Source organism: Spermophilus citellus (assembly GCF_964194105.1).
Source record: "Spermophilus citellus genome assembly, chromosome: 13".
NCBI classification, from domain to species: domain Eukaryota; kingdom Metazoa; phylum Chordata; class Mammalia; order Rodentia; family Sciuridae; genus Spermophilus; species Spermophilus citellus.
Genome location: NC_138193.1, coordinates 35,110,215 through 35,254,393, shown reverse-complemented (window position 1 = coordinate 35,254,393; position 144,179 = coordinate 35,110,215).

Genomic DNA, 144,179 nt, shown 5'->3' with positions numbered 1-144,179 from the left:
TCAGCAAATACTTTTTCACCCAAACTGGATGATTCTTTCAGGTAATGATCAGTAAACTAAGGCGACTTGGTTCCCAAAATTTCGTTCTTCTATGTTGAAGCATTCGTTTCCAGTAACAGTTTGAATTTTTAGGTTTCACTCTGTTTACTCCTATATTGATAGATGTATTTGGAACTCTAAATCCAACACGGTTTGTGCTAGCTTCTTGAAACTTGACACAATAAAGTAGTTTCACGTTCTATCTCTATGTTTTGTTTCCTCTTGCTGTAGCCCTAAGCAGTGACTGGCGAGAAACACTTTCATGGAAAGGGGTTGCCAAGCTTCCAAAATTTACGAATCTCCAGAAATCTCAGCAAATACTTTTTCACCCAAACTGGATGATACTTTCAGGTAATGATCAGTACACTAAGCCCACTTGCTTCAGCAAATTTCGTTCTTCTATGTTGAAGCGTTCGTTTCCAGTAACAGTTTGAATTTTTAGGTTTCTCGCTGTTTACTCCTATATTGATAGATGTATTTGGAACTCTAAATCCAACACGGTTTATGCTAGCTTCTTGAAACTTGACACAGTACAGTAGTTTCACGTTCTATCTCTATGTATTGTTTCCTCTTGATGTAGCCCTAAGCAGTGACTGGCGAGAAACACTTTCATGGAAAGGGGTTGCCAAGCTTATAAAAATTACGAATCTCCAGAAATCTCAGCAAATACTTTTTCACCCAAACTGGATGATACTTCCAGGTAATGATCAGTACACTAAGGAGAATTGGTTTCCCAAATTTAGTTCTTCTATGTTGAAGCGTTCGTTTCCAGTAACAGTTTGAATTTTCAGGTTTCACTCTGTTTTCTCCTATATTGATAGATGTATTTTGAACTCTAAATCCAACACGGTTTGTGCTAGCTTCTTGAAACTTGACACAATAAAGTAGTTTCACGTTCTATCTCTATGTTTTGTTTCCTCTTGCTGTAGCCCTAAGCAGTGACTGGTGAGAAACACTTTCATGGAAAGGGGTTGCCAAGCTTCCAAAAATTACGAATCTCCAGAAATCTCAGCAAATATTTTTCACCCAAACTGGATGATACTTTCAGGTAATGATCAGTACACTAAGGCGACTTGGTTCCCAAAATTTCGTTCTTCTATGTTGAAGCGTTCGTTTCCAGTAACAGTTTGAATTTTTAGGTTTCACTCTGTTTTCTCCTATATTGATAGATGTATTTGGAACTCTAAATACAACACGGTTTGTGCTAGCTTCTTGAAACTTGACACAATAAAGTAGTTTCACGTTCTATCTCTATGTTTTGTTTCCTCTTGATGTAGCCCTAAGCAGTGACTGGTGAGAAACACTTTCATGGAAAGGGGTTGCCAAGCTTCCAAAAATTACGAATCTCCAGAAATCTCAGCAAATATTTTTCACCCAAACTGGATGATACTTTCAGGTAATGATCAGTACACTAAGGCGACTTGGTTCCCAAAATTTCGTTCTTCTATGTTGAAGCGTTCGTTTCCAGTAACAGTTTGAATTTTTAGGTTTCACTCTGTTTTCTCCTATATTGATAGATGTATTTGGAACTCTAAATACAACACGGTTTGTGCTAGCTTCTTGAAACTTGACACAATAAAGTAGTTTCACGTTCTATCTCTATGTTTTGTTTCCTCTTGATGTAGCCCTAAGCAGTGACTGGCGAGAAACACTTTCATGGAAAGGGGTTGCCAAGCTTCCAAAAATTACGAAACTCCAGAAATCTCAGCAAATACTTTTTCACCCAAACTGGAAGATACTTTCAGGTAATGATCAGTACACTAAGGCGACTTGGTTTCCCAAATTTCGTTCTTCTATGTTGAAGCGTTCATTTCCAGTAACAGTTTGAATTTTTAGGTTTCACTCTGTTTACTCCTATATTGATAGATGTATTTGGAACTCTAAATCCAACACGGTTTGTGCTATCTTCTTGAAACTTGACACAGTAAATTAGTTTCACGTTCTATCTCTATGTTTTGTTTCCTCTTGATGTAGCCCTAAGCAGTGACTGGCGAGAAACACTTTCATGGAAAGGGGTTGCCAAGCTTCCAAAAATTACGAATCTCCAGAAATCTCAGCAAATATTTTTTCACCCAAACTGGATGATACTTTCAGGTAATGATCAGTACACTAAGGCGACTTGGTTCCCCAAATTTAGTTCTTCTATGTTGAAGCATTCGTTTCCAGTAACAGTTTGAATTTTTAGGTTTCACTCTGTTTTCTCCTATATTGATAGATGTATTTGGAACTCTAATTCCAACAAGGTTTCTGCTAGCTTCTTGAAACTTGACAAAATAAAGTAGTTTTACATTCTGTCTCTATGTTTTGTTTCCTCTTGATGTAGCCCTAAGCAGTGACTGGCGAGAAACACTTTCATGGAAAGGGGTTGCCAAGCTTCCAAAAATTACGAATCTCCAGAAATCTCAGCAAATACTTTTTCACCCAAACTGGATGATTCTTTCAGGTAATGATCAGTAAACTAAGGCGACTTGGTTCCCAAAATTTCGTTCTTCTATGTTGAAGCATTCGTTTCCAGTAACAGTTTGAATTTTTAGGTTTCACTCTGTTTACTCCTATATTGATAGATGTATTTGGAACTCTAAATCCAACACGGTTTGTGCTAGCTTCTTGAAACTTGACACAATAAAGTAGTTTCACGTTCTATCTCTATGTTTTGTTTCCTCTTGCTGTAGCCCTAAGCAGTGACTGGTGAGAAACACTTTCATGGAAAGGGGTTGCCAAGCTTCCAAAATTTACGAATCTCCAGAAATCTCAGCAAATACTTTTTCACCCAAACTGGATGATACTTTCAGGTAATGATCAGTACACTAAGCCCACTTGCTTCAGCAAATTTCGTTCTTCTATGTTGAAGCGTTCGTTTCCAGTAACAGTTTGAATTTTTAGGTTTCTCGCTGTTTACTCCTATATTGATAGATGTATTTGGAACTCTAAATCCAACACGGTTTATGCTAGCTTCTTGAAACTTGACACAGTACAGTAGTTTCACGTTCTATCTCTATGTATTGTTTCCTTTGATGTAGCCCTAAGCAGTGACTGGCGAGAAACACTTTCATGGAAAGGGGTTGCCAAGCTTATAAAAATTACGAATCTCCAGAAATCTCAGCAAATACTTTTTCACCCAAACTGGATGATACTTTCAGGTAATGATCAGTACACTAAGGAGAATTGGTTTCCCAAATTTAGTTCTTCTATGTTGAAGCGTTCGTTTCCAGTAACAGTTTGAATTTTTAGGTTTCACTCTGTTTTCTCCTATATTGATAGACGTATTTGGAACTCTAAATCCAACACGGTTTGTGCTAGCTTCTTGAAACTTGACACAATAAAGTAGTTTCACGTTCTATCTCTATGTTTTGTTTCCTCTTGCTGTAGCCCTAAGCAGTGACTGGTGAGAAACACTTTCATGGAAAGGAGTTGCCAAGCTTCCAAAAATTACGAATCTCCAGAAATCTCAGCAAATATTTTTCACCCAAACTGGATGATACTTTCAGGTAATGATCAGTACACTAAGGCGACTTGGTTCCCAAAATTTCGTTCTTCTATGTTGAAGCGTTCGTTTCCAGTAACAGTTTGAATTTTTAGGTTTCACTCTGTTTTCTCCTATATTGATAGATGTATTTGGAACTCTAAATAAAACACGGTTTGTGCTAGCTTCTTGAAACTTGACACAATAAAGTAGTTTCACGTTCTATCTCTATGTTTTGTTTCCTCTTGCTGTAGCCCTAAGCAGTGACTGGTGAGAAACACTTTCATGGAAAGGGGTTGCCAAGCTTCCAAAATTTACGAATCTCCAGAAATCTCAGCAAATATTTTTTCACCCAAACTGGATGATACTTTCAGGTAATGATCAGTACACTAAGACGACTTGGTTCCCCACATTTCGTTTTTCTACGTTGAAGCGTTCGTTTCCAGTAACAGTTTGAATTTTTAGGTTTCACTCTGTTTTCTCCTATATTGATAGATGTATTTGGAACTCTAAATCCAACACGGTTTGTGCTAGCTTCTTGAAACTTGACACAATAAAGTAGTTTCACGTTCTATCTCTATGTTTTGTTTCCTCTTGATGTAGCCCTAAGCAGTGACTGGCGAGAAACCCTTTCATGGAAAGGGGTTGCCAAGCTTCCAAAAATTACGAATCTCCAGAAATCTCAGCAAATACTTTTTCACCCAAACTGGATGATAATTTCAGGTAATGATCAGTACACTAAGGTGACTTGGTTTCCCAAATTTCGTTCTTCTATGTTGAAGCGTTCGTTTCCAGTAACAGTTTGAATTTTTAGGTTTCACTCTGTTTACTCCTATATTGATAGATGTATTTGGAACTCTAAATCCAACACGGTTTGTGCTAGCTTCTTGATATTTGACACAGTACAGTAGTTTCACGTTCTATCTCTATGTTTTGTTTCCTCTTGATGTAGCCCTAAGCAGTGACTGGCGAGAAACACTTTCATGGAAAGGGGTTGCCAAGCTTCCAAAAATTACGAATCTCCAGAAATCTCAGCAAATACTTTTTCACCCAAACTGGATGATACTTTCAGGTAATGATCAGTACACTAAGGCGACTTGGTTCCCAAAATTTCGTTCTTCTATGTTGAAGCGTTCGTTTCCAGTAACAGTTTGAATTTTTAGGTTTCACTCTGTTTTCTCCTATATTGATAGATGTATTTGGAACTCTAAATCCAACACGGTTTGTGCTAGCTTCTTGAAACTTGACACAATAAAGTAGTTTCACGTTCTATCTCTATGTTTTGTTTCCTCTTGCTGTAGCCCTAAGCAGTGACTGGTGAGAAACACTTTCATGGAAAGGGGTTGCCAAGCTTCCAAAAATTACGAATCTCCAGAAATCTCAGCAAATATTTTTCACCCAAACTGGATGATACTTTCAGGTAATGATCAGTACACTAAGGCGACTTGGTTCCCAAAATTTCGTTCTTCTATGTTGAAGCGTTCGTTTCCAGTAACAGTTTGAATTTTTAGGTTTCACTCTGTTTTCTCCTATATTGATAGATGTATTTGGAACTCTAAATAAAACACGGTTTGTGCTAGCTTCTTGAAACTTGACACAATAAAGTAGTTTCACGTTCTATCTCTATGTTTTGTTTCCTCTTGATGTAGCCCTAAGCAGTGACTGGCGAGAAACACTTTCATGGAAAGGGGTTGCCAAGCTTCCTAAAATTACGAATCTCCAGAAATCTCAGCAAATACTTTTTCACCCAAACTGGAAGATACTTTCAGGTAATGATCAGTACACTAAGGCGACTTGGTTTCCCAAATTTCGTTCTTCTATGTTGAAGCGTTCATTTCCAGTAACAGTTTGAATTTTTAGGTTTCACTCTGTTTACTCCTATATTGATAGATGTATTTGGAACTCTAAATCCAACACGGTTTGTGCTATCTTCTTGAAACTTGACACAGTAAATTAGTTTCACGTTCTATCTCTATGTTTTGTTTCCTCTTGATGTAGCCCTAAGCAGTGACTGGCGAGAAACACTTTCATGGAAAGGGGTTGCCAAGCTTCCAAAAATTACGAATCTCCAGAAATCTCAGCAAATATTTTTTCACCCAAACTGGATGATACTTTCAGGTAATGATCAGTACACTAAGGCGACTTGGTTCCCCAAATTTAGTTCTTCTATGTTGAAGCATTCGTTTCCAGTAACAGTTTGAATTTTTAGGTTTCACTCTGTTTTCTCCTATATTGATAGATGTATTTGGAACTCTAATTCCAACAAGGTTTCTGCTAGCTTCTTGAAACTTGACAAAATAAAGTAGTTTTACATTCTGTCTCTATGTTTTGTTTCCTCTTGATGTAGCCCTAAGCAGTGACTGGCGAGAAACACTTTCATGGAAAGGGGTTGCCAAGCTTCCAAAAATTACGAATCTCCAGAAATCTCAGCAAATATTTTTCACCCAAACTGGATGATACTTTCAGGTAATGATCAGTACACTAAGGCGACTTGGTTCCCAAAATTTCGTTCTTCTATGTTGAAGCGTTCGTTTCCAGTAACAGTTTGAATTTTTAGGTTTCACTCTGTTTTCTCCTATATTGATAGATGTATTTGGAACTCTAAATACAACACGGTTTGTGCTAGCTTCTTGAAACTTGACACAATAAAGTAGTTTCACGTTCTATCTCTATGTTTTGTTTCCTCTTGATGTAGCCCTAAGCAGTGACTGGCGAGAAACACTTTCATGGAAAGGGGTTGCCAAGCTTCCAAAAATTACGAAACTCCAGAAATCTCAGCAAATACTTTTTCACCCAAACTGGAAGATACTTTCAGGTAATGATCAGTACACTAAGGCGACTTGGTTTCCCAAATTTCGTTCTTCTATGTTGAAGCGTTCATTTCCAGTAACAGTTTGAATTTTTAGGTTTCACTCTGTTTACTCCTATATTGATAGATGTATTTGGAACTCTAAATTCAACACGGTTTGTGCTATCTTCTTGAAACTTGACACAGTAAATTAGTTTCACATTCTATCTCTATGTTTTGTTTCCTCTTGATGTAGCCCTAAGCAGTGACTGGCGAGAAACACTTTCATGGAAAGGGGTTGCCATGCTTCCAAAAATTACGAATCTCCAGAAATCTCAGCAAATATTTTTTCACCCAAACTGGATGATACTTTCAGGTAATGATCAGTACACTAAGGCGACTTGGTTCCCCAAATTTAGTTCTTCTATGTTGAAGCATTCGTTTCCAGTAACAGTTTGAATTTTTAGGTTTCACTCTGTTTTCTCCTATATTGATAGATGTATTTGGAACTCTAATTCCAACAAGGTTTCTGCTAGCTTCTTGAAACTTGACAAAATAAAGTAGTTTTACATTCTGTCTCTATGTTTTGTTTCCTCTTGATGTAGCCCTAAGCAGTGACTGGCGAGAAACACTTTCATGGAAAGGGGTTGCCAAGCTTCCAAAAATTACGAATCTCCAGAAATCTCAGCAAATACTTTTTCACCCAAACTGGATGATTCTTTCAGGTAATGATCAGTAAACTAAGGCGACTTGGTTCCCAAAATTTCGTTCTTCTATGTTGAAGCATTCGTTTCCAGTAACAGTTTGAATTTTTAGGTTTCACTCTGTTTACTCCTATATTGATAGATGTATTTGGAACTCTAAATCCAACACGGTTTGTGCTAGCTTCTTGAAACTTGACACAATAAAGTAGTTTCACGTTCTATCTCTATGTTTTGTTTCCTCTTGCTGTAGCCCTAAGCAGTGACTGGCGAGAAACACTTTCATGGAAAGGGGTTGCCAAGCTTCCAAAATTTACGAATCTCCAGAAATCTCAGCAAATACTTTTTCACCCAAACTGGATGATACTTTCAGGTAATGATCAGTACACTAAGCCCACTTGCTTCAGCAAATTTCGTTCTTCTATGTTGAAGCGTTCGTTTCCAGTAACAGTTTGAATTTTTAGGTTTCTCGCTGTTTACTCCTATATTGATAGATGTATTTGGAACTCTAAATCCAACACGGTTTATGCTAGCTTCTTGAAACTTGACACAGTACAGTAGTTTCACGTTCTATCTCTATGTATTGTTTCCTCTTGATGTAGCCCTAAGCAGTGACTGGCGAGAAACACTTTCATGGAAAGGGGTTGCCAAGCTTATAAAAATTACGAATCTCCAGAAATCTCAGCAAATACTTTTTCACCCAAACTGGATGATACTTCCAGGTAATGATCAGTACACTAAGGAGAATTGGTTTCCCAAATTTAGTTCTTCTATGTTGAAGCGTTCGTTTCCAGTAACAGTTTGAATTTTCAGGTTTCACTCTGTTTTCTCCTATATTGATAGATGTATTTTGAACTCTAAATCCAACACGGTTTGTGCTAGCTTCTTGAAACTTGACACAATAAAGTAGTTTCACGTTCTATCTCTATGTTTTGTTTCCTCTTGCTGTAGCCCTAAGCAGTGACTGGTGAGAAACACTTTCATGGAAAGGGGTTGCCAAGCTTCCAAAAATTACGAATCTCCAGAAATCTCAGCAAATATTTTTCACCCAAACTGGATGATACTTTCAGGTAATGATCAGTACACTAAGGCGACTTGGTTCCCAAAATTTCGTTCTTCTATGTTGAAGCGTTCGTTTCCAGTAACAGTTTGAATTTTTAGGTTTCACTCTGTTTTCTCCTATATTGATAGATGTATTTGGAACTCTAAATACAACACGGTTTGTGCTAGCTTCTTGAAACTTGACACAATAAAGTAGTTTCACGTTCTATCTCTATGTTTTGTTTCCTCTTGATGTAGCCCTAAGCAGTGACTGGTGAGAAACACTTTCATGGAAAGGGGTTGCCAAGCTTCCAAAAATTACGAATCTCCAGAAATCTCAGCAAATATTTTTCACCCAAACTGGATGATACTTTCAGGTAATGATCAGTACACTAAGGCGACTTGGTTCCCAAAATTTCGTTCTTCTATGTTGAAGCGTTCGTTTCCAGTAACAGTTTGAATTTTTAGGTTTCACTCTGTTTTCTCCTATATTGATAGATGTATTTGGAACTCTAAATACAACACGGTTTGTGCTAGCTTCTTGAAACTTGACACAATAAAGTAGTTTCACGTTCTATCTCTATGTTTTGTTTCCTCTTGATGTAGCCCTAAGCAGTGACTGGCGAGAAACACTTTCATGGAAAGGGGTTGCCAAGCTTCCAAAAATTACGAAACTCCAGAAATCTCAGCAAATACTTTTTCACCCAAACTGGAAGATACTTTCAGGTAATGATCAGTACACTAAGGCGACTTGGTTTCCCAAATTTCGTTCTTCTATGTTGAAGCGTTCATTTCCAGTAACAGTTTGAATTTTTAGGTTTCACTCTGTTTACTCCTATATTGATAGATGTATTTGGAACTCTAAATCCAACACGGTTTGTGCTATCTTCTTGAAACTTGACACAGTAAATTAGTTTCACGTTCTATCTCTATGTTTTGTTTCCTCTTGATGTAGCCCTAAGCAGTGACTGGCGAGAAACACTTTCATGGAAAGGGGTTGCCAAGCTTCCAAAAATTACGAATCTCCAGAAATCTCAGCAAATATTTTTTCACCCAAACTGGATGATACTTTCAGGTAATGATCAGTACACTAAGGCGACTTGGTTCCCCAAATTTAGTTCTTCTATGTTGAAGCATTCGTTTCCAGTAACAGTTTGAATTTTTAGGTTTCACTCTGTTTTCTCCTATATTGATAGATGTATTTGGAACTCTAATTCCAACAAGGTTTCTGCTAGCTTCTTGAAACTTGACAAAATAAAGTAGTTTTACATTCTGTCTCTATGTTTTGTTTCCTCTTGATGTAGCCCTAAGCAGTGACTGGCGAGAAACACTTTCATGGAAAGGGGTTGCCAAGCTTCCAAAAATTACGAATCTCCAGAAATCTCAGCAAATACTTTTTCACCCAAACTGGATGATTCTTTCAGGTAATGATCAGTAAACTAAGGCGACTTGGTTCCCAAAATTTCGTTCTTCTATGTTGAAGCATTCGTTTCCAGTAACAGTTTGAATTTTTAGGTTTCACTCTGTTTACTCCTATATTGATAGATGTATTTGGAACTCTAAATCCAACACGGTTTGTGCTAGCTTCTTGAAACTTGACACAATAAAGTAGTTTCACGTTCTATCTCTATGTTTTGTTTCCTCTTGCTGTAGCCCTAAGCAGTGACTGGTGAGAAACACTTTCATGGAAAGGGGTTGCCAAGCTTCCAAAATTTACGAATCTCCAGAAATCTCAGCAAATACTTTTTCACCCAAACTGGATGATACTTTCAGGTAATGATCAGTACACTAAGCCCACTTGCTTCAGCAAATTTCGTTCTTCTATGTTGAAGCGTTCGTTTCCAGTAACAGTTTGAATTTTTAGGTTTCTCGCTGTTTACTCCTATATTGATAGATGTATTTGGAACTCTAAATCCAACACGGTTTATGCTAGCTTCTTGAAACTTGACACAGTACAGTAGTTTCACGTTCTATCTCTATGTATTGTTTCCTTTGATGTAGCCCTAAGCAGTGACTGGCGAGAAACACTTTCATGGAAAGGGGTTGCCAAGCTTATAAAAATTACGAATCTCCAGAAATCTCAGCAAATACTTTTTCACCCAAACTGGATGATACTTTCAGGTAATGATCAGTACACTAAGGAGAATTGGTTTCCCAAATTTAGTTCTTCTATGTTGAAGCGTTCGTTTCCAGTAACAGTTTGAATTTTTAGGTTTCACTCTGTTTTCTCCTATATTGATAGACGTATTTGGAACTCTAAATCCAACACGGTTTGTGCTAGCTTCTTGAAACTTGACACAATAAAGTAGTTTCACGTTCTATCTCTATGTTTTGTTTCCTCTTGCTGTAGCCCTAAGCAGTGACTGGTGAGAAACACTTTCATGGAAAGGAGTTGCCAAGCTTCCAAAAATTACGAATCTCCAGAAATCTCAGCAAATATTTTTCACCCAAACTGGATGATACTTTCAGGTAATGATCAGTACACTAAGGCGACTTGGTTCCCAAAATTTCGTTCTTCTATGTTGAAGCGTTCGTTTCCAGTAACAGTTTGAATTTTTAGGTTTCACTCTGTTTTCTCCTATATTGATAGATGTATTTGGAACTCTAAATAAAACACGGTTTGTGCTAGCTTCTTGAAACTTGACACAATAAAGTAGTTTCACGTTCTATCTCTATGTTTTGTTTCCTCTTGCTGTAGCCCTAAGCAGTGACTGGTGAGAAACACTTTCATGGAAAGGGGTTGCCAAGCTTCCAAAATTTACGAATCTCCAGAAATCTCAGCAAATATTTTTTCACCCAAACTGGATGATACTTTCAGGTAATGATCAGTACACTAAGACGACTTGGTTCCCCACATTTCGTTTTTCTACGTTGAAGCGTTCGTTTCCAGTAACAGTTTGAATTTTTAGGTTTCACTCTGTTTTCTCCTATATTGATAGATGTATTTGGAACTCTAAATCCAACACAGTTTGTGCTAGCTTCTTGAAACTTGACACAATAAAGTAGTTTCACGTTCTATCTCTATGTTTTGTTTCCTCTTGATGTAGCCCTAAGCAGTGACTGGCGAGAAACCCTTTCATGGAAAGGGGTTGCCAAGCTTCCAAAAATTACGAATCTCCAGAAATCTCAGCAAATACTTTTTCACCCAAACTGGATGATAATTTCAGGTAATGATCAGTACACTAAGGTGACTTGGTTTCCCAAATTTCGTTCTTCTATGTTGAAGCGTTCGTTTCCAGTAACAGTTTGAATTTTTAGGTTTCACTCTGTTTACTCCTATATTGATAGATGTATTTGGAACTCTAAATCCAACACGGTTTGTGCTAGCTTCTTGAAATTTGACACAGTACAGTAGTTTCACGTTCTATCTCTATGTTTTGTTTCCTCTTGATGTAGCCCTAAGCAGTGACTGGCGAGAAACACTTTCATGGAAAGGGGTTGCCAAGCTTCCAAAAATTACGAATCTCCAGAAATCTCAGCAAATACTTTTTCACCCAAACTGGATGATACTTTCAGGTAATGATCAGTACACTAAGGCGACTTGGTTCCCAAAATTTCGTTCTTCTATGTTGAAGCGTTCGTTTCCAGTAACAGTTTGAATTTTTAGGTTTCACTCTGTTTTCTCCTATATTGATAGATGTATTTGGAACTCTAAATCCAACACGGTTTGTGCTAGCTTCTTGAAACTTGACACAATAAAGTAGTTTCACGTTCTATCTCTATGTTTTGTTTCCTCTTGCTGTAGCCCTAAGCAGTGACTGGTGAGAAACACTTTCATGGAAAGGGGTTGCCAAGCTTCCAAAAATTACGAATCTCCAGAAATCTCAGCAAATATTTTTCACCCAAACTGGATGATACTTTCAGGTAATGATCAGTACACTAAGGCGACTTGGTTCCCAAAATTTCGTTCTTCTATGTTGAAGCGTTCGTTTCCAGTAACAGTTTGAATTTTTAGGTTTCACTCTGTTTTCTCCTATATTGATAGATGTATTTGGAACTCTAAATAAAACACGGTTTGTGCTAGCTTCTTGAAACTTGACACAATAAAGTAGTTTCACGTTCTATCTCTATGTTTTGTTTCCTCTTGATGTAGCCCTAAGCAGTGACTGGCGAGAAACACTTTCATGGAAAGGGGTTGCCAAGCTTCCTAAAATTACGAATCTCCAGAAATCTCAGCAAATACTTTTTCACCCAAACTGGAAGATACTTTCAGGTAATGATCAGTACACTAAGGCGACTTGGTTTCCCAAATTTCGTTCTTCTATGTTGAAGCGTTCATTTCCAGTAACAGTTTGAATTTTTAGGTTTCACTCTGTTTACTCCTATATTGATAGATGTATTTGGAACTCTAAATCCAACACGGTTTGTGCTATCTTCTTGAAACTTGACACAGTAAATTAGTTTCACGTTCTATCTCTATGTTTTGTTTCCTCTTGATGTAGCCCTAAGCAGTGACTGGCGAGAAACACTTTCATGGAAAGGGGTTGCCAAGCTTCCAAAAATTACGAATCTCCAGAAATCTCAGCAAATATTTTTTCACCCAAACTGGATGATACTTTCAGGTAATGATCAGTACACTAAGGCGACTTGGTTCCCCAAATTTAGTTCTTCTATGTTGAAGCATTCGTTTCCAGTAACAGTTTGAATTTTTAGGTTTCACTCTGTTTTCTCCTATATTGATAGATGTATTTGGAACTCTAATTCCAACAAGGTTTCTGCTAGCTTCTTGAAACTTGACAAAATAAAGTAGTTTTACATTCTGTCTCTATGTTTTGTTTCCTCTTGATGTAGCCCTAAGCAGTGACTGGCGAGAAACACTTTCATGGAAAGGGGTTGCCAAGCTTCCAAAAATTACGAATCTCCAGAAATCTCAGCAAATACTTTTTCACCCAAACTGGATGATTCTTTCAGGTAATGATCAGTAAACTAAGGCGACTTGGTTCCCAAAATTTCGTTCTTCTATGTTGAAGCATTCGTTTCCAGTAACAGTTTGAATTTTTAGGTTTCACTCTGTTTACTCCTATATTGATAGATGTATTTGGAACTCTAAATCCAACACGGTTTGTGCTAGCTTCTTGAAACTTGACACAATAAAGTAGTTTCACGTTCTATCTCTATGTTTTGTTTCCTCTTGCTGTAGCCCTAAGCAGTGACTGGTGAGAAACACTTTCATGGAAAGGGGTTGCCAAGCTTCCAAAATTTACGAATCTCCAGAAATCTCAGCAAATACTTTTTCACCCAAACTGGATGATACTTTCAGGTAATGATCAGTACACTAAGCCCACTTGCTTCAGCAAATTTCGTTCTTCTATGTTGAAGCGTTCGTTTCCAGTAACAGTTTGAATTTTTAGGTTTCTCGCTGTTTACTCCTATATTGATAGATGTATTTGGAACTCTAAATCCAACACGGTTTATGCTAGCTTCTTGAAACTTGACACAGTACAGTAGTTTCACGTTCTATCTCTATGTATTGTTTCCTTTGATGTAGCCCTAAGCAGTGACTGGCGAGAAACACTTTCATGGAAAGGGGTTGCCAAGCTTATAAAAATTACGAATCTCCAGAAATCTCAGCAAATACTTTTTCACCCAAACTGGATGATACTTTCAGGTAATGATCAGTACACTAAGGAGAATTGGTTTCCCAAATTTAGTTCTTCTATGTTGAAGCGTTCGTTTCCAGTAACAGTTTGAATTTTTAGGTTTCACTCTGTTTTCTCCTATATTGATAGACGTATTTGGAACTCTAAATCCAACACGGTTTGTGCTAGCTTCTTGAAACTTGACACAATAAAGTAGTTTCACGTTCTATCTCTATGTTTTGTTTCCTCTTGCTGTAGCCCTAAGCAGTGACTGGTGAGAAACACTTTCATGGAAAGGAGTTGCCAAGCTTCCAAAAATTACGAATCTCCAGAAATCTCAGCAAATATTTTTCACCCAAACTGGATGATACTTTCAGGTAATGATCAGTACACTAAGGCGACTTGGTTCCCAAAATTTCGTTCTTCTATGTTGAAGCGTTCGTTTCCAGTAACAGTTTGAATTTTTAGGTTTCACTCTGTTTTCTCCTATATTGATAGATGTATTTGGAACTCTAAATAAAACACGGTTTGTGCTAGCTTCTTGAAACTTGACACAATAAAGTAGTTTCACGTTCTATCTCTATGTTTTGTTTCCTCTTGCTGTAGCCCTAAGCAGTGACTGGTGAGAAACACTTTCATGGAAAGGGGTTGCCAAGCTTCCAAAATTTACGAATCTCCAGAAATCTCAGCAAATATTTTTTCACCCAAACTGGATGATACTTTCAGGTAATGATCAGTACACTAAGACGACTTGGTTCCCCACATTTCGTTTTTCTACGTTGAAGCGTTCGTTTCCAGTAACAGTTTGAATTTTTAGGTTTCACTCTGTTTTCTCCTATATTGATAGATGTATTTGGAACTCTAAATCCAACACGGTTTGTGCTAGCTTCTTGAAACTTGACACAATAAAGTAGTTTCACGTTCTATCTCTATGTTTTGTTTCCTCTTGATGTAGCCCTAAGCAGTGACTGGCGAGAAACCCTTTCATGGAAAGGGGTTGCCAAGCTTCCAAAAATTACGAATCTCCAGAAATCTCAGCAAATACTTTTTCACCCAAACTGGATGATACTTTCAGGTAATGATCAGTACACTAAGGTGACTTGGTTTCCCAAATTTCGTTCTTCTATGTTGAAGCGTTCGTTTCCAGTAACAGTTTGAATTTTTAGGTTTCACTCTGTTTACTCCTATATTGATAGATGTATTTGGAACTCTAAATCCAACACGGTTTGTGCTAGCTTCTTGAAATTTGACACAGTACAGTAGTTTCACGTTCTATCTCTATGTTTTGTTTCCTCTTGATGTAGCCCTAAGCAGTGACTGGCGAGAAACACTTTCATGGAAAGGGGTTGCCAAGCTTCCAAAAATTACGAATCTCCAGAAATCTCAGCAAATACTTTTTCACCCAAACTGGATGATACTTTCAGGTAATGATCAGTACACTAAGGCGACTTGGTTCCCAAAATTTCGTTCTTCTATGTTGAAGCGTTCGTTTCCAGTAACAGTTTGAATTGTTAGGTTTCACTCTGTTTTCTCCTATATTGATAGATGTATTTGGAACTCTAAATCCAACACGGTTTGTGCTAGCTTCTTGAAACTTGACACAATAAAGTAGTTTCACGTTCTATCTCTATGTTTTGTTTCCTCTTGCTGTAGCCCTAAGCAGTGACTGGTGAGAAACACTTTCATGGAAAGGGGTTGCCAAGCTTCCAAAAATTACGAATCTCCAGAAATCTCAGCAAATATTTTTCACCCAAACTGGATGATACTTTCAGGTAATGATCAGTACACTAAGGCGACTTGGTTCCCAAAATTTCGTTCTTCTATGTTGAAGCGTTCGTTTCCAGTAACAGTTTGAATTTTTAGGTTTCACTCTGTTTTCTCCTATATTGATAGATGTATTTGGAACTCTAAATAAAACACGGTTTGTGCTAGCTTCTTGAAACTTGACACAATAAAGTAGTTTCACGTTCTATCTCTATGTTTTGTTTCCTCTTGATGTAGCCCTAAGCAGTGACTGGCGAGAAACACTTTCATGGAAAGGGGTTGCCAAGCTTCCAAAAATTACGAATCTCCAGAAATCTCAGCAAATACTTTTTCACCCAAACAGGATGATACTTTCAGGTAATGATCAGTACACTAAGGCGACTTGGTTTCCCAAATTTCGTTCTTCTATGTTGAAGCGTTCGTTTCCAGTAACAGTTTGAATTTTTAGGTTTCACTCTGTTTACTCCTATATTGATAGATGTATTTGGAACTCTAAATCCAACACGGTTTGTGCTAGCTTCTTGAAACTTGACACAATAAATTAGTTTCACGTTCTATCTCTATGTTTTGTTTCCTCTTGATGTAGCCCTAAGCAGTGACTGGCGAGAAACACTTTCATGGAAAGGGGTTGCCAAGCTTCCAAAAATTACGAATCTCCAGAAATCTCAGCAAATACTTTTTCACCCAAACTGGATGATACTTTCAGGTAATGATCAGTACACTAAGGCGACTTGGTTTCCCAAATTTCGTTCTTCTATGTTGAAGCGTTCGTTTCCAGTAACAGTTTGAATTTTTAGGTTTCACTCTGTTTACTCCTATATTGATAGATGTATTTGGAACTCTAAATCCAACACGGTTTGTGCTAGCTTCTTGAAATTTGACACAGTACAGTAGTTTCACGTTCTATCTCTATGTTTTGTTTCCTCTTGATGTAGCCCTAAGCAGTGACTGGCGAGAAACACTTTCATGGAAAGGGGTTGCCAAGCTTCCAAAAATTACGAATCTCCAGAAATCTCAGCAAATACTTTTTCACCCAAACTGGATGATACTTTCAGGTAATGATCAGTACACTAAGGCGACTTGGTTGCCAAAATTTCGTTCTTCTATGTTGAAGCGTTCGTTTCCAGTAACAGTTTGAATTTTTAGGTTTCACTCTGTTTTCTCCTATATTGATAGATGTATTTGGAACTCTAAATCCAACACGGTTTGTGCTAGCTTCTTGAAACTTGACACAATAAAGTAGTTTCACGTTCTATCTCTATGTTTTGTTTCCTCTTGCTGTAGCCCTAAGCAGTGACTGGTGAGAAACACTTTCATGGAAAGGGGTTGCCAAGCTTCCAAAAATTACGAATCTCCAGAAATCTCAGCAAATATTTTTTCACCCAAACTGCATGATACTTTCAGGTAATGATCAGTACACTAAGGCGACTTGGTTCCCAAAATTTTGTTCTTCTATGTTGAAGCGTTCGTTTCCAGTAACAGTTTGAATTTTTAGGTTTCACTCTGTTTTCTCCTATATTGATAGATGTATTTGGAAATCTAAATCCAACACGGTTTGTGCTAGCTTCTTGAAACTTGACACAATAAAGTAGTTTCACGTTCTATCTCTATGTTTTGTTTCCTCTTGCTGTAGCCCTAAGCAATGACTGGTGAGAAACACTTTCATGGAAAGGGGTTGCCAAGCTTCCAAAAATTACGAATCTCCAGAAATCTCAGCAAATATTTTTCACCCAAACTGGATGATACTTTCAGGTAATGATCAGTACACTAAGGCGACTTGGTTCCCAAAATTTCGTTCTTCTATGTTGAAGCGTTCGTTTCCAGTAACAGTTTGAATTTTTAGGTTTCACTCTGTTTTCTCCTATATTGATAGATGTATTTGGAACTCTAAATACAACACGGTTTGTGCTAGCTTCTTGAAACTTGACACAATAAAGTAGTTTCACGTTCTATCTCTATGTTTTGTTTCCTCTTGATGTAGCCCTAAGCAGTGACTGGCGAGAAACACTTTCATGGAAAGGGGTTGCCAAGCTTCCAAAAATTACGAAACTCCAGAAATCTCAGCAAATACTTTTTCACCCAAACTGGAAGATACTTTCAGGTAATGATCAGTACACTAAGGCGACTTGGTTTCCCAAATTTCGTTCTTCTATGTTGAAGCGTTCATTTCCAGTAACAGTTTGAATTTTTAGGTTTCACTCTGTTTACTCCTATATTGATAGATGTATTTGGAACTCTAAATCCAACACGGTTTGTGCTATCTTCTTGAAACTTGACACAGTAAATTAGTTTCACGTTCTATCTCTATGTTTTGTTTCCTCTTGATGTAGCCCTAAGCAGTGACTGGCGAGAAACACTTTCATGGAAAGGGGTTGCCAAGCTTCCAAAAATTACGAATCTCCAGAAATCTCAGCAAATATTTTTTCACCCAAACTGGATGATACTTTCAGGTAATGATCAGTACACTAAGGCGACTTGGTTCCCCAAATTTAGTTCTTCTATGTTGAAGCATTCGTTTCCAGTAACAGTTTGAATTTTTAGGTTTCACTCTGTTTTCTCCTATATTGATAGATGTATTTGGAACTCTAATTCCAACAAGGTTTCTGCTAGCTTCTTGAAACTTGACAAAATAAAGTAGTTTTACATTCTGTCTCTATGTTTTGTTTCCTCTTGATGTAGCCCTAAGCAGTGACTGGCGAGAAACACTTTCATGGAAAGGGGTTGCCAAGCTTCCAAAAATTACGAATCTCCAGAAATCTCAGCAAATACTTTTTCACCCAAACTGGATGATTCTTTCAGGTAATGATCAGTAAACTAAGGCGACTTGGTTCCCAAAATTTCGTTCTTCTATGTTGAAGCATTCGTTTCCAGTAACAGTTTGAATTTTTAGGTTTCACTCTGTTTACTCCTATATTGATAGATGTATTTGGAACTCTAAATCCAACACGGTTTGTGCTAGCTTCTTGAAACTTGACACAATAAAGTAGTTTCACGTTCTATCTCTATGTTTTGTTTCCTCTTGCTGTAGCCCTAAGCAATGACTGGCGAGAAACACTTTCATGGAAAGGGGTTGCCAAGCTTCCAAAATTTACGAATCTCCAGAAATCTCAGCAAATACTTTTTCACCCAAACTGGATGATACTTTCAGGTAATGATCAGTACACTAAGCCCACTTGCTTCAGCAAATTTCGTTCTTCTATGTTGAAGCGTTCGTTTCCAGTAACAGTTTGAATTTTTAGGTTTCTCGCTGTTTACTCCTATATTGATAGATGTATTTGGAACTCTAAATCCAACACGGTTTATGCTAGCTTCTTGAAACTTGACACAGTACAGTAGTTTCACGTTCTATCTCTATGTATTGTTTCCTCTTGATGTAGCCCTAAGCAGTGACTGGCGAGAAACACTTTCATGGAAAGGGGTTGCCAAGCTTATAAAAATTACGAATCTCCAGAAATCTCAGCAAATACTTTTTCACCCAAACTGGATGATACTTCCAGGTAATGATCAGTACACTAAGGAGAATTGGTTTCCCAAATTTAGTTCTTCTATGTTGAAGCGTTCGTTTCCAGTAACAGTTTGAATTTTTAGGTTTCACTCTGTTTTCTCCTATATTGATAGACGTATTTGGAACTCTAAATCCAACACGGTTTGTGCTAGCTTCTTGAAACTTGACACAATAAAGTAGTTTCACGTTCTATCTCTATGTTTTGTTTCCTCTTGCTGTAGCCCTAAGCAGTGACTGGTGAGAAACACTTTCATGGAAAGGAGTTGCCAAGCTTCCAAAAATTACGAATCTCCAGAAATCTCAGCAAATATTTTTCACCCAAACTGGATGATACTTTCAGGTAATGATCAGTACACTAAGGCGACTTGGTTCCCAAAATTTCGTTCTTCTATGTTGAAGCGTTCGTTTCCAGTAACAGTTTGAATTTTTAGGTTTCACTCTGTTTTCTCCTATATTGATAGATGTATTTGGAACTCTAAATAAAACACGGTTTGTGCTAGCTTCTTGAAACTTGACACAATAAAGTAGTTTCACGTTCTATCTCTATGTTTTGTTTCCTCTTGCTGTAGCCCTAAGCAGTGACTGGTGAGAAACACTTTCATGGAAAGGGGTTGCCAAGCTTCCAAAATTTACGAATCTCCAGAAATCTCAGCAAATATTTTTTCACCCAAACTGGATGATACTTTCAGGTAATGATCAGTACACTAAGACGACTTGGTTCCCCACATTTCGTTTTTCTACGTTGAAGCGTTCGTTTCCAGTAACAGTTTGAATTTTTAGGTTTCACTCTGTTTTCTCCTATATTGATAGATGTATTTGGAACTCTAAATCCAACACAGTTTGTGCTAGCTTCTTGAAACTTGACACAATAAAGTAGTTTCACGTTCTATCTCTATGTTTTGTTTCCTCTTGATGTAGCCCTAAGCAGTGACTGGCGAGAAACCCTTTCATGGAAAGGGGTTGCCAAGCTTCCAAAAATTACGAATCTCCAGAAATCTCAGCAAATACTTTTTCACCCAAACTGGATGATAATTTCAGGTAATGATCAGTACACTAAGGTGACTTGGTTTCCCAAATTTCGTTCTTCTATGTTGAAGCGTTCGTTTCCAGTAACTGTTTGAATTTTTAGGTTTCACTCTGTTTACTCCTATATTGATAGATGTATTTGGAACTCTAAATCCAACACGGTTTGTGCTAGCTTCTTGAAATTTGACACAGTACAGTAGTTTCACGTTCTATCTCTATGTTTTGTTTCCTCTTGATGTAGCCCTAAGCAGTGACTGGCGAGAAACACTTTCATGGAAAGGGGTTGCCAAGCTTCCAAAAATTACGAATCTCCAGAAATCTCAGCAAATACTTTTTCACCCAAACTGGATGATACTTTCAGGTAATGATCAGTACACTAAGGCGACTTGGTTCCCAAAATTTCGTTCTTCTATGTTGAAGCGTTCGTTTCCAGTAACAGTTTGAATTTTTAGGTTTCACTCTGTTTTCTCCTATATTGATAGATGTATTTGGAACTCTAAATCCAACACGGTTTGTGCTAGCTTCTTGAAACTTGACACAATAAAGTAGTTTCACGTTCTATCTCTATGTTTTGTTTCCTCTTGCTGTAGCCCTAAGCAGTGACTGGTGAGAAACACTTTCATGGAAAGGGGTTGCCAAGCTTCCAAAAATTACGAATCTCCAGAAATCTCAGCAAATATTTTTCACCCAAACTGGATGATACTTTCAGGTAATGATCAGTACACTAAGGCGACTTGGTTCCCAAAATTTCGTTCTTCTATGTTGAAGCGTTCGTTTCCAGTAACAGTTTGAATTTTTAGGTTTCACTCTGTTTTCTCCTATATTGATAGATGTATTTGGAACTCTAAATAAAACACGGTTTGTGCTAGCTTCTTGAAACTTGACACAATAAAGTAGTTTCACGTTCTATCTCTATGTTTTGTTTCCTCTTGATGTAGCCCTAAGCAGTGACTGGCGAGAAACACTTTCATGGAAAGGGGTTGCCAAGCTTCCTAAAATTACGAATCTCCAGAAATCTCAGCAAATACTTTTTCACCCAAACTGGAAGATACTTTCAGGTAATGATCAGTACACTAAGGCGACTTGGTTTCCCAAATTTCGTTCTTCTATGTTGAAGCGTTCATTTCCAGTAACAGTTTGAATTTTTAGGTTTCACTCTGTTTACTCCTATATTGATAGATGTATTTGGAACTCTAAATCCAACACGGTTTGTGCTATCTTCTTGAAACTTGACACAGTAAATTAGTTTCACGTTCTATCTCTATGTTTTGTTTCCTCTTGATGTAGCCCTAAGCAGTGACTGGCGAGAAACACTTTCATGGAAAGGGGTTGCCAAGCTTCCAAAAATTACGAATCTCCAGAAATCTCAGCAAATATTTTTTCACCCAAACTGGATGATACTTTCAGGTAATGATCAGTACACTAAGGCGACTTGGTTCCCCAAATTTAGTTCTTCTATGTTGAAGCATTCGTTTCCAGTAACAGTTTGAATTTTTAGGTTTCACTCTGTTTTCTCCTATATTGATAGATGTATTTGGAACTCTAATTCCAACAAGGTTTCTGCTAGCTTCTTGAAACTTGACAAAATAAAGTAGTTTTACATTCTGTCTCTATGTTTTGTTTCCTCTTGATGTAGCCCTAAGCAGTGACTGGCGAGAAACACTTTCATGGAAAGGGGTTGCCAAGCTTCCAAAAATTACGAATCTCCAGAAATCTCAGCAAATACTTTTTCACCCAAACTGGATGATTCTTTCAGGTAATGATCAGTAAACTAAGGCGACTTGGTTCCCAAAATTTCGTTCTTCTATGTTGAAGCATTCGTTTCCAGTAACAGTTTGAATTTTTAGGTTTCACTCTGTTTACTCCTATATTGATAGATGTATTTGGAACTCTAAATCCAACACGGTTTGTGCTAGCTTCTTGAAACTTGACACAATAAAGTAGTTTCACGTTCTATCTCTATGTTTTGTTTCCTCTTGCTGTAGCCCTAAGCAGTGACTGGTGAGAAACACTTTCATGGAAAGGGGTTGCCAAGCTTCCAAAATTTACGAATCTCCAGAAATCTCAGCAAATACTTTTTCACCCAAACTGGATGATACTTTCAGGTAATGATCAGTACACTAAGCCCACTTGCTTCAGCAAATTTCGTTCTTCTATGTTGAAGCGTTCGTTTCCAGTAACAGTTTGAATTTTTAGGTTTCTCGCTGTTTACTCCTATATTGATAGATGTATTTGGAACTCTAAATCCAACACGGTTTATGCTAGCTTCTTGAAACTTGACACAGTACAGTAGTTTCACGTTCTATCTCTATGTATTGTTTCCTTTGATGTAGCCCTAAGCAGTGACTGGCGAGAAACACTTTCATGGAAAGGGGTTGCCAAGCTTATAAAAATTACGAATCTCCAGAAATCTCAGCAAATACTTTTTCACCCAAACTGGATGATACTTTCAGGTAATGATCAGTACACTAAGGAGAATTGGTTTCCCAAATTTAGTTCTTCTATGTTGAAGCGTTCGTTTCCAGTAACAGTTTGAATTTTTAGGTTTCACTCTGTTTTCTCCTATATTGATAGACGTATTTGGAACTCTAAATCCAACACGGTTTGTGCTAGCTTCTTGAAACTTGACACAATAAAGTAGTTTCACGTTCTATCTCTATGTTTTGTTTCCTCTTGCTGTAGCCCTAAGCAGTGACTGGTGAGAAACACTTTCATGGAAAGGAGTTGCCAAGCTTCCAAAAATTACGAATCTCCAGAAATCTCAGCAAATATTTTTCACCCAAACTGGATGATACTTTCAGGTAATGATCAGTACACTAAGGCGACTTGGTTCCCAAAATTTCGTTCTTCTATGTTGAAGCGTTCGTTTCCAGTAACAGTTTGAATTTTTAGGTTTCACTCTGTTTTCTCCTATATTGATAGATGTATTTGGAACTCTAAATAAAACACGGTTTGTGCTAGCTTCTTGAAACTTGACACAATAAAGTAGTTTCACGTTCTATCTCTATGTTTTGTTTCCTCTTGCTGTAGCCCTAAGCAGTGACTGGTGAGAAACACTTTCATGGAAAGGGGTTGCCAAGCTTCCAAAATTTACGAATCTCCAGAAATCTCAGCAAATATTTTTTCACCCAAACTGGATGATACTTTCAGGTAATGATCAGTACACTAAGACGACTTGGTTCCCCACATTTCGTTTTTCTACGTTGAAGCGTTCGTTTCCAGTAACAGTTTGAATTTTTAGGTTTCACTCTGTTTTCTCCTATATTGATAGATGTATTTGGAACTCTAAATCCAACACGGTTTGTGCTAGCTTCTTGAAACTTGACACAATAAAGTAGTTTCACGTTCTATCTCTATGTTTTGTTTCCTCTTGATGTAGCCCTAAGCAGTGACTGGCGAGAAACCCTTTCATGGAAAGGGGTTGCCAAGCTTCCAAAAATTACGAATCTCCAGAAATCTCAGCAAATACTTTTTCACCCAAACTGGATGATACTTTCAGGTAATGATCAGTACACTAAGGTGACTTGGTTTCCCAAATTTCGTTCTTCTATGTTGAAGCGTTCGTTTCCAGTAACAGTTTGAATTTTTAGGTTTCACTCTGTTTACTCCTATATTGATAGATGTATTTGGAACTCTAAATCCAACACGGTTTGTGCTAGCTTCTTGAAATTTGACACAGTACAGTAGTTTCACGTTCTATCTCTATGTTTTGTTTCCTCTTGATGTAGCCCTAAGCAGTGACTGGCGAGAAACACTTTCATGGAAAGGGGTTGCCAAGCTTCCAAAAATTACGAATCTCCAGAAATCTCAGCAAATACTTTTTCACCCAAACTGGATGATACTTTCAGGTAATGATCAGTACACTAAGGCGACTTGGTTCCCAAAATTTCGTTCTTCTATGTTGAAGCGTTCGTTTCCAGTAACAGTTTGAATTGTTAGGTTTCACTCTGTTTTCTCCTATATTGATAGATGTATTTGGAACTCTAAATCCAACACGGTTTGTGCTAGCTTCTTGAAACTTGACACAATAAAGTAGTTTCACGTTCTATCTCTATGTTTTGTTTCCTCTTGCTGTAGCCCTAAGCAGTGACTGGTGAGAAACACTTTCATGGAAAGGGGTTGCCAAGCTTCCAAAAATTACGAATCTCCAGAAATCTCAGCAAATATTTTTCACCCAAACTGGATGATACTTTCAGGTAATGATCAGTACACTAAGGCGACTTGGTTCCCAAAATTTCGTTCTTCTATGTTGAAGCGTTCGTTTCCAGTAACAGTTTGAATTTTTAGGTTTCACTCTGTTTTCTCCTATATTGATAGATGTATTTGGAACTCTAAATAAAACACGGTTTGTGCTAGCTTCTTGAAACTTGACACAATAAAGTAGTTTCACGTTCTATCTCTATGTTTTGTTTCCTCTTGATGTAGCCCTAAGCAGTGACTGGCGAGAAACACTTTCATGGAAAGGGGTTGCCAAGCTTCCAAAAATTACGAATCTCCAGAAATCTCAGCAAATACTTTTTCACCCAAACAGGATGATACTTTCAGGTAATGATCAGTACACTAAGGCGACTTGGTTTCCCAAATTTCGTTCTTCTATGTTGAAGCGTTCGTTTCCAGTAACAGTTTGAATTTTTAGGTTTCACTCTGTTTACTCCTATATTGATAGATGTATTTGGAACTCTAAATCCAACACGGTTTGTGCTAGCTTCTTGAAACTTGACACAATAAATTAGTTTCACGTTCTATCTCTATGTTTTGTTTCCTCTTGATGTAGCCCTAAGCAGTGACTGGCGAGAAACACTTTCATGGAAAGGGGTTGCCAAGCTTCCAAAAATTACGAATCTCCAGAAATCTCAGCAAATACTTTTTCACCCAAACTGGATGATACTTTCAGGTAATGATCAGTACACTAAGGCGACTTGGTTTCCCAAATTTCGTTCTTCTATGTTGAAGCGTTCGTTTCCAGTAACAGTTTGAATTTTTAGGTTTCACTCTGTTTACTCCTATATTGATAGATGTATTTGGAACTCTAAATCCAACACGGTTTGTGCTAGCTTCTTGAAATTTGACACAGTACAGTAGTTTCACGTTCTATCTCTATGTTTTGTTTCCTCTTGATGTAGCCCTAAGCAGTGACTGGCGAGAAACACTTTCATGGAAAGGGGTTGCCAAGCTTCCAAAAATTACGAATCTCCAGAAATCTCAGCAAATACTTTTTCACCCAAACTGGATGATACTTTCAGGTAATGATCAGTACACTAAGGCGACTTGGTTGCCAAAATTTCGTTCTTCTATGTTGAAGCGTTCGTTTCCAGTAACAGTTTGAATTTTTAGGTTTCACTCTGTTTTCTCCTATATTGATAGATGTATTTGGAACTCTAAATCCAACACGGTTTGTGCTAGCTTCTTGAAACTTGACACAATAAAGTAGTTTCACGTTCTATCTCTATGTTTTGTTTCCTCTTGCTGTAGCCCTAAGCAGTGACTGGTGAGAAACACTTTCATGGAAAGGGGTTGCCAAGCTTCCAAAAATTACGAATCTCCAGAAATCTCAGCAAATATTTTTTCACCCAAACTGCATGATACTTTCAGGTAATGATCAGTACACTAAGGCGACTTGGTTCCCAAAATTTTGTTCTTCTATGTTGAAGCGTTCGTTTCCAGTAACAGTTTGAATTTTTAGGTTTCACTCTGTTTTCTCCTATATTGATAGATGTATTTGGAAATCTAAATCCAACACGGTTTGTGCTAGCTTCTTGAAACTTGACACAATAAAGTAGTTTCACGTTCTATCTCTATGTTTTGTTTCCTCTTGCTGTAGCCCTAAGCAATGACTGGTGAGAAACACTTTCATGGAAAGGGGTTGCCAAGCTTCCAAAAATTACGAATCTCCAGAAATCTCAGCAAATATTTTTCACCCAAACTGGATGATACTTTCAGGTAATGATCAGTACACTAAGGCGACTTGGTTCCCAAAATTTCGTTCTTCTATGTTGAAGCGTTCGTTTCCAGTAACAGTTTGAATTTTTAGGTTTCACTCTGTTTTCTCCTATATTGATAGATGTATTTGGAACTCTAAATACAACACGGTTTGTGCTAGCTTCTTGAAACTTGACACAATAAAGTAGTTTCACGTTCTATCTCTATGTTTTGTTTCCTCTTGATGTAGCCCTAAGCAGTGACTGGCGAGAAACACTTTCATGGAAAGGGGTTGCCAAGCTTCCAAAAATTACGAAACTCCAGAAATCTCAGCAAATACTTTTTCACCCAAACTGGAAGATACTTTCAGGTAATGATCAGTACACTAAGGCGACTTGGTTTCCCAAATTTCGTTCTTCTATGTTGAAGCGTTCATTTCCAGTAACAGTTTGAATTTTTAGGTTTCACTCTGTTTACTCCTATATTGATAGATGTATTTGGAACTCTAAATCCAACACGGTTTGTGCTATCTTCTTGAAACTTGACACAGTAAATTAGTTTCACGTTCTATCTCTATGTTTTGTTTCCTCTTGATGTAGCCCTAAGCAGTGACTGGCGAGAAACACTTTCATGGAAAGGGGTTGCCAAGCTTCCAAAAATTACGAATCTCCAGAAATCTCAGCAAATATTTTTTCACCCAAACTGGATGATACTTTCAGGTAATGATCAGTACACTAAGGCGACTTGGTTCCCCAAATTTAGTTCTTCTATGTTGAAGCATTCGTTTCCAGTAACAGTTTGAATTTTTAGGTTTCACTCTGTTTTCTCCTATATTGATAGATGTATTTGGAACTCTAATTCCAACAAGGTTTCTGCTAGCTTCTTGAAACTTGACAAAATAAAGTAGTTTTACATTCTGTCTCTATGTTTTGTTTCCTCTTGATGTAGCCCTAAGCAGTGACTGGCGAGAAACACTTTCATGGAAAGGGGTTGCCAAGCTTCCAAAAATTACGAATCTCCAGAAATCTCAGCAAATACTTTTTCACCCAAACTGGATGATTCTTTCAGGTAATGATCAGTAAACTAAGGCGACTTGGTTCCCAAAATTTCGTTCTTCTATGTTGAAGCATTCGTTTCCAGTAACAGTTTGAATTTTTAGGTTTCACTCTGTTTACTCCTATATTGATAGATGTATTTGGAACTCTAAATCCAACACGGTTTGTGCTAGCTTCTTGAAACTTGACACAATAAAGTAGTTTCACGTTCTATCTCTATGTTTTGTTTCCTCTTGCTGTAGCCCTAAGCAATGACTGGCGAGAAACACTTTCATGGAAAGGGGTTGCCAAGCTTCCAAAATTTACGAATCTCCAGAAATCTCAGCAAATACTTTTTCACCCAAACTGGATGATACTTTCAGGTAATGATCAGTACACTAAGCCCACTTGCTTCAGCAAATTTCGTTCTTCTATGTTGAAGCGTTCGTTTCCAGTAACAGTTTGAATTTTTAGGTTTCTCGCTGTTTACTCCTATATTGATAGATGTATTTGGAACTCTAAATCCAACACGGTTTATGCTAGCTTCTTGAAACTTGACACAGTACAGTAGTTTCACGTTCTATCTCTATGTATTGTTTCCTCTTGATGTAGCCCTAAGCAGTGACTGGCGAGAAACACTTTCATGGAAAGGGGTTGCCAAGCTTATAAAAATTACGAATCTCCAGAAATCTCAGCAAATACTTTTTCACCCAAACTGGATGATACTTCCAGGTAATGATCAGTACACTAAGGAGAATTGGTTTCCCAAATTTAGTTCTTCTATGTTGAAGCGTTCGTTTCCAGTAACAGTTTGAATTTTTAGGTTTCACTCTGTTTTCTCCTATATTGATAGATGTATTTTGAACTCTAAATCCAACACGGTTTGTGCTAGCTTCTTGAAACTTGACACAATAAAGTAGTTTCACGTTCTATCTCTATGTTTTGTTTCCTCTTGCTGTAGCCCTAAGCAGTGACTGGTGAGAAACACTTTCATGGAAAGGGGTTGCCAAGCTTCCAAAAATTACGAATCTCCAGAAATCTCAGCAAATATTTTTCACCCAAACTGGATGATACTTTCAGGTAATGATCAGTACACTAAGGCGACTTGGTTCCCAAAATTTCGTTCTTCTATGTTGAAGCGTTCGTTTCCAGTAACAGTTTGAATTTTTAGGTTTCACTCTGTTTTCTCCTATATTGATAGATGTATTTGGAACTCTAAATACAACACGGTTTGTGCTAGCTTCTTGAAACTTGACACAATAAAGTAGTTTCACGTTCTATCTCTATGTTTTGTTTCCTCTTGATGTAGCCCTAAGCAGTGACTGGCGAGAAACACTTTCATGGAAAGGGGTTGCCAAGCTTCCAAAAATTACGAAACTCCAGAAATCTCAGCAAATACTTTTTCACCCAAACTGGAAGATACTTTCAGGTAATGATCAGTACACTAAGGCGACTTGGTTTCCCAAATTTCGTTCTTCTATGTTGAAGCGTTCATTTCCAGTAACAGTTTGAATTTTTAGGTTTCACTCTGTTTACTCCTATATTGATAGATGTATTTGGAACTCTAAATCCAACACGGTTTGTGCTATCTTCTTGAAACTTGACACAGTAAATTAGTTTCACATTCTATCTCTATGTTTTGTTTCCTCTTGATGTAGCCCTAAGCAGTGACTGGCGAGAAACACTTTCATGGAAAGGGGTTGCCAAGCTTCCAAAAATTACGAATCTCCAGAAATCTCAGCAAATATTTTTTCACCCAAACTGGATGATACTTTCAGGTAATGATCAGTACACTAAGGCGACTTGGTTCCCCAAATTTAGTTCTTCTATGTTGAAGCATTCGTTTCCAGTAACAGTTTGAATTTTTAGGTTTCACTCTGTTTTCTCCTATATTGATAGATGTATTTGGAACTCTAATTCCAACAAGGTTTCTGCTAGCTTCTTGAAACTTGACAAAATAAAGTAGTTTTACATTCTGTCTCTATGTTTTGTTTCCTCTTGATGTAGCCCTAAGCAGTGACTGGCGAGAAACACTTTCATGGAAAGGGGTTGCCAATCTTCCAAAAATTACGAATCTCCAGAAATCTCAGCAAATACTTTTTCACCCAAATTGGATGATTCTTTCAGGTAATGATCAGTAAACTAAGGCGACTTGGTTCCCAAAATTTCGTTCTTCTATGTTGAAGCATTCGTTTCCAGTAACAGTTTGAATTTTTAGGTTTCACTCTGTTTACTCCTGTATTGATAGATGTATTTGGAACTCTAAATCCAACACGGTTTGTGCTAGCTTCTTGAAACTTGACACAATAAAGTAGTTTCACGTTCTATCTCTATGTTTTGTTTCCTCTTGCTGTAGCCCTAAGCAGTGACTGGTGAGAAACACTTTCATGGAAAGGGGTTGCCAAGCTTCCAAAATTTACGAATCTCCAGAAATCTCAGCAAATACTTTTTCACCCAAACTGGATGATACTTTCAGGTAATGATCAGTACACTAAGCCCACTTGCTTCAGCAAATTTCGTTCTTCTATGTTGAAGCGTTCGTTTCCAGTAACAGTTTGAATTTTTAGGTTTCTCGCTGTTTACTCCTATATTGATAGATGTATTTGGAACTCTAAATCCAACACGGTTTATGCTAGCTTCTTGAAACTTGACACAGTACAGTAGTTTCACGTTCTATCTCTATGTATTGTTTCCTCTTGATGTAGCCCTAAGCAGTGACTGGCGAGAAACACTTTCATGGAAAGGGGTTGCCAAGCTTATAAAAATTACGAATCTCCAGAAATCTCAGCAAATACTTTTTCACCCAAACTGGATGATACTTTCAGGTAATGATCAGTACACTAAGGAGAATTGGTTTCCCAAATTTAGTTCTTCTATGTTGAAGCGTTCGTTTCCAGTAACAGTTTGAATTTTTAGGTTTCACTCTGTTTTCTCCTATATTGATAGACGTATTTGGAACTCTAAATCCAACACGGTTTGTGCTAGCTTCTTGAAACTTGACACAATAAAGTAGTTTCACGTTCTATCTCTATGTTTTGTTTCCTCTTGCTGTAGCCCTAAGCAGTGACTGGTGAGAAACACTTTCATGGAAAGGGGTTGCCAAGCTTCCAAAAATTACGAATCTCCAGAAATCTCAGCAAATATTTTTCACCCAAACTGGATGATACTTTCAGGTAATGATCAGTACACTAAGGCGACTTGGTTCCCAAAATTTCGTTTTCTATGTTGAAGCGTTCGTTTCCAGTAACAGTTTGAATTTTTAGGTTTCACTCTGTTTTCTCCTATATTGATAGATGTATTTGGAACTCTAAATAAAACACGGTTTGTGCTAGCTTCTTGAAACTTGACACAATAAAGTAGTTTCACGTTCTATCTCTATGTTTTGTTTCCTCTTGCTGTAGCCCTAAGCAGTGACTGGTGAGAAACACTTTCATGGAAAGGGGTTGCCAAGCTTCCAAAATTTACGAATCTCCAGAAATCTCAGCAAATATTTTTTCACCCAAACTGGATGATACTTTCAGGTAATGATCAGTACACTAAGACGACTTGGTTCCCCACATTTCGTTTTCTACGTTGAAGCGTTCGTTTCCAGTAACAGTTTGAATTTTTAGGTTTCACTCTGTTTTCTCCTATATTGATAGATGTATTTGGAACTCTAAATCCAACACGGTTTGTGCTAGCTTCTTGAAACTTGACACAATAAAGTAGTTTCACGTTCTACCTCTATGTTTTGTTTCCTCTTGATGTAGCCCTAAGCAGTGACTGGCGAGAAACACTTTCATGGAAAGGGGTTGCCAAGCTTCCAAAAATTACGAAACTCCAGAAATCTCAGCAAATACTTTTTCACCCAAACTGGAAGATACTTTCAGGTAATGATCAGTACACTAAGGCGACTTGGTTTCCCAAATTTCGTTCTTCTATGTTGAAGCGTTCATTTCCAGTAACAGTTTGAATTTTTAGGTTTCACTCTGTTTACTCCTATATTGATAGATGTATTTGGAACTCTAAATCCAACACGGTTTGTGCTATCTTCTTGAAACTTGACACAGTAAATTAGTTTCACGTTCTATCGCTATGTTTTGTTTCCTCTTGATGTAGCCCTAAGCAGTGACTGGCGAGAAACACTTTCATGGAAAGGGGTTGCCAAGCTTCCAAAAATTACGAATCTCCAGAAATCTCAGCAAATATTTTTTCACCCAAACTGGATGATACTTTCAGGTAATGATCAGTACACTAAGGCGACTTGGTTCCCCAAATTTAGTTCTTCTATGTTGAAGCATTCGTTTCCAGTAACAGTTTGAATTTTTAGGTTTCACTCTGTTTTCTCCTATATTGATAGATGTATTTGGAACTCTAATTCCAACAAGGTTTCTGCTAGCTTCTTGAAACTTGACAAAATAAAGTAGTTTTACATTCTGTCTCTATGTTTTGTTTCCTCTTGATGTAGCCCTAAGCAGTGACTGGCGAGAAACACTTTCATGGAAAGGGGTTGCCAAGCTTCCAAAAATTACGAATCTCCAGAAATCTCAGCAAATACTTTTTCACCCAAACTGGATGATTCTTTCAGGTAATGATCAGTAAACTAAGGCGACTTGGTTCCCAAAATTTCGTTCTTCTATGTTGAAGCATTCGTTTCCAGTAACAGTTTGAATTTTTAGGTTTCACTCTGTTTACTCCTATATTGATAGATGTATTTGGAACTCTAAATCCAACACGGTTTGTGCTAGCTTCTTGAAACTTGACACAATAAAGTAGTTTCACGTTCTATCTCTATGTTTTGTTTCCTCTTGCTGTAGCCCTAAGCAATGACTGGCGAGAAACACTTTCATGGAAAGGGGTTGCCAAGCTTCCAAAATTTACGAATCTCCAGAAATCTCAGCAAATACTTTTTCACCCAAACTGGATGATACTTTCAGGTAATGATCAGTACACTAAGCCCACTTGCTTCAGCAAATTTCGTTCTTCTATGTTGAAGCGTTCGTTTCCAGTAACAGTTTGAATTTTTAGGTTTCTCGCTGTTTACTCCTATATTGATAGATGTATTTGGAACTCTAAATCCAACACGGTTTATGCTAGCTTCTTGAAACTTGACACAGTACAGTAGTTTCACGTTCTATCTCTATGTATTGTTTCCTCTTGATGTAGCCCTAAGCAGTGACTGGCGAGAAACACTTTCATGGAAAGGGGTTGCCAAGCTTATAAAAATTACGAATCTCCAGAAATCTCAGCAAATACTTTTTCACCCAAACTGGATGATACTTCCAGGTAATGATCAGTACACTAAGGAGAATTGGTTTCCCAAATTTAGTTCTTCTATGTTGAAGCGTTCGTTTCCAGTAACAGTTTGAATTTTTAGGTTTCACTCTGTTTTCTCCTATATTGATAGATGTATTTTGAACTCTAAATCCAACACGGTTTGTGCTAGCTTCTTGAAACTTGACACAATAAAGTAGTTTCACGTTCTATCTCTATGTTTTGTTTCCTCTTGCTGTAGCCCTAAGCAGTGACTGGTGAGAAACACTTTCATGGAAAGGGGTTGCCAAGCTTCCAAAAATTACGAATCTCCAGAAATCTCAGCAAATATTTTTCACCCAAACTGGATGATACTTTCAGGTAATGATCAGTACACTAAGGCGACTTGGTTCCCAAAATTTCGTTCTTCTATGTTGAAGCGTTCGTTTCCAGTAACAGTTTGAATTTTTAGGTTTCACTCTGTTTTCTCCTATATTGATAGATGTATTTGGAACTCTAAATACAACACGGTTTGTGCTAGCTTCTTGAAACTTGACACAATAAAGTAGTTTCACGTTCTATCTCTATGTTTTGTTTCCTCTTGATGTAGCCCTAAGCAGTGACTGGCGAGAAACACTTTCATGGAAAGGGGTTGCCAAGCTTCCAAAAATTACGAAACTCCAGAAATCTCAGCAAATACTTTTTCACCCAAACTGGAAGATACTTTCAGGTAATGATCAGTACACTAAGGCGACTTGGTTTCCCAAATTTCGTTCTTCTATGTTGAAGCGTTCATTTCCAGTAACAGTTTGAATTTTTAGGTTTCACTCTGTTTACTCCTATATTGATAGATGTATTTGGAACTCTAAATCCAACACGGTTTGTGCTATCTTCTTGAAACTTGACACAGTAAATTAGTTTCACATTCTATCTCTATGTTTTGTTTCCTCTTGATGTAGCCCTAAGCAGTGACTGGCGAGAAACACTTTCATGGAAAGGGGTTGCCAAGCTTCCAAAAATTACGAATCTCCAGAAATCTCAGCAAATATTTTTTCACCCAAACTGGATGATACTTTCAGGTAATGATCAGTACACTAAGGCGACTTGGTTCCCCAAATTTAGTTCTTCTATGTTGAAGCATTCGTTTCCAGTAACAGTTTGAATTTTTAGGTTTCACTCTGTTTACTCCTATATTGATAGATGTATTTGGAACTCTAAATCCAACACGGTTTGTGCTAGCTTCTTGAAACTTGACACAATAAAGTAGTTTCACGTTCTATCTCTATGTTTTGTTTCCTCTTGCTGTAGCCCTAAGCAATGACTGGCGAGAAACACTTTCATGGAAAGGGGTTGCCAAGCTTCCAAAATTTACGAATCTCCAGAAATCTCAGCAAATACTTTTTCACCCAAACTGGATGATACTTTCAGGTAATGATCAGTACACTAAGCCCACTTGCTTCAGCAAATTTCGTTCTTCTATGTTGAAGCGTTCGTTTCCAGTAACAGTTTGAATTTTTAGGTTTCTCGCTGTTTACTCCTATATTGATAGATGTATTTGGAACTCTAAATCCAACACGGTTTATGCTAGCTTCTTGAAACTTGACACAGTACAGTAGTTTCACGTTCTATCTCTATGTATTGTTTCCTCTTGATGTAGCCCTAAGCAGTGACTGGCGAGAAACACTTTCATGGAAAGGGGTTGCCAAGCTTATAAAAATTACGAATCTCCAGAAATCTCAGCAAATACTTTTTCACCCAAACTGGATGATACTTCCAGGTAATGATCAGTACACTAAGGAGAATTGGTTTCCCAAATTTAGTTCTTCTATGTTGAAGCGTTCGTTTCCAGTAACAGTTTGAATTTTTAGGTTTCACTCTGTTTTCTCCTATATTGATAGATGTATTTTGAACTCTAAATCCAACACGGTTTGTGCTAGCTTCTTGAAACTTGACACAATAAAGTAGTTTCACGTTCTATCTCTATGTTTTGTTTCCTCTTGCTGTAGCCCTAAGCAGTGACTGGTGAGAAACACTTTCATGGAAAGGGGTTGCCAAGCTTCCAAAAATTACGAATCTCCAGAAATCTCAGCAAATATTTTTCACCCAAACTGGATGATACTTTCAGGTAATGATCAGTACACTAAGGCGACTTGGTTCCCAAAATTTCGTTCTTCTATGTTGAAGCGTTCGTTTCCAGTAACAGTTTGAATTTTTAGGTTTCACTCTGTTTTCTCCTATATTGATAGATGTATTTGGAACTCTAAATACAACACGGTTTGTGCTAGCTTCTTGAAACTTGACACAATAAAGTAGTTTCACGTTCTATCTCTATGTTTTGTTTCCTCTTGATGTAGCCCTAAGCAGTGACTGGCGAGAAACACTTTCATGGAAAGGGGTTGCCAAGCTTCCAAAAATTACGAAACTCCAGAAATCTCAGCAAATACTTTTTCACCCAAACTGGAAGATACTTTCAGGTAATGATCAGTACACTAAGGCGACTTGGTTTCCCAAATTTCGTTCTTCTATGTTGAAGCGTTCATTTCCAGTAACAGTTTGAATTTTTAGGTTTCACTCTGTTTACTCCTATATTGATAGATGTATTTGGAACTCTAAATCCAACACGGTTTGTGCTATCTTCTTGAAACTTGACACAGTAAATTAGTTTCACATTCTATCTCTATGTTTTGTTTCCTCTTGATGTAGCCCTAAGCAGTGACTGGCGAGAAACACTTTCATGGAAAGGGGTTGCCAAGCTTCCAAAAATTACGAATCTCCAGAAATCTCAGCAAATATTTTTTCACCCAAACTGGATGATACTTTCAGGTAATGATCAGTACACTAAGGCGACTTGGTTCCCCAAATTTAGTTCTTCTATGTTGAAGCATTCGTTTCCAGTAACAGTTTGAATTTTTAGGTTTCACTCTGTTTTCTCCTATATTGATAGATGTATTTGGAACTCTAATTCCAACAAGGTTTCTGCTAGCTTCTTGAAACTTGACAAAATAAAGTAGTTTTACATTCTGTCTCTATGTTTTGTTTCCTCTTGATGTAGCCCTAAGCAGTGACTGGCGAGAAACACTTTCATGGAAAGGGGTTGCCAATCTTCCAAAAATTACGAATCTCCAGAAATCTCAGCAAATACTTTTTCACCCAAATTGGATGATTCTTTCAGGTAATGATCAGTAAACTAAGGCGACTTGGTTCCCAAAATTTCGTTCTTCTATGTTGAAGCATTCGTTTCCAGTAACAGTTTGAATTTTTAGGTTTCACTCTGTTTACTCCTGTATTGATAGATGTATTTGGAACTCTAAATCCAACACGGTTTGTGCTAGCTTCTTGAAACTTGACACAATAAAGTAGTTTCACGTTCTATCTCTATGTTTTGTTTCCTCTTGCTGTAGCCCTAAGCAGTGACTGGTGAGAAACACTTTCATGGAAAGGGGTTGCCAAGCTTCCAAAATTTACGAATCTCCAGAAATCTCAGCAAATACTTTTTCACCCAAACTGGATGATACTTTCAGGTAATGATCAGTACACTAAGCCCACTTGCTTCAGCAAATTTCGTTCTTCTATGTTGAAGCGTTCGTTTCCAGTAACAGTTTGAATTTTTAGGTTTCTCGCTGTTTACTCCTATATTGATAGATGTATTTGGAACTCTAAATCCAACACGGTTTATGCTAGCTTCTTGAAACTTGACACAGTACAGTAGTTTCACGTTCTATCTCTATGTATTGTTTCCTCTTGATGTAGCCCTAAGCAGTGACTGGCGAGAAACACTTTCATGGAAAGGGGTTGCCAAGCTTATAAAAATTACGAATCTCCAGAAATCTCAGCAAATACTTTTTCACCCAAACTGGATGATACTTTCAGGTAATGATCAGTACACTAAGGAGAATTGGTTTCCCAAATTTAGTTCTTCTATGTTGAAGCGTTCGTTTCCAGTAACAGTTTGAATTTTTAGGTTTCACTCTGTTTTCTCCTATATTGATAGACGTATTTGGAACTCTAAATCCAACACGGTTTGTGCTAGCTTCTTGAAACTTGACACAATAAAGTAGTTTCACGTTCTATCTCTATGTTTTGTTTCCTCTTGCTGTAGCCCTAAGCAGTGACTGGTGAGAAACACTTTCATGGAAAGGGGTTGCCAAGCTTCCAAAAATTACGAATCTCCAGAAATCTCAGCAAATATTTTTCACCCAAACTGGATGATACTTTCAGGTAATGATCAGTACACTAAGGCGACTTGGTTCCCAAAATTTCGTTTTCTATGTTGAAGCGTTCGTTTCCAGTAACAGTTTGAATTTTTAGGTTTCACTCTGTTTTCTCCTATATTGATAGATGTATTTGGAACTCTAAATAAAACACGGTTTGTGCTAGCTTCTTGAAACTTGACACAATAAAGTAGTTTCACGTTCTATCTCTATGTTTTGTTTCCTCTTGCTGTAGCCCTAAGCAGTGACTGGTGAGAAACACTTTCATGGAAAGGGGTTGCCAAGCTTCCAAAATTTACGAATCTCCAGAAATCTCAGCAAATATTTTTTCACCCAAACTGGATGATACTTTCAGGTAATGATCAGTACACTAAGACGACTTGGTTCCCCACATTTCGTTTTCTACGTTGAAGCGTTCGTTTCCAGTAACAGTTTGAATTTTTAGGTTTCACTCTGTTTTCTCCTATATTGATAGATGTATTTGGAACTCTAAATCCAACACGGTTTGTGCTAGCTTCTTGAAACTTGACACAGTAAATTAGTTTCACGTTCTATCGCTATGTTTTGTTTCCTCTTGATGTAGCCCTAAGCAGTGACTGGCGAGAAACACTTTCATGGAAAGGGGTTGCCAAGCTTCCAAAAATTACGAATCTCCAGAAATCTCAGCAAATATTTTTTCACCCAAACTGGATGATACTTTCAGGTAATGATCAGTACACTAAGGCGACTTGGTTCCCCAAATTTAGTTCTTCTATGTTGAAGCATTCGTTTCCAGTAACAGTTTGAATTTTTAGGTTTCACTCTGTTTTCTCCTATATTGATAGATGTATTTGGAACTCTAATTCCAACAAGGTTTCTGCTAGCTTCTTGAAACTTGACAAAATAAAGTAGTTTTACATTCTGTCTCTATGTTTTGTTTCCTCTTGATGTAGCCCTAAGCAGTGACTGGCGAGAAACACTTTCATGGAAAGGGGTTGCCAAGCTTCCAAAAATTACGAATCTCCAGAAATCTCAGCAAATACTTTTTCACCCAAACTGGATGATTCTTTCAGGTAATGATCAGTAAACTAAGGCGACTTGATTCCCAAAATTTCGTTCTTCTATGTTGAAGCATTCGTTTCCAGTAACAGTTTGAATTTTTAGGTTTCACTCTGTTTACTCCTATATTGATAGATGTATTTGGAACTCTAAATCCAACACGGTTTGTGCTAGCTTCTTGAAACTTGACACAATAAAGTAGTTTCACGTTCTATCTCTATGTTTTGTTTCCTCTTGCTGTAGCCCTAAGCAGTGACTGGCGAGAAACACTTTCATGGAAAGGGGTTGCCAAGCTTCCAAAATTTACGAATCTCCAGAAATCTCAGCAAATACTTTTTCACCCAAACTGGATGATACTTTCAGGTAATGATCAGTACACTAAGCCCACTTGCTTCAGCAAATTTCGTTCTTCTATGTTGAAGCGTTCGTTTCCAGTAACAGTTTGAATTTTTAGGTTTCTCGCTGTTTACTCCTATATTGATAGATGTATTTGGAACTCTAAATCCAACACGGTTTATGCTAGCTTCTTGAAACTTGACACAGTACAGTAGTTTCACGTTCTAACTCTATGTATTGTTTCCTCTTGATGTAGCCCTAAGCAGTGACTGGCGAGAAACACTTTCATGGAAAGGGGTTGCCAAGCTTATAAAAATTACGAATCTCCAGAAATCTCAGCAAATACTTTTTCACCCAAACTGGATGATACTTCCAGGTAATGATCAGTACACTAAGGAGAATTGGTTTCCCAAATTTAGTTCTTCTATGTTGAAGCGTTCGTTTCCAGTAACAGTTTGAATTTTTAGGTTTCACTCTGTTTTCTCCTATATTGATAGATGTATTTTGAACTCTAAATCCAACACGGTTTGTGCTAGCTTCTTGAAACTTGACACAATAAAGTAGTTTCACGTTCTATCTCTATGTTTTGTTTCCTCTTGCTGTAGCCCTAAGCAGTGACTGGTGAGAAACACTTTCATGGAAAGGGGTTGCCAAGCTTCCAAAAATTACGAATCTCCAGAAATCTCAGCAAATATTTTTCACCCAAACTGGATGATACTTTCAGGTAATGATCAGTACACTAAGGCGACTTGGTTCCCAAAATTTCGTTCTTCTATGTTGAAGCGTTCGTTTCCAGTAACAGTTTGAATTTTTAGGTTTCACTCTGTTTTCTCCTATATTGATAGATGTATTTGGAACTCTAAATACAACACGGTTTGTGCTAGCTTCTTGAAACTTGACACAATAAAGTAGTTTCACGTTCTATCTCTATGTTTTGTTTCCTCTTGATGTAGCCCTAAGCAGTGACTGGCGAGAAACACTTTCATGGAAAGGGGTTGCCAAGCTTCCAAAAATTACGAAACTCCAGAAATCTCAGCAAATACTTTTTCACCCAAACTGGAAGATACTTTCAGGTAATGATCAGTACACTAAGGCGACTTGGTTTCCCAAATTTCGTTCTTCTATGTTGAAGCGTTCATTTCCAGTAACAGTTTGAATTTTTAGGTTTCACTCTGTTTACTCCTATATTGATAGATGTATTTGGAACTCTAAATCCAACACGGTTTGTGCTATCTTCTTGAAACTTGACACAGTAAATTAGTTTCACATTCTATCTCTATGTTTTGTTTCCTCTTGATGTAGCCCTAAGCAGTGACTGGCGAGAAACACTTTCATGGAAAGGGGTTGCCAAGCTTCCAAAAATTACGAATCTCCAGAAATCTCAGCAAATATTTTTTCACCCAAACTGGATGATACTTTCAGGTAATGATCAGTACACTAAGGCGACTTGGTTCCCCAAATTTAGTTCTTCTATGTTGAAGCATTCGTTTCCAGTAACAGTTTGAATTTTTAGGTTTCACTCTGTTTTCTCCTATATTGATAGATGTATTTGGAACTCTAATTCCAACAAGGTTTCTGCTAGCTTCTTGAAACTTGACAAAATAAAGTAGTTTTACATTCTGTCTCTATGTTTTGTTTCCTCTTGATGTAGCCCTAAGCAGTGACTGGCGAGAAACACTGTCATGGAAAGGGGTTGCCAAGCTTCCAAAAATTACGAATCTCCAGAAATCTCAGCAAATACTTTTTCACCCAAACTGGATGATTCTTTCAGGTAATGATCAGTAAACAAAGGCGACTTGGTTCCCAAAATTTCGTTCTTCTATGTTGAAGCATTCGTTTCCAGTAACAGTTTGAATTTTTAGGTTTCACTCTGTTTACTCCTATATTGATAGATGTATTTGGAACTCTAAATCCAACACGGTTTGTGCTAGCTTCTTGAAACTTGACACAATAAAGTAGTTTCACGTTCTATCTCTATGTTTTGTTTCCTCTTGCTGTAGCCCTAAGCAGTGACTGGTGAGAAACACTTTCATGGAAAGGGGTTGCCAAGCTTCCAAAATTTACGAATCTCCAGAAATCTCAGCAAATACTTTTTCACCCAAACTGGATGATACTTTCAGGTAATGATCAGTACACTAAGCCCACTTGCTTCAGCAAATTTCGTTCTTCTATGTTGAAGCGTTCGTTTCCAGTAACAGTTTGAATTTTTAGGTTTCTCGCTGTTTACTCCTATATTGATAGATGTATTTGGAACTCTAAATCCAACACGGTTTATGCTAGCTTCTTGAAACTTGACACAGTACAGTAGTTTCACGTTCTATCTCTATGTATTGTTTCCTTTGATGTAGCCCTAAGCAGTGACTGGCGAGAAACACTTTCATGGAAAGGGGTTGCCAAGCTTATAAAAATTACGAATCTCCAGAAATCTCAGCAAATACTTTTTCACCCAAACTGGATGATACTTTCAGGTAATGATCAGTACACTAAGGAGAATTGGTTTCCCAAATTTAGTTCTTCTATGTTGAAGCGTTCGTTTCCAGTAACAGTTTGAATTTTTAGGTTTCACTCTGTTTTCTCCTATATTGATAGACGTATTTGGAACTCTAAATCCAACACGGTTTGTGCTAGCTTCTTGAAACTTGACACAATAAAGTAGTTTCACGTTCTATCTCTATGTTTTGTTTCCTCTTGCTGTAGCCCTAAGCAGTGACTGGTGAGAAACACTTTCATGGAAAGGAGTTGCCAAGCTTCCAAAAATTACGAATCTCCAGAAATCTCAGCAAATATTTTTCACCCAAACTGGATGATACTTTCAGGTAATGATCAGTACACTAAGGCGACTTGGTTCCCAAAATTTCGTTCTTCTATGTTGAAGCGTTCGTTTCCAGTAACAGTTTGAATTTTTAGGTTTCACTCTGTTTTCTCCTATATTGATAGATGTATTTGGAACTCTAAATAAAACACGGTTTGTGCTAGCTTCTTGAAACTTGACACAATAAAGTAGTTTCACGTTCTATCTCTATGTTTTGTTTCCTCTTGCTGTAGCCCTAAGCAGTGACTGGTGAGAAACACTTTCATGGAAAGGGGTTGCCAAGCTTCCAAAATTTACGAATCTCCAGAAATCTCAGCAAATATTTTTTCACCCAAACTGGATGATACTTTCAGGTAATGATCAGTACACTAAGACGACTTGGTTCCCCACATTTCGTTTTTCTACGTTGAAGCGTTCGTTTCCAGTAACAGTTTGAATTTTTAGGTTTCACTCTGTTTTCTCCTATATTGATAGATGTATTTGGAACTCTAAATCCAACACGGTTTGTGCTAGCTTCTTGAAACTTGACACAATAAAGTAGTTTCACGTTCTATCTCTATGTTTTGTTTCCTCTTGATGTAGCCCTAAGCAGTGACTGGCGAGAAACCCTTTCATGGAAAGGGGTTGCCAAGCTTCCAAAAATTACGAATCTCCAGAAATCTCAGCAAATACTTTTTCACCCAAACTGGATGATACTTTCAGGTAATGATCAGTACACTAAGGTGACTTGGTTTCCCAAATTTCGTTCTTCTATGTTGAAGCGTTCGTTTCCAGTAACAGTTTGAATTTTTAGGTTTCACTCTGTTTACTCCTATATTGATAGATGTATTTGGAACTCTAAATCCAACACGGTTTGTGCTAGCTTCTTGAAATTTGACACAGTACAGTAGTTTCACGTTCTATCTCTATGTTTTGTTTCCTCTTGATGTAGCCCTAAGCAGTGACTGGCGAGAAACACTTTCATGGAAAGGGGTTGCCAAGCTTCCAAAAATTACGAATCTCCAGAAATCTCAGCAAATACTTTTTCACCCAAACTGGATGATACTTTCAGGTAATGATCAGTACACTAAGGCGACTTGGTTGCCAAAATTTCGTTCTTCTATGTTGAAGCGTTCGTTTCCAGTAACAGTTTGAATTTTTAGGTTTCACTCTGTTTTCTCCTATATTGATAGATGTATTTGGAACTCTAAATCCAACACGGTTTGTGCTAGCTTCTTGAAACTTGACACAATAAAGTAGTTTCACGTTCTATCTCTATGTTTTGTTTCCTCTTGCTGTAGCCCTAAGCAGTGACTGGTGAGAAACACTTTCATGGAAAGGGGTTGCCAAGCTTCCAAATATTACGAATCTCCAGAAATCTCAGCAAATATTTTTCACCCAAACTGGATGATACTTTCAGGTAATGATCAGTACACTAAGGCGACTTGGTTCCCAAAATTTCGTTCTTCTATGTTGAAGCGTTCGTTTCCAGTAACAGTTTGAATTTTTAGGTTTCACTCTGTTTTCTCCTATATTGATAGATGTATTTGGAACTCTAAATAAAACACGGTTTGTGCTAGCTTCTTGAAACTTGACACAATAAAGTAGTTTCACGTTCTATCTCTATGTTTTGTTTCCTCTTGATGTAGCCCTAAGCAGTGACTGGCGAGAAACACTTTCATGGAAAGGGGTTGCCAAGCTTCCAAAAATTACGAATCTCCAGAAATCTCAGCAAATACTTTTTCACCCAAACAGGATGATACTTTCAGGTAATGATCAGTACACTAAGGCAACTTGGTTTCCCAAATTTCGTTCTTCTATGTTGAAGCGTTCGTTTCCAGTAACAGTTTGAATTTTTAGGTTTCACTCTGTTTACTCCTATATTGATAGATGTATTTGGAACTCTAAATCCAACACGGTTTGTGCTAGCTTCTTGAAACTTGACACAATAAATTAGTTTCACGGTCTATCTCTATGTTTTGTTTCCTCTTGATGTAGCCCTAAGCAGTGACTGGCGAGAAACACTTTCATGGAAAGGGGTTGCCAAGCTTCCAAAAATTACGAATCTCCAGAAATCTCAGCAAATACTTTTTCACCCAAACTGGATGATACTTTCAGGTAATGATCAGTACACTAAGGCGACTTGGTTTCCCAAATTTCGTTCTTCTATGTTGAAGCGTTCGTTTCCAGTAACAGTTTGAATTTTTAGGTTTCACTCTGTTTACTCCTATATTGATAGATGTATTTGGAACTCTAAATCCAACACGGTTTGTGCTAGCTTCTTGAAATTTGACACAGTACAGTAGTTTCACGTTCTATCTCTATGTTTTGTTTCCTCTTGATGTAGCCCTAAGCAGTGACTGGCGAGAAACACTTTCATGGAAAGGGGTTGCCAAGCTTCCAAAAATTACGAATCTCCAGAAATCTCAGCAAATACTTTTTCACCCAAACTGGATGATACTTTCAGGTAATGATCAGTACACTAAGGCGACTTGGTTGCCAAAATTTCGTTCTTCTATGTTGAAGCGTTCGTTTCCAGTAACAGTTTGAATTTTTAGGTTTCACTCTGTTTTCTCCTATATTGATAGATGTATTTGGAACTCTAAATCCAACACGGTTTGTGCTAGCTTCTTGAAACTTGACACAATAAAGTAGTTTCACGTTCTATCTCTATGTTTTGTTTCCTCTTGCTGTAGCCCTAAGCAGTGACTGGTGAGAAACACTTTCATGGAAAGGGGTTGCCAAGCTTCCAAAAATTACGAATCTCCAGAAATCTCAGCAAATATTTTTCACCCAAACTGGATGATACTTTCAGGTAATGATCAGTACACTAAGGCGACTTGGTTCCCAAAATTTCGTTCTTCTATGTTGAAGCGTTCGTTTCCAGTAACAGTTTGAATTTTTAGGTTTCACTCTGTTTTCTCCTATATTGATAGATGTATTTGGAACTCTAAATACAACACGGTTTGTGCTAGCTTCTTGAAACTTGACACAATAAAGTAGTTTCACGTTCTATCTCTATGTTTTGTTTCCTCTTGATGTAGCCCTAAGCAGTGACTGGCGAGAAACACTTTCATGGAAAGGGGTTGCCAAGCTTCCAAAAATTACGAAACTCCAGAAATCTCAGCAAATACTTTTTCACCCAAACTGGAAGATACTTTCAGGTAATGATCAGTACACTAAGGCGACTTGGTTTCCCAAATTTCGTTCTTCTATGTTGAAGCGTTCATTTCCAGTAACAGTTTGAATTTTTAGGTTTCACTCTGTTTACTCCTATATTGATAGATGTATTTGGAACTCTAAATCCAACACGGTTTGTGCTATCTTCTTGAAACTGGACACAGTAAATTAGTTTCACGTTCTATCTCTATGTTTTGTTTCCTCTTGATGTAGCCCTAAGCAGTGACTGGCGAGAAACACTTTCATGGAAAGGGGTTGCCAAGCTTCCAAAAATTACGAATCTCCAGAAATTTCAGCAAATATTTTTTCACCCAAACTGGATGATACTTTCAGGTAATGATCAGTACACTAAGGCGACTTGGTTCCCCAAATTTAGTTCTTCTATGTTGAAGCATTCGTTTCCAGTAACAGTTTGAATTTTTAGGTTTCACTCTGTTTTCTCCTATATTGATGGATGTATTTGGAACTCTAATTCCAACAAGGTTTCTGCTAGCTTCTTGAAACTTGACAAAATAAAGTAGTTTTACATTCTGTCTCTATGTTTTGTTTCCTCTTGATGTAGCCCTAAGCAGTGACTGGCGAGAAACACTTTCATGGAAAGGGGTTGCCAAGCTTCCAAAAATTACGAATCTCCAGAAATCTCAGCAAATACTTTTTCACCCAAACTGGATGATTCTTTCAGGTAATGATCAGTAAACTAAGGCGACTTGGTTCCCAAAATTTCGTTCTTCTATGTTGAAGCATTCGTTTCCAGTAACAGTTTGAATTTTTAGGTTTCACTCTGTTTACTCCTATATTGATAGATGTATTTGGAACTCTAAATCCAACACGGTTTGTGCTAGCTTCTTGAAACTTGACACAATAGTTTCACGTTCTATCTCTATGTTTTGTTTCCTCTTGCTGTAGCCCTAAGCAGTGACTGGCGAGAAACACTTTCATGGAAAGGGGTTGCCAAGCTTCCAAAATTTACGAATCTCCAGAAATCTCAGCAAATACTTTTTCACCCAAACTGGATGATACTTTCAGGTAATGATCAGTACACTAAGCCCACTTGCTTCAGCAAATTTCGTTCTTCTATGTTGAAGCGTTCGTTTCCAGTAACAGTTTGAATTTTTAGGTTTCTCGCTGTTTACTCCTATATTGATAGATGTATTTGGAACTCTAAATCCAACACGGTTTATGCTAGCTTCTTGAAACTTGACACAGTACAGTAGTTTCACGTTCTATCTCTATGTATTGTTTCCTCTTGATGTAGCCCTAAGCAGTGACTGGCGAGAAACACTTTCATGGAAAGGGGTTGCCAAGCTTATAAAAATTACGAATCTCCAGAAATCTCAGCAAATACTTTTTCACCCAAACTGGATGATACTTCCAGGTAATGATCAGTACACTAAGGAGAATTGGTTTCCCAAATTTAGTTCTTCTATGTTGAAGCGTTCGTTTCCAGTAACAGTTTGAATTTTTAGGTTTCACTCTGTTTTCTCCTATATTGATAGATGTATATTGAACTCTAAATCCAACACGGTTTGTGCTAGCTTCTTGAAACTTGACACAATAAAGTAGTTTCACGTTCTATCTCTATGTTTTGTTTCCTCTTGCTGTAGCCCTAAGCAGTGACTGGTGAGAAACACTTTCATGGAAAGGGGTTGCCAAGCTTCCAAAAATTACGAATCTCCAGAAATCTCAGCAAATATTTTTCACCCAAACTGGATGATACTTTCAGGTAATGATCAGTACACTAAGGCGACTTGGTTCCCAAAATTTCGTTCTTCTATGTTGAAGCGTTCGTTTCCAGTAACAGTTTGAATTTTTAGGTTTCACTCTGTTTTCTCCTATATTGATAGATGTATTTGGAACTCTAAATACAACACGGTTTGTGCTAGCTTCTTGAAACTTGACACAATAAAGTAGTTTCACGTTCTATCTCTATGTTTTGTTTCCTCTTGATGTAGCCCTAAGCAGTGACTGGCGAGAAACACTTTCATGGAAAGGGGTTGCCAAGCTTCCAAAAATTACGAAACTCCAGAAATCTCAGCAAATACTTTTTCACCCAAACTGGAAGATACTTTCAGGTAATGATCAGTACACTAAGGCGACTTGGTTTCCCAAATTTCGTTCTTCTATGTTGAAGCGTTCATTTCCAGTAACAGTTTGAATTTTTAGGTTTCACTCTGTTTACTCCTATATTGATAGATGTATTTGGAACTCTAAATCCAACACGGTTTGTGCTATCTTCTTGAAACTTGACACAGTAAATTAGTTTCACATTCTATCTCTATGTTTTGTTTCCTCTTGATGTAGCCCTAAGCAGTGACTGGCGAGAAACACTTTCATGGAAAGGGGTTGCCAAGCTTCCAAAAATTACGAATCTCCAGAAATCTCAGCAAATATTTTTTCACCCAAACTGGATGATACTTTCAGGTAATGATCAGTACACTAAGGCGACTTGGTTCCCCAAATTTAGTTCTTCTATGTTGAAGCATTCGTTTCCAGTAACAGTTTGAATTTTTAGGTTTCACTCTGTTTTCTCCTATATTGATAGATGTATTTGGAACTCTAATTCCAACAAGGTTTCTGCTAGCTTCTTGAAACTTGACAAAATAAAGTAGTTTTACATTCTGTCTCTATGTTTTGTTTCCTCTTGATGTAGCCCTAAGCAGTGACTGGCGAGAAACACTTTCATGGAAAGGGGTTGCCAAGCTTCCAAAAATTACGAATCTCCAGAAATCTCAGCAAATACTTTTTCACCCAAACTGGATGATTCTTTCAGGTAATGATCAGTAAACAAAGGCGACTTGGTTCCCAAAATTTCGTTCTTCTATGTTGAAGCATTCGTTTCCAGTAACAGTTTGAATTTTTAGGTTTCACTCTGTTTACTCCTATATTGATAGATGTATTTGGAACTCTAAATCCAACACGGTTTGTGCTAGCTTCTTGAAACTTGACACAATAAAGTAGTTTCACGTTCTATCTCTATGTTTTGTTTCCTCTTGCTGTAGCCCTAAGCAGTGACTGGTGAGAAACACTTTCATGGAAAGGGGTTGCCAAGCTTCCAAAATTTACGAATCTCCAGAAATCTCAGCAAATACTTTTTCACCCAAACTGGATGATACTTTCAGGTAATGATCAGTACACTAAGCCCACTTGCTTCAGCAAATTTCGTTCTTCTATGTTGAAGCGTTCGTTTCCAGTAACAGTTTGAATTTTTAGGTTTCTCGCTGTTTACTCCTATATTGATAGATGTATTTGGAACTCTAAATCCAACACGGTTTATGCTAGCTTCTTGAAACTTGACACAGTACAGTAGTTTCACGTTCTATCTCTATGTATTGTTTCCTTTGATGTAGCCCTAAGCAGTGACTGGCGAGAAACACTTTCATGGAAAGGGGTTGCCAAGCTTATAAAAATTACGAATCTCCAGAAATCTCAGCAAATACTTTTTCACCCAAACTGGATGATACTTTCAGGTAATGATCAGTACACTAAGGAGAATTGGTTTCCCAAATTTAGTTCTTCTATGTTGAAGCGTTCGTTTCCAGTAACAGTTTGAATTTTTAGGTTTCACTCTGTTTTCTCCTATATTGATAGACGTATTTGGAACTCTAAATCCAACACGGTTTGTGCTAGCTTCTTGAAACTTGACACAATAAAGTAGTTTCACGTTCTATCTCTATGTTTTGTTTCCTCTTGCTGTAGCCCTAAGCAGTGACTGGTGAGAAACACTTTCATGGAAAGGAGTTGCCAAGCTTCCAAAAATTACGAATCTCCAGAAATCTCAGCAAATATTTTTCACCCAAACTGGATGATACTTTCAGGTAATGATCAGTACACTAAGGCGACTTGGTTCCCAAAATTTCGTTCTTCTATGTTGAAGCGTTCGTTTCCAGTAACAGTTTGAATTTTTAGGTTTCACTCTGTTTTCTCCTATATTGATAGATGTATTTGGAACTCTAAATAAAACACGGTTTGTGCTAGCTTCTTGAAACTTGACACAATAAAGTAGTTTCACGTTCTATCTCTATGTTTTGTTTCCTCTTGCTGTAGCCCTAAGCAGTGACTGGTGAGAAACACTTTCATGGAAAGGGGTTGCCAAGCTTCCAAAATTTACGAATCTCCAGAAATCTCAGCAAATATTTTTTCACCCAAACTGGATGATACTTTCAGGTAATGATCAGTACACTAAGACGACTTGGTTCCCCACATTTCGTTTTTCTACGTTGAAGCGTTCGTTTCCAGTAACAGTTTGAATTTTTAGGTTTCACTCTGTTTTCTCCTATATTGATAGATGTATTTGGAACTCTAAATCCAACACGGTTTGTGCTAGCTTCTTGAAACTTGACACAATAAAGTAGTTTCACGTTCTATCTCTATGTTTTGTTTCCTCTTGATGTAGCCCTAAGCAGTGACTGGCGAGAAACCCTTTCATGGAAAGCGGTTGCCAAGCTTCCAAAAATTACGAATCTCCAGAAATCTCAGCAAATACTTTTTCACCCAAACTGGATGATACTTTCAGGTAATGATCAGTACACTAAGGTGACTTGGTTTCCCAAATTTCGTTCTTCTATGTTGAAGCGTTCGTTTCCAGTAACAGTTTGAATTTTTAGGTTTCACTCTGTTTACTCCTATATTGATAGATGTATTTGGAACTCTAAATCCAACACGGTTTGTGCTAGCTTCTTGAAATTTGACACAGTACAGTAGTTTCACGTTCTATCTCTATGTTTTGTTTCCTCTTGATGTAGCCCTAAGCAGTGACTGGCGAGAAACACTTTCATGGAAAGGGGTTGCCAAGCTTCCAAAAATTACGAATCTCCAGAAATCTCAGCAAATACTTTTTCACCCAAACTGGATGATACTTTCAGGTAATGATCAGTACACTAAGGCGACTTGGTTCCCAAAATTTCGTTCTTCTATGTTGAAGCGTTCGTTTCCAGTAACAGTTTGAATTTTTAGGTTTCACTCTGTTTTCTCCTATATTGATAGATGTATTTGGAACTCTAAATCCAACACGGTTTGTGCTAGCTTCTTGAAACTTGACACAATAAAGTAGTTTCACGTTCTATCTCTATGTTTTGTTTCCTCTTGCTGTAGCCCTAAGCAGTGACTGGTGAGAAACACTTTCATGGAAAGGGGTTGCCAAGCTTCCAAAAATTACGAATCTCCAGAAATCTCAGCAAATATTTTTCACCCAAACTGGATGATACTTTCAGGTAATGATCAGTACACTAAGGCGACTTGGTTCCCAAAATTTCGTTCTTCTATGTTGAAGCGTTCGTTTCCAGTAACAGTTTGAATTTTTAGGTTTCACTCTGTTTTCTCCTATATTGATAGATGTATTTGGAACTCTAAATAAAACACGGTTTGTGCTAGCTTCTTGAAACTTGACACAATAAAGTAGTTTCACGTTCTATCTCTATGTTTTGTTTCCTCTTGATGTAGCCCTAAGCAGTGACTGGCGAGAAACACTTTCATGGAAAGGGGTTGCCAAGCTTCCAAAAATTACGAATCTCCAGAAATCTCAGCAAATACTTTTTCACCCAAACAGGATGATACTTTCAGGTAATGATCAGTACACTAAGGCGACTTGGTTTCCCAAATTTCGTTCTTCTATGTTGAAGCGTTCGTTTCCAGTAACAGTTTGAATTTTTAGGTTTCACTCTGTTTACTCCTATATTGATAGATGTATTTGGAACTCTAAATCCAACACGGTTTGTGCTAGCTTCTTGAAACTTGACACAATAAATTAGTTTCACGTTCTATCTCTATGTTTTGTTTCCTCTTGATGTAGCCCTAAGCAGTGACTGGCGAGAAACACTTTCATGGAAAGGGGTTGCCAAGCTTCCAAAAATTACGAATCTCCAGAAATCTCAGCAAATACTTTTTCACCCAAACTGGATGATACTTTCAGGTAATGATCAGTACACTAAGGCGACTTGGTTTGCCAAATTTCGTTCTTCTATGTTGAAGCGTTCGTTTCCAGTAACAGTTTGAATTTTTAGGTTTCACTCTGTTTACTCCTATATTGATAGATGTATTTGGAACTCTAAATCCAACACGGTTTGTGCTAGCTTCTTGAAATTTGACACAGTACAGTAGTTTCACGTTCTATCTCTATGTTTTGTTTCCTCTTGATGTAGCCCTAAGCAGTGACTGGCGAGAAACACTTTCATGGAAAGGGGTTGCCAAGCTTCCAAAAATTACGAATCTCCAGAAATCTCAGCAAATACTTTTTCACCCAAACTGGATGATACTTTCAGGTAATGATCAGTACACTAAGGCGACTTGGTTGCCAAAATTTCGTTCTTCTATGTTGAAGCGTTCGTTTCCAGTAACAGTTTGAATTTTTAGGTTTCACTCTGTTTTCTCCTATATTGATAGATGTATTTGGAACTGTAAATCCAACACGGTTTGTGCTAGCTTCTTGAAACTTGACACAATAAAGTAGTTTCACGTTCTATCTCTATGTTTTGTTTCCTCTTGCTGTAGCCCTAAGCAGTGACTGGTGAGAAACACTTTCATGGAAAGGGGTTGCCAAGCTTCCAAAAATTACGAATCTCCAGAAATCTCAGCAAATATTTTTCACCCAAACTGGATGATACTTTCAGGTAATGATCAGTACACTAAGGCGACTTGGTTCCCAAAATTTCGTTCTTCTATGTTGAAGCGTTCGTTTCCAGTAAGAGTTTGAATTTTTAGGTTTCACTCTGTTTACTCCTATATTGATAGATGTATTTGGAACTCTAAATACAACACGGTTTGTGCTAGCTTCTTGAAACTTGACACAATAAAGTAGTTTCACGTTCTATCTCTATGTTTTGTTTCCTCTTGATGTAGCCCTAAGCAGTGACTGGCGAGAAACACTTTCATGGAAAGGGGTTGCCAAGCTTCCAAAAATTACGAAACTCCAGAAATCTCAGCAAATACTTTTTCACCCAAACTGGAAGATACTTTCAGGTAATGATCAGTACACTAAGGCGACTTGGTTTCCCAAATTTCGTTCTTCTATGTTGAAGCGTTCATTTCCAGTAACAGTTTGAATTTTTAGGTTTCACTCTGTTTACTCCTATATTGATAGATGTATTTGGAACTCTAATTCCAACAAGGTTTCTGCTAGCTTCTTGAAACTTGACAAAATAAAGTAGTTTTACATTCTGTCTCTATGTTTTGTTTCCTCTTGATGTAGCCCTAAGCAGTGACTGGCGAGAAACACTTTCATGGAAAGGGGTTGCCAAGCTTCCAAAAATTACGAATCTCCAGAAATCTCAGCAAATACTTTTTCACCCAAACTGGATGATTCTTTCAGGTAATGATCAGTAAACTAAGGCGACTTGGTTCCCAAAATTTCGTTCTTCTATGTTGAAGCATTCGTTTCCAGTAACAGTTTGAATTTTTAGGTTTCACTCTGTTTACTCCTATATTGATAGATGTATTTGGAACTCTAAATCCAACACGGTTTGTGCTAGCTTCTTGAAACTTGACACAATAGTTTCACGTTCTATCTCTATGTTTTGTTTCCTCTTGCTGTAGCCCTAAGCAGTGACTGGCGAGAAACACTTTCATGGAAAGGGGTTGCCAAGCTTCCAAAATTTACGAATCTCCAGAAATCTCAGCAAATACTTTTTCACCCAAACTGGATGATACTTTCAGGTAATGATCAGTACACTAAGCCCACTTGCTTCAGCAAATTTCGTTCTTCTATGTTGAAGCGTTCGTTTCCAGTAACAGTTTGAATTTTTAGGTTTCTCGCTGTTTACTCCTATATTGATAGATGTATTTGGAACTCTAAATCCAACACGGTTTATGCTAGCTTCTTGAAACTTGACACAGTACAGTAGTTTCACGTTCTATCTCTATGTATTGTTTCCTCTTGATGTAGCCCTAAGCAGTGACTGGCGAGAAACACTTTCATGGAAAGTGGTTGCCAAGCTTATAAAAATTACGAATCTCCAGAAATCTCAGCAAATACTTTTTCACCCAAACTGGATGATACTTCCAGGTAATGATCAGTACACTAAGGAGAATTGGTTTCCCAAATTTAGTTCTTCTATGTTGAAGCGTTCGTTTCCAGTAACAGTTTGAATTTTTAGGTTTCACTCTGTTTTCTCCTATATTGATAGATGTATATTGAACTCTAAATCCAACACGGTTTGTGCTAGCTTCTTGAAACTTGACACAATAAAGTAGTTTCACGTTCTATCTCTATGTTTTGTTTCCTCTTGCTGTAGCCCTAAGCAGTGACTGGTGAGAAACACTTTCATGGAAAGGGGTTGCCAAGCTTCCAAAAATTACGAATCTCCAGAAATCTCAGCAAATATTTTTCACCCAAACTGGATGATACTTTCAGGTAATGATCAGTACACTAAGGCGACTTGGTTCCCAAAATTTCGTTCTTCTATGTTGAAGCGTTCGTTTCCAGTAACAGTTTGAATTTTTAGGTTTCACTCTGTTTTCTCCTATATTGATAGATGTATTTGGAACTCTAAATACAACACGGTTTGTGCTAGCTTCTTGAAACTTGACACAATAAAGTAGTTTCACGTTCTATCTCTATGTTTTGTTTCCTCTTGATGTAGCCCTAAGCAGTGACTGGCGAGAAACACTTTCATGGAAAGGGGTTGCCAAGCTTCCAAAAATTACGAAACTCCAGAAATCTCAGCAAATACTTTTTCACCCAAACTGGAAGATACTTTCAGGTAATGATCAGTACACTAAGGCGACTTGGTTTCCCAAATTTCGTTCTTCTATGTTGAAGCGTTCATTTCCAGTAACAGTTTGAATTTTTAGGTTTCACTCTGTTTACTCCTATATTGATAGATGTATTTGGAACTCTAAATACAACACGGTTTGTGCTATCTTCTTGAAACTTGACACAGTAAATTAGTTTCACATTCTATCTCTATGTTTTGTTTCCTCTTGATGTAGCCCTAAGCAGTGACTGGCGAGAAACACTTTCATGGAAAGGGGTTGCCAAGCTTCCAAAAATTACGAATCTCCAGAAATCTCAGCAAATATTTTTTCACCCAAACTGGATGATACTTTCAGGTAATGATCAGTACACTAAGGCGACTTGGTTCCCCAAATTTAGTTCTTCTATGTTGAAGCATTCGTTTCCAGTAACAGTTTGAATTTTTAGGTTTCACTCTGTTTTCTCCTATATTGATAGATGTATTTGGAACTCTAATTCCAACAAGGTTTCTGCTAGCTTCTTGAAACTTGACAAAATAAAGTAGTTTTACATTCTGTCTCTATGTTTTGTTTCCTCTTGATGTAGCCCTAAGCAGTGACTGGCGAGAAACACTTTCATGGAAAGGGGTTGCCAAGCTTCCAAAAATTACGAATCTCCAGAAATCTCAGCAAATACTTTTTCACCCAAACTGGATGATTCTTTCAGGTAATGATCAGTAAACTAAGGCGACTTGGTTCCCAAAATTTCGTTCTTCTATGTTGAAGCATTCGTTTCCAGTAACAGTTTGAATTTTTAGGTTTCACTCTGTTTACTCCTATATTGATAGATGTATTTGGAACTCTAAATCCAACACGGTTTGTGCTAGCTTCTTGAAACTTGACACAATAAAGTAGTTTCACGTTCTATCTCTATGTTTTGTTTCCTCTTGCTGTAGCCCTAAGCAGTGACTGGCGAGAAACACTTTCATGGAAAGGGGTTGCCAAGCTTCCAAAATTTACGAATCTCCAGAAATCTCAGCAAATACTTTTTCACCCAAACTGGATGATACTTTCAGGTAATGATCAGTACACTAAGCCCACTTGCTTCAGCAAATTTCGTTCTTCTATGTTGTAGCGTTCGTTTCCAGTAACAGTTTGAATTTTTAGGTTTCTCGCTGTTTACTCCTATATTGATAGATGTATTTGGAACTCTAAATCCAACACGGTTTATGCTAGCTTCTTGAAACTTGACACAGTACAGTAGTTTCACGTTCTATCTCTATCTCTATGTATTGTTTCTATCTCTATCTATTTCTATCTCTATCTCTATCTATTTCTATCTCTATGCTAGCTTCTTGAAACTTGACACAGTACAGTAGTTTCACGTTCTATCTCTATGTATTGTTTCCTCTTGATGTAGCCCTAAGCAGTGACTGGCGAGAAACACTTTCATGGAAAGGGGTTGCCAAGCTTCCAAAAATTACGAATCTCCAGAAATCTCAGCAAATACTTTTTCACCCAAAGTGGATGATACTTTCTGGTAATGATCAGTACACTAAGCCAACTTGGTTCCCAAAATTTTGTTCTTCTATGTTGAAGCATTCGTTTCCAGTAACAGTTTGAATTTTTAGGTTTCACTCTGTTTTCTCCTATATTGATAGATGTATTTGGAACTCTAAATCCAACACGGTTTGTGCTAGCTTCTTGAAACTTGACACAATAAAGTAGTTTCACGTTCTATCTCTATGTTTTGTTTCCTCTTGATGTAGCCCTAAGCAGTGACTGGCGAGAAACACTTTCATGGAAAGGGGTTGCCAAGCTTCCAAAAATTACGAATCTCCAGAAATCTCAGCAAATACTTTTTCACCCAAACAGGATGATACTTTCAGGTAATGATCAGTACACTAAGGCGACTTGGTTTCCCAAATTTCGTTCTTCTATGTTGAAGCGTTCGTTTCCAGTAACAGTTTGAATTTTTAGGTTTCACTCTGTTTTCTCCTATATTGATAGATGTATTTGGAACTCTAAATCCAACACGGTTTGTGCTAGCTTCTTGAAACTTGACACAATAAAGGAGTTTCACGTTCTATCTCTATGTTTTGTTTCCTCTTGCTGTAGCCCTAAGAAGTGACTGGCGAGAAACACTTTCATGGAAAGGCGTTGCCAAGCTTCCAAAAATTACGAATCTCCAGAAATCTCAGCAAATATTTTTTCACCCAAACTGGATGATACTTTCAGGTAATGATCAGTACACTAAGGCGACTTGGTTCCCCACATTTCGTTCTTCTATGTTAAAGCGTTCGTTTCCAGTAACAGTTTGAATTTTTAGGTTTCACTCTGTTTTCTCCTATATTGATAGATGTATTTGGAACTCTAAATCCAACACGGTTTGTGCTAGCTTCTTGAAACTTGACACAATAAAGTAGTTTCACGTTCTTTCTCTATGTTTTGTTTCCTCTTGATGTAGCCCTAAGCAGTGACTGGCGAGAAACAATTTCATGGAAAGGGGTTGCCAAGCTTCCAAAAATTACGAATCTCCAGAAATCTCAGCAAATACTTTTTCACCCAAACTGGATGATACTTTCAGGTAATGATCAGTACACTAAGGCGACTTGGTTTCCCAAATTTCGTTCTTCTATGTTGAAGCGTTCGTTTCCAGTAACAGTTTGAATTTTTAGGTTTCTCGCTGTTTACTCCTATATTGATAGATGTATTTGGAACTCTAAATCCAACACGGTTTATGCTAGCTTCTTGAAACTTGACACAGTACAGTAGTTTCACGTTCTATCTCTATGTATTGTTTCCTCTTGATGTAGCCCTAAGCAGTGACTGGCGAGAAACACTTTCATGGAAAGGGGTTGCCAAGCTTATAAAAATTACGAATCTCCAGAAATCTCAGCATATACTTTTTCACCCAAACTGAATGATACTTTCAGGTAATGATCAGTACACTAAGGAGAATTGGTTTCCCAAATTTCGTTCTTCCATGTTGAAGCGTTCGTTTCCAGTAACAGTTTGAATTTTTAGGTTTCACTCTGTTTTCTCCTATATTGATAGATGTATTTGGAACTCTAAATCCAACACGGTTTGTGCTAGCTTCTTGAAACTTGACACAATAAAGTAGTTTCACGTTCTATCTCTATGTTTTGTTTCCTCTTGCCGTAGCCCTAAGCAGTGACTGGTGAGAAACACTTTCATGGAAAGGGGTTGCCAAGCTTCCAAAAATTACGAATCTCCAGAAATCTCAGCAAATATTTTTCACCCAAACTGGATGATACTTTCAGGTAATGATCAGTACACTAAGGCGACTTGGTTCCCAAAATTTCGTTTTTCTATGTTGAAGCGTTCGTTTCCAGTAACAGTTTGAATTTTTAGGTTTCACTCTGTTTTCTCCTATATTGATAGATGTATTTGGAACTCTAAATAAAACACGGTTTGTGCTAGCTTCTTGAAACTTGACACAATAAAGTAGTTTCACGTTCTATCTCTATGTTTTGTTTCCTCTTGCTGTAGCCCTAAGCAGTGACTGGTGAGAAACACTTTCATGGAAAGGGGTTGCCAAGCTTCCAAAATTTACGAATCTCCAGAAATCTCAGCAAATATTTTTTCACCCAAACTGGATGATACTTTCAGGTAATGATCAGTACACTAAGACGACTTGGTTCCCCACATTTCGTTTTTCTACGTTGAAGCGTTCGTTTCCAGTAACAGTTTGAATTTTTAGGTTTCACTCTGTTTTCTCCTATATTGATAGATGTATTTAGAACTCTAAATCCAACACGGTTTGTGCTAGCTTCTTGAAACTTGACACAATAAAGTAGTTTCACGTTCTATCTCTACGTTTTGTTTCCTCTTGAAGTAGCCCTAAGCAGTGACTGGCGAGAAACACTTTCATGGAAAGGGGTTGCCAAGCTTCCAAAAATTACGAATCTCCAGAAATCTCAGCAAATACTTTTTCACCCAAACAGGATGATCCTTTCAGGTAATGATCAGTACACTAAGGCGACTTGGTTTCCCAAATTTCGTTCTTCTATGTTGAAGCGTTCGTTTCCAGTAACAGTTTGAATTTTTAGGTTTCACTCTGTTTTCTCCTATATTGATAGATGTATTTGGAACTCTAAATACAACACGGTTTGTGCTAGCTACTTGAAACTTGACACAATAAAGTAGTTTCACGTTCTCTCTCTATGTTTTGTTTCCTCTTGATGTAGCCCTAAGCAGTGACTGGCGAGAAACACTTTCATGGAAAGGGGTTGCCAAGCTTCCAAAAATTACGAATCTCCAGAAATCTCAGCAAATATTTTTCACCCAAACTGGATGATACTTTCAGGTAATGATCAGTACACTAAGGCGACTTGGTTCCCCAAATTTAGTTCTTCTATGTTGAAGCATTCGTTTCCAGTAACAGTTTGAATTTTTAGGTTTCACTCTGTTTTCTCCTATATTGATAGATGTATTTGGAACTCTAATTCCAACAAGGTTTCTGCTAGCTTCTTGAAACTTGACAAAATAAAGTAGTTTTACATTCTGTCTCTATGTTTTGTTTCCTCTTGATGTAGCCCTAAGCAGTGACTGGCGAGAAACACTTTCATGGAAAGGGGTTGCCAAGCTTCCAAAAATTACGAATCTCCAGAAATCTCAGCAAATACTTTTTCACCCAAACTGGATGATTCTTTCAGGTAATGATCAGTAAACTAAGGCGACTTGGTTCCCAAAATTTCCTTCTTCTATGTTGAAGCATTCGTTTCCAGTAACAGTTTGAATTTTTAGGTTTCACTCTGTTTACTCCTATATTGATAGATGTATTTGGAACTCTAAATCCAACACGGTTTGTGCTAGGTTTTTGAAACTTGACACAATAAAGTAGTTTCACGTTCTATCTCTATGTTTTGTTTCCTCTTGCTGTAGCCCTAAGCAGTGACTGGCGAGAAACACTTTCATGGAAAGGGGTTGCCAAGCTTCCAAAATTTACGAATCTCCAGAAATCTCAGCAAATACTTTTTCACCCAAACTGGATGATACTTTCAGGTAATGATCAGTACACTAAGCCCACTTGCTTCAGCAAATTTCGTTCTTCTATGTTGAAGCGTTCGTTTCCAGTAACAGTTTGAATTTTTAGGTTTCTCGCTGTTTACTCCTATATTGATAGATGTATTTGGAACTCTAAATCCAACACGGTTTATGCTAGCTTCTTGAAACTTGACACAGTACAGTAGTTTCACGTTCTATCTCTATCTCTATGTATTGTTTCTATCTCTATCTATTTCTATCTCTATCTCTATCTATTTCTATCTCTATGCTAGCTTCTTGAAACTTGACACAGTACAGTAGTTTCACGTTCTATCTCTATGTATTGTTTCCTCTTGATGTAGCCCTAAGCAGTGACTGGCGAGAAACACTTTCATGGAAAGGGGTTGCCAAGCTTCCAAAAATTACGAATCTCCAGAAATCTCAGCAAATACTTTTTCACCCAAAGTGGATGATACTTTCTGGTAATGATCAGTACACTAAGCCAACTTGGTTCCCAAAATTTTGTTCTTCTATGTTGAAGCATTCGTTTCCAGTAACAGTTTGAATTTTTAGGTTTCACTCTGTTTTCTCCTATATTGATAGATGTATTTGGAACTCTAAATCCAACACGGTTTGTGCTAGCTTCTTGAAACTTGACACAATAAAGTAGTTTCACGTTCTATCTCTATGTTTTGTTTCCTCTTGATGTAGCCCTAAGCAGTGACTGGCGAGAAACACTTTCATGGAAAGGGGTTGCCAAGCTTCCAAAAATTACGAATCTCCAGAAATCTCAGCAAATACTTTTTCACCCAAACAGGATGATACTTTCAGGTAATGATCAGTACACTAAGGCGACTTGGTTTCCCAAATTTCGTTCTTCTATGTTGAAGCGTTCGTTTCCAGTAACAGTTTGAATTTTTAGGTTTCACTCTGTTTTCTCCTATATTGATAGATGTATTTGGAACTCTAAATCCAACACGGTTTGTGCTAGCTTCTTGAAACTTGACACAATAAAGGAGTTTCACGTTCTATCTCTATGTTTTGTTTCCTCTTGCTGTAGCCCTAAGAAGTGACTGGCGAGAAACACTTTCATGGAAAGGCGTTGCCAAGCTTCCAAAAATTACGAATCTCCAGAAATCTCAGCAAATATTTTTTCACCCAAACTGGATGATACTTTCAGGTAATGATCAGTACACTAAGGCGACTTGGTTCCCCACATTTCGTTCTTCTATGTTAAAGCGTTCGTTTCCAGTAACAGTTTGAATTTTTAGGTTTCACTCTGTTTTCTCCTATATTGATAGATGTATTTGGAACTCTAAATCCAACACGGTTTGTGCTAGCTTCTTGAAACTTGACACAATAAAGTAGTTTCACGTTCTTTCTCTATGTTTTGTTTCCTCTTGATGTAGCCCTAAGCAGTGACTGGCGAGAAACAATTTCATGGAAAGGGGTTGCCAAGCTTCCAAAAATTACGAATCTCCAGAAATCTCAGCAAATACTTTTTCACCCAAACTGGATGATACTTTCAGGTAATGATCAGTACACTAAGGCGACTTGGTTTCCCAAATTTCGTTCTTCTATGTTGAAGCGTTCGTTTCCAGTAACAGTTTGAATTTTTAGGTTTCTCGCTGTTTACTCCTATATTGATAGATGTATTTGGAACTCTAAATCCAACACGGTTTATGCTAGCTTCTTGAAACTTGACACAGTACAGTAGTTTCACGTTCTATCTCTATGTATTGTTTCCTCTTGATGTAGCCCTAAGCAGTGACTGGCGAGAAACACTTTCATGGAAAGGGGTTGCCAAGCTTATAAAAATTACGAATCTCCAGAAATCTCAGCATATACTTTTTCACCCAAACTGAATGATACTTTCAGGTAATGATCAGTACACTAAGGAGAATTGGTTTCCCAAATTTCGTTCTTCCATGTTGAAGCGTTCGTTTCCAGTAACAGTTTGAATTTTTAGGTTTCACTCTGTTTTCTCCTATATTGATAGATGTATTTGGAACTCTAAATCCAACACGGTTTGTGCTAGCTTCTTGAAACTTGACACAATAAAGTAGTTTCACGTTCTATCTCTATGTTTTGTTTCCTCTTGCCGTAGCCCTAAGCAGTGACTGGTGAGAAACACTTTCATGGAAAGGGGTTGCCAAGCTTCCAAAAATTACGAATCTCCAGAAATCTCAGCAAATATTTTTCACCCAAACTGGATGATACTTTCAGGTAATGATCAGTACACTAAGGCGACTTGGTTCCCAAAATTTCGTTTTTCTATGTTGAAGCGTTCGTTTCCAGTAACAGTTTGAATTTTTAGGTTTCACTCTGTTTTCTCCTATATTGATAGATGTATTTGGAACTCTAAATAAAACACGGTTTGTGCTAGCTTCTTGAAACTTGACACAATAAAGTAGTTTCACGTTCTATCTCTATGTTTTGTTTCCTCTTGCTGTAGCCCTAAGCAGTGACTGGTGAGAAACACTTTCATGGAAAGGGGTTGCCAAGCTTCCAAAATTTACGAATCTCCAGAAATCTCAGCAAATATTTTTTCACCCAAACTGGATGATACTTTCAGGTAATGATCAGTACACTAAGACGACTTGGTTCCCCACATTTCGTTTTTCTACGTTGAAGCGTTCGTTTCCAGTAACAGTTTGAATTTTTAGGTTTCACTCTGTTTTCTCCTATATTGATAGATGTATTTAGAACTCTAAATCCAACACGGTTTGTGCTAGCTTCTTGAAACTTGACACAATAAAGTAGTTTCACGTTCTATCTCTACGTTTTGTTTCCTCTTGAAGTAGCCCTAAGCAGTGACTGGCGAGAAACACTTTCATGGAAAGGGGTTGCCAAGCTTCCAAAAATTACGAATCTCCAGAAATCTCAGCAAATACTTTTTCACCCAAACAGGATGATCCTTTCAGGTAATGATCAGTACACTAAGGCGACTTGGTTTCCCAAATTTCGTTCTTCTATGTTGAAGCGTTCGTTTCCAGTAACAGTTTGAATTTTTAGGTTTCACTCTGTTTTCTCCTATATTGATAGATGTATTTGGAACTCTAAATACAACACGGTTTGTGCTAGCTACTTGAAACTTGACACAATAAAGTAGTTTCACGTTCTCTCTCTATGTTTTGTTTCCTCTTGATGTAGCCCTAAGCAGTGACTGGCGAGAAACACTTTCATGGAAAGGGGTTGCCAAGCTTCCAAAAATTACGAAACTCCAGAAATCTCAGCAAATACTTTTTCACCCAAACTGGAAGATACTTTCAGGTAATGATCAGTACACTAAGGCGACTTGGTTTCCCAAATATCGTTCTTCTATGTTGAAGCGTTCATTTCCAGTAACAGTTTGAATTTTTAGGTTTCACTCTGTTTACTCCTATATTGATAGATGTATTTGGAACTCTAAATCCAACACGGTTTGTGCTATCTTCTTGAAACTTGACACAGTAAATTAGTTTCACGTTCTATCTCTATGTTTTGTTTCCTCTTGATGTAGCCCTAAGCAGTGACTGGCGAGAAACACTTTCATGGAAAGGGGTTGCCAAGCTTCCAAAAATTACGAATCTCCAGAAATCTCAGCAAATATTTTTTCACCCAAACTGGATGATACTTTCAGGTAATGATCAGTACACTAAGGCGACTTGGTTCCCCAAATTTAGTTCTTCTATGTTGAAGCATTCGTTTCCAGTAACAGTTTGAATTTTTAGGTTTCACTCTGTTTTCTCCTATATTGATAGATGTATTTGGAACTCTAATTCCAACAAGGTTTCTGCTAGCTTCTTGAAACTTGACAAAATAAAGTAGTTTTACATTCTGTCTCTATGTTTTGTTTCCTCTTGATGTAGCCCTAAGCAGTGACTGGCGAGAAACACTTTCATGGAAAGGGGTTGCCAAGCTTCCAAAAATTACGAATCTCCAGAAATCTCAGCAAATACTTTTTCACCCAAACTGGATGATTCTTTCAGGTAATGATCAGTAAACTAAGGCGACTTGGTTCCCAAAATTTCCTTCTTCTATGTTGAAGCATTCGTTTCCAGTAACAGTTTGAATTTTTAGGTTTCACTCTGTTTACTCCTATATTGATAGATGTATTTGGAACTCTAAATCCAACACGGTTTGTGCTAGGTTTTTGAAACTTGACACAATAAAGTAGTTTCACGTTCTATCTCTATGTTTTGTTTCCTCTTGCTGTAGCCCTAAGCAGTGACTGGCGACAAACACTTTCATGGAAAGGGGTTGCCAAGCTTCCAAAATTTACGAATCTCCAGAAATCTCAGCAAATACTTTTTCACCCAAACTGGATGATACTTTCAGGTAATGATCAGTACACTAAGCCCACTTGCTTCAGCAAATTTCGTTCTTCTATGTTGAAGCGTTCGTTTCCAGTAACAGTTTGAATTTTTAGGTTTCTCGCTGTTTACTCCTATATTGATAGATGTATTTGGAACTCTAAATCCAACACGGTTTATGCTAGCTTCTTGAAACTTGACACAGTACAGTAGTTTCACGTTCTATCTCTATGTATTGTTTCCTCTTGATGTAGCCCTAAGCAGTGACTGGCGAGAAACACTTTCATGGAAAGGGGTTGCCAAGCTTATAAAAATTACGAATCTCCAGAAATCTCAGCAAATACTTTTTCACCCAAACTGGATGATACTTTCAGGTAATGATCAGTACACTAAGGAGAATTGGTTTCCCAAATTTCGTTCTTCTATGTTGAAGCGTTCGTTTCCAGTAACAGTTTGAATTTTTAGGTTTCACTCTGTTTTCTCCTATATTGATAGATGTATTTGGAACTCTAAATCCAACACGGTTTGTGCTAGCTTCTTGAAACTTGACACAATAAAGTAGTTTCACGTTCTATCTCTATGTTTTGTTTCCTCTTGCTGTAGCCCTAAGCAGTGACTGGTGAGAAACACTTTCATGGAAAGGGGTTGCCAAGCTTCCAAAAATTACGAATCTCCAGAAATCTCAGCAAATATTTTTCACCCAAACTGGATGATACTTTCAGGTAATGATCAGTACACTAAGGCGACTTGGTTCCCAAAATTTCGTTCTTCTATGTTGAAGCGTTCGTTTCCAGTAACAGTTTGAATTTTTAGGTTTCACTCTGTTTTCTCCTATATTGATAGATGTATTTGGAACTCTAAATAAAACACGGTTTGTGCTAGCTTCTTGAAACTTGACACAATAAAGTAGTTTCACGTTCTATCTCTATGTTTTGTTTCCTCTTGCTGTAGCCCTAAGCAGTGACTGGTGAGAAACACTTTCATGGAAAGGGGTTGCCAAGCTTCCAAAATTTACGAATCTCCAGAAATCTCAGCAAATATTTTTTCACCCAAACTGGATGATACTTTCAGGTAATGATCAGTACACTAAGGTGACTTGGTTCCCCAAATTTCATTCTTCTACGTTGAAGCGTTCATTTCCAGTAACAGTTTGAATTTTTAGGTTTCACTCTGTTTACTCCTATATTGATAGATGTATTTGGAACTCTAAATCCAACACGGTTTGTGCTATCTTCTTGAAACTTGACACAGTAAATTAGTTTCACGTTCTATCTCTACGTTTTGTTTCCTCTTGATGTAGCCCTAAGCAGTGACTGGCGAGAAACACTTTCATGGAAAGGGGTTGCCAAGCTTCCAAAAATTACGAATCTCCAGAAATCTCAGCAAATACTTTTTCACCCAAAGTGGATGATACTTTCTGGTAATGATCAGTACACTAAGCCAACTTGGTTCCCAAAATTTTGTTCTTCTATGTTGAAGCATTCGTTTCCAGTAACAGTTTGAATTTTTAGGTTTCACTCTGTTTTCTCCTATATTGATAGATGTATTTGGAACTCTAAATCCAACACGGTTTGTGCTAGCTTCTTGAAACTTGACACAATAAAGTAGTTTCACGTTCTATCTCTATGTTTTGTTTCCTCTTGATGTAGCCCTAAGCAGTGACTGGCGAGAAACACTTTCATGGAAAGGGGTTGCCAAGCTTCCAAAAATTACGAATCTCCAGAAATCTCAGCAAATACTTTTTCACCCAAACAGGATGATACTTTCAGGTAATGATCAGTACACTAAGGCGACTTGGTTTCCCAAATTTCGTTCTTCTATGTTGAAGCGTTCGTTTCCAGTAACAGTTTGAATTTTTAGGTTTCACTCTGTTTTCTCCTATATTGATAGATGTATTTGGAACTCTAAATCCAACACGGTTTGTGCTAGCTTCTTGAAACTTGACACAATAAAGGAGTTTCACGTTCTATCTCTATGTTTTGTTTCCTCTTGCTGTAGCCCTAAGAAGTGACTGGCGAGAAACACTTTCATGGAAAGGCGTTGCCAAGCTTCCAAAAATTACGAATCTCCAGAAATCTCAGCAAATATTTTTTCACCCAAACTGGATGATACTTTCAGGTAATGATCAGTACACTAAGGCGACTTGGTTCCCCACATTTCGTTCTTCTATGTTAAAGCGTTCGTTTCCAGTAACAGTTTGAATTTTTAGGTTTCACTCTGTTTTCTCCTATATTGATAGATGTATTTGGAACTCTAAATCCAACACGGTTTGTGCTAGCTTCTTGAAACTTGACACAATAAAGTAGTTTCACGTTCTTTCTCTATGTTTTGTTTCCTCTTGATGTAGCCCTAAGCAGTGACTGGCGAGAAACAATTTCATGGAAAGGGGTTGCCAAGCTTCCAAAAATTACGAATCTCCAGAAATCTCAGCAAATACTTTTTCACCCAAACTGGATGATACTTTCAGGTAATGATCAGTACACTAAGCCCACTTGCTTCAGCAAATTTCGTTCTTCTATGTTGAAGCGTTCGTTTCCAGTAACAGTTTGAATTTTTAGGTTTCTCGCTGTTTACTCCTATATTGATAGATGTATTTGGAACTCTAAATCCAACACGGTTTATGCTAGCTTCTTGAAACTTGACACAGTACAGTAGTTTCACGTTCTATCTCTATGTATTGTTTCCTCTTGATGTAGCCCTAAGCAGTGACTGGCGAGAAACACTTTCATGGAAAGGGGTTGCCAAGCTTATAAAAATTACGAATCTCCAGAAATCTCAGCAAATACTTTTTCACCCAAACTGAATGATACTTTCAGGTAATGATCAGTACACTAAGGAGAATTGGTTTCCCAAATTTCGTTCTTCCATGTTGAAGCGTTCGTTTCCAGTAACAGTTTGAATTTTTAGGTTTCACTCTGTTTTCTCCTATATTGATAGATGTATTTGGAACTCTAAATCCAACACGGTTTGTGCTAGCTTCTTGAAACTTGACACAATAAAGTAGTTTCACGTTCTATCTCTATGTTTTGTTTCCTCTTGCTGTAGCCCTAAGCAGTGACTGGTGAGAAACACTTTCATGGAAAGGGGTTGCCAAGCTTCCAAAAATTACGAATCTCCAGAAATCTCAGCAAATATTTTTCACCCAAACTGGATGATACTTTCAGGTAATGATCAGTACACTAAGGCGACTTGGTTCCCAAAATTTCGTTCTTCTATGTTGAGGCGTTCGTTTCCAGTAACAGTTTGAATTTTTAGGTTTCACTCTGTTTTCTCCTATATTGATAGATGTATTTGGAACTCTAAATAAAACACGGTTTGTGCTAGCTTCTTGAAACTTGACACAATAAAGTAGTTTCACGTTCTATCTCTATGTTTTGTTTCCTCTTGCTGTAGCCCTAAGCAGTGACTGGTGAGAAACACTTTCATGGAAAGGGGTTGCCAAGCTTCCAAAATTTACGAATCTCCAGAAATCTCAGCAAATATTTTTTCACCCAAACTGGATGATACTTTCAGGTAATGATCAGTACACTAAGACGACTTGGTTCCCCACATTTCGTTTTTCTGCGTTGAAGCGTTCGTTTCCAGTAACAGTTTGAATTTTTAGGTTTCACTCTGTTTTCTCCTATATTGATAGATGTATTTAGAACTCTAAATCCAACACGGTTTGTGCTAGCTTCTTGAAACTTGACACAATAAAGTAGTTTCACGTTCTATCTCTACGTTTTGTTTCCTCTTGAAGTAGCCCTAAGCAGTGACTGGCGAGAAACACTTTCATGGAAAGGGGTTGCCAAGCTTCCAAAAATTACGAATCTCCAGAAATCTCAGCAAATACTTTTTCACCCAAACAGGATGATCCTTTCAGGTAATGATCAGTACACTAAGGCGACTTGGTTTCCCAAATTTCGTTCTTCTATGTTGAAGCGTTCGTTTCCAGTAACAGTTTGAATTTTTAGGTTTCACTCTGTTTTCTCCTATATTGATAGATGTATTTGGAACTCTAAATACAACACGGTTTGTGCTAGCTACTTGAAACTTGACACAATAAAGTAGTTTCACGTTCTCTCTCTATGTTTTGTTTCCTCTTGATGTAGCCCTAAGCAGTGACTGGCGAGAAACACTTTCATGGAAAGGGGTTGCCAAGCTTCCAAAAATTACGAAACTCCAGAAATCTCAGCAAATACTTTTTCACCCAAACTGGAAGATACTTTCAGGTAATGATCAGTACACTAAGGCGACTTGGTTTCCCAAATATCGTTCTTCTATGTTGAAGCGTTCATTTCCAGTAACAGTTTGAATTTTTAGGTTTCACTCTGTTTACTCCTATATTGATAGATGTATTTGGAACTCTAAATCCAACACGGTTTGTGCTATCTTCTTGAAACTTGACACAGTAAATTAGTTTCACGTTCTATCTCTATGTTTTGTTTCCTCTTGATGTAGCCCTAAGCAGTGACTGGCGAGAAACACTTTCATGGAAAGGGGTTGCCAAGCTTCCAAAAATTACGAATCTCCAGAAATCTCAGCAAATATTTTTTCACCCAAACTGGATGATACTTTCAGGTAATGATCAGTACACTAAGGCGACTTGGTTCCCCAAATTTAGTTCTTCTATGTTGAAGCATTCGTTTCCAGTAACAGTTTGAATTTTTAGGTTTCACTCTGTTTTCTCCTATATTGATAGATGTATTTGGAACTCTAATTCCAACAAGGTTTCTGCTAGCTTCTTGAAACTTGACAAAATAAAGTAGTTTTACATTCTGTCTCTATGTTTTGTTTCCTCTTGATGTAGCCCTAAGCAGTGACTGGCGAGAAACACTTTCATGGAAAGGGGTTGCCAAGCTTCCAAAAATTACGAATCTCCAGAAATCTCAGCAAATACTTTTTCACCCAAACTGGATGATTCTTTCAGGTAATGATCAGTAAACTAAGGCGACTTGGTTCCCAAAATTTCCTTCTTCTATGTTGAAGCATTCGTTTCCAGTAACAGTTTGAATTTTTAGGTTTCACTCTGTTTACTCCTATATTGATAGATGTATTTGGAACTCTAAATCCAACACGGTTTGTGCTAGGTTTTTGAAACTTGACACAATAAAGTAGTTTCACGTTCTATCTCTATGTTTTGTTTCCTCTTGCTGTAGCCCTAAGCAGTGACTGGCGAGAAACAGTTTCATGGAAAGGGGTTGCCAAGCTTCCAAAATTTACGAATCTCCAGAAATCTCAGCAAATACTTTTTCACCCAAACTGGATGATACTTTCAGGTAATGATCAGTACACTAAGCCCACTTGCTTCAGCAAATTTCGTTCTTCTATGTTGAAGCGTTCGTTTCCAGTAACAGTTTGAATTTTTAGGTTTCTCGCTGTTTACTCCTATATTGATAGATGTATTTGGAACTCTAAATCCAACACGGTTTATGCTAGCTTCTTGAAACTTGACACAGTACAGTAGTTTCACGTTCTATCTCTATGTATTGTTTCCTCTTGATGTAGCCCTAAGCAGTGACTGGCGAGAAACACTTTCATGGAAAGGGGTTGCCAAGCTTATAAAAATTACGAATCTCCAGAAATCTCAGCAAATACTTTTTCACCCAAACTGGATGATACTTTCAGGTAATGATCAGTACACTAAGGAGAATTGGTTTCCCAAATTTCGTTCTTCTATGTTGAAGCGTTCGTTTCCAGTAACAGTTTGAATTTTTAGGTTTCACTCTGTTTTCTCCTATATTGATAGATGTATTTGGAACTCTAAATCCAACACGGTTTGTGCTAGCTTCTTGAAACTTGACACAATAAAGTAGTTTCACGTTCTATCTCTATGTTTTGTTTCCTCTTGCTGTAGCCCTAAGCAGTGACTGGTGAGAAACACTTTCATGGAAAGGGGTTGCCAAGCTTCCAAAAATTACGAATCTCCAGAAATCTCAGCAAATATTTTTCACCCAAACTGGATGATACTTTCAGGTAATGATCAGTACACTAAGGCGACTTGGTTCCCAAAATTTCGTTCTTCTATGTTGAAGCGTTCGTTTCCAGTAACAGTTTGAATTTTTAGGTTTCACTCTGTTTTCTCCTATATTGATAGATGTATTTGGAACTCTAAATAAAACACGGTTTGTGCTAGCTTCTTGAAACTTGACACAATAAAGTAGTTTCACGTTCTATCTCTATGTATTGTTTCCTCTTGATGTAGCCCTAAGCAGTGACTGGCCAGAAACACTTTCATGGAAAGGGGTTGCCAAGCTTCCAAAAATTACGAATCTCCAGAAATCTCAGCAAATACTTTTTCACCCAAACAGGATGATACTTTCAGGTAATGATCAGTACACTAAGGCGACTTGGTTTCCCAAATTTCGTTCTTCTATGTTGAAGCGTTCATTTCCAGTAACAGTTTGAATTTTTAGGTTTCACTCTGTTTACTCCTATATTGATAGATGTATTTGGAACTCTAAGTCCAACACGGTTTGTGCTAGCTTCTTGAAACTTGACACAATAAATTAGTTTCACGTTCTATCTCTATGTTTTGTTTCCTCTTGATGTAGCCCTAAGCAGTGACTGGCGAGAAACACTTTCATGGAAAGGGGTTGCCAAGCTTCCAAAAATTACGAATCTCCAGAAATCTCAGCAAATACTTTTTCACCCAAACTGGATGATACTTTCAGGTAATGATCAGTACACTAAGCCCACTTGCTTCAGCAAATTTCGTTCTTCTATGTTGAAGCGTTCGTTTCCAGTAACAGTTTGAATTTTTAGGTTTCTCGCTGTTTACTCCTATATTGATAGATGTATTTGGAACTCTAAATCCAACACGGTTTATGCTAGCTTCTTGAAACTTGACACAGTACAGTAGATTCACGTTCTATCTCTATGTATTGTTTCCTCTTGATGTAGCCCTAAGCAGTGACTGGCGAGAAACACTTTCATGGAAAGGGGTTGCCAAGCTTATAAAAATTACGAATCTCCAGAAATCTCAGCAAATACTTTTTCACCCAAACTGGATGATACTTTCAGGTAATGATCAGTACACTAAGGAGACTTGGTTTCCCAAATTTCGTTCTTCTATGTTGAAGCGTTCGTTTCCAGTAACAGTTTGAATTTTTAGGTTTCACTCTGTTTTCTCCTATATTGATAGATGTATTTGGAACTCTAAATCCAACACGGTTTGTGCTAGCTTCTTGAAACTTGACACAATAAAGTAGTTTCACGTTCTATCTCTATATTTTGTTTCCTCTTGCTGTAGCCCTAAGCAGTGACTGGTGAGAAACACTTTCATGGAAAGGGGTTGCCAAGCTTCCAAAAATTACGAATCTCCAGAAATCTCAGCAAATATTTTTCACCCAAACTGGATGATACTTTCAGGTAATGATCAGTACACTAAGGCGACTTGGTTCCCAAAATTTCGTTCTTCTATGTTGAAGCGTTCGTTTCCAGTAACAGTTTGAATTTTTAGGTTTCACTCTGTTTTCTCCTATATTGATAGATGTATTTAGAACTCTAAATCCAACACGGTTTGTGCTAGCTTCTTGAAACTTGACACAATAAAGTAGTTTCACGTTCTATCTCTATGTATTGTTTCCTCTTGATGTAGCCCTAAGCAGTGACTGGCCAGAAACACTTTCATGGAAAGGGGTTGCCAAGCTTCCAAAAATTACGAATCTCCAGAAATCTCAGCAAATACTTTTTCACCCAAACAGGATGATACTTTCAGGTAATGATCAGTACACTAAGGCGACTTGGTTTCCCAAATTTCGTTCTTCTATGTTGAAGCGTTCATTTCCAGTAACAGTTTGAATTTTTAGGTTTCACTCTGTTTACTCCTATATTGATAGATGTATTTGGAACTCTAAGTCCAACACGGTTTGTGCTAGCTTCTTGAAACTTGACACAATAAATTAGTTTCACGTTCTATCTCTATGTTTTGTTTCCTCTTGATGTAGCCCTAAGCAGTGACTGGCGAGAAACACTTTCATGGAAAGGGGTTGCCAAGCTTCCAAAAATTACGAATCTCCAGAAATCTCAGCAAATACTTTTTCACCCAAACTGGATGATACTTTCAGGTAATGATCAGTACACTAAGGCGACTTGGTTTCCCAAATTTCGTTCTTCTATGTTGAAGCGTTCGTTTCCAGTAACAGTTTGAATTTTTAGGTTTCACTCTGTTTACTCCTATATTGATAGATGTATTTGGAACTCTAAATCCAACACGGTTTTTGCTAGCTTCTTGAAATTTGACACAGTACAGTAGTTTCACGTTCTATCTCTATGTTTTGTTTCCTCTTGATGTAGCCCTAAGCAGTGACTGGCGAGAAACACTTTCATGGAAAGGGGTTGCCAAGCTTCCAAAAATTACGAATCTCCAGAAATCTCAGCAAATACTTTTTCACCCAAACTGGATGATACTTTCAGGTAATGATCAGGAAACTAAGGCGACTTGGTTCCCAAAATTTCGTTCTTCTATGTTGAAGCGTTCGTTTCCAGTAACAGTTTGAATTTTTAGGTTTCACTCTGTTTTCTCCTATATTGATAGATGTATTTGGAACTCTAAATCCAACACGGTTTGTGCTAGCTTCTTGAAACTTGACACAATAAAGTAGTTTCACGTTCTATCTCTATGTTTTGTTTCCTCTTGCTGTAGCCCTAAGCAGTGACTGGTGAGAAACACTTTCATAGAAAGGGGTTGCCAAGCTTCCAAAAATTACGAATCTCCAGAAATCTCAGCAAATACTTTTTCACCCAAACTGGATGATACTTTCAGGTAATGATCAGTACACTAAGGCGACTTGGTTTCCCAAATTTCGTTCTTCTATGTTGAAGCGTTCGTTTACAGTAACAGTTTGAATTTTTAAGTTTCACTCTGTTTACTCCTATATTGTTAGATGTATTTGGAACTCTAAATCCAACACGGTTTATGCTAGCTTCTTGAAACTTGACACAGTACAGTAGTTTCACGTTCTATCTCTATGTATTGTTTCCTCTTGATGTAGCCCTAAGCAGTGACTGGCGAGAAACACTTTCATGGAAAGGGGTTGCCAAGCTTCCAAAAATTACGAATCTCCAGAAATCTCAGCAAATACTTTTTCACCCAAACTGGATGATACTTTCAGGTAATGATCAGTACACTAAGCCCACTTGCTTCAGCAAATTTCGTTCTTCTATGTTGAAGCGTTCGTTTCCAGTAACAGTTTGAATTTTTAGGTTTCTCGCTGTTTACTCCTATATTGATAGATGTATTTGGAACTCTAAATCCAACACGGTTTATGCTAGCTTCTTGAAACTTGACACAGTACAGTAGTTTCACGTTCTATCTCTATGTATTGTTTCCTCTTGATGTAGCCCTAAGCAGTGACTGGCGAGAAACACTTTCATGGAAAGGGGTTGCCAAGCTTATAAAAATTACGAATCTCCAGAAATCTCAGCAAATACTTTTTCACCCAAACTGGATGATACTTTCAGGTAATGATCAGTACACTAAGGAGACTTGGTTTCCCAAATTTCGTTCTTCTATGTTGAAGCGTTCGTTTCCAGTAACAGTTTGAATTTTTAGGTTTCACTCTGTTTCCTCCTATATTGATAGATGTATTTGGAACTCTAAATCCAACACGGTTTGTGCTAGCTTCTTGAAACTTGACACAATAAAGTAGTTTCACGTTCTATCTCTATGTTTTGTTTCCTCTTGCTGTAGCCCTAAGCAGTGACTGGTGAGAAACACTTTCATGGAAAGGGGTTGCCAAGCTTCCAAAATTTACGAATCTCCAGAAATCTCAGCAAATATTTTTTCACCCAAACTGGATGATACTTTCAGGTAATGATCAGTACACTAAGACGACTTGGTTCCCCACATTTCGTTCTTCTACGTTGAAGCGTTCGTTTCCAGTAACAGTTTGAATTTTTAGGTTTCACTCTGTTTTCTCCTATATTGATAGATGTATTTAGAACTCTAAATCCAACACGGTTTGTGCTAGCTTCTTGAAACTTGACACAATAAAGTAGTTTCACGTTCTATCTCTATGTTTTGTTTCCTCTTGATGTAGCCCTAAGCAGTGACTGGCGAGAAACACTTTCATGGAAAGGGGTTGCCAAGCTTCCAAAAATTACGAATCTCCAGAAATCTCAGCAAATACTTTTTCACCCAAACAGGATGATACTTTCAGGTAATGATCAGTACACTAAGGCGACTTGGTTTCCCAAATTTCGTTCTTCTATGTTGAAGCGTTCGTTTCCAGTAACAGTTTGAATTTTTAGGTTTCACTCTGTTTACTCCTATATTGATAGATGTATTTGGAACTCTAAGTCCAACACGGTTTGTGCTAGCTTCTTGAAACTTGACACAGTACAGTAGTTTCACGTTCTATCTCTATGTTTTGTTTCCTCTTGATGTAGCCCTAAGCAGTGACTGGCGAGAAACACTTTCATGGAAAGGGGTTGCCAAGCTTCCAAAAATTACGAATCTCCAGAAATCTCAGCAAATACTTTTTCACCCAAACTGGATGATACTTTCAGGTAATGATCAGTACACTAAGGTGACTTGGTTTCCCAAATTTCGTTCTTCTATGTTGAAGCGTTCGTTTCCAGTAACAGTTTGAATTTTTAGGTTTCACTCTGTTTACTCCTATATTGATAGATGTATTTGGAACTCTAAATCCAACACGGTTTGTGCTAGCTTCTTGAAATTTGACACAGTACAGTAGTTTCACGTTCTATCTCTATGTTATGTTTCCTCTTGATGTAGCCCTAAGCAGTGACTGGCGAGAAACACTTTCATGGAAAGGGGTTGCCACTCTTCCAAAAATTACGAATCTCCAGAAATCTCAGCAAATACTTTTTCACCCAAACTGGATGATACTTTCAGGTAATGATCAGTACACTAAGGCGACTTGGTTCCTAAAATTTCGTTCTTCTATGTTGAAGCGTTCGTTTCCAGTAACAGTTTGAATTTTTAGGTTTCACTCTGTTTTCTCCTATATTGATAGATGTATTTGGAACTCTAAATCCAACACGGTTTGTGCTAGCTTCTTAAAACTTGACACAATAAAGTAGTTTCACGTTCTATCTCTATGTTTTGTTTCCTCTTGCTGTAGCCCTAAGCAGTGACTGGTGAGAAACACTTTCATGGAAAGGGGTTGCCAAGCTTCCAAAAATTACGAATCTCCAGAAATCTCAGCAAATACTTTTTCACCCAAACTGGATGATACTTTCAGGTAATGATCAGTACACTAAGGCGACTTGGTTCCCAAAATTTTGTTCTTCTATGTTGAAGCGTTCGTTTCCAGTAACAGTTTGAATTTTTAGGTTTCACTCTGTTTTCTCCTATATTGATAGATGTATTTGGAACTCTAAATCCAACACGGTTTGTGCTAGCTTCTTGAAACTTGACACAATAAAGTAGTTTCACGTTCTATCTCTATGTTTTGTTTCCTCTTGCTGTAGCCCTAAGCAGTGACTGGTGAGAAACACTTTCATGGAAAGGGGTTGCCAAGCTTCCAAAATTTACGAATCTCCAGAAATCTCAGCAAATATTTTTTCACCCAAACTGGATGATACTTTCAGGTAATGATCAGTACACTAAGACGACTTGGTTCCCCACATTTCGTTCTTCTACGTTGAAGCGTTCGTTTCCAGTAACAGTTTGAATTTTTAGGTTTCACTCTGTTTTCTCCTATATTGATAGATGTATTTGGAACTCTAAATCCAACACGGTTTGTGCTAGCTTCTTGAAACTTGACACAATAAAGTAGTTTCACGTTCTATCTCTATGTTTTGTTTCCTCTTGCTGTAGCCCTAAGCAGTGACTGGCGAGAAACACTTTCATGGAAAGGGGTTGCCAAGCTTCCAAAATTTACGAATCTCCAGAAATCTCAGCAAATACTTTTTCACCCAAACTGGATGATACTTTCAGGTAATGATCAGTACACTAAGGCGACTTGGTTTCCCAAATTTCGTTCTTCTATGTTGAAGCGTTCGTTTCCAGTAACAGTTTGAATTTTTAGGTTTCTCGCTGTTTACTCCTATATTGATAGATGTATTTGGAACTCTAAATCCAACACGGTTTATGCTAGCTTCTTGAAACTTGACACAGTACAGTAGTTTCACGTTCTATCTCTATGTATTGTTTCCTCTTGATGTAGCCCTAAGCAGTTACTGGCGAGAAACACTTTCATGGAAAGGGGTTGCCAAGCTTATAAAAATTACGAATCTCCAGAAATCTCAGCAAATACTTTTTCACCCAAACTGGATGATACTTTCAGGTAATGATCAGTACACTAAGGAGAATTGGTTTCCCAAATTTCGTTCTTCTATGTTGAAGCGTTCGTTTCCAGTAACAGTTTGAATTTTTAGGTTTCACTCTGTTTTCTCCTATATTGATAGATGTATTTGGAACTCTAAATCCAACACGGTTTGTGCTAGCTTCTTGAAACTTGACACAATAAAGTAGTTTCACGTTCTATCTCTATGTTTTGTTTCCTCTTGATGTAGCCCTAAGCAGTGACTGGTGAGAAACACTTTCATGGAAAGGGGTTGCCAAGCTTCCAAAAATTACGAATCTCCAGAAATCTCAGCAAATATTTTTCACCCAAACTGGATGATACTTTCAGGTAATGATCAGTACACTAAGGCGACTTGGTTCCCAAAATTTTGTTCTTCTATGTTGAAGCGTTCGTTTCCAGTAACAGTTTGAATTTTTAGGTTTCACTCTGTTTTCTCCTATATTGATAGATGTATTTGGAACTCTAAATCCAACACGGTTTGTGCTAGCTTCTTGAAACTTGACACAATAAAGTAGTTTCACGTTCTATCTCTATGTTTTGTTTCCTCTTGCCGTAGCCCTAAGCAGTGACTGGTGAGAAACACTTTCATGGAAAGGGGTTGCCAAGCTTCCAAAATTTACGAATCTCCAGAAATCTCAGCAAATATTTTTTCACCCAAACTGGATGATACTTTCAGGTAATGATCAGTACACTAAGACGACTTGGTTCCCCACATTTCGTTTTTCTACGTTGTGCGTTCGTTTCCAGTAACAGTTTGAATTTTTAGGTTTCACTCTGTTTTCTCCTATATTGATAGAGGTATTTAGAACTCTAAATCCAACACGGTTTGTGCTAGCTTCTTGAAACTTGACACAATAAAGTAGTTTCACGTTCTATCTCTACGTTTTGTTTCCTCTTGAAGTAGCCCTAAGCAGTGACTGGCGAGAAACACTTTCATGGAAAGGGGTTGCCAAGCTTCCAAAAATTACGAATCTCCAGAAATCTCAGCAAATACTTTTTCACCCAAACTGGATGATACTTTCAGGTAATGATCAGTACACTAAGGCGACTTGGTTTCCCAAATTTCGTTCTTCTATGTTGAAGCGTTCGTTTCCAGTAACAGTTTGAATTTTTAGGTTTCTCGCTGTTTACTCCTATATTGATAGATGTATTTGGAACTCTAAATCCAACACGGTTTGTGCTAGCTTCTTGAAACTTGACACAATAAAGTAGTTTCACGTTCTATCTCTACGTTTTGTTTCCTCTTGCTGTAGCCCTAAGCAGTGACTGGTGAGAAACACTTTCATGGAAAGGGGTTGCCAAGCTTCCAAAAATTACGAATCTCCAGAAATCTCAGCAAACATTTTTTCACCCAAACTGGATGATACTTTCAGGTAATGATCAGTACACTGAGCCCACTTTGTTCCCCAAATTTCGTTCTTCTATGTTGAAGCGTTCGTTTCCAGTAACAGTTTGAATTTTGGCGTTTCACTCTGTTTTCTCCTATATAGATAGATGTATTTGGAACTCTAAATCAAGCACGGTTTGTGCTAGCTTCTTGAAACTTGACAAAATTAATTAGTTTCAAGTTCTATCTCTATGTTCTGTTTCATATTGATGTAGCCCTAAGCAGTGACAGGCGAGAAACTCTTTCATTGAAAGGGGTTGCCAAGCTTCCAAAAATTACGAATCTCCAGAAATCTCAGCAAATATTTTTACACCCAAACTGGGTGATACTTTCAGGTAATGATCAGTACACTGAGCACACGTTGTTCCCCAAATTTCGTTCTTCAATGTTGCAGCTTTCGTTTCCACTAACACTTTGAATTTTTAGGTTTCAATCTGTTTTCTCCTATATTGATAGATGTATTTGGAACTCTAAATCAAACACGGTTTGTGCTAGCTTCTTGAAACTTGACACAATTAAGTAGTTTCAAGTTCTATCTCTACTTTCTGTTTCCTATTGATGTAGCCCTAAGCAGTGACAGGCCAGAAACACTTTCATTGAAAGGGGTTGCCAAGCTTCAAAAAATGACGAATCTCCAGAAATCTCACCAAATATTTTTTCACCCAAACTGGATGATACTTTCAGGTAATGATCAGTACACTAAGCCCACTTGGTTCCCCCAATTTCGTTCTTCTATGTTGAAGCGTTCGTTTCCAGTAACAGTTTGAATTTTGACGTTTCACTCTGTTTTCTCCTATATTGATAGATGTATTTGGAACTCTAAATCAAGCACGGTTTGTGCTAGCTTCTTGAAACTTGAGACAAATAAGTAGTTTCAAGTTCTATCTCTATGTTCTGTTTCCTATTGATGTAGCCCTAAGCAGTGACAGGCGAGAAACACTTTCATTGAAAGGGGTTGCCAAGCTTCCAAAAATTACGAATCTCCAGAAATCTCAGCAAATATTTTTACACCCAAACTGGGTGATACTTGCAGGTAATGATCAGTACACTGAGCCCACTTTGTTCCCCAAATTTCGTTCTTCAATGTTGAAGCTTTCGTTTCCAGTAACAGTTTGAATTTTTAGGTTTCACTCTGTTTTCTTCTATATTGATAGATGTATTTGGAACTCTAAATCAAGCACCGTTTGTGCTAGCTTCATGAAACTTGACACAATTAATTAGTTTCAAGTTCTATCTCTATGTTCTGTTTCCTATTGATGTAGCCCTAAGCAGTGACAGACGAGAAACACTTACATTGAAAGGGGTTGCCAAGCTTCCAAAAATTACGAATCTCCAGAAATCTCAGCAAATATTTTTCTCCCAAACTGGATGATACTTTCAGGTAATGATCAGTACACTAATCCCACTTTTTTCCCCAAATTTCATTCTTCTATGTTGAAGCTTTCGTTTCCAGTAACAGTTTGAATTTTGGCGTTTCACTCTGTTTTCTCCTATATTGATAGATGTATTTGGAACTCTAAATGAAGCACGGTTTGTGCTAGCTTCTTGAAACTTGACAAAATTAAGTAGTTTCAAGTTCTATCTCTATATTTTGTTTCCTATTGATGTAGCCCTAAGCAGTGACAGGCGAGAAACACTTTCATTGAAAGTGGTTGCCAAGCTTCCAAAAATTACGAACCTCCAGAAATCTCAGCAAATATTTTTTCACCCAAACTGGATGATACTTTCAGGTAATGATCAGTACACAGAGCCCACTTGGTTCCCCAAATTTCGATCTTCTATGTTGAAGCGTTCGTTTCCAGTAACAGTTTGAATTTTTAGGTTTCACTCTGTTTTCTCCTATATTGATAGATGTATTTGGAACTCTAAATCAAACACGGTTTGTGCTACCTTCTTGAAACTTGACACAATTATTTAGTTTCAAGTTCTATCTCTATGTTCTGTTTCCTATTGATGTAGCCCTAAGCAGTGACAGACGAGAAACACTTTCATTGAAAGGGGTTGCCAAGCTTCCAAAAATTACGAATCTCCAGAAATCTCAGCAAATATTTTTTCTCCCAAACTGGATGATACTTTCAGGTAATGATCAGTACACTAAGCCCACTTGGTTCCCCAAATTTCGGTCTTCAATGTTGAAGCGTTCGTTTCCAGTAACAGTTTGAATTTTGGCGTTTCACTCTGTTTTCTCCTATATTGATAGATGTATTTGGAACTCTAAATCAAGCACGGTTTGTTCTAGCTTCTTGATACTTGACACAGTTAAGTAGTTTCAAGTTCTATCTCTATGTTCTGTTTCCGATTGATGTAGCCCTAAGCAGTGACAGGCGAGAAACACTTTCATTGAAACGGGTTGCCAAGCGTCAAAAATTATGAATCTCCAGAAATCTCAGCAAACATTTTTTCACCCAAACTGGATGATACTTTCAGGTAATGATCAGTACACTGAGCCCACTTTGTTCCCCAAATTTCGTTCTTCAATGTTGAAGCTTTCGTTTCCAGTAACAGTTTGAAATTTTAGGTTTCACTCTGTTTTCTCCTATTTTGATAGATGTATTTGGAACTCTAAATCAAATACGGTTTGTGCTACCTTCTTGAAACTTGACACACTTAAGTAGTTTCAAGTTCTATCTCTATGTTCTGTTTCCTATTGATGTAGCCCTAAGCAGTGAAAGGCGAGAAACACTTTCATTGAAATTGGTTGCCAAGCTTCCAAAAATTACGAATCTCCTGAAATCTCAGCAAATATTTTTTCACCCAAACTGGATGATACTTTCAGGTAATGGTCAGTACACTAAGCCCACTTGGTTCCCCAAATTTCGTTCTTCTATGTTGAAGCGTTCATTTCCAGTAACATTTTGAATTTTGGCGTTTCACTCTGTTTTCTCCTATATTGATAGAAGTATTTGGAACTCTAAATCAAACACGGTTTGTGCTAGCTTCTTGAAACTTGACACAATTAATTAGTTTCATGTTCTATCTCTATGTTCTGTTTCCTATTGATGTAGCCCTAAGCAGTGACAGGCGAGAAACACTTTCATTGAAAGGGGTTGCCAAGCTTCCAAAAATTACGAATCTCCAGAAATTTCAGCAAATATTTTTACACCCAAACTGGGTGATACTTTCAGATAATGATCAGTACACTGAGCCCACTTTGTTCCCCAAATTTCGTTTTTCAATGTTGAAGCTTTCGTTTCCAGTAACAGTTTGAATTTTTAGGTTTCACTCTGTTTTCTCCTATATTGATAGATGTATTTGGAACTCTAAATCAAACACGGTTTGTGTTAGCTTCTTGAAACTTGACACAATTAAGTAGTTTCAAGTTCTGTCTCTATGTTCTGTTTCTGATTGATGTAGCCCTAAGCAGTGACAGGCGAGAAACACTTTCATTGAAAGGGGTTGCCAAGCTTCCAAAAATTACGAATCTCCAGAAATCTCTGCAAACATTTTTTTTACCCAAACTGGATGATACTTTCAGGTAATGATCAGTACACTAAGCCCACTTGGTTCCCCAAATTTCGTTCTTCTATGTTGAAGCGATCGTTTCCAGTAACAGTTTGAATTTTGGCGTTTCACTCTGTTTTCTCCTATATTGATAGATGTATTTGGAACTCTAAATCAAGCACGGTTTGTGCTAGCTTCTTGAAACTTGACACAATTAACTAGTTTCAAGTTCTATCTCTACATTCTGTTTCCTATTGATGTAGCCCTAAGCAGTGACAGGCGAGAAAGACTTTCATTGAAAGGGGTTGCCAAGCTTCCAAAAATTACGAATCTCCAGAAATCTCAGCAAATATTTTTACACCCAAACTGGGTGATACTTTCAGGTAGTGAAAGTACACTGAGCCCACTTTGTTCCCCAAATTTTGTTCTTCTATGTAGAAGCGTTCGTTTCCAGTAACAGTTTGAATTTTGGCATTTCACTCTGTTTTCTCCTATATTGATAGATGTATTTGGAACTCTAAATCAAGCACCGTTTGTGCTAGCTTCTTGAAACTTGACACAATTAAGTAGTTTCTAGTTCTATCTCTATATTTTGTTTCCTATTGGTGTAGCCCTAAGCAGTGACAGACGAGAAACACTTTCATTGAAAGGGGTTGCCAAGCGTCCAAAAATTACGAATCTCCAGAAATCTCAGCAAACATTTTTTCACCCAAACTGTATGATACTTTCAGGTAATGATCAGTACACTAAGCCCACTTGGTTCCCCAAATTTCGTTCTTCTATGTTGAAGCGTTCGTTTCCAGTAACAGTTTGAATTTTGGCGTTTCACTCTGTTTTCTCCTATATTGATAGATGTATTTGGAACTCTAAATCAAGCACGGTTTGTGCTAGCTATTTGAAACTTGACACAAATAAGTAGTTTCAAGTTCTATCTCTATGTTTTGTTTCCTATTTGTTTAGCCCTAAGCAGTGACAGACGAATAACACTTTCATTGAAAGGGGTTGCCAAGCTTCCAAAAATTACGAATCTCCAGAAATAGCAGCAAATATTTTTTCACCCAAACTGGATGATACTTTCAGGTAATAATCAGTACACTAAGCACACTTGGTCACCCAAATTTCGTTCTTCTATGTTGAAGCGTTCGTTTCCAGTAACAGTTTGAAGTTTGGCGTTTCACTCTGTTTTCTCCTATATTGATAGGTGTATTTGGAACTCTAAATCAAACATGGTTTGTGCTAGCTTCTTGAAACTTGACACAATTAATAAGTTTCAAGTTCTATCTCTATGTTCTGTTTCCTATTGATGTAGCAATAAGCAGTGACAGGCGAGAAACACTTTCATTGAAGGGGGTTGCCAAGCTTCCAAAAATTACGAATCTCCAGAAATCTCAGCAAATATTTTTACACCCAAACTGGGTGATACTTTCAGGTAATGATCAGTACACTGAGCACACGTTATTCCCCAAATTTCGTTCTTCAATGTTGCAGCTTTCGTTTCCACTAACACTTTGAATTTTTAGGTTTCAATCTGTTTTCTCCTATATTGATAGATGTATTTGGAACTCTAAATCAAACACGGTTTGTGCTAGCTTCTTGAAACTTGACACAATTAAGTAGTTTCAAGTTCTATCTCTATGTTCTGTTTCCTATTGATGTAGCCCTAAGCAGTGACAGGCGAGAAACACTTTCATTGAAAGGGGTTGCCAAGCTTCCAAAAATTACGAATCTCCAGAAATCTCAGCAAATATTTTTACACCCAAACTGGGTGATACTTTCAGGTAATGATCAATACACTGAGCCCACTTTGTTCCCCAAATTTCGTTCTTCAATGTTGAAGCTTTCGTTTCCAGTAACAGTTTGAATTTTTACGTTTCACTGTGTTTTCTCCTGTATTGATAGATGTATTTGGAACTCTAAATCAAACACGGTTTGTGCTAGCTTCTTGAAACTTGACACAATTAACTAGTTTCAAGTTCTATCTCTACTTTCTGTTTCCTATTGATGTAGCCCTAAGCAGTGACAGGCCAGAAACACTTTCATTGAAAGGGGTTGCCAAGCTTCAAAAAATGACGAATCTCCAGAAATCTCACCAAATATTTTTTCACCCAAACTGGATGATACTTTCAGGTAATGATCAGTACACTAAGCCCACTTGGTTCCCCAAATTTCGTTCTTCTATGTTGAAGCGTTCGTTTCCAGTAACAGTTTGAATTTTGACGTTTCACTCTGTTTTCTCCTATATTGATAGATGTATTTGGAACTCTAAATCAAGCACGGTTTGTGCTAGCTTCTTGAAACTTGAGACAAATAAGTAGTTTCAAGTTCTATCTCTATGTTCTGTTTCCGATTGATGTAGCGCTAAGCAGTGACAGGTGAGAAACACTTTCATTGAAAGGGGTTGCCAAGCTTCCAAAAATTACGAATCTCCAGAAATCTCAGCAAATATTTTTACACCCAAACTGGGTGATACTTTCAGGTAATGATCCGTACACTGAGCCCACTTTGTTCCCCAAATTTCGTTTCAATGTTGAAGCTTTCGTTTCCAGTAACAGTTTGAATTTTTAGGTTTCACTCTGTTTTCTCCTATATTGATAGATGTATTTGGAACTCTAAATCAAGCACGGTTTGTGCTAGCTTCTTGAAACTTGACACAATTAAGTAGTTTCAAGTTCTATCTCTATATTTTGCTTCCTATTGGTGTAGCCCTAAGCAGTGACAGACGAGTAACACTTTCATTGAAAGGGGTTGCCAAGCTTCCAAAAATTACGAATCTCCAGAAATCTCAGCAAATATTTTTTCACCCAACCTGGATGATACTTTCAGGTAATGATCAGTACACTAAGCCCACTTGGTTCCCCAAATTTCGTTCTTCTATGTTGAAGCGTTCGTTTCCAGTAACAGTTTGAATTTTGGCGTTTCACTCTGTTTTCTCCTATATTGATAGATGTATTTGGAACTCTAAATCAAACACGGTTTGTGCTAGCTTCTTGAAACTTGACACAATTAATAAGTTTCAAGTTCTATCTCTATGTTCTGTTTCCTATTGATGTAGCCCTAAGCAGTGACAGGCGAGAAACACTTTGATTGAAGGGGGTTGCCAAGCTTCCAAAAATTACGAATCTCCAGAAATCTCAGCAAATATTTTTACACCCAAACTGGATGATACTTTCAGGTAATGATCAGTACACTGAGCCCACTTTGTTCCCCAAATTTCGTTCTTCAATGTTGAAGCTTTCCTATCCAGTAACAGTTTGAATTTTTAGGTTTCACTCTGTTTTCTCCTATATTGATAGATGTATTTGGAACTCTAAACAAACACGGTTGGTGCTACCTTCTTGAAACTTGACACAATTAAGTAGTTTCAAGTTCTGTCTCTATGTTCTGTTTCCTATTGATGTAGCCCTAAGCAGTGACAGGCGAGAAACCTTTCATTGAAAGGGGTTGCCAAGCTTCCAAAAATTACGAATCTCCAGAAATCTCAGCAAATATTTTTTCACCGAAACTGGATGATACTTTCAGGTAATGATCAGTACACTAAGCCCACTTGGTTCCCCAAATTTCGTTCTTCTATGTTGAAGCGTTCGTTTCCAGTAATATTTTGAATTTTGGCGTTTCACTCTTTTTCTCCTGTATTGATAGATGTATTTGGAACTCTAAATCAAGCACGGTTTGTGCTAGCTTCTTGAAACTTGACACAATTAAGTAGTTTCAAGTTCTATCTCTATATTTTGTTTCCTATTGGTGTAGCCCTAAGCAGTGACAGACGAGTAACACTTTCATTGAAAGGGGTTGCCAAGCTTCCAAAAATTACGAATCTCCAGAAATCTCAGCAAATATTTTTTTCACCCAAACTGGATGGTACTTTCAGGTAATGATCAGTACACTAAGCCCACTTGGTTCCCCAAATTTCGTTATTCTATGTTGATGCGTTCGTTTCCAGTAACAGTTTGAATTTTTAGGTTTCGCTCTGTTTTCTCCTATATTGATAGATGTATTTGGAACTCTAAATCAAGCACGGTTTGTGCTAGCTTCTTGAAACTTGACAAAATTAAGTAGGTTCAAGTTCTATCTCTATGTTCTGTTTCCGATTAATGTAGCCCTATGCAGTGACAGACGAGAAACACTTTCATTGAAAGGGGTTGCCAAGCGTCCAAAAATTACGAATCTCCAGAAATCTCAGCAAACATTTTTTCACCCAAACTGGATGATACTTTCAGGTAATGATCAGTACACTGAGCCCACTTTGTTCCCCAAATTTCGTTCTTCTATGTTGAAGCGTTCGTTTCCAGTAACAGTTTGAATTTTGGCGTTTCACTCTGTTTTCTCCTATATAGATAGATGTATTTGGAACTCTAAATCAAGCACGGTTTGTGCTAGCTTCTTGAAACTTGACAAAATTAATTAGTTTCAAGTTCTATCTCTATGTTCTGTTTCATATTGATGTAGCCCTAAGCAGTGACAGGCGAGAAACTCTTTCATTGAAAGGGGTTGCCAAGCTTCCAAAAATTACGAATCTCCAGAAATCTCAGCAAATATTTTTACACCCAAACTGGGTGATACTTTCAGGTAATGATCAGTACACTGAGCACACGTTGTTCCCCAAATTTCGTTCTTCAATGTTGCAGCTTTCGTTTCCACTAACACTTTGAATTTTTAGGTTTCAATCTGTTTTCTCCTATATTGATAGATGTATTTGGAACTCTAAATCAAACACGGTTTGTGCTAGCTTCTTGAAACTTGACACAATTAAGTAGTTTCAAGTTCTGTCTCTATATTTTGCTTCCTATTGGTGTAGCCCTAAGCAGTGACAGACGAGTAACACTTTCATTGAAAGGGGTTGCCAAGCTTCCAAAAATTACGAATCTCCAGAAATCTCAGCAAATATTTTTTCACCCAACCTGAATGATACTTTCAGGTAATGATCAGTACACTAAGCCCACTTGGTTCCCCAAATTTCGTTCTTCTATGTTGAAGCGTTCGTTTCCAGTAACAGTTTGAATTTTGGCGTTTCACTCTGTTTTCTCCTATATTGATAGATGTATTTGGAACTCTAAATCAAACACGGTTTGTGCTAGCTTCTTGAAACTTGACACAATTAATAAGTTTCAAGTTCTATCTCTATGTTCTGTTTCCTATTGATGTAGCCCTAAGCAGTGACAGGCGAGAAACACTTTCATTGAAGGGGGTTGCCAAGCTTCCAAAAATTACGAATCTCCAGAAATCTCAGCAAATATTTTTACACCCAAACTGGGTGATACTTTCAGGTAATGATCAGTACACTGAGCCCACTTTGTTCCCCAAATTTCGTTCTTCAATGTTGAAGCTTTCCTATCCAGTAACAGTTTGAATTTTTAGGTTTCACTCTGTTTTCTCCTATATTGATAGAAGTATTTGGAACTCTAAACAAACACGGTTGGTGCTACCTTCTTGAAACTTGACACAATTAAGTAGTTTCAAGTTCTATCTCTATGTTCTGTTTCCTATTGATGTAGCCCTAAGCAGTGACAGGCGAGAAACCTTTCATTGAAAGGGGTTGCCAAGCTTCCAAAAATTACGAATCTCCAGAAATCTCAGCAAATATTTTTTCACCCAAACTGGATGATACTTTCAGGTAATGATCAGTACACTAAGCCCACTTGGTTCCCCAAATTTCGTTCTTCTATGTTGAAGCGTTCGTTTCCAGTAATATTTTGAATTTTGGCGTTTCACTCTTTTTCTCCTGTATTGATAGATGTATTTGGAACTCTAAATCAAGCACGGTTTGTGCTAGCTTCTTGAAACTTGACACAATTAATTAGTTTCAGGTTCTATCTCTATGTTCTGTTTCCTATTTATGTAGCTTTAAGCAGTGACAGGCGAGAAACACTTTCATTGAAAGGGGTTGCCAAGCTTCCAACAATTACGTATCTCCAGAAATCCCAGCAAATATTTTTACACCCAAACTGGGTGATACTTTCAGGTAATGATCAGTACACTGAGCCCACTTTGTTCCCCAAATTTCGTTCTTCAATGTTGCAGCTTTCGTTTGCAGTAACAGTTTGAATTTTTAGGTTTCACTCTGTTTTCTCCTATATTGATAGATGTATTTGGAACTCTAAATCAAACACGGTTTGTGCTACCTTCTTTAAACTTGACACAATTAAGTAGTTTCAAGTTCTATCTCTATGTTCTGTTTCCTATTGGTGTAGCCCTAAACATTGACAGACGAGAAACACTTTCATTGAAAGGGGTTGCAAACTTCCAATAATGACGAATCTCCAGAAATCTCAGCAAACATTTTTTCACCCAAACTGGATGATACTTTCAGGTAATGATCAGTACACTAAGCCCACTTGGTTCCCCAAATTTCGTTCTTCAATATTGCAGCTTTCCTTTCCAGTAACAGTTTGAATTTTTAGGTTTCACTCTGTTTTCTCCTATATTGATAGATGTATTTAGAACTCTAAATCAAACACGGTTTGTGCTAGCTTCTTTAAACGTGACAAAATTAATTAGTTTCAAGTTCTATCTTTATGTTCTGTTTCCTATTGATGTAGCCCTAAGCAGTGACAGGCGAGAAACACTTTAATTGAAAGGGGTTGCCAAGCTTCCAAAAATTAGGAATCTCCAGAAATCTCAGCTAATATTTTTACATCCAAACTGGGTGATACTTTCAGGTAATGATCAGTACACTGAGCCCACTTTGTTCCCCAAATTTCATTCTTCAATGTTGAAGCTTTCGTTTCCAGTAACAGTTTGAATTTTTAGGTTTCACTCTGTTTTCTCCTATATTGATAGATGTATTTGGAACTCTAAATCAAAAATGGTTTGTGCTAGCTTCTTGAAACTTGACAAAATTAACTAGTTTAAAGTTCTATCTCTACGTTCTGTTTCCTATTGATGTAGCCCTAAGCAGTGAGAGGCGAGAAACACTTTCATTGAAAGGGGTTGCCAACCTTCCAAAAATTATGAATCTCCAGAAATATCAGCAAATATTTTTTCACCCAAACTGGATGATACTTTCAGGTAATGATCAGTACACTAACCCCACTAGGTTCCCCAAATTTCGTTCTTCTATGTTGAAGCGTTCGTTTCCAGTAACAGTTTGAATTTTGGCGTTTCACTCTGTTTTCTCCAATATTGATAGATGTATTTGGAACTCTAAATCAAGCACGGTTTGTGCTAGCTTCTTGAAACTTGACACAATTCAGTAGTTTCAAGTTCTATCTCTATATTTTGTTTCCTATTGGTGTAGCCCTAAGCAGTGACAGACGAGTAACACTTTCATTGAAAGAGGTTGCCAAGCTTCCAAAAATTACGAATCTCCAGAAATCTCAGCAAATATTTTTTCTCCCAAACTGGATGATACTTTCAGGTAATGATCAGTACACTAAGCCCACTTGGTTCCCCAAATGTCGTTCTTCTATGTTGAAGCGTTCGTTTCCAGTAACAGTTTGAATTTTGGCGTTTCACTCTGTTTTCTCCTATATTGATAGATGTATTTGGAACTCTAAATCAAGCACGGTTTGTGCTAGCTTCTTGAAACTTGACACAATTAAGTAGTTTCAAGTTGTATCTCTATGTTCTGTTTCCGGTTGATGTAGCGCTAAGCAGTGACAGGCGAGAAACACTTTCATTGAAGGGGGTTGCCAAGCTTCCAAAAATTACGAATCTCCAGAAATCTCAGCAAATATTTTTACACCCAAACTGGGTGATACTTTCAGGTAATGATCAGTACACTGAGCCCACTTTGTTCCCCAAATTTCGTTCTTCAATGTTGAAGCTTTCCTTTCCAGTAACCGTTTGAATTTTTAGGTTTCACTCTGTTTTCTCCTATATTGATAGATGTATTTGGAACTCTAAACAAACACGGTTGGTGCTACCTTCTTGAAACTTGACACAATTAAGTAGTTTCAAGTTCTATCTCTATGTTCTGTTTCCTATTGATGTAGCCCTAAGTAGTGACAGGCGAGAAACCTTTCATTGAAAGGGGTTGCCAAGCTTCCAAAAATTACGAATCTCCAGAAATCTCAGCAAATATTTTTTCACCCAAACTGGATGATACTTTCAGGTAATGATCAGTACACTAAGCCCACTTGGTTCCCCAAATTTCGTACTTCTATGTTGAAGCGTTCGTTTTCAGTAATATTTTGAATTTTGGCGTTTCACTCTGTTTTCTCCTATATTGATAGATGTATTTGGAACTCTAAATCAAGCACGGTTTGTGCTAGCTTCTTGAAACTTGACACAATTAAGTAGTTTCAAGTTCTATCTCTATATTTTGTTTCCTATTGGTGTAGCCCTAAGCAGTGACAGACGAGTAACACTTTCATTGAAAGGGGTTGCCAAGCTTCCAAAAATTATGAATCTCCAGAAATCTCAGCAAATATTTTTTCACCCAAACTGGATGATACTTTCAGGTAATCATCAGTACACTAAGCCCACTTGGTTCCCCAAATTTCGTTCTTCTATGTTGAAGCGTTCGTTTCCAGTAACAGTTTGAATTTTGGCGTTTCACTCTGTTTTCTCCTATATTGATAGATGTATTTGGAACTCAAAATCAAACACGGTTTGTGCTAGCTTCTTGAAACTTGACACAATTAATTAGTTTCAAGTTCTATCTCTATGTTTTGTTTCCTATTTATGTAGCCCTAAGCAGTGACAGGCGAGAAACACTTTCATTGAAAGGGGTTGCCAAGCTTCCAAAAATTACGAATCTCCAGAAATCTCAGCAAATATTTTTACACCCAAACTGGGTGATACTTTCAGGTAATGATCAGTACACTGAGCCCACTTTGTTCCCCAAATTTCGTTCTTCAATGTTGCAGCTTTCGTTTCCAGTAACAGTTTGAATTTTTAGGTTTCACTCTGTTTTCTCCTATATTGATAGATGTATTTGGAACTCTAAATCAAACACGGTTTGTGCTACCTTCTTGAAACTTGACACAATTAAGTAGTTTCAAGTTCTATCTCTATGTTCTGTTTCCTATTGGTGTAGCCCTAAGCAGTGACAGACGAGAAACACTTTCATTGAAAGGGGTTGCAAACTTCCAAAAAGACGAATCTCCAGAAATCTCAGAAAACATTTTTTCACCCAAACTGGATGATACTTTCAGGTAATGATCAGTACACTAAGACCACTTGGTTCCCCAAATTTCGTTCTTCTATGTTGAAGCGTTCGTATCCAGTAACAGTTTGAATTTTGGCGTTTCACTCTGTTTTCTCCTATATTGATAGATGTATTTGGAACTCTAAATCAAGCACGGTTTGTGCTAGCTTCTTGAAACTTCACACAGTTAAGTAGTTTCAAGTTCTATCTCTATGTTCTGTTTCCCATTGATGCAGCCCTAAGCAGTGACAGGTGAGAAACACTTTCATTGAAAGGGGTTGCCAAGCGTCCAAAAATTACGAATCTCCAGAAATCTCAGCAAACATTTTTTTCACCCAAACTGGATGATACTTTCAGGTAATGGTCAGTACACTGAGCCCACTTTGTTCCCCAAATTTCGTTCTTCTATGTTGAAGCGTTCATTTCCAGTAACAGTTTGAATTTTGGCGTTTCACTCTGTTTTCTCCTATATTTATAGATGTATTTGGAACTCTAAATCAAACACGGTTTGTGCTAGCTTTTTGAAACTTGACACAATTAATTAGTTTCAAGTTCTATCCCTATGTTCTGTTTCCTATTGATGTAGCCCTAAGCAGTGACAGGCGAGAAACTCTTTCATTGAAAGGGGTTGCCAAGCTTCCAAAAATTACGAATCTCCAGAAATCTCAGCAAATATTTTTACACCCAAACTGGGTGATACTTTCAGGTAATGATCAGTACACTGAGCCCACTTTGTTCCCCAAATTTCGTTCTTCAATGTTGCAGCTTTCATTTCCAGTAACAGTTTGAATTTTTAGGTTTCACTCTGTTTTCTCCTATATTGATAGATGTATTGGGAACTCTAAATCAAACACGGTTTGTGCTAGCTTCTTGAAACTTGACACAATTAATTAGTTTCAAGTTCTATCTCTATGTTCTGTTTCCTATTGATGTAGCCCTAAGCAGTGACAGGCGAGAAATACTTTCATTGAAAGGGGTTGAAAGCTTCCAAAAATTATGAATCTCCAGAAATCTCAGCAAATATTTTTACACCCAAACTGGGTGATACATTCAGGTAATGATCAATACACTGAGCCCACTTGGTTCCCCAAATTTCGTTCTTCTATGTTGAAGCGTTCGTTTCCAGTAACATTTTGAATTTTGGCGTTTCACTCTGTTTTCTCCTATATTGATAGATGTATTTGGAACTCTAAATCAAGCACGGTTTGTGCTAGCTTCTTGAAACTTCACACAATTAAGTAGTTTCAAGTTCTATCTCTATATTTTGTTTCCTATTGGTGTAGCCCTAAGCAGTGACAGACGAATAACACTTTCATTGAAAGGGGTTGCCAAGCTTCCAAAAATTACGAATCTCCAGAAATCTCAGCAAATATTTTTTCACCCAAACTGGATGATAATTTCAGGTAATTATCAGTACACTAAGCCCACTTGGTTCCCCAAATTTCGTTCTTCAATGTTGCAGCTTTTGTTTCCAGTAACAGTTTGAATTTTTAGGTTTCAATCTGTTTTCTCCTATATTGATAGATGTATTTGGAACTCTAAATCAAATACGGTTTGTGCTAGCTTCTTGAAACTTGACACAATTAATTAGTTTCAAGTTCTATCTCTATGTTCTGTTTCCTATTGATGTAGCCCTAAGCAGTGACAGGCGAGAAACACTTTCATTGAAAGGGGTTGCCAAGCTTCCAAAAATTATGAATCTCCAGAAATCTCAGCAAATATTTTTACACCCAAACTGGGTGATACTTTCAGGTAATGATCAATACACTGAGCCCACTTTGTTCCCCAAATTTCGTTCTTCAATGTTGAAGCTTTCGTTTCCAGTAACAGTTTGAATTTTTACGTTTCACTGTGTTTTCTCCTGTATTGATAGATGTATTTGGAACTCTAAATCAAACACGGTTTGTGCTAGCTTCTTGAAACTTGACACAATTAACTAGTTTCAAGTTCTATCTCTACGTTCTGTTTCCTATTGATGTAGCCCTAAGCAGTGACAGGCCAGAAACACTTTCATTGAAAGGGGTTGCCAAGCTTCCAAAAATGACGAATCTCCAGAAATCTCAGCAAATATTTTTTCACCCAAACTGGGTGATACTTTCAGGTAATGATCAGTACACTGAGCCCACTTTGTTCCCCAAATTTCGTTCTTCAATGTTGAAGCTTTCCTTTCCAGTAACAGTTTGAATTTTTAGGTTTCACTCTGTTTTCTCCTATATTGATAGATGTATTTGGAACTCTAAACAAACACGGTTGGTGCTACCTTCTTGAAACTTGACACAATTAAGTAGTTTCAAGTTCTATCTCTATGTTCTGTTTCCTATTGATGTAGCCCTAAGCAGTGACAGGCGAGAAACCTTTCATTGAAAGGGGTTGCCAAGCTTCCAAAAATTACGAATCTCCAGAAATCTCAGCAAATATTTTTTCACCCAAACTGGATGATACTTTCAGGTAATGATCAGTACACTAAGCCCACTTGGTTCCCCAAATTTCGTTCTTCTATGTTGAAGCGTTCGTTTCCAGTAATATTTTGAATTTTGGCGTTTCACTCTGTTTTCTCCTATATTGATAGATGTATTTGGAACTCTAAATCAAGCACGGTTTGTGCTAGCTTCTTGAAACTTGACACAATTAAGTAGTTTCAAGTTCTATCTCTATATTTTGTTTCCTATTGGTGTAGCCCTAAGCAGTGACAGACGAGTAACACTTTCATTGAAATGGGTTGCCAAGCTTCCAAAAATCACGAATCTCCAGAAATCTCAGCAAATATTTTTACACCCAAACTGGGTGATACTTTCAGGTAATGATCAGTACACTGAGCCCTCTTTGTTCCCCAAATTTCGTTCTTCAATGTTGCAGCTTTCGTTTGCAGTAACAGTTTGAATTTTTAGGTTTCACTCTGTTTTCTCCTATATTGATAGATGTATTTGGAACTCTAAATCAAACACGGTTTGTGCTACCTTCTTTAAACTTGACACAATTAAGTAGTTTCAAGTTCTATCTCTATGTTCTGTTTCTTATTGGTGTAGCCCTAAGCAGTGACAGACGAGAAACACTTTCATTGAAAGGGGTTGCAAACTTCCAAAAATGACTAATCTCCAGAAATCTCAGCAAACATTTTTTCACCCTAACTGGATGATACTTTCAGGTAATGATCAGTACACTAAGCCCACTTGGTTCCCCAAATTTCGTTCTTCAATATTGCAGCTTTCCTTTCCAGTAACAGTTTGAATTTTTAGGTTTTACTCTGTTTTCTCCTATATTGATAGATGTATTTGGAACTCTAAATCAAACACGGTTTGTGCTAGCTTCTTGAAACGTGACAAAATTAATTAGTTTCAAGTTCTATCTCTATGTTCTGTTTCCTATTGATGTAGCCCTAAGCAGTGACAGGCCAGAAACACTTTCATTGAAAGGGGTTGCCAAGCTTCCAAAAATGACGAATCTCCAGAAATCTCAACAAATATTTTTTCACCCAAACTGGATGATACTTTCAGGTAATGATCAGTACACTGAGCCCACTTGGTTCCCCAAATTTCGTTCTTCTATGTTGAAGCGTTCGTTTCCAGTAACAGTTTGAATTTTGGCGTTTCACTCTGTTTTCTCCTATATTGATAGATGTATTTGGAACTCTAAATCAACACGGTTTGTGCTAGCTTCTTGAAACTTGACACAGTTAAGTAGTTTCAAGTTCTATCTCTATGTTCTGTTTCCGATTGATGTAGCCCTAAGCAGTGACAGGCGAAAAACACTTTCATTGAAAGGGGTTTCCAAGCGTCCAAAAATTACTATTCTCCAGAAATCTCAGCAAACATTTTTTCACCCAAATTGGATGATACTTTCAGGTAATGATCAGTACACTAAGCCCACTTGGTTCCCCAAATTTCGTTCTTCTATGTTGAAGCGTTCGTTTCCAGTAACAGTTTGAAATTTGGCGTTTCACTCTGTTTTCTCCTATATTGATAGATGTATTTGGAACTCTAAATCAAGCACGGTTTGTGCTAGCTTCTTGAAACTTGACACAGTTAAGTAGTTTCAAGTTTTATCTCTATGTTCTGTTTCCGGTTGATGTAGCCCTAAGCAGTGACAGGCGAGAAACATTTTCATTGAAAGGGGTTGCCAAGCATCCAAAAATTACGAATCTCCAGAAATCTCAGCAAATATTTTTACACCCAAACTGGGTGATACTTTCAGGTAATGATCAGTACACTGAGCCCACTTTGTTCCCCAAATTTCGTTCTTCAATATTGAAGCTTTCGTTTCCAGTAACAGTTTGAATTTTTAGGTTTCACTCTGTTTTCTCTTATATTGATAGATGTATTTGGAACTCTAAATCAAACACGGTTTGTGCTACCTTCTTGAAACTTGACACAATTAAGTAGTTTCAAGTTCTATCTCTATGTTCTGTTTCCTATGGATGTAGCCCTAAGCAGTGACAGGCGAGAAACACTTTCGTTGAAAGGGGTTGCCAAGCGTCCAAAAATTACGAATCTCCAGAAATCTCAGCAAATATTTTTTTCACCCAAACTGGATGATACTTTCAGGTAATGATCTGTACACTAAGCCCACTTGGTTCCCCAAATTTCGTTCTTCTATGTTGAAACGTTCGTTTCCATTAACAGTTTGAATTCTGGCGTTTCACTCTGTTTTCTCCTATATTGATAGATGTATTTGGAACTCTAAATCAAGCACGGTTTGTGCTAGCTTCTTGAAACTTGACACAGTTAAGTAGTTTCAAGTTCTATCTCTATGTTCTGTTTCCGATTGATGTAGCCCTAAGCAGTGACAGGCGAGAAACACTTTCATTGAAAGGGGTTGCCAAGCGTCCAAAAATTACGAATCTCCAGAAATCTCAGCAAACATTTATTCACCCAAACAGGATGATACTTTCTGGTAATGATCAGTACACTAAGCCCACTTGGTTCCCCAAATTTCGTTCTTCTATGTTGAAGCGTTCGTTTCCAGTAACAGTTTGAATTTTGGCGTTTCACTCTGTTTTCTCCTATATTGATAGATGTATTTGGAACTCTAAATCAAGCACGGTTTGTGCTAGCTTTTTGAAACTTGACACAATTAAGTAGTTTCAAGTTCTATCTCTATGTTTTGTTTCCTATTGGTGTAGCCCTAAGCAGTGACTGACGAGAAACACTTTCATTGAAAGGGGTTGCCAAGCTTCCAAAAATTATGAATCTCCAGAAATCTCAGCAAATATTTTTACACCCAAACTGGGTGATACTTTCAGGTAATGATCAGTACACTGAGCCCACTTTGTTACCCAAATTTCGTTCTTCAATGTTGAAGCTTTCGTTTCCAGTAACAGTTTGAATTTTGGCGTTTCACTATGTTTTCTCCTATATTGATACATGTATTTGGAACTCTAAATCAAACACGGTTTGTGCTAACTTTTTGAAACTTGACACAATTAAGTGGTTTCAAGTTCTATCTCTATGTTCTGTTTCCTATTGATGTAGGCCTAAGCAGTGACAGGCGAGTAACACTTTCATTGAAAGGGGTTTGCCAAGCGTCAAAAAATTATGAATCTCCAGAAATCTCAGCAAATATTTTTTCACCCAAACTGGATGATACTTTCAGGTAATGATCTGTACACTAAGCCCACTTGGTTCCTCAAATTTCGTTCTTCTATGTTGAAGCGTTCGTTTCCAGTAACAGTTTGAATTTTGGCGTTTCTCTCTGTTTTCTCCTATATTGATAGATGTATTTGGAACTCTAAATCAAGCACGGTTTGTGCTAGCTTCTTCAAACTTGACACAGTTAAGTAGTTTCAAGTTCTTTCTCTATGTTCTGTTTCTGATTGATGTAGCCCTAAGCAGTGACAGGCGAGAAACACTTTCATTGAAAGGGGTTGCCAAGCTTCCAAAAATTACGAATCTCCAGAAATCTCAGCAAATATTTTTACACAAAAACTGGGTGATACTTTCAGGTAATAATCAGTACACTGAGCCCACTTTGTTCCCCAAATTTCGTTCTTCAATGTTGCAGCTTTCGTTTCCAGTAACAGTTTAAATTTTTAGGTTTCACTCTGTTTTCTCCTATATTGATAGATGTATTTGGAACTCTAAATCAAACACGGTTTGTGCTAGCTTCTTGAAACTTGACACAGTTAAGTAGTTTCAAGTTGTATCTCTATGTTCTGCTTCCAATTGATGTAGCCCTATGCAGTGACAGGCGAGAAACACTTTCATTGAAAGGGGTTGCCAAGCTTCCAAAAATTACGAAACTCCAGAAATCTCAGCAAATATTTTTTCACCCAAACTGGATGATACTTTCAGGTAATGATCATTACACTAAGCCCACTAGGTTCCCCAAATTTTGTTCTTCTATGTTGAAGCGTTCATTTCCAGTAACAGTTTGAATTTTGGCGTTTCACTCTGTTTTCTTCTATATTGATAGATGTATTTGGAACTCTAAATCAAGCACGGTTTGTGTTAGTTTCCTGAAACTTGACACAATTAAGTAGTTTCAATTTCTATCTCTATGTTTTTTTTTCCATTGGTGTAGCCCTAATCAGTGACAGATGAGAAACACTTTCATTGAAAGGTGTTGCCAAGCATCCAAAAATTACGAATCTCCAGAAATCTCAGCAAATATTTTTACACCCAAACTGGGTGATACATTCAGGTAATGATCAGTACACTGAGCCCACTTTGTTTTCCAAATTTCGTTCTTCAATGTTGAAGCTTTCGTTTCCAGTAACAGTTTGAATTTTGGCGTTTCACTCTGTTTTCTCCTATATTGATAGATGTATTTGGAACTCTAAATCAAACACGGTTTGTGCTAGCTTCTTGAAACTTGACACAGTTAAGAAGTTTCAAGTTCTATCTCTATGTTCTGATTCCGATTGATGTAGCCCTAAGCAGTGACAGGCGAGAAACACTTTCATTGAAAGGGGTTGCCAAGCGTCCAAAAATTACGAATCTCCAGAAATCTCAGCAAACATTTTTTCACCCAAACTGGATGATACTTTCAGGTAATGATCAGTACACTAAGCCCACTTGGTTCTCCAAATTTCGTTCTTCTATGTTGAAGCGTTCGTTTCCAGTAACAGTTTGAATTTTGGCGTTTCACTCTGTTTTCTCCTATATTGATAGATGTATTTGGAACTCTAAATCAAGCACGGTTTGTGCTTGCTTTTTGAAACTTGACACAGTTAAGTAGTTTCACGTTCTATCTCTATGTTTTTTTTCCTATTGGTGTAGCCCTAATCAGTGACAGACGAGAAAAACTTTCATTGAAAGGGGTTGCCAAGCTTCCAAAAATTACGAATATCCAGAAATCTCAGCAAATATTTTTACACCCAAACTGGGTGATACTTTCAGGTAATGATCAGTACACTGAGCCCACTTCGTTCCCCAAATTTTGTTCTTCAATATTGAAGCTTTCGTTTCCAGTAACAGTTTGAATTTTTAGGGTTCACTCTGTTTTCTCCAATATTGATAGATGTATTTGGAACTCTAAATCAAGCACGGTTTGTGCTAGCTTCTTGAAACTTGACACAGTTAAGTAGTTTCAAGTTCTATCTCTATGTTCTGTTTCCGATTGTTGTAGCCCTAAGCAGTGACAGGCGAGAAACACTTTCATTGAAAGGGGTTGCCAAGCGTCCAAAAATTACGCATCTCCAGAAATCTCAGCAAATATTTATTCACCCAAACTGGATGATACTTTCTGGTAATGATCAGTACACTAAGCCCACTTGGTTCCCCAAATTTCGTTCTTCTACGTTGAAGCGTTCGTTTCCAGAAACAGTTTGAATTTTGGCGTTTCACTCTGCTTTCTCCTATATTGATAGATGTATTTGGAACTCTAAATCAAGCACGGTTTGTGCTAGCTTCTTGAAACTTGACACAGTTAAGTAGTTTCAAGTTCTATCTCTATGTTCTGTTTCCGGTTGATGTAGCCCTAAGCAGTGACAGGCGAGAAACACTTTCATTGAAAGGGGTTGCCAAGCTTCCAAAAATTACTAATCTCCAGAAATCTCAGCAAATATTTTTTCACCCAAACTGTATGATACTTTCAGGTAATGATCAGTACACTAAGCCCACTTGGTTCCCCAAATTTCGTTCTTCTATGTTGAAGCGTTCGTTTCCAGTAATATTTTGAATTTTGGCGTTTCACTCTGTTTTCTCCTATATTGATAGATGTATTTGGAACTCTAAATCAAGCACGGTTTGTGCTAGCTTCTTGAAACTTGACACAATTAAGTAGTTTCAAGTTCTATCTCTATATTTTGTTTCCTATTGGTGTAGCCCTAAGCAGTGACAGACGAGTAACACTTTCATTGAAATGGGTTGCCAAGCTTCCAAAAATCACGAATCTCCAGAAATCTCAGCAAATATTTTTACACCCAAACTGGGTGATACTTTCAGGTAATGATCAGTACACTGAGCCCACTTTGTTCCCCAAATTTCGTTCTTCAATGTTGCAGCTTTCGTTTGCAGTAACAGTTTGAATTTTTAGGTTTCACTCTGTTTTCTCCTATATTGATAGATGTATTTGGAACTCTAAATCAAACACGGTTTGTGCTACCTTCTTTAAACTTGACACAATTAAGTAGTTTCAAGTTCTATCTCTATGTTCTGTTTCTTATTGGTGTAGCCCTAAGCAGTGACAGACGAGAAACACTTTCATTGAAAGGGGTTGCAAACTTCCAAAAATGACTAATCTCCAGAAATCTCAGCAAACATTTTTTCACCCTAACTGGATGATACTTTCAGGTAATGATCAGTACACTAAGCCCACTTGGTTCCCCAAATTTCGTTCTTCAATATTGCAGCTTTCCTTTCCAGTAACAGTTTGAATTTTTAGGTTTTACTCTGTTTTCTCCTATATTGATAGATGTATTTGGAACTCTAAATCAAACACGGTTTGTGCTAGCTTCTTGAAACGTGACAAAATTAATTAGTTTCAAGTTCTATCTCTATGTTCTGTTTCCTATTGATGTAGCCCTAAGCAGTGACAGGCCAGAAACACTTTCATTGAAAGGGGTTGCCAAGCTTCCAAAAATGACGAATCTCCAGAAATCTCAACAAATATTTTTTCACCCAAACTGGATGATACTTTCAGGTAATGATCAGTACACTGAGCCCACTTGGTTCCCCAAATTTCGTTCTTCTATGTTGAAGCGTTCGTTTCCAGTAACAGTTTGAATTTTGGCGTTTCACTCTGTTTTCTCCTATATTGATAGATGTATTTGGAACTCTAAATCAACACGGTTTGTGCTAGCTTCTTGAAACTTGACACAGTTAAGTAGTTTCAAGTTCTATCTCTATGTTCTGTTTCCGATTGATGTAGCCCTAAGCAGTGACAGGCGAAAAACACTTTCATTGAAAGGGGTTTCCAAGCGTCCAAAAATTACTATTCTCCAGAAATCTCAGCAAACATTTTTTCACCCAAATTGGATGATACTTTCAGGTAATGATCAGTACACTAAGCCCACTTGGTTCCCCAAATTTCGTTCTTCTATGTTGAAGCGTTCGTTTCCAGTAACAGTTTGAAATTTGGCGTTTCACTCTGTTTTCTCCTATATTGATAGATGTATTTGGAACTCTAAATCAAGCACGGTTTGTGCTAGCTTCTTGAAACTTGACACAGTTAAGTAGTTTCAAGTTTTATCTCTATGTTCTGTTTCCGGTTGATGTAGCCCTAAGCAGTGACAGGCGAGAAACATTTTCATTGAAAGGGGTTGCCAAGCATCCAAAAATTACGAATCTCCAGAAATCTCAGCAAATATTTTTACACCCAAACTGGGTGATACTTTCAGGTAATGATCAGTACACTGAGCCCACTTTGTTCCCCAAATTTCGTTCTTCAATATTGAAGCTTTCGTTTCCAGTAACAGTTTGAATTTTTAGGTTTCACTCTGTTTTCTCTTATATTGATAGATGTATTTGGAACTCTAAATCAAACACGGTTTGTGCTACCTTCTTGAAACTTGACACAATTAAGTAGTTTCAAGTTCTATCTCTATGTTCTGTTTCCTATGGATGTAGCCCTAAGCAGTGACAGGCGAGAAACACTTTCGTTGAAAGGGGTTGCCAAGCGTCCAAAAATTACGAATCTCCAGAAATCTCAGCAAATATTTTTTTCACCCAAACTGGATGATACTTTCAGGTAATGATCTGTACACTAAGCCCACTTGGTTCCCCAAATTTCGTTCTTCTATGTTGAAACGTTCGTTTCCATTAACAGTTTGAATTCTGGCGTTTCACTCTGTTTTCTCCTATATTGATAGATGTATTTGGAACTCTAAATCAAGCACGGTTTGTGCTAGCTTCTTGAAACTTGACACAGTTAAGTAGTTTCAAGTTCTATCTCTATGTTCTGTTTCCGATTGATGTAGCCCTAAGCAGTGACAGGCGAGAAACACTTTCATTGAAAGGGGTTGCCAAGCGTCCAAAAATTACGAATCTCCAGAAATCTCAGCAAACATTTATTCACCCAAACAGGATGATACTTTCTGGTAATGATCAGTACACTAAGCCCACTTGGTTCCCCAAATTTCGTTCTTCTATGTTGAAGCGTTCGTTTCCAGTAACAGTTTGAATTTTGGCGTTTCACTCTGTTTTCTCCTATATTGATAGATGTATTTGGAACTCTAAATCAAGCACGGTTTGTGCTAGCTTTTTGAAACTTGACACAATTAAGTAGTTTCAAGTTCTATCTCTATGTTTTGTTTCCTATTGGTGTAGCCCTAAGCAGTGACAGACGAGAAACACTTTCATTGAAAGGGGTTGCCAAGCTTCCAAAAATTATGAATCTCCAGAAATCTCAGCAAATATTTTTACACCCAAACTGGGTGATACTTTCAGGTAATGATCAGTACACTGAGCCCACTTTGTTACCCAAATTTCGTTCTTCAATGTTGAAGCTTTCGTTTCCAGTAACAGTTTGAATTTTGGCGTTTCACTATGTTTTCTCCTATATTGATACATGTATTTGGAACTCTAAATCAAACACGGTTTGTGCTAACTTTTTGAAACTTGACACAATTAAGTAGTTTCAAGTTCTATCTCTATGTTCTGTTTCCTATTGATGTAGCCCTAAGCAGTGACAGGCGAGTAACACTTTCATTGAAAGGGGTTTGCCAAGCGTCAAAAAATTATGAATCTCCAGAAATCTCAGCAAATATTTTTTCACCCAAACTGGATGATACTTTCAGGTAATGATCTGTACACTAAGCCCACTTGGTTCCTCAAATTTCGTTCTTCTATGTTGAAGCGTTCGTTTCCAGTAACAGTTTGAATTTTGGCGTTTCTCTCTGTTTTCTCCTATATTGATAGATGTATTTGGAACTCTAAATCAAGCACGGTTTGTGCTAGCTTCTTCAAACTTGACACAGTTAAGTAGTTTCAAGTTCTTTCTCTATGTTCTGTTTCTGATTGATGTAGCCCTAAGCAGTGACAGGCGAGAAACACTTTCATTGAAAGGGGTTGCCAAGCTTCCAAAAATTACGAATCTCCAGAAATCTCAGCAAATATTTTTACACAAAAACTGGGTGATACTTTCAGGTAATAATCAGTACACTGAGCCCACTTTGTTCCCCAAATTTCGTTCTTCAATGTTGCAGCTTTCGTTTCCAGTAACAGTTTAAATTTTTAGGTTTCACTCTGTTTTCTCCTATATTGATAGATGTATTTGGAACTCTAAATCAAACACGGTTTGTGCTAGCTTCTTGAAACTTGACACAGTTAAGTAGTTTCAAGTTGTATCTCTATGTTCTGCTTCCAATTGATGTAGCCCTATGCAGTGACAGGCGAGAAACACTTTCATTGAAAGGGGTTGCCAAGCTTCCAAAAATTACGAAACTCCAGAAATCTCAGCAAATATTTTTTCACCCAAACTGGATGATACTTTCAGGTAATGATCATTACACTAAGCCCACTAGGTTCCCCAAATTTTGTTCTTCTATGTTGAAGCGTTCATTTCCAGTAACAGTTTGAATTTTGGCGTTTCACTCTGTTTTCTTGTATATTGATAGATGTATTTGGAACTCTAAATCAAGCACGGTTTGTGTTAGTTTCCTGAAACTTGACACAATTAAGTAGTTTCAATTTCTATCTCTATGTTTTTTTTTCCATTGGTGTAGCCCTAATCAGTGACAGATGAGAAACACTTTCATTGAAAGGTGTTGCCAAGCATCCAAAAATTACGAATCTCCAGAAATCTCAGCAAATATTTTTACACCCAAACTGGGTGATACATTCAGGTAATGATCAGTACACTGAGCCCACTTTGTTTTCCAAATTTCGTTCTTCAATGTTAAAGCTTTCGTTTCCAGTAACAGTTTGAATTTTGGCGTTTCACTCTGTTTTCTCCTATATTGATAGATGTATTTGGAACTCTAAATCAAACACGGTTTGTGCTAGCTTCTTGAAACTTGACACAGTTAAGAAGTTTCAAGTTCTATCTCTATGTTCTGATTCCGATTGATGTAGCCCTAAGCAGTGACAGGCGAGAAACACTTTCATTGAAAGGGGTTGCCAAGCGTCCAAAAATTACGAATCTCCAGAAATCTCAGCAAACATTTTTTCACCCAAACTGGATGATACTTTCAGGTAATGATCAGTACACTAAGCCCACTTGGTTCTCCAAATTTCGTTCTTCTATGTTGAAGCGTTCGTTTCCAGTAACAGTTTGAATTTTGGCGTTTCACTCTGTTTTCTCCTATATTGATAGATGTATTTGGAACTCTAAATCAAGCACGGTTTGTGCTTGCTTTTTGAAACTTGACACAGTTAAGTAGTTTCACGTTCTATCTCTATGTTTTTTTTCCTATTGGTGTAGCCCTAATCAGTGACAGACGAGAAAAACTTTCATTGAAAGGGGTTGCCAAGCTTCCAAAAATTACGAATATCCAGAAATCTCAGCAAATATTTTTACACCCAAACTGGGTGATACTTTCAGGTAATGATCAGTACACTGAGCCCACTTCGTTCCCCAAATTTTGTTCTTCAATATTGAAGCTTTCGTTTCCAGTAACAGTTTGAATTTTTAGGGTTCACTCTGTTTTCTCCAATATTGATAGATGTATTTGGAACTCTAAATCAAGCACGGTTTGTGCTAGCTTCTTGAAACTTGACACAGTTAAGTAGTTTCAAGTTCTATCTCTATGTTCTGTTTCCGATTGTTGTAGCCCTAAGCAGTGACAGGCGAGAAACACTTTCATTGAAAGGGGTTGCCAAGCGTCCAAAAATTACGCATCTCCAGAAATCTCAGCAAATATTTATTCACCCAAACTGGATGATACTTTCTGGTAATGATCAGTACACTAAGCCCACTTGGTTCCCCAAATTTCGTTCTTCTACGTTGAAGCGTTCGTTTCCAGAAACAGTTTGAATTTTGGCGTTTCACTCTGCTTTCTCCTATATTGATAGATGTATTTGGAACTCTAAATCAAGCACGGTTTGTGCTAGCTTCTTGAAACTTGACACAGTTAAGTAGTTTCAAGTTCTATCTCTATGTTCTGTTTCCGGTTGATGTAGCCCTAAGCAGTGACAGGCGAGAAACACTTTCATTGAAAGGGGTTGCCAAGCTTCCAAAAATTACTGATCTCCAGAAATCTCAGCAAATATTTTTTCACCCAAACTGTATGATACTTTCAGGTAATGATCAGTACACTAAGCCCACTTGGTTCCCCAAATTTCGTTCTTCTATGTTGAAGCGTTCGTTTCCAGTAACAGTTTGAATTTTGGCGTTTCACTCTGTTTTCTCCTATATTGATAGATGTATTTGGAACTCTAAATCAAACACGGTTTGTGCTAGCTTCTTGAAACTTGACACAATTAATTAGTTTCAAGTTCTATCTCTATGTTCTCTTTCCTATTGATGTAGCCCTAAGCAGTGACAGGCGAGAAACACTTTCATTGAAAGGGGTTGCCAAGCTTCCAAAAATTACGAATCTCCAGAAATCTCAGCAAATATTTTTACACCCAAACTGGGTGATACTTTCAGGTAATGATCAGTACACTGAGCCCACTTTGTTCCCCAAATTTCGTTCTTCAATATTGAAGCGTTCGTTTCCAGTAACAGTTTGAATTTTTATGTTTCACTCTGTTTTCTCCTATATTGATAGATGTATTTGGAACTCTAAATCAAACACGGTTTGTGCTACCTTCTTGAAACTTGACACAATTAAGTAGTTTCAAGTTCTATCTCTATGTTCTGTTTCCTATGGATGTACCCCTAGGAAGTGACAGGCGAGAAACACTTTCGTTGAAAGGGGTTGACAAGCGTCCAAAAATTACGAATCCCCAGAAATCTCAGCAAATATTTTTTCACCCAAACTGGATGATACTTTCAGGTGATGATCTGTACACTAAGCCCACTTAGTTCCCCAAATTATGTTTTTCTATGTTGAAGCATTCGTTTCCAGTAACAGTTTGAATTTTGGTGTTTCACTCTGTTTTCTCCTATATTGATAGATGTATTTGGAACTCTAAATCAAGCACGGTTTGTGCTAGCTTCTTGAAACTTGACACAGTTAAGTAGTTTCAAGTTCTATCTCTTTGTTCTGTTTCCGAATGTTGTAGCCCTAAGCAGTGACAGGCGAGAAACACTTTCATTGAAAGGTGTTGCCAAGCGTCCAAATATTACGAATCTCCAGAAATCTCAGCAAACATTTATTCACCCAAACTGGATGATACTTTCTGGTAATGATCAGTACACCAAGCCCACTTGGTTCCCCAAATTTCGTTCTTCTATGTTGAAGCGTTCGTTTCCAGTAACAGTTTGAATTTTGGCGTTTCACTCTGTTTTCTCCTATATTGATAGATGTATTTCGAACTCTAAATCAAGCACGGTTTGTGCTAGCTTTTTGAAACTTGACACAATTAAGTAGTTTCAAGTTCTATCTCTATATTTTGTTTCCTATTGGTGTAGCCCTAAGCAGTGACAGGCGAGAAACACTTTCATTGAAAGTGGTTGCCAAGCTTCCAAAAATTACGAATCTCCAGAAATCTCAGCAAACATTTTTTCACCCAAACTGGATGATACTTTCAGGTAATGATCAGTACACCAAGCCCACTTGGTTCCCCAAATTTCGTTTTTCTATGTTGAAGCGTTCGTTTCCACTAACAGTTTGAATTTTGGCGTTTCACTCTGTTTTCTCCTATATTGATAGATGTATTTGGAACTCTAAATCAAGCACGGTTTGTGCTAGCTTGTTGAAACTTGACACAGTTAAGTAGTTTCAAGTTCTATCTCTATGTTCTGTTTCCTATTGATGTAGCCCTAAGCAGTGACAGGCGAGAAACACTTTCATTGAAAGGGGTTGCCACGCGTCAAAAAATTACGAATCTCCAGAAATCTCAGCAAATATTTTTACATCCAACCTGGGTGATACTTTCAGGTAATGATCAGTACACTGAGTCCACTTGGTTCCCCAAATTTCGTTCTTCTATGTTGAAGCTTTCGTTTCCAGTAACAGTTTGAATTTTTAGGTTTCACTCTGTTTTCTCCTATATTGATAGATGTATTTGGAACTCTAAATCAAACACGGTTTGTGCTAGCTTCTTGAAACTTGACACAATTAATTAGTTTCAAGTTCTATCTCTATGTTCTGTTTCCTATTGATGTAGCCCTAAGCAGTGACAGGCGAGAAACACTTTCATTGAAAGGGGTTGCCAAGCTTCCAAAAATTACGAATCTCCAGAAATCTCAGCAAATATTTTTACACCCAAACTGGGTGATACTTTCAGGTAATGATCAGTACACTGAGCCCACTTGGTTACCCAAATTTCGATCTTCTATGTTGAAGCGTTCCTTTCCAATATCATTTTGAATTTTGGTGTTTCACTCTGTTTTCTCCTATATGGATAGATGTATTTGGAACTCTAAATCAAACACGGTTTGTGCTAGCTTCTTGAAACTTGACACAATTAAGTAGTTTCAAGTTCTATCTCTATGTTCTGTTTACGATTCATGTAGCCCTAAGCAGTGACAGGCGAGAAACACTTTCATTGAAAGGGGTTGCCAAGCTTTCAAAAATTACAAATCTCCAGAAATCTCAGGAAATAGTTTCACACCCAAACTGGGTGATACTTTCAGGTAATGATCAGTACACTGAGCCCACTTTGTTCCCCAAATTTCGTTCTTCAATGTTGAAGCTTTCGTTTCCAGTAACAGTTTGAATTTTTAGGTTTCACTCTGTTTTCTCCTATATTGATAGATGTATTTGGAACTCTAAATCAAGCACGGTTTGTGCTAGCTTCTTGAAACTTGACACAATTAAGTAGTTTCAAGTTCTATCTCTATATTTTGTTTCCTATTGGTGTAGCCCTAAGCAGTGACAGACGAGAAACACTTTCATTGAAAGGGGTTGCCAAGCTTCCAAAAATCACGAATCTCCAGAAATCTCAGCAAATATTTTTTCACCTAAACTGGATGATACTTTCAAGTAATGATCAGAACACTAAGCCCACTTGGTTCCCCAAATTTCATTCTTCTATGTTGAAGCGTTCGTTTCCAGTAACAGTTTGAATTTTGGCGTTTCACTCTGTTTTCTCCTATATTGATAGATGTATTTGGAACTCTAAATCAAGCATGGTTTGTGCTAGCTTTTTGAAACTTGACACAATTAAGTAGTTCCAAGTTCTATCTCTATTTTTTTTTCCTATTGATGTAGCCCTAAGCAGTGACAGGCGAGAAACACTTTCATTGAAAGGGGTTGCCAAGCTTCCAAAAATTACGAATCTCCAGAAATCTCAGCAAATATTTTTACACCCAAACTGGGTGATACTTTCAGGTAATGATCAGTACACTGAGCCCACTTGGTTACCCAAATTTCGATCTTCTATGTTGAAGCGTTCCTTTCCAATATCATTTTGAATTTTGGTGTTTCACTCTGTTTTCTCCTATATGGATAGATGTATTTGGAACTCTAAATCAAACACGGTTTGTGCTAGCTTCTTGAAACTTGACACAATTAAGTAGTTTCAAGTTCTATCTCTATGTTCTGTTTCCGATTCATGTAGCCCTAAGCAGTGACAGGCGAGAAACACTTTCATTGAAAGGGGTTGCCAAGCTTCCAAAAATTACAAATCTCCAGAAATCTCAGGAAATAGTTTCACACCCAAACTGGGTGATACTTTCAGGTAATGATCAGTACACTGAGCCCACTTTGTTCCCCAAATTTCGTTCTTCAATGTTGAAGCTTTCGTTTCCAGTAACAGTTTGAATTTTTAGGTTCCACTCTGTTTTCTCCTATATTGATAGATGTATTTGGAACTCTAAATCAAACACGGTTTGTGTTAGCTTCTTGAAACTTGACACAATTAAGTAGTTTCAAGTTCTATCTCTATGTTCTGTTTCCGATTGATGTAGCCATAAGCAGTGACAGGCGAGAAACACTTTCATTGAAAGGGGTTGCCAAGCGTCCAAAAATTACGAATCTCCAGAAATCTCAGCAAACATTTTTTCACCCAAACTGGATGATACTTTCAGGTAATGATCAGTACACTAAGCCCACTTGGTTCCCCAAATTTCGTTCTTCTATGTTGAAGCGTTCGTTTCCAGTAACAGTTTGAATTTTGGTGTTTCACTCTGTTTTCTCCTATATTGATAGATGTATTTGGAACTCTAAATCAAGCACGGTTTGTGCTAGCTTTTTGAAACTTGACACAATTAATTAGTTTCAAGTTCTATCTCTATGTTCTCTTTCCTATTGATGTAGACCTAAGCAGTGACAGGCGAGAAACACTTTCATTGAAAGGGGTTGCCAAGCTTCCAAAATTTACAAATCTCCAGAAATCTCAGCAAATATTTTTACACCCAAACTGGGTGATACTTTCAGGTAATGATCAGTACACTGAGCCCACTTTGTTCCCCAAATTTCGTTCTTCAATGTTGAAGATTTTGTTTCCAGTAACAGTTTGAATTTTTAGGTTTCACTCTGTTTTCTCCTATATTGATAGATGTATTTGGAACTCTAAATGAAACACGGTTTGTGCTAGCTTCTTGAAACTTGACACAATTAAGTAGTTTCAAGTTCTATCTCTATTTTCTGTTTCCTATTGATGTAGCCCTAAGCAGTGACAGGCGAGAAACACTTTCATTGAAAGGGGTTGCCAAGCTTCCAAAAATTACGAATCTCCAGAAATCTCAGCAAATATTTTTTCACCCAAACTGCATGATACTTTCAGGTAATGATCAGTACGCTAAGCCCACTAGGTTCCCCAAATTTAGTTCTTCTATGTTGAAGCGTTCGTTTCCAGTAACAGTTGAATTTTGGCGTTTCACTCTGTTTTCTCCTATATTTATAGATGTATTTGGAACTCTAAATCAAGCACGGTTTGTGCTAGCTTCTTGAAACTTGACACAATTAAGTAGTTTCAAGTTCTATCTCTATATTTTGTTTTTCCATTGGTGTAGCCCTAAGCAGTGACAGACGAGAAACACTTTCATTGAAAGGGGTTGGCAAGCGTCCAAAAATTACGCATTTCCAGAAATCTCAGCAAACATTTTTTCACCCAAACTGGATGATACTTTCACGTAATGATCAGTACACTGAGCCCACTTGGTTCCCCAAATTTCGTTCTTCAATGTTGAAGCTTTCGTTTCCAGTAACAGTTTGAATTTTTAGGTTTCACTCTGTTTTCTCCTATATTGATAGATGTATTTGGAACTCTAAATCAAACACGGTTTGTGTTAGCTTCTTGAAACTTGACACAATTAAGTAGTTTCAAGTTCTATCTCTATGTTCTGTTTCCGATTGATGTAGCCCTAAGCAGTGACAGGCGAGAAACACTTTCATTGAAAGGGGTTGCCAAGCGTACAAAAATTACGAATCTCCAGAAATTTCAGCAAACATTTTTTCACCCAAACTGGATGATACTTTCAGGTAATGATCAGTACACTAAGCCCACTTGGTTCCCCAAATTTCGTTCTTCTATGTTGAAGCGTTCGTTTCCAGTAACAGTTTGAATTTTGGCGTTTCACTCTGTTTTCTCCTATATTGATAGATGTATTTGGAACTCTAAATCAAGCACGGTTTGTGCTAGCTTTTTGAAACTTGACACAATTAATTAGTTTCAAGTTCTATCTCTATGTTCTGTTTCCTATTGATGTAGCCCTAAGCAGTGACAGGCGAGAAACACTTTCATTGAAAGGGGTTGCCAAGCTTCCAAAATTTACAAATCTCCAGAAATCTCAGCAAATATTTTTACACCCAAACTGGGTGATATTTCAGGTAATGATCAGTACACTGAGCCCACTTTGTTCCCCAAATTTCGTTCTTCAATGTTGCAGCTTTCGTTTCCAGTAACAGTTTGAATTTTTAGGTTTCACTCTGTTTTCTCCTATATTGATAGATGTATTTGGAACTCTAAATCAAACACGGTTTGTGCTAGCTTCTTGAAACTTGACACAATTAAGTAGTTTCAAGTTCTATCTCTATGTTCTGTTTCCTATTGATGTAGCCCTAAGCAGTGACAGGCGAGAAACACTTTCATTGAAAGGGGTTGCCAAGCTTCCAAAAATTACGAATCTCCAGAAATCTCAGCAAATATTTTTTCACCCAAACTGCATGATACTTTCAGGTAATGATCAGTACACTAAGCCCACTAGGTTCCCCAAATTTCGTTCTTCTATGTTGAAGCGTTCGTTTCCAGTAACAGTTGAATTTTGGCGTTTCACTCTGTTTTCTCCTATATTTATAGATGTATTTGGAACTCTAAATCAAGCACGGTTTGTGCTAGCTTCTTGAAACTTGACACAATTAAGTAGTTTCAAGTTCTATCTCTATATTTTGTTTTTCTATTGGTGTAGCCCTAAGCAGTGACAGACGAGAAACACTTTCATTGAAAGGGGTTGGCAAGCGTCCAAAAATTACGCATCTCCAGAAATCTCAGCAAACATTTTTTCACCCAAACTGCATGATACATTCAGGTAATGATCAGTACACTAAGCCCACTTGGTTCCCCAAATTTCGTTCTTCTATGTTGAAGCTTTCGTTTCCAGTAACAGTTTGAATTTTGGCGTTTCACTCTGTTTTCTCCTATATTGATAGATGTATTTGGAACTCTAAATCAAGCACGGTTTGTGCTAGCTTCTTGAAATTTGACACAGTTAAGTAGTTTCAAGTTCTATCTCTATGTTCTGTTTCTGATTGATGTAGCCCTAAGCAGTGACAGGCGAGAAACACTTTAATTGAAAGGGGTTGCCAAGCATCCAAAAATTACGAATCTCCAAAAATCTCAGCAAACATTTTTTTTTACCCAAACTGGATGATACTTTCAGGAAATGATCAGTACACTAAGCCCACTTGGTTCCCCAAATTTCGTTCTTCTATGTTGAAGCGTTCGTTTCCAGTAACAGTTTGAATTTTAGCGTTTCACTCTGTTTTCTCCTATATTGATAGATGTATTTGGAACTCTAAATCAAGCACGGTTTGTGCTAGCTTCTTGAAACTTGACACAGTTAAGTAGTTTCAAGTTCTATCTCTATGTTCTGTTTCTGATTGATGTAGCCCTAAGCAGTGACAGGCGAGAAACACTTTCATTGAAAGGGGTTGCCAAGCATCCAAAAATTACGAATCTCCAGAAATCTCAGCAAACATTTTTTTTTACCCAAACTGGATGATACTTTCAGGTAATGATCAGTACACTAAGCCCACTTGGTTCCCCAAATTCCGTTCTTCTATGTTGAAGCGTTCGTTTCCAGTAACAGTTTGAATTTTGGCGTTTCACTCTGTTTTCTCCTATATTGATAGATGTATTTGGAACTCTAAATCAAGCACGGTTTGTGCTAGCTTTTTGAAACTTGACACAATTAATTAGTTTCAAGTTCTATCTCTATGTTCTGTTTCCGATTGATGTAGCCCTAAGCAGTGACACGCGAGAAACACTTTCATTGAAAGGGGTTGCCAAGCTTCCAAAAATTACGAATCTCCAGAAATCTCAGCAAATATTTTTACACCCAAACAGGGTGATACTTTCAGGTAATGATCAGTACACTGAGCCCACTTTGTTCCACAAATTTCGTTCTTCAATGTTGAAGCTTTCGTTTCCAGTAACAGTTTGAATTTTTAGGTTTCACTCTGTTTTCTCCTATATTGATAGATGTATTTGGAACTCTAAATGAAACACGGTTTGTGCTAGCTTCTTGAAACTTGACACAATTAAGTAGTTTCAAGTTCTATCTCTATGTTCTGTTTCCTATTGATGTAGCCCTAAGCAGTGACAGACGAGACACACTTTCATTGAAAGGGGTTGCCAAGCGTCCAAAAATTACGCATCTCCAGAAATCTCAGCAAACATTTTTTCACCCAAACTGGATGATACTTTCAGGTAATGATCAGTACACCAAGCCCACTTGGTTCCCCAAATTTCGTTCTTCTATGTTGAAGCGTTCGTTTCCAGTAACAGTTTGAATTTTGGCGTTTCACTCTGTTTCTCCTATATTGATAGATTTATTTGGAACTCTAAATCAAGCACGTTTTGTGATAGCTTCTTGAAACTTGACACAGTTAAGTAGTTTCAAGTTCTATCTCTATGTTCTGTTTCCTATTGATGTAGCCCTAAGCAGTGACAGGCGAGAAACACTTTCATTGAAAGGGGTTGCCAAGCTTCCAAAAATTACGAATCTCCAGAAATCTCAGCAAATATTTTTACACCCAAACTGGATGATACTTTCAGGTAATGATCAGTACACTGAGCCCACTTTGTTCCCCAAATTTCGTTCTTCAATGTTGAAGCTTTCGTTTCCAGTAACAGTTTGAATTTTTAGGTTTCACTCTGTTTTCTCCTATATTGATAGATGTATTTGGAACTCTAAATCAAACACGGTTTGTGCTACCTTCTTGAAACTTGACACAATTAAATAGTTTCAAGTTCTATCTTTATGTTCTGTTTCCTATTGATGTAGCCCTAAGCAGTGACAGGCGAGAAACACTTTCATTGAAAGGGGATGCCAAGCTTCCAAAAATTACGAATCTCCAGAAATCTCAGCAAACATTTTTTCACCCAAACTGGATGATACTTTCAGGTAATGATCAGTACACCAAGCCCACTTGGTTCCCCAAATTTCGTTTTTCTATGTTGAAGCGTTCGTTTCCACTAACAGTTTGAATTTTGGCGTTTCACTCTGTTTTCTCCTATATTGATAGATGTATTTGGAACTCTAAATCAAGCACGGTTTGTGCTAGCTTCTTGAAACTTGACACAATTAAGTAGTTTCAAGTTCTATCTCTATGTTTTGTTTCCTATTGGTGTAGCCCTAAGCAGTGACAGACGAGAAACACTTTAATTGAAAGGGGTTGCCAAGCTTCCAAAAATTACGAATCTCCAGAAATCTCAGCAAATATTTTTACACCCAAACTGGATGATACTTTCAGGTAATGATCAGTACACTGAGCCCACTTTGTTCCCCAAATTTCGTTCTTCAATGTTGAAGCGTTCGTTTCCAGTAACAGTTTGAATTTTGGCGTTTCACTCTGTTTTCTCCTATATTGATAGATGTATTTGGAACTCTAAATCAAGCATGGTTTGTGCTAGCTTCTTGAAACTTGACACAATTAAGTAGTTTCAAGTTCTATCTCTATGTTCTGTTTCCGATTGATGTAGCCCGAAGCAGTGACATGCGAGAAACACTTTCATTGAAAGGGGTTGCCAAGCTTCCAAAAATTACGAATCTCCAGAAATCTCAGCAAATATTTTTACACCCAAACTGGGTGATACTTTCAGGTAATGATCAGTACACTGAGCCCACTTGGTTCCCCAAATTTCGTTCTTCTATGTTGAAGCGTTCGTTTCCAGTAACAGTTTGAATTTTGGCGTTTCACTCTGTTTTCTCCTATATTGATAGATGTATTTGGAACTCTAAATCAAACACGGTTTGTGCTAGCTTCTTGAAACTTGACACAATTAATTAGTTTCAAGTTCTATCTCTATGTTCTGTTTCCTATTGATGTAGCCCTAAGCAGTGACAGGCGAGAAACCCTTTCATTGAAATGGGTTGCCAAGCTTCCAAAAATTACGAATCTCCAGAAATCTCAGCAAATAGTTTCACACCCAAACTGGGTGATACTTTCAGGTAATGATCAGTACACTGAGCCCACTTTGTTCCCCAAATTTCGTTCTTCAATGTTGAAGCTTTCGTTTCCAGTAACAGTTTGAATTTTTAGGTTTCACTCTGTTTTCTCCTATATTGATAGATGTATTTGGAACTCTAAATCAAACACGGTTTGTGTTAGCTTCTTGAAACTTGACACAATTAAGTAGTTTCAAGTTCTATCTCTATATTTTGTTTTTCTATTGGTGTAGCCCTAAGCAGTGACAGACGAGAAACACTTTCATTGAAAGGGGTTGGCAAGCGTCCAAAAATTACGCATCTCCAGAAATCTCAGCAAACATTTTTTCACCCAAACTGCATGATACATTCAGGTAATGATCAGTACACTAAGCCCACTTGGTTCCCCAAATTTCGTTCTTCTATGTTGAAGCGTTCGTTTCCAGTAACAGTTTGAATTTTGGCGTTTCACTCTGTTTTCTCCTATATTGATAGATGTATTTGGAACTCTAAATCAAGCACGGTTTGTGCTAGCTTCTTGAAACTTGACACAGTTAAGTAGTTTCAAGTTCTTTCTCTATGTTCTGTTTCTGATTGATGTAGCCCTAAGCAGTGACAGGCGAGAAACACTTTCATTGAAAGGGGTTGCCAAGCATCCAAAAATTACGAATCTCCAAAAATCTCAGCAAACATTTTTTTTTACCCAAACTGGATGATACTTTCAGGTAATGATCAGTACACTAAGCCCACTTGGTTCCCCAAATTTCGTTCTTCTATGTTGAAGCGTTCGTTTCCAGTAACAGTTTGAATTTTAGCGTTTCACTCTGTTTTCTCCTATATTGATAGATGTATTTGGAACTCTAAATCAAGCACGGTTTGTGCTAGCTTCTTGAAACTTGACACAGTTAAGTAGTTTCAAGTTCTATCTCTATGTTCTGTTTCTGATTGATGTAGCCCTAAGCAGTGACAGGCGAGAAACACTTTCATTGAAAGGGGTTGCCAAGCATCCAAAAATTACGAAACTCCAGAAATCTCAGCAAACATTTTTTTTTACCCAAACTGGATGATACTTTCAGGTAATGATCAGTACACTAAGCCCACTTGGTTCCCCAAATTCCGTTCTTCTATGTTGAAGCGTTCGTTTCCAGTAACAGTTTGAATTTTGGCGTTTCACTCTGTTTTCTCCTATATTGATAGATGTATTTGGAACTCTAAATCAAGCACGGTTTGTGCTAGCTTTTTGAAACTTGACACAATTAATTAGTTTCAAGTTCTATCTCTATGTTCTGTTTCCGATTGATGTAGCCCTAAGCAGTGACAGGCGAGAAACACTTTCATTGAAAGGGGTTGCCAAGCTTCCAAAAATTACGAATCTCCAGAAATCTCAGCAAATATTTTTACACCCAAACTGGGTGATACTTTCAGGTAATGATCAGTACACTGAGCCCACTTTGTTCCACAAATTTCGTTCTTCAATGTTGAAGCTTTCGTTTCCAGTAACAGTTTGAATTTTTAGGTTTCACTCTGTTTTCTCCTATATTGATAGATGTATTTGGAACTCTAAATGAAACACGGTTTGTGCTAGCTTCTTGAAACTTGACACAATTAAGTAGTTTCAAGTTCTCTCTCTATGTTCTGTTTCCTATTGATGTAGCCCTAAGCAGTGACAGACGAGACACACTTTCATTGAAAGGGGTTGCCAAGCGTCCAAAAATTACGCATCTCCAGAAATCTCAGGAAACATTTTTTCACCCAAACTGGATGATACTTTCAGGTAATGATCAGTACACCAAGCCCACTTGGTTCCCCAAATTTCGTTTTTCTATGTTGAAGCATTCGTTTCCAGTAACAGTTTGAATTTTGGCGTTTCACTCTGTTTTCTCCTATATTGATAGATGTATTTGGAACTCTAAATCAAGCACGGTTTGTGATAGCTTCTTGAAACTTGACACAGTTAAGTAGTTTCAAGTTCTATCTCTATGTTCTGTTTCCTATTGATGTAGCCCTAAGCAGTGACAGGAGAGAAACACTTTCATTGAAAGGGGTTGCCACGCGTCCAAAAATTACGAATCTCCAGAAATCTCAGCAAACATTTTTTCACCCAAACTGAATGATACTTTCAGGTAATGATCAGTGCACTATGCCCACTTGGTTCCCCAAATTTCGTTCTTCTATGTTGAAGCGTTCGTTTCCAGTAACAGTTTGAATTTTGGCGTTTCACTCTGTTTTCTCCTATATTGATAGATGTATTTGGAACTCTAAATCAAGCACGGTTTGTGCTAGCTTTTTGAAACTTGACACAATTAAGTAGTTTCAAGTTCTATCTCTATGTTTTGTTTCCTATTGGTGTAGCCCTAAGCAGTGACAGACGAGAAACACTTTCATTGAAAGGGGTTGCCAAGCTTCCAAAAATTACGAATCTCCAGAAATCTCAGCAAATATTTTTACACCCAAACTGGATGATACTTTCAGGTAATGATCAGTACACTGAGCCCACTTTGTTCCCCAAATTTCGTTCTTCAATGTTGAAGCTTTCGTTTCCAGTAACAGTTTGAATTTTTAGGTTTCACTCTGTTTTCTCCTATATTGATAGATGTATTTGGAACTCTAAATCAAACACGGTTTGTGCTACCTTCTTGAAACTTGACACAATTAAATAGTTTCAAGTTCTATCTTTATGTTCTGTTTCCTATTGATGTAGCCCTAAGCAGTGACATGCGAGAAACACTTTCATTGAAAGGGGTTGCCGAGCTTCCAAAAATTACGAATCTCCAGAAATCTCAGCAAATATTTTTTCACCCAAACTGGATGATACTTTCAGGTAATGATCAGTACACTAAGCCCACTTGGTTCCCCAAATTTCGTTCTTCTATGTTGAAGCGTTCGTTTCCAGTAACAGTTTGAATTTTGGCGTTTCACTCTGTTTTCTCCTATATTGATAGATGTATTTGGAACTCTAAATCAAGCACGGTTTGTGCTAGCTTTTTGAAACTTGACACAATTAAGTAGTTTCAAGTTCTATCTCTATGTTCTGTTTTCTATTGATGTAGCCCTAAGCAGTGACAGGCGAGAAACACTTTCATTGAAAGGGGTTGCCAAGCTCCCAAAAATTACGCATCTCCAGAAATCTCAGCAAATATTTTTTCACCCAAACTGGAGGATACTTTCAGGTAATGATCAGTACACTAAGCCAACTTGGTTGCCCAAATTTCGTTCTTCAATGTTGAAGCTTTCGTTTCCAGTAAGAGTTTGAATTTTTAGGTTTCACTCTGTTTTCTCCTATATTGATAGATGTATTTGGAACTCTAAATCAAACACGGTTTGTGTTAGCTTCTTGAAACTTGACACAATTAAGTAGTTTCAAGTTCTATCTCTATGTTCTGTTTCCGATTGATGTAGCCCTAAGCAGTGACAGGCGAGAAACACTTTCAGTGAAAGGTGTTGCCAAGCGTCCAAAAATTACGAATCTCCAGAAATCTCAGCAAACATTTTTTCACCCAAACTGGATGATACTTTCAGGTAATGATCAGTACACTAAGCCCACTTCGTTCCCCAAATTTCGTTCTTCAATGTTGAAGCTTTCGTTTCCAGTAACAGTTTGAATTTTTAGGTTTCACTCTGTTTTCTCCTATATTGATAGATGTATTTGGAACTCTAAATGAAACACGGTTTGTGCTAGCTTCTTGAAACTTGACCCAATTAAGTAGTTTCAAGTTCTATCTGTATGTTCTGTTTTCTATTGATGTAGCCCTAAGCAGTGACAGGCGAGAAACACTTTCATTGAAAAAGGTTGCCAAGCTCCCAAAAATTACGAATCTCCAGAAATCTCAGCAAATATTTTTTCACCCAAACTGGATGATACTTTCAGGTAATGATCAGTACACTAAGCCCACTTGGTTCCCCAAATTTCGTTCTTCAATGTTGAAGCTTTCGTTTCCAGTAACAGTTTGAATTTTTAGGTTTCACTCTGTTTTCTCCTATATTGATAGATGTATTTGGAACTCTAAATCAAATACGGTTTGTGTTAGCTTCTTGAAACTTGACACAATTAAGTAGTTTCAAGTTCTATCTCTATGTTCTGTTTCCGATTGATGTAGCCCTAAGCAGTGACAGGCGAGAAACACTTTCAGTGAAAGGTGTTGCCAAGCGTCCAAAAATTACGAATCTCCAGAAATCTCAGCAAACATTTTTTCACCCAAACTGGATGATACTTTCAGGTAATGATCAGTACACTAAGCCAACTAGGTTCCCCAAATTTCGTTCTTCTATGTTGAAGCGTTCGTTTCCAGTAACAGTTTGAATTTTGGCGTTTCACTCTGTTTTCTCCTATATTGATAGATGTATTTGGAACTCTAAATCAAGCACGGTTTGTGCTAGCTTTTTGAAACTTCACACAATTAAGTAGTTCCAAGTTCTATCTCTATTTTTTTTTTCCTATTGGTGTAGCCCTAAGCAGTGACAGACGAGAAACACTTTCATTGAAAGGGGTTGCCAAGGGTCCAAAAATTACGAATCTCCAGAAATCTCAGCAAACATTTTTTCACCCAAACTGGATCATACTTTCAGGTAATGATCAGTACACTAAGCCCACTTGGTTCCCCAAATTTTGTTCTTCTATGTTGAAGCGTTCGTTTCCAGTAACAGTTTGAATTTTTAGGTTTCACTCTGTTTTCTCCTATATTGATAGATGTATTTGGAACTCTAAATCAAACACGGTTTGTGTTAGCTTCTTGAAACTTGACACAATTAAGTAGTTTCAAGTTCTATCTCTATGTTCTGTTTCCGATTGATGTAGCCCGAAGCAGTGACATGCGAGAAACACTTTCATTGAAAGGGGTTGCCAAGCTTCCAAAAATTACGAATCTCCAGAAATCTCAGCAAATATTTTTACACCCAAACTGGGTGATACTTTCAGGTAATGATCAGTACACTGAGCCCACTTGGTTCCCCAAATTTCGTTCTTCTATGTTGAAGCGTTCGTTTCCAGTAACAGTTTGAATTTTGGCGTTTCACTCTGTTTTCTCCTATATTGATAGATGTATTTGGAACTCTAAATCAAACACGGTTTGTGCTAGCTTCTTGAAACTTGACACAATTAATTAGTTTCAAGTTCTATCTCTATGTTCTGTTTCCTATTGATGTAGCCATAAGCAGTGACAGGCGAGAAACCCTTTCATTGAAATGGGTTGCCAAGCTTCCAAAAATTACGAATCTCCAGAAATCTCAGCAAATAGTTTCACACCCAAACTGGGTGATACTTTCAGGTAATGATCAGTACACTGAGCCCACTTTGTTCCCCAAATTTCGTTCTTCAATGTTGAAGCTTTCGTTTCCAGTAACAGTTTGAATTTTTAGGTTTCACTCTGTTTTCTCCTATATTGATAGATGTATTTGGAACTCTAAATCAAACACGGTTTGTGTTAGCTTCTTGAAACTTGACACAATTAAGTAGTTTCAAGTTCTATCTCTATGTTCTGTTTCCGATTGATGTAGCCCTAAGCAGTGACAGGCGAGAAACACTTTCATTGAAAGGGGTTGCCAAGCGTCCAAAAATTACGAATCTCCAGAAATCTCAGCAAATATTTTTTCACCCAAACTGCATGATACTTTCAGGTAATGATCAGTACACTAAGCCCACTAGGTTCCCCAAATTTCGTTCTTCTATGTTGAAGCGTTCGTTTCCAGTAACAGTTGAATTTTGGCGTTTCACTCTGTTTTCTCCTATATTTATAGATGTATTTGGAACTCTAAATCAAGCACGGTTTGTGCTAGCTTCTTGAAACTTGACACAATTAAGTAGTTTCAAGTTCTATCTCTATATTTTGTTTTTCTATTGGTGTAGCCCTAAGCAGTGACAGACGAGAAACACTTTCATTGAAAGGGGTTGGCAAGCGTCCAAAAATTACGCATCTCCAGAAATCTCAGCAAATATTTTTACACCCAAACTGGGTGATACTTTCAGGTAATGATCAGTACACTGAGCCCACTTTGTTCCCCAAATTTCGTTCTTCAATGTTGAAGCTTTTGTTTCCAGTAACAGTTTGAATTTTTAGGTTTCACTCTGTTTTCTCCTATATTGATAGATGTATTTGGAACTCTAAATGAAACACGGTTTGTGCTAGCTTCTTGAAACTTGACACAATTAAGTAGTTTCAAGTTCTATCTCTATGTTCTCTTTCCTATTGATGTAGCCCTAAGCAGTGACAGGCGAGAAACACTTTCATTGAAAGGGGTTGCCAAGCTTCCAAAAATTACGAATCTCCAGAAATCTCAGCAAACATTTTTTCACCCAAACTGGATGATACTTTCAGGTAATGATCAGTACACTAAGCCCACTTGGTTCCCCAAATTCCGTTCTTCTATGTTGAAGCGTTCGTTTCCAGTAACAGTTGAATTTTGGCGTTTCACTCTGTTTTCTCCTATATTTATAGATGTATTTGGAACTCTAAATCAAGCACGGTTTGTGCTAGCTTCTTGAAACTTGACACAATTAAGTAGTTTCAAGTTCTATCTCTATATTTTGTTTTTCTATTGGTGTAGCCCTAAGCAGTGACAGACGAGAAACACTTTCATTGAAAGGGGTTGGCAAGCGTCCAAAAATTACGCATCTCCAGAAATCTCAGCAAAAATTTTTTCACCCAAACTGCATGATACATTCAGGTAATGATCAGTACACTAAGCCCACTTGGTTCCCCAAATTTCGTTCTTCTATGTTGAAGCGTTCGTTTCCAGTAACAGTTTGAATTTTGGCGTTTCACTCTGTTTTCTCCTATATTGATAGATGTATTTGGAACTCTAAATCAAGCACGGTTTGTGCTAGCTTCTTGAAACTTGACACAGTTAAGTAGTTTCAAGTTCTTTCTCTATGTTCTGTTTCTGATTGATGTAGCCCTAAGCAGTGACAGGCGAGAAACACTTTCATTGAAAGGGGTTGCCAAGCATCCAAAAATTACGAATCTCCAGAAATTTCAGCAAACATTTTTTTTTACCCAAACTGGATGATACTTTCAGGTAATGATCAGTACACTAAGCCCACTTGGTTCCCCAAATTTCGTTCTTCTATGTTGAAGCGTTCGTTTCCAGTAACAGTTTGAATTTTGGCGTTTCACTCTGTTTTCTCCTATATTGATAGACGTATTTGGAACTCTAAATCAAGCACGGTTTGTTCTAGCTTTTTGAAACTTGACACAATTAATTAGTTTCAAGTTCTATCTCTATGTTCTGTTTCCGATTGATGTAGCCCTAAGCAGTGACAGGTGAGAAACACTTTCATTGAAAGGGGTTGGCAAGCGTCCAAAATTACGCATCTCCAGATCTCAGCAAACATTTTTTCACACAAACTGGATGATACTTTCAGGTAATGATCAGTACACTAAGCCCACTAGGTTCCCCAAATTTCGTTCTTCTATGTTGAAGCGTTCATTTCCAGTAACAGTTTGAATTTTGGCGTTTCACTCTGTTTTTTCCTATATTGATAGATGTATTTGGAACTCTAAATCAAGCACGGTTTGTGCTAGCTTATTGAAACTTGACACAATTAAGTAGTTTCACGTTCTATCCCTAAATTTTGTTTCCTATTGGTGTAGCCCTAAGCAGTGACAGACGAGAAACACTTCAATTTAAGGGGTTGCCAAGCTTCCAAAAATTACAAATCTCCAGAAATCTCAGCAAATATTTTTTCACCCAAACTGGATGATAATTTCAGGTAATGATCAGTACACTAAGCCCACTTGGTTCCCCAAATTTCGTTCTTCTATGTTGAAGCGTTCGTTTCCAGTAACAGTTTGAATTTTGGCGTTTCACTCTGTTTTCTCCTATATTGATAGATGTATTTGGAACTCTAAATCAAGCACCGTTTGTGCTAGCTTTTTTAACACTTGACACAATTAATTAGTTTCAAGTTCTATCTCTATGTTCTGTTTCCTATTGATGTAGCCCTAAGCAGTGACAGGCGAGAAACACTTTCATTGAAAGGGGTTGCTAAGATTCCAAAAATTACAAATCTCCAGAAATCTCAGCAAATATTTTTACACCCAAACTGGGTGATACTTTCAGGTAATGATCAGTACACTGAGCCCACTTTGTTCCCCAAATTTCGTTCTTCAATGTTGAAGCTTTCGTTTCCAGTAACAGTTTGAATTTTTAGGTTTCACTCTGTTTTCTCCTATATTGATAGATGTATTTGGAACTCTAAATGAAACACGGTTTGTGCTAGCTTCTTGAAACTTGACACAATTAAGTAGTTTCAAGTTCTATCTCTATGTTCTGTTTCCTATTGATGTAGCCCTAAGCAGTGACAGGCGAGAAACACTTTCATTGAAAGGGGTTGCCAAGCTTCCAAAAATTACGAATCTCCAGAAATCTCAGCAGATATTTTTTCACCCAAACTGGATGATACTTTCAGGTAATGATCAGTACACTAAGCCCACTAGGTTCCCCAAATTTCGTTCTTCTATGTTGAAGCGTTCGTTTCCAGTAACAGTTTGAATTTTGGCGTTTCACTCTGTTTTCTCCTATATTGATAGATGTATTTGGAACTCTAAATCAAACACGGTTTGTGTTAGCTTCTTGAAACTTGACACAATTAAGTAGTTTCAAGTTCTATCTCTATGTTCTGTTTCCGATTGATGTAGCCCTAAGCAGTGACAGGCGAGAAACACTTTCAGTGAAAGGTGTTGCCAAGCGTCCAAAAATTACGAATCTCCAGAAATCTCAGCAAACATTTTTTCACCCAAACTGGATGATACTTTCAGGTAATGATCAGTACACTAAGCCCACTTCGTTCCCCAAATTTCGTTCTTCAATGTTGAAGCTTTCGTTTCCAGTAACAGTTTGAATTTTTAGGTTTCACTCTGTTTTCTCCTATATTGATAGATGTATTTGGAACTCTAAATGAAACACGGTTTGTGCTAGCTTCTTGAAACTTGACCCAATTAAGTAGTTTCAAGTTCTATCTCTATGTTCTGTTTTCTATTGATGTAGCCCTAAGCAGTGACAGGCGAGAAACACTTTCATTGAAAAAGGTTGCCAAGCTCCCAAAAATTACGAATCTCCAGAAATCTCAGCAAATATTTTTTCACCCAAACTGGATGATACTTTCAGGTAATGATCAGTACACTAAGCCCACTTGGTTCCCCAAATTTCGTTCTTCAATGTTGAAGCTTTCGTTTCCAGTAACAGTTTGAATTTTTAGGTTTCACTCTGTTTTCTCCTATATTGATAGATGTATTTGGAACTCTAAATCAAATACGGTTTGTGTTAGCTTCTTGAAACTTGACACAATTAAGTAGTTTCAAGTTCTATCTCTATGTTCTGTTTCCGATTGATGTAGCCCTAACCAGTGACAGGCGAGAAACACTTTCAGTGAAAGGTGTTGCCAAGCGTCCAAAAATTACGAATCTCCAGAAATCTCAGCAAACATTTTTTCACCCAAACTGGATGATACTTTCAGGTAATGATCAGTACACTAAGCCCACTTGGTTCCCCAAATTTAGTTCTTCTATGTTGAAGCATTCGTTTCCAGTAACAGTTTGAATTTTGGCGTTTCACTCTGTTTTCTCCTATATTGATAGATGTATTTGGAACTCTAAATCAAGCACGGTTTGTGCTAGCTTATTGAAACTTGACACAATTAAGTAGTTTCACGTTCTATCCCTAAATTTTGTTTCCTATTGGTGTAGCCCTAAGCAGTGACAGACGAGAAACACTTCAATTTAAGGGGTTGCCAAGCTTCCAAAAATTACAAATCTCCAGAAATCTCAGCAAATATTTTTTCACCCAAACTGGATGATAATTTCAGGTAATGATCAGTACACTAAGCCCACTTGGTTCCCCAAATTTCGTTCTTCTATGTTGAAGCGTTCGTTTCCAGTAACAGTTTGAATTTTGGCGTTTCACTCTGTTTTCTCCTATATTGATAGATGTATTTGGAACTCTAAATCAAGCACCGTTTGTGCTAGCTTTTTTAACACTTGACACAATTAATTAGTTTCAAGTTCTATCTCTATGTTCTGTTTCCTATTGATGTAGCCCTAAGCAGTGACAGGCGAGAAACACTTTCATTGCAAGGGGTTGCTAAGATTCCAAAAATTACAAATCTCCAGAAATCTCAGCAAATATTTTTACACCCAAACTGGGTGATACTTTCAGGTAATGATCAGTACACTGAGCCCACTTTGTTCCCCAAATTTCGTTCTTCAATGTTGAAGCTTTCGTTTCCAGTAACAGTTTGAATTTTTAGGTTTCACTCTGTTTTCTCCTATATTGATAGATGTATTTGGAACTCTAAATGAAACACGGTTTGTGCTAGCTTCTTGAAACTTGACACAATTAAGTAGTTTCAAGTTCTATCTCTATGTTCTGTTTCCTATTGATGTAGCCCTAAGCAGTGACAGGCGAGAAACACTTTCATTGAAAGGGGTTGCCAAGCTTCCAAAAATTACGAATCTCCAGAAATGTCAGCAGATATTTTTTCACCCAAACTGGATGATACTTTCAGGTAATGATCAGTACACTAAGCCCACTAGGTTCCCCAAATTTCGTTCTTCTATGTTGAAGCGTTCGTTTCCAGTAACAGTTTGAATTTTGGCGTTTCACTCTGTTTTCTCCTATATTGATAGATGTATTTGGAACTCTAAATCAAACACGGTTTGTGTTAGCTTCTTGAAACTTGACACAATTAAGTAGTTTCAAGTTCTATCTCTATGTTCTGTTTCCGATTGATGTAGCCCTAAGCAGTGACAGGCGAGAAACACTTTCAGTGAAAGGTGTTGCCAAGCGTCCAAAAATTACGAATCTCCAGAAATCTCAGCAAACATTTTTTCACCCAAACTGGATGATACTTTCAGGTAATGATCAGTACACTAAGCCCACTTCGTTCCCCAAATTTCGTTCTTCAATGTTGAAGCTTTCGTTTCCAGTAACAGTTTGAATTTTTAGGTTTCACTCTGTTTTCTCCTATATTGATAGATGTATTTGGAACTCTAAATGAAACACGGTTTGTGCTAGCTTCTTGAAACTTGACCCAATTAAGTAGTTTCAAGTTCTATCTCTATGTTCTGTTTTCTATTGATGTAGCCCTAAGCAGTGACAGGCGAGAAACACTTTCATTGAAAAAGGTTGCCAAGCTCCCAAAAATTACGAATCTCCAGAAATCTCAGCAAATATTTTTTCACCCAAACTGGATGATACTTTCAGGTAATGATCAGTACACTAAGCCCACTTGGTTCCCCAAATTTCGTTCTTCAATGTTGAAGCTTTCGTTTCCAGTAACAGTTTGAATTTTTAGGTTTCACTCTGTTTTCTCCTATATTGATAGATGTATTTGGAACTCTAAATCAAATACGGTTTGTGTTAGCTTCTTGAAACTTGACACAATTAAGTAGTTTCAAGTTCTATCTCTATGTTCTGTTTCCGATTGATGTAGCCCTAACCAGTGACAGGCGAGAAACACTTTCAGTGAAAGGTGTTGCCAAGCGTCCAAAAATTACGAATCTCCAGAAATCTCAGCAAACATTTTTTCACCCAAACTGGATGATACTTTCAGGTAATGATCAGTACACTAAGCCCACTTGGTTCCCCAAATTTCGTTCTTCAATGTTGAAGCGTTCGTTTCCAGTAACAGTTTGAATTTTGGCGTTTCACTCTGTTTTCTCCTATATTGATAGATGTATTTGGAACTCTAAATCAAGCACGGTTTGTGCTAGCTTTTTGAAACTTGACACAATTAAGTAGTTTCAAGTTCTATCTCTATGTTCTGTTTTCTATTGATGTAGCCCTAAGCAGTGACAGGCGAGAAACACTTTCATTGAAATGGGTTGCCAAGCTTCCAAAAATTACCAAACTCCAGAAATCTCAGCAAATATTTTCACACCCAAACTGGGTGATACTTTCAGGTAATGATCAGTACACTGAGCCCACTTTGTTCCCCAAATTTCGTTCTTCAATGTTGCAGCTTTCGTTTCCAGTAACAGTTTGAATTTTTAGGTTTCACTCTGTTTTCTCCTATATTGATAGATGTATTTGGAACTCTAAATCAAACACGGTTTGTGTTAGCTTCTTGAAACTTGACACAATTAAGTAGTTTCAAGTTCTATCTCTATGTTCTGTTTCCGATTGATGTAGCCCTAAGCAGTGACAGGCGAGAAACACTTTCAGTGAAAGGTGTTGCCAAGCGTCCAAAAATTACGAATCTCCAGAAATCTCAGCAAACATTTTTTCACCCAAACTGGATGATACTTTCAGGTAATGATCAGTACACTAAGCCCACTTCGTTCCCCAAATTTCGTTCTTCAATGTTGAAGCTTTCGTTTCCAGTAACAGTTTGAATTTTTAGGTTTCACTCTGTTTTCTCCTATATTGATAGATGTATTTGGAACTCTAAATGAAACACGGTTTGTGCTAGCTTCTTGAAACTTGACCCAATTAAGTAGTTTCAAGTTCTATCTCTATGTTCTGTTTTCTATTGATGTAGCCCTAAGCAGTGACAGGCGAGAAACACTTTCATTGAAAAAGGTTGCCAAGCTCCCAAAAATTACGAATCTCCAGAAATCTCAGCAAATATTTTTTCACCCAAACTGGATGATACTTTCAGGTAATGATCAGTACACTAAGCCCACTTGGTTCCCCAAATTTCGTTCTTCAATGTTGAAGCTTTCGTTTCCAGTAACAGTTTGAATTTTTAGGTTTCACTCTGTTTTCTCCTATATTGATAGATGTATTTGGAACTCTAAATCAAATACGGTTTGTGTTAGCTTCTTGAAACTTGACACAATTAAGTAGTTTCAAGTTCTATCTCTATGTTCTGTTTCCGATTGATGTAGCCCTAAGCAGTGACAGGCGAGAAACACTTTCAGTGAAAGGTGTTGCCAAGCGTCCAAAAATTACGAATCTCCAGAAATCTCAGCAAACATTTTTTCACCCAAACTGGATGATACTTTCAGGTAATGATCAGTACACTGAGCCCACTTGGTTCCCCAAATTTCGTTCTTCTATGTTGAAGCGTTCGTTTCCAGTAACAGTTTGAATTTTGGCGTTTCACTCTGTTTTCTCCTATATTGATAGATGTATTTGGAACTCTAAATCAAACACGGTTTGTGCTAGCTTCTTGAAACTTGACACAATTAATTAGTTTCAAGTTCTATCTCTATGTTCTGTTTCCTATTGATGTAGCCATAAGCAGTGACAGGCGAGAAACCCTTTCATTGAAATGGGTTGCCAAGCTTCCAAAAATTACGAATCTCCAGAAATCTCAGCAAATAGTTTCACACCCAAACTGGGTGATACTTTCAGGTAATGATCAGTACACTGAGCCCACTTTGTTCCCCAAATTTCGTTCTTCAATGTTGAAGCTTTCGTTTCCAGTAACAGTTTGAATTTTTAGGTTTCACTCTGTTTTCTCCTATATTGATAGATGTATTTGGAACTCTAAATCAAACACGGTTTGTGTTAGCTTCTTGAAACTTGACACAATTAAGTAGTTTCAAGTTCTATCTCTATGTTCTGTTTCCGATTGATGTAGCCCTAAGCAGTGACAGGCGAGAAACACTTTCATTGAAAGGGGTTGCCAAGCGTCCAAAAATTACGAATCTCCAGAAATCTCAGCAAATATTTTTTCACCCAAACTGCATGATACTTTCAGGTAATGATCAGTACACTAAGCCCACTAGGTTCCCCAAATTTCGTTCTTCTATGTTGAAGCGTTCGTTTCCAGTAACAGTTGAATTTTGGCGTTTCACTCTGTTTTCTCCTATATTTATAGATGTATTTGGAACTCTAAATCAAGCACGGTTTGTGCTAGCTTCTTGAAACTTGACACAATTAAGTAGTTTCAAGTTCTATCTCTATATTTTGTTTTTCTATTGGTGTAGCCCTAAGCAGTGACAGACGAGAAACACTTTCATTGAAAGGGGTTGGCAAGCGTCCAAAAATTACGCATCTCCAGAAATCTCAGCAAATATTTTTACACCCAAACTGGGTGATACTTTCAGGTAATGATCAGTACACTGAGCCCACTTTGTTCCCCAAATTTCGTTCTTCAATGTTGAAGCTTTTGTTTCCAGTAACAGTTTGAATTTTTAGGTTTCACTCTGTTTTCTCCTATATTGATAGATGTATTTGGAACTCTAAATGAAACACGGTTTGTGCTAGCTTCTTGAAACTTGACACAATTAAGTAGTTTCAAGTTCTATCTCTATGTTCTCTTTCCTATTGATGTAGCCCTAAGCAGTGACAGGCGAGAAACACTTTCATTGAAAGGGGTTGCCAAGCTTCCAAAAATTACGAATCTCCAGAAATCTCAGCAAACATTTTTTCACCCAAACTGGATGATACTTTCAGGTAATGATCAGTACACTAAGCCCACTTGGTTCCCCAAATTCCGTTCTTCTATGTTGAAGCGTTCGTTTCCAGTAACAGTTGAATTTTGGCGTTTCACTCTGTTTTCTCCTATATTTATAGATGTATTTGGAACTCTAAATCAAGCACGGTTTGTGCTAGCTTCTTGAAACTTGACACAATTAAGTAGTTTCAAGTTCTATCTCTATATTTTGTTTTTCTATTGGTGTAGCCCTAAGCAGTGACAGACGAGAAACACTTTCATTGAAAGGGGTTGGCAAGCGTCCAAAAATTACGCATCTCCAGAAATCTCAGCAAAAATTTTTTCACCCAAACTGCATGATACATTCAGGTAATGATCAGTACACTAAGCCCACTTGGTTCCCCAAATTTCGTTCTTCTATGTTGAAGCGTTCGTTTCCAGTAACAGTTTGAATTTTGGCGTTTCACTCTGTTTTCTCCTATATTGATAGATGTATTTGGAACTCTAAATCAAGCACGGTTTGTGCTAGCTTCTTGAAACTTGACACAGTTAAGTAGTTTCAAGTTCTTTCTCTATGTTCTGTTTCTGATTGATGTAGCCCTAAGCAGTGACAGGCGAGAAACACTTTCATTGAAAGGGGTTGCCAAGCATCCAAAAATTACGAATCTCCAGAAATTTCAGCAAACATTTTTTTTTACCCAAACTGGATGATACTTTCAGGTAATGATCAGTACACTAAGCCCACTTGGTTCCCCAAATTTCGTTCTTCTATGTTGAAGCGTTCGTTTCCAGTAACAGTTTGAATTTTGGCGTTTCACTCTGTTTTCTCCTATATTGATAGACGTATTTGGAACTCTAAATCAAGCACGGTTTGTTCTAGCTTTTTGAAACTTGACACAATTAATTAGTTTCAAGTTCTATCTCTATGTTCTGTTTCCGATTGATGTAGCCCTAAGCAGTGACAGGTGAGAAACACTTTCATTGAAAGGGGTTGGCAAGCGTCCAAAATTACGCATCTCCAGATCTCAGCAAACATTTTTTCACACAAACTGGATGATACTTTCAGGTAATGATCAGTACACTAAGCCCACTAGGTTCCCCAAATTTCGTTCTTCTATGTTGAAGCGTTCATTTCCAGTAACAGTTTGAATTTTGGCGTTTCACTCTGTTTTTTCCTATATTGATAGATGTATTTGGAACTCTAAATCAAGCACGGTTTGTGCTAGCTTATTGAAACTTGACACAATTAAGTAGTTTCACGTTCTATCCCTAAATTTTGTTTCCTATTGGTGTAGCCCTAAGCAGTGACAGACGAGAAACACTTCAATTTAAGGGGTTGCCAAGCTTCCAAAAATTACAAATCTCCAGAAATCTCAGCAAATATTTTTTCACCCAAACTGGATGATAATTTCAGGTAATGATCAGTACACTAAGCCCACTTGGTTCCCCAAATTTCGTTCTTCTATGTTGAAGCGTTCGTTTCCAGTAACAGTTTGAATTTTGGCGTTTCACTCTGTTTTCTCCTCTATTGATAGATGTATTTGGAACTCTAAATCAAGCACCGTTTGTGCTAGCTTTTTTAACACTTGACACAATTAATTAGTTTCAAGTTCTATCTCTATGTTCTGTTTCCTATTGATGTAGCCCTAAGCAGTGACAGGCGAGAAACACTTTCATTGAAAGGGGTTGCTAAGATTCCAAAAATTACAAATCTCCAGAAATCTCAGCAAATATTTTTACACCCAAACTGGGTGATACTTTCAGGTAATGATCAGTACACTGAGCCCACTTTGTTCCCCAAATTTCGTTCTTCAATGTTGAAGCTTTCGTTTCCAGTAACAGTTTGAATTTTTAGGTTTCACTCTGTTTTCTCCTATATTGATAGATGTATTTGGAACTCTAAATGAAACACGGTTTGTGCTAGCTTCTTGAAACTTGACACAATTAAGTAGTTTCAAGTTCTATCTCTATGTTCTGTTTCCTATTGATGTAGCCCTAAGCAGTGACAGGCGAGAAACACTTTCATTGAAAGGGGTTGCCAAGCTTCCAAAAATTACGAATCTCCAGAAATCTCAGCAGATATTTTTTCACCCAAACTGGATGATACTTTCAGGTAATGATCAGTACACTAAGCCCACTAGGTTCCCCAAATTTCGTTCTTCTATGTTGAAGCGTTCGTTTCCAGTAACAGTTTGAATTTTGGCGTTTCACTCTGTTTTCTCCTATATTGATAGATGTATTTGGAACTCTAAATCAAACACGGTTTGTGTTAGCTTCTTGAAACTTGACACAATTAAGTAGTTTCAAGTTCTATCTCTATGTTCTGTTTCCGATTGATGTAGCCCTAAGCAGTGACAGGCGAGAAACACTTTCAGTGAAAGGTGTTGCCAAGCGTCCAAAAATTACGAATCTCCAGAAATCTCAGCAAACATTTTTTCACCCAAACTGGATGATACTTTCAGGTAATGATCAGTACACTAAGCCCACTTCGTTCCCCAAATTTCGTTCTTCAATGTTGAAGCTTTCGTTTCCAGTAACAGTTTGAATTTTTAGGTTTCACTCTGTTTTCTCCTATATTGATAGATGTATTTGGAACTCTAAATGAAACACGGTTTGTGCTAGCTTCTTGAAACTTGACCCAATTAAGTAGTTTCAAGTTCTATCTCTATGTTCTGTTTTCTATTGATGTAGCCCTAAGCAGTGACAGGCGAGAAACACTTTCATTGAAAAAGGTTGCCAAGCTCCCAAAAATTACGAATCTCCAGAAATCTCAGCAAATATTTTTTCACCCAAACTGGATGATACTTTCAGGTAATGATCAGTACACTAAGCCCACTTGGTTCCCCAAATTTCGTTCTTCAATGTTGAAGCTTTCGTTTCCAGTAACAGTTTGAATTTTTAGGTTTCACTCTGTTTTCTCCTATATTGATAGATGTATTTGGAACTCTAAATCAAATACGGTTTGTGTTAGCTTCTTGAAACTTGACACAATTAAGTAGTTTCAAGTTCTATCTCTATGTTCTGTTTCCGATTGATGTAGCCCTAACCAGTGACAGGCGAGAAACACTTTCAGTGAAAGGTGTTGCCAAGCGTCCAAAAATTACGAATCTCCAGAAATCTCAGCAAACATTTTTTCACCCAAACTGGATGATACTTTCAGGTAATGATCAGTACACTAAGCCCACTTGGTTCCCCAAATTTAGTTCTTCTATGTTGAAGCATTCGTTTCCAGTAACAGTTTGAATTTTGGCGTTTCACTCTGTTTTCTCCTATATTGATAGATGTATTTGGAACTCTAAATCAAGCACGGTTTGTGCTAGCTTATTGAAACTTGACACAATTAAGTAGTTTCACGTTCTATCCCTAAATTTTGTTTCCTATTGGTGTAGCCCTAAGCAGTGACAGACGAGAAACACTTCAATTTAAGGGGTTGCCAAGCTTCCAAAAATTACAAATCTCCAGAAATCTCAGCAAATATTTTTTCACCCAAACTGGATGATAATTTCAGGTAATGATCAGTACACTAAGCCCACTTGGTTCCCCAAATTTCGTTCTTCTATGTTGAAGCGTTCGTTTCCAGTAACAGTTTGAATTTTGGCGTTTCACTCTGTTTTCTCCTATATTGATAGATGTATTTGGAACTCTAAATCAAGCACCGTTTGTGCTAGCTTTTTTAACACTTGACACAATTAATTAGTTTCAAGTTCTATCTCTATGTTCTGTTTCCTATTGATGTAGCCCTAAGCAGTGACAGGCGAGAAACACTTTCATTGCAAGGGGTTGCTAAGATTCCAAAAATTACAAATCTCCAGAAATCTCAGCAAATATTTTTACACCCAAACTGGGTGATACTTTCAGGTAATGATCAGTACACTGAGCCCACTTTGTTCCCCAAATTTCGTTCTTCAATGTTGAAGCTTTCGTTTCCAGTAACAGTTTGAATTTTTAGGTTTCACTCTGTTTTCTCCTATATTGATAGATGTATTTGGAACTCTAAATGAAACACGGTTTGTGCTAGCTTCTTGAAACTTGACACAATTAAGTAGTTTCAAGTTCTATCTCTATGTTCTGTTTCCTATTGATGTAGCCCTAAGCAGTGACAGGCGAGAAACACTTTCATTGAAAGGGGTTGCCAAGCTTCCAAAAATTACGAATCTCCAGAAATCTCAGCAAATATTTTTTCACCCAAACTGGATGATAATTTCAGGTAATGATCAGTACACTAAGCCCACTTGGTTCCCCAAATTTCGTTCTTCTATGTTGAAGCGTTCGTTTCCAGTAACAGTTTGAATTTTGGCGTTTCACTCTGTTTTCTCCTATATTGATAGATGTATTTGGAACTCTAAATCAAGCACCGTTTGTGCTAGCTTTTTTAACACTTGACACAATTAATTAGTTTCAAGTTCTATCTCTATGTTCTGTTTCCTATTGATGTAGCCCTAAGCAGTGACAGGCGAGAAACACTTTCATTGAAAGGGGTTGCTAAGATTCCAAAAATTACAAATCTCCAGAAATCTCAGCAAATATTTTTACACCCAAACTGGGTGATACTTTCAGGTAATGATCAGTACACTGAGCCCACTTTGTTCCCCAAATTTCGTTCTTCAATGTTGAAGCTTTCGTTTCCAGTAACAGTTTGAATTTTTAGGTTTCACTCTGTTTTCTCCTATATTGATAGATGTATTTGGAACTCTAAATGAAACACGGTTTGTGCTAGCTTCTTGAAACTTGACACAATTAAGTAGTTTCAAGTTCTATCTCTATGTTCTGTTTCCTATTGATGTAGCCCTAAGCAGTGACAGGCGAGAAACACTTTCATTGAAAGGGGTTGCCAAGCTTCCAAAAATTACGAATCTCCAGAAATCTCAGCAGATATTTTTTCACCCAAACTGGATGATACTTTCAGGTAATGATCAGTACACTAAGCCCACTAGGTTCCCCAAATTTCGTTCTTCTATGTTGAAGCGTTAGTTTCCAGTAACAGTTTGATTTTTGGCGTTTCACTCTGTTTTCTCCTATATTGATAGATGTATTTGGAACTCTAAATCAAACACGGTTTGTGTTAGCTTCTTGAAACTTGACACAATTAAGTAGTTTCAAGTTCTATCTCTATGTTCTGTTTCCGATTGATGTAGCCCTAAGCAGTGACAGGCGAGAAACACTTTCAGTGAAAGGTGTTGCCAAGCGTCCAAAAATTACGAATCTCCAGAAATCTCAGCAAACATTTTTTCACCCAAACTGGATGATACTTTCAGGTAATGATCAGTACACTAAGCCCACTTCGTTCCCCAAATTTCGTTCTTCAATGTTGAAGCTTTCGTTTCCAGTAACAGTTTGAATTTTTAGGTTTCACTCTGTTTTCTCCTATATTGATAGATGTATTTGGAACTCTAAATGAAACACGGTTTGTGCTAGCTTCTTGAAACTTGACCCAATTAAGTAGTTTCAAGTTCTATCTCTATGTTCTGTTTTCTATTGATGTAGCCCTAAGCAGTGACAGGCGAGAAACACTTTCATTGAAAAAGGTTGCCAAGCTCCCAAAAATTACGAATCTCCAGAAATCTCAGCAAATATTTTTTCACCCAAACTGGATGATACTTTCAGGTAATGATCAGTACACTAAGCCCACTTGGTTCCCCAAATTTCGTTCTTCAATGTTGAAGCTTTCGTTTCCAGTAACAGTTTGAATTTTTAGGTTTCACTCTGTTTTCTCCTATATTGATAGATGTATTTGGAACTCTAAATCAAATACGGTTTGTGTTAGCTTCTTGAAACTTGACACAATTAAGTAGTTTCAAGTTCTATCTCTATGTTCTGTTTCCGATTGATGTAGCCCTAACCAGTGACAGGCGAGAAACACTTTCAGTGAAAGGTGTTGCCAAGCGTCCAAAAATTACGAATCTCCAGAAATCTCAGCAAACATTTTTTCACCCAAACTGGATGATACTTTCAGGTAATGATCAGTACACTAAGCCCACTTGGTTCCCCAAATTTAGTTCTTCTATGTTGAAGCATTCGTTTCCAGTAACAGTTTGAATTTTGGCGTTTCACTCTGTTTTCTCCTATATTGATAGATGTATTTGGAACTCTAAATCAAGCACGGTTTGTGCTAGCTTATTGAAACTTGACACAATTAAGTAGTTTCACGTTCTATCCCTAAATTTTGTTTCCTATTGGTGTAGCCCTAAGCAGTGACAGACGAGAAACACTTCAATTTAAGGGGTTGCCAAGCTTCCAAAAATTACAAATCTCCAGAAATCTCAGCAAATATTTTTTCACCCAAACTGGATGATAATTTCAGGTAATGATCAGTACACTAAGCCCACTTGGTTCCCCAAATTTCGTTCTTCTATGTTGAAGCGTTCGTTTCCAGTAACAGTTTGAATTTTGGCGTTTCACTCTGTTTTCTCCTATATTGATAGATGTATTTGGAACTCTAAATCAAGCACCGTTTGTGCTAGCTTTTTTAACACTTGACACAATTAATTAGTTTCAAGTTCTATCTCTATGTTCTGTTTCCTATTGATGTAGCCCTAAGCAGTGACAGGCGAGAAACACTTTCATTGCAAGGGGTTGCTAAGATTCCAAAAATTACAAATCTCCAGAAATCTCAGCAAATATTTTTACACCCAAACTGGGTGATACTTTCAGGTAATGATCAGTACACTGAGCCCACTTTGTTCCCCAAATTTCGTTCTTCAATGTTGAAGCTTTCGTTTCCAGTAACAGTTTGAATTTTTAGGTTTCACTCTGTTTTCTCCTATATTGATAGATGTATTTGGAACTCTAAATGAAACACGGTTTGTGCTAGCTTCTTGAAACTTGACACAATTAAGTAGTTTCAAGTTCTATCTCTATGTTCTGTTTCCTATTGATGTAGCCCTAAGCAGTGACAGGCGAGAAACACTTTCATTGAAAGGGGTTGCCAAGCTTCCAAAAATTACGAATCTCCAGAAATGTCAGCAGATATTTTTTCACCCAAACTGGATGATACTTTCAGGTAATGATCAGTACACTAAGCCCACTAGGTTCCCCAAATTTCGTTCTTCTATGTTGAAGCGTTCGTTTCCAGTAACAGTTTGAATTTTGGCGTTTCACTCTGTTTTCTCCTATATTGATAGATGTATTTGGAACTCTAAATCAAACACGGTTTGTGTTAGCTTCTTGAAACTTGACACAATTAAGTAGTTTCAAGTTCTATCTCTATGTTCTGTTTCCGATTGATGTAGCCCTAAGCAGTGACAGGCGAGAAACACTTTCAGTGAAAGGTGTTGCCAAGCGTCCAAAAATTACGAATCTCCAGAAATCTCAGCAAACATTTTTTCACCCAAACTGGATGATACTTTCAGGTAATGATCAGTACACTAAGCCCACTTCGTTCCCCAAATTTCGTTCTTCAATGTTGAAGCTTTCGTTTCCAGTAACAGTTTGAATTTTTAGGTTTCACTCTGTTTTCTCCTATATTGATAGATGTATTTGGAACTCTAAATGAAACACGGTTTGTGCTAGCTTCTTGAAACTTGACCCAATTAAGTAGTTTCAAGTTCTATCTCTATGTTCTGTTTTCTATTGATGTAGCCCTAAGCAGTGACAGGCGAGAAACACTTTCATTGAAAAAGGTTGCCAAGCTCCCAAAAATTACGAATCTCCAGAAATCTCAGCAAATATTTTTTCACCCAAACTGGATGATACTTTCAGGTAATGATCAGTACACTAAGCCCACTTGGTTCCCCAAATTTCGTTCTTCAATGTTGAAGCTTTCGTTTCCAGTAACAGTTTGAATTTTTAGGTTTCACTCTGTTTTCTCCTATATTGATAGATGTATTTGGAACTCTAAATCAAATACGGTTTGTGTTAGCTTCTTGAAACTTGACACAATTAAGTAGTTTCAAGTTCTATCTCTATGTTCTGTTTCCGATTGATGTAGCCCTAACCAGTGACAGGCGAGAAACACTTTCAGTGAAAGGTGTTGCCAAGCGTCCAAAAATTACGAATCTCCAGAAATCTCAGCAAACATTTTTTCACCCAAACTGGATGATACTTTCAGGTAATGATCAGTACACTAAGCCCACTTGGTTCCCCAAATTTCGTTCTTCAATGTTGAAGCGTTCGTTTCCAGTAACAGTTTGAATTTTGGCGTTTCACTCTGTTTTCTCCTATATTGATAGATGTATTTGGAACTCTAAATCAAGCACGGTTTGTGCTAGCTTTTTGAAACTTGACACAATTAAGTAGTTTCAAGTTCTATCTCTATGTTCTGTTTTCTATTGATGTAGCCCTAAGCAGTGACAGGCGAGAAACACTTTCATTGAAATGGGTTGCCAAGCTTCCAAAAATTACCAAACTCCAGAAATCTCAGCAAATATTTTCACACCCAAACTGGGTGATACTTTCAGGTAATGATCAGTACACTGAGCCCACTTTGTTCCCCAAATTTCGTTCTTCAATGTTGCAGCTTTCGTTTCCAGTAACAGTTTGAATTTTTAGGTTTCACTCTGTTTTCTCCTATATTGATAGATGTATTTGGAACTCTAAATCAAACACGGTTTGTGTTAGCTTCTTGAAACTTGACACAATTAAGTAGTTTCAAGTTCTATCTCTATGTTCTGTTTCCGATTGATGTAGCCCTAAGCAGTGACAGGCGAGAAACACTTTCAGTGAAAGGTGTTGCCAAGCGTCCAAAAATTACGAATCTCCAGAAATCTCAGCAAACATTTTTTCACCCAAACTGGATGATACTTTCAGGTAATGATCAGTACACTAAGCCCACTTCGTTCCCCAAATTTCGTTCTTCAATGTTGAAGCTTTCGTTTCCAGTAACAGTTTGAATTTTTAGGTTTCACTCTGTTTTCTCCTATATTGATAGATGTATTTGGAACTCTAAATGAAACACGGTTTGTGCTAGCTTCTTGAAACTTGACCCAATTAAGTAGTTTCAAGTTCTATCTCTATGTTCTGTTTTCTATTGATGTAGCCCTAAGCAGTGACAGGCGAGAAACACTTTCATTGAAAAAGGTTGCCAAGCTCCCAAAAATTACGAATCTCCAGAAATCTCAGCAAATATTTTTTCACCCAAACTGGATGATACTTTCAGGTAATGATCAGTACACTAAGCCCACTTGGTTCCCCAAATTTCGTTCTTCAATGTTGAAGCTTTCGTTTCCAGTAACAGTTTGAATTTTTAGGTTTCACTCTGTTTTCTCCTATATTGATAGATGTATTTGGAACTCTAAATCAAATACGGTTTGTGTTAGCTTCTTGAAACTTGACACAATTAAGTAGTTTCAAGTTCTATCTCTATGTTCTGTTTCCGATTGATGTAGCCCTAAGCAGTGACAGGCGAGAAACACTTTCAGTGAAAGGTGTTGCCAAGCGTCCAAAAATTACGAATCTCCAGAAATCTCAGCAAACATTTTTTCACCCAAACTGGATGATACTTTCAGGTAATGATCAGTACACTAAGCCCACTAGGTTCCCCAAATTTCGTTCTTCTATGTTGAAGCGTTCGTTTCCAGTAACAGTTTGAATTTTGGCGTTTCACTCTGTTTTCTCCTATATTGATAGATGTATTTGGAACTCTAAATCAAGCACGGTTTGTGCTAGCTTTTTGAAACTTCACACAATTAAGTAGTTCCAAGTTCTATCTCTATTTTTTTTTCCTATTGGTGTAGCCCTAAGCAGTGACAGACGAGAAACACTTTCATTGAAAGGGGTTGCCAAGGGTCCAAAAATTACGAATCTCCAGAAATCTCAGCAAACATTTTTTCACCCAAACTGGATGATACTTTCAGGTAATGATCAGTACACTAAGCCCACTTGGTTCCCCAAATTTTGTTCTTCTATGTTGAAGCGTTCGTTTCCAGTAACAGTTTGAATTTTTAGGTTTCACTCTGTTTTCTCCTATATTGATAGATGTATTTGGAACTCTAAATCAAACACGGTTTGTGTTAGCTTCTTGAAACTTGACACAATTAAGTAGTTTCAAGTTCTATCTCTATGTTCTGTTTCTGATTGATGTAGCCCTAAGCAGTGACAGGCGAGAAACACTTTCAGTGAAAGGGGTTGCCAAGCGTCCAAAAATTACGAAACTCCAGAAATCTCAGCAAACATTTTTTCACCCAAACTGGATGATACTTTCAGGTAATGATCAGTACACTGAGCCTACTTTGTTCCCCAAATTTCGTTCTTCAATGTTTAAGCTTTCGTTTCCAGTAACAGTTTGAATTTTTAGGTTTCACTCTGTTTTCTCCTATATTGATAGATGTATTTGGAACTCTAAATGAAACACGGTTTGTGCTAGCTTCTTGAAACTTGACACAGTTAAGTAGTTTCAAGTTCTATCTCTATGTTCTGTTTCCTATTGATGTAGCCCTAAGCAGTGACAGGCGAGAAACACTTTCATTGAAAGGGGTTGCCAAGCTCCCAAAAATTACGAATCTCCAGAAATCTCAGCAAATATTTTTTCACCCAAACTGGATGATACTTTCAGGTAATGATCAGTACACTAAGCCCACTTGGTTCCCCAAATTTCGTTCTTCTATGTTGAAGCGTTCGTTTCCAGTAACAGTTTGAATTTTGGCGTTTCACTCTGTTTTCTCCTATATTGATAGATGTATTTGGAACTCTAAATCAAGCACGGTTTGTGCTAGCTTCTTGAAACTTGACACAATTAAGTAGTTTCAAGTTCTATCTCTATATTTTGTTTCCTATTGGTGTAGCCCTAAGCAGTGACAGACGAGAAACACTTTCATTGAAAGGGGTTGGCAAGCGTCCAAAAATTAAGCATCTCCAGAAATCTCAGCAAACATTTTTTCACCCAAACTGGATGATACATTCAGGTAATGATCAGTACACTAAGCCCACTTGGTTCCCCAAATTTCGTTCTTCTATGTTGAAGCATTCGTTTCCAGTAACAGTTTGAATTTTGGCGTTTCACTCTGTTTTCTCCTATATTGATAGATGTATTTGGAACTCTAAATCAAGCACGGTTTGTGCTAGCTTCTTGAAACTTGACACAGTTAAGTAGTTTCAAGTTCTATCTCTATGTTCTGTTTCCTATTGATGTAGCCCTAAGCAGTGACAGGCGAGAAACACTTTCATTGAAAGGGGTTGCCAAGCGTCCAAAAATTACGAATCTCCAGAAATCTCAGCAAACATTTTTTCACCCAAACTGGATGATACTTTCAGGTAATGATCAGTACACTAAGCCCACTTGGTTCCCCAAATTTCGTTCTTCAATGTTGAAGCGTTCGTTTCCAGTAACAGTTTGAATTTTGGCGTTTCACTCTGTTTTCTCCTATATTGATAGATGTATTTGGAACTCTAAATCAAGCACGGTTTGTGCTAGCTTTTTGAAACTTGACACAATTAAGTAGTTTCAAGTTCTATCTCTATGTTCTGTTTTCTATTGATGTAGCCCTAAGCAGTGACAGGCAAGAAACACTTTCATTGAAAGGGGTTGCCAAGCTCCCAAAAATTACGAATCTCCAGAAATCTCAGCAAATATTTTTTCACCCAAACTGGAGGATACTTTCAGGTAATGATCAGTACACTAAGCCAACTTGGTTGCCCAAATTTCGTTCTTCAATGTTGAAGCTTTCGTTTCCAGTAACAGTTTGAATTTTTAGGTTTCACTCTGTTTTCTCCTATATTGATAGATGTATTTGGAACTCTAAATCAAACACGGTTTGTGTTAGCTTCTTGAAACTTGACACAATTAAGTAGTTTCAAGTTCTATCTCTATGTTCTGTTTCCGATTGATGTAGCCCTAAGCAGTGACAGGCGAGAAACACTTTCAGTGAAAGGTGTTGCCAAGCGTCCAAAAATTACGAATCTCCAGAAATCTCAGCAAACATTTTTTCACCCAAACTGGATGATACTTTCAGGTAATGATCAGTACACTAAGCCCACTTCGTTCCCCAAATTTCGTTCTTCAATGTTGAAGCTTTCGTTTCCAGTAACAGTTTGAATTTTTAGGTTTCACTCTGTTTTCTCCTATATTGATAGATGTATTTGGAACTCTAAATGAAACACGGTTTGTGCTAGCTTCTTGAAACTTGACCCAATTAAGTAGTTTCAAGTTCTATCTCTATGTTCTGTTTTCTATTGATGTAGCCCTAAGCAGTGACAGGCGAGAAACACTTTCATTGAAAAAGGTTGCCAAGCTCCCAAAAATTACGAATCTCCAGAAATCTCAGCAAATATTTTTTCACCCAAACTGGATGATACTTTCAGGTAATGATCAGTACACTAAGCCCACTTGGTTCCCCAAATTTCGTTCTTCAATGTTGAAGCTTTCGTTTCCAGTAACAGTTTGAATTTTTAGGTTTCACTCTGTTTTCTCCTATATTGATAGATGTATTTGGAACTCTAAATCAAATACGGTTTGTGTTAGCTTCTTGAAACTTGACACAATTAAGTAGTTTCAAGTTCTATCTCTATGTTCTGTTTCCGATTGATGTAGCCCTAACCAGTGACAGGCGAGAAACACTTTCAGTGAAAGGTGTTGCCAAGCGTCCAAAAATTACGAATCTCCAGAAATCTCAGCAAACATTTTTTCACCCAAACTGGATGATACTTTCAGGTAATGATCAGTACACTAAGCCCACTTGGTTCCCCAAATTTAGTTCTTCTATGTTGAAGCATTCGTTTCCAGTAACAGTTTGAATTTTGGCGTTTCACTCTGTTTTCTCCTATATTGATAGATGTATTTGGAACTCTAAATCAAGCACGGTTTGTGCTAGCTTCTTGAAACTTGACACAGTTAAGTAGTTTCAAGTTCTATCTCTATGTTCTGTTTCCTATTGATGTAGCCCTAAGCAGTGACAGGCGAGAAACACTTTCATTGAAAGGGGTTGCCAAGCGTCCAAAAATTACGAATCTCCAGAAATCTCAGCAAACATTTTTTCACCCAAACTGGATGATACTTTCAGGTAATGATCAGTACACTAAGCCCACTTGGTTCCCCAAATTTCGTTCTTCAATGTTGAAGCGTTCGTTTCCAGTAACAGTTTGAATTTTGGCGTTTCACTCTGTTTTCTCCTATATTGATAGATGTATTTGGAACTCTAAATCAAGCACGGTTTGTGCTAGCTTTTTGAAACTTGACACAATTAAGTAGTTTCAAGTTCTATCTCTATGTTCTGTTTTCTATTGATGTAGCCCTAAGCAGTGACAGGCGAGAAACACTTTCATTGAAAGGGGTTGCCAAGCTCCCAAAAATTACGAATCTCCAGAAATCTCAGCAAATATTTTTTCACCCAAACTGGAGGATACTTTCAGGTAATGATCAGTACACTAAGCCAACTTGGTTGCCCAAATTTCGTTCTTCAATGTTGAAGCTTTCGTTTCCAGTAACAGTTTGAATTTTTAGGTTTCACTCTGTTTTCTCCTATATTGATAGATGTATTTGGAACTCTAAATCAAACACGGTTTGTGTTAGCTTCTTGAAACTTGACACAATTAAGTAGTTTCAAGTTCTATCTCTATGTTCTGTTTCCGATTGATGTAGCCCTAAGCAGTGACAGGCGAGAAACACTTTCAGTGAAAGGTGTTGCCAAGCGTCCAAAAATTACGAATCTCCAGAAATCTCAGCAAACATTTTTTCACCCAAACTGGATGATACTTTCAGGTAATGATCAGTACACTAAGCCCACTTCGTTCCCCAAATTTCGTTCTTCAATGTTGAAGCTTTCGTTTCCAGTAACAGTTTGAATTTTTAGGTTTCACTCTGTTTTCTCCTATATTGATAGATGTATTTGGAACTCTAAATGAAACACGGTTTGTGCTAGCTTCTTGAAACTTGACCCAATTAAGTAGTTTCAAGTTCTATCTCTATGTTCTGTTTTCTATTGATGTAGCCCTAAGCAGTGACAGGCGAGAAACACTTTCATTGAAAAAGGTTGCCAAGCTCCCAAAAATTACGAATCTCCAGAAATCTCAGCAAATATTTTTTCACCCAAACTGGATGATACTTTCAGGTAATGATCAGTACACTAAGCCCACTTGGTTCCCCAAATTTCGTTCTTCAATGTTGAAGCTTTCGTTTCTAGTAACAGTTTGAATTTTTAGGTTTCACTCTGTTTTCTCCTATATTGATAGATGTATTTGGAACTCTAAATCAAATACGGTTTGTGTTAGCTTCTTGAAACTTGACACAATTAAGTAGTTTCAAGTTCTATCTCTATGTTCTGTTTCCGATTGATGTAGCCCTAAGCAGTGACAGGCGAGAAACACTTTCAGTGAAAGGTGTTGCCAAGCGTCCAAAAATTACGAATCTCCAGAAATCTCAGCAAACATTTTTTCACCCAAACTGGATGATACTTTCAGGTAATGATCAGTACACTAAGCCCACTAGGTTCCCCAAATTTCGTTCTTCTATGTTGAAGCGTTCGTTTCCAGTAACAGTTTGAATTTTGGCGTTTCACTCTGTTTTCTCCTATATTGATAGATGTATTTGGAACTCTAAATCAAGCACGGTTTGTGCTAGCTTTTTGAAACTTCACACAATTAAGTAGTTCCAAGTTCTATCTCTATTTTTTTTTCCTATTGGTGTAGCCCTAAGCAGTGACAGACGAGAAACACTTTCATTGAAAGGGGTTGCCAAGGGTCCAAAAATTACGAATCTCCAGAAATCTCAGCAAACATTTTTTCACCCAAACTGGATGATACTTTCAGGTAATGATCAGTACACTAAGCCCACTTGGTTCCCCAAATTTTGTTCTTCTATGTTGAAGCGTTCGTTTCCAGTAACAGTTTGAATTTTTAGGTTTCACTCTGTTTTCTCCTATATTGATAGATGTATTTGGAACTCTAAATCAAACACGGTTTGTGTTAGCTTCTTGAAACTTGACACAATTAAGTAGTTTCAAGTTCTATCTCTATGTTCTGTTTCCGATTGATGTAGCCCTAAGCAGTGACAGGCGAGAAACACTTTCAGTTAAAGGTGTTGCCAAGCGTCCAAAAATTACGAATCTCCAGAAATCTCAGCAAACATTTTTTCACCCAAACTGGATGATACTTTCAGGCAATGATCAGTACACTAAGCCCACTTGGTTCCCCAAATTTCGTTCTTCTATGTTGAAGCATTCGTTTCCAGTAACAGTTTGAATTTTGGCGTTTCACTCTGTTTTCTCCTATATTGATAGATGTATTTGGAACTCTAAATCAAGCACGGTTTGTGCTAGCTTCTTGAAACTTGACACAGTTAAGTAGTTTCAAGTTCTGTCTCTATGTTCTGTTTCCTATTGATGTAGCCCTAAGCAGTGACAGGCGAGAAACACTTTCATTGAAAGGGGTTGCCAAGCGTCCAAAAATTACGAATCTCCAGAAATCTCAGCAAACATTTTTTCACCCAAACTGGATGATACTTTCAGGTAATGATCAGTACACTAAGCCCACTTGGTTCCCCAAATTTCGTTCTTCAATGTTGAAGCGTTCGTTTCCAGTAACAGTTTGAATTTTGGCGTTTCACTCTGTTTTCTCCTATATTGATAGATGTATTTGGAACTCTAAATCAAGCACGGTTTGTGCTAGCTTTTTGAAACTTGACACAATTAATTAGTTTCAAGTACAATCTCTATGTTCTGTTTCCTATTGATGTAGTCCTAAGCAGTGACAGGCGAGAAACACTTTCATTGAAAGGGGTTGCTAAGCTTCCAAAAATTACAAATCTCCAGAAATCTCAGCAAATATTTTTACACCCAAACTGGGTGATACTTTAAGGTAATGATCAGTACACTGAGCCTACTTTGTTCCCCAAATTTCGTTCTTCAATGTTTAAGCTTTCGTTTCCAGTAACAGTTTGAATTTTTAGGTTTCACTCTGTTTTCTCCTATATTGATAGATGTATTTGGAACTCTAAATGAAACACGGTTTGTGCTAGCTTCTTGAAACTTGACACAATTAAGTAGTTTCAAGTTCTATCTCTATGTTCTGTTTCCTATTGATGTAGCCCTAAGCAGTGACAGGCGAGAAACACTTTCATTGAAAGGGGTTGCCAAGCTCCCAAAAATTACGAATCTCCAGAAATCTCAGCAAATATTTTTTCACCCAAACTGGATGATACTTTCAGGTAATGATCAGTACACTGAGCCCACTTGGTTCCCCAAATTTCGTTCTTCTATGTTGAAGCGTTCGTTTCCAGTAACAGTTTGAATTTTGGCGTTTCACTCTGTTTTCTCCTATATTGATAGATGTATTTGGAACTCTAAATCAAGCACGGTTTGTGCTAGCTTCTTGAAACTTGACACAATTAAGTAGTTTCAAGTTCTATCTCTATATTTTGTTTCCTATTGGTGTAGCCCTAAGCAGTGACAGACGAGAAACACTTTCATTGAAAGGGGTTGGCAAGCGTCCAAAAATTACGCATCTCCAGAAATCTCAGCAAACATTTTTTCACCCAAACTGGAAGATACATTCAGGTAATGATCAGTACACTAAGCCCACTTGGTTCCCCAAATTTCGTTCTTCTATGTTGAAGCGTTCGTTTCCAGTAACAGTTTGAATTTTGGCGTTTCACTCTGTTTTCTCCTATATTGATAGATGTATTTGGAACTCTAAATCAAGCACGGTTTGTGCTAGCTTTTTGAAACTTGACACAATTAATTAGTCTCATGTTCTATCTCTATGTTCTGTTTCCTATTGATGTAGCCCTAAGCAGTGACAGGCGAGAAACACTTTCATTGAAATGGGTTGCCAAGCTTCCAAAAATTACCAAACTCCAGAAATCTCAGCAAATATTTTCACACCCAAACTGGGTGATACTTTCAGGTAATGATCAGTACACTGAGCCCACTTTGTTCCCCAAATTTCGTTCTTCAATGTTGCAGCTTTCGTTTCCAGTAACAGTTTGAATTTTTAGGTTTCACTCTGTTTTCTAATATATTGATAGATGTATTTGGAACTCTAAATCAAACACAGTTTGTGCTAGCTTCTTGAAACTTGACACAATTAATTAGTTTCAAGTTCTTTCTCTATGTTCTGTTTCCTATTGATGTAGCCCTAAGCAGTGACAGGCGAGAAACACTTTCATTGAAATGGGTTGCCAAGCTTCCAAAAATAACGAATCGCCAGAAATCTCAGCAAATACTTTTACACCCAAACAGGGTGATACTTTCAGGTAATGATCAGTACACTGAGCCCACTTTGTTCCCCAAATTTCGTTCTTCAATGTTGCAGCTTTCGTTTCCAGTAACAGTTTGAATTTTTAGGTTTCACTCTGTTTTCTCCTATATTGATAGATGCATTTGGAACTCTAAATCAAACACGGTTTGTGCTAGCTTCTTGAAACTTGACACAATTAAGTAGTTTCAAGTTCTATCTCTAGGTTCTGTTTCCTATTGATGTAGCCCTAAGCAGTGACAGGCGAGAAACACTTTCATTGAAAGGGGTTGCCAAGCTTCCAAAAATTACGAATCTCCAGAAATCTCAGCAAATATTTTTTCACCCAAACTGGATGATACTTTCAGGTAATGATCAGTACACTAAGCCCACTAGGTTCCCCAAATTTCGTTCTTCTATGTTGAAGCGTTCGTTTCCAGTAACAGTTTGAATTTTGGCGTTTCACTCTGTTTTCTCCTATATTGATAGATGTATTTGGAACTCTAAATCAAGCACGGTTTGTGCTAGCTTTTTGAAACTTCACACAATTAAGTAGTTCCAAGTTCTATCTCTATTTTTTTTTCCTATTGGTGTAGCCCTAAGCAGTGACAGACGAGAAACACTTTCATTGAAAGGGGTTGCCAAGGGTCCAAAAATTACGAATCTCCAGAAATCTCAGCAAACATTTTTTCACCCAAACTGGATGATACTTTCAGGTAATGATCAGTACACTAAGCCCACTTGGTTCCCCAAATTTTGTTCTTCTATGTTGAAGCGTTCGTTTCCAGTAACAGTTTGAATTTTTAGGTTTCACTCTGTTTTCTCCTATATTGATAGATGTATTTGGAACTCTAAATCAAACACGGTTTGTGTTAGCTTCTTGAAACTTGACACAATTAAGTAGTTTCAAGTTCTATCTCTATGTTCTGTTTCCGATTGATGTAGCCCTAAGCAGTGACAGGCGAGAAACACTTTCAGTTAAAGGTGTTGCCAAGCGTCCAAAAATTACGAATCTCCAGAAATCTCAGCAAACATTTTTTCACCCAAACTGGATGATACTTTCAGGCAATGATCAGTACACTAAGCCCACTTGGTTCCCCAAATTTCGTTCTTCTATGTTGAAGCATTCGTTTCCAGTAACAGTTTGAATTTTGGCGTTTCACTCTGTTTTCTCCTATATTGATAGATGTATTTGGAACTCTAAATCAAGCACGGTTTGTGCTAGCTTCTTGAAACTTGACACAGTTAAGTAGTTTCAAGTTCTGTCTCTATGTTCTGTTTCCTATTGATGTAGCCCTAAGCAGTGACAGGCGAGAAACACTTTCATTGAAAGGGGTTGCCAAGCGTCCAAAAATTACGAATCTCCAGAAATCTCAGCAAACATTTTTTCACCCAAACTGGATGATACTTTCAGGTAATGATCAGTACACTAAGCCCACTTGGTTCCCCAAATTTCGTTCTTCAATGTTGAAGCGTTCGTTTCCAGTAACAGTTTGAATTTTGGCGTTTCACTCTGTTTTCTCCTATATTGATAGATGTATTTGGAACTCTAAATCAAGCACGGTTTGTGCTAGCTTTTTGAAACTTGACACAATTAATTAGTTTCAAGTACAATCTCTATGTTCTGTTTCCTATTGATGTAGTCCTAAGCAGTGACAGGCGAGAAACACTTTCATTGAAAGGGGTTGCTAAGCTTCCAAAAATTACAAATCTCCAGAAATCTCAGCAAATATTTTTACACCCAAACTGGGTGATACTTTAAGGTAATGATCAGTACACTGAGCCTACTTTGTTCCCCAAATTTCGTTCTTCAATGTTTAAGCTTTCGTTTCCAGTAACAGTTTGAATTTTTAGGTTTCACTCTGTTTTCTCCTATATTGATAGATGTATTTGGAACTCTAAATGAAACACGGTTTGTGCTAGCTTCTTGAAACTTGACACAATTAAGTAGTTTCAA